The 118,047-nt window shown below is 40.6% G+C and overlaps 5 protein-coding genes and 2 long non-coding RNA genes across 8 annotated transcripts; 3 read left to right on the plus strand and 4 right to left on the minus strand.

The window, feature by feature from the left end:
- Positions 1–8,371: 8,371 nt before the first annotated feature.
- On the minus strand, positions 8,372–14,125 carry LOC104607948 (calmodulin-binding protein 60 A-like). The gene is made up of 8 exons (XM_010273742.3): positions 14,007–14,125; positions 13,722–13,868; positions 12,594–12,669; positions 11,742–11,794; positions 11,154–11,644; positions 10,237–10,397; positions 9,433–9,639; positions 8,372–9,351 (listed from the first exon to the last, which is right to left on the minus strand). The coding sequence occupies exons 2-8, from the start codon at positions 13,853–13,855 to the stop codon at positions 8,659–8,661; spliced, it is 1,815 nt and encodes a 604-aa protein (XP_010272044.1). The 5' UTR covers positions 13,856–13,868; positions 14,007–14,125; the 3' UTR covers positions 8,372–8,658.
- Positions 14,126–21,213: 7,088 nt separating this feature from the next.
- LOC148792027 (uncharacterized) lies at positions 21,214–24,486 on the plus strand. Its single transcript, XR_016068578.1, has 3 exons — positions 21,214–21,774; positions 23,649–23,707; positions 24,064–24,486. It is a non-coding gene; the product is annotated as an uncharacterized LOC148792027 (long non-coding RNA).
- Positions 24,487–35,813: 11,327 nt separating this feature from the next.
- On the plus strand, positions 35,814–37,970 carry LOC104607949 (uncharacterized). The gene is made up of 4 exons (XM_010273744.3): positions 35,814–36,204; positions 36,308–36,340; positions 36,749–36,971; positions 37,098–37,970. Exons 1-4 carry the CDS (start codon positions 36,145–36,147, stop codon positions 37,280–37,282), a joined length of 501 nt encoding a protein of 166 aa, XP_010272046.1. The 5' UTR covers positions 35,814–36,144; the 3' UTR covers positions 37,283–37,970.
- A 2,729-nt stretch (positions 37,971–40,699) lies between these two features.
- LOC104607950 (cypmaclein-like) lies at positions 40,700–41,829 on the minus strand. Its single transcript, XM_010273745.3, has 4 exons — positions 41,691–41,829; positions 41,528–41,575; positions 41,366–41,408; positions 40,700–41,152 (listed from the first exon to the last, which is right to left on the minus strand). The coding sequence occupies exons 1-4, from the start codon at positions 41,742–41,744 to the stop codon at positions 40,968–40,970; spliced, it is 330 nt and encodes a 109-aa protein (XP_010272047.1). The 5' UTR covers positions 41,745–41,829; the 3' UTR covers positions 40,700–40,967.
- Positions 41,830–53,310: 11,481 nt separating this feature from the next.
- Positions 53,311–55,947, minus strand: LOC148792028 (uncharacterized). The gene is made up of 3 exons (XR_016085680.1): positions 54,994–55,947; positions 54,627–54,738; positions 53,311–54,532 (listed from the first exon to the last, which is right to left on the minus strand). It is a non-coding gene; the product is annotated as an uncharacterized LOC148792028 (long non-coding RNA).
- Positions 55,948–56,151: 204 nt separating this feature from the next.
- Positions 56,152–110,371, plus strand: LOC104607951 (sulfatase and phosphatidylinositolglycan class N domain-containing protein). 2 transcript variants are annotated; one of them, XM_010273746.3, is made up of 18 exons: positions 56,152–56,539; positions 57,044–57,235; positions 57,740–57,895; positions 78,145–78,438; positions 79,289–79,506; positions 79,628–79,702; positions 79,875–79,941; positions 81,543–81,871; positions 93,434–93,667; positions 93,751–93,938; positions 95,082–95,223; positions 95,373–95,481; positions 105,741–105,843; positions 105,969–106,158; positions 107,942–108,040; positions 108,136–108,194; positions 109,793–109,898; positions 109,987–110,371. In XM_010273746.3, the coding sequence occupies exons 1-18, from the start codon at positions 56,302–56,304 to the stop codon at positions 110,149–110,151; spliced, it is 2,964 nt and encodes a 987-aa protein (XP_010272048.1). In that variant the 5' UTR covers positions 56,152–56,301; the 3' UTR covers positions 110,152–110,371. The 2 variants fall into 2 exon arrangements, with proteins under 2 accessions (XP_010272048.1, XP_010272049.1); XM_010273747.3 differs by lacking the exon at positions 109,987–110,371 and having other exon boundaries at positions 109,729–109,869.
- A 945-nt stretch (positions 110,372–111,316) lies between these two features.
- Positions 111,317–114,885, minus strand: LOC104607952 (IAA-amino acid hydrolase ILR1-like 2). The gene is made up of 5 exons (XM_010273748.3): positions 114,348–114,885; positions 113,072–113,197; positions 112,648–112,962; positions 112,289–112,417; positions 111,317–111,952 (listed from the first exon to the last, which is right to left on the minus strand). Exons 1-5 carry the CDS (start codon positions 114,720–114,722, stop codon positions 111,578–111,580), a joined length of 1,320 nt encoding a protein of 439 aa, XP_010272050.1. The 5' UTR covers positions 114,723–114,885; the 3' UTR covers positions 111,317–111,577.
- Positions 114,886–118,047: the final 3,162 nt, after the last annotated feature.

A 118,047-nucleotide genomic window follows, 5' to 3' on the forward strand; every position in this document is an offset into this window, starting at 1 on the left:
CATGATAGCTTACTTAGCTAAAGTCAGAGAGGCCCTGCTCAACTTCCAGTCACACTTCATCAGGCAAATCCCAAGGTCAGAGAACGCTGAGGCCAATGCCCTATCCAGATTAGTCAGCGCTAGCGACATCACCATGAGAATCGTGTACATAGAGGACTTGCCTTGGCCTAGCATTCTCGGGGGGGGGGGGGGGGGGCAGAGGAGGTCGCTCCCGTCGTTCAAGCAGAGTCGAGCTGGATTGACCCGCTCGCGAGCTTCTTGCTACACGGGATCCTCCCTGCAGATCGCAATGCAGCCAGAAGGGTGCAACGCCAGGCAGCCAAATATGTCATGATAGACGAACGGCTATACTAGAGATCTTACACGCTTCCCTATTTGGGTTGCTTGCGACCTACCAAAGCCGAGCTCGTACTCCGCGACACTCATGAGGGATTATGCGGCGGACACTTGGGGGGCAGGGCCCTCGCCCAGAAGGCACTTCGATAGGGGTATTATTGGCCAACAATGAAGGCAGATGCTATTGAGCTCGTTAGAAAATGTAACAAATGCCAGAGACATGCCAATATTCACCATCAACCCGCTGCCGACCTCAAGTATCTCACCAGCCCGTGGCCCTTTGCACAATGGGGCATCGATCTGCTCGGGCCATTCCCGCCAGCAACAGGTGGAAGGAAGTTCTTAGTAGTGGCAGTGGACTACTTTACCAACTGGGTAGAAGTCGAACCCCTCGTAACGATCACAGCCCGAAATGTTCAAAACTTCTTTTGGAAGAACATCGTGTGCCGCTTCGGATTACCTCGGATATTGATTTCCGACAACGGCAAGCAATTTGAGGACATCAAATTTCAAGACTGGTGCCAAGACATGGGAATCCGACAGAATTTTACTTCAGTCGCACACCCTCAAGCAAAGGCAGAAGTCACGAACAGAGCCATCCTCCGCGGACTAAAGGCCCAGTTGGACCGAGCTAAAGGATTGTGGGCAGATGAACTACCCAGTGTTCTATGGGCCTACTAGACCACGGAGAAGACTGCCACGGGAGAAACACCCTTCAATCTCACCTATGGCACCGAAGCAGTGATCCTCGCAGAGATCGAAGTACCTACGCTACGATTAGAAGCATACAATGATCAGACAAACGAAGATGAGTTACGTACCAACCTCGATCTACTCGGTGAAGTAAGGGACCTCGCGTACATCAGGACCGCAGCCTACTAACAGAGAGTAGCTCGGTACTATAACGCCAGGGTCAAGAGGCAGAACCTCCGCGTTGGCGACCTGGTCCTTCGTAAAGTTATGGTACCTGAGCCCGGCACTGGAAAGCTCGGGTCCAACTGGGAAGGTCCCTACCGAGTGAAGCGAGTGCTCGGGGAAGGAACATACGAGCTTGAGACCCTCGAAGGGAAACAAGTACCTCGGGCATGGAATATTGTCAACCTAAGACAATACTATCTGTAAGAATTGAGTAGGCCACGAGCCACTCCCAAAGCCTAAGGGCCAGAATACCAAGCTAATATGACCTCGGCACAACAGGATCCAGTCGCCTCTATGGCATGGGTAGACTCCGAGAGTGGGCCACGAGCCACTCCTCTAGCCTAAGGGCTGAAACGCCGAGCTAATGAAGAAACCTCAGCAGCATACAAAGCTAAGTTGCCCCATCAGCACGAACTAAGTACTTGCAGCGCCTGAGGTGCAGGCGGTTCGGGCACGAACCTTACAACAAATAGCCCGCCCTAGCATGCAAAGAGTTGAACCCGTTAAGGACAACAGACGGCAACCTACCTCAGGTACAAATAGGTCAGGCATGCGCCCTACTATGTCCCTCACCCCAGCGTACACAAGGCTACCCCTACTAAACAGTTCGAGGCCACGATGGCCGTTAAGGAACACCCACTTCGGAAGTTCAACTCGATAGGTTAACAGCTTGGGGCAAGATAACCATTTCGACAAAAATAAATTACACAAACTTTTGACAAAAAGAAAAAATCTCTTCATTGCAGAAGATCCATTACATAAATTCCATTAAGAACGTCTTGATTACAAGAAAGAAAAAGGGAGAAGATTAAGTTTACAAATACAGGGAGCAAACTACTTCGGAAGCTCGTTGCCTCTGTTAGAGACCTCCCCGGGGGCAGTAACTGGTTCAACATCCTCTGCTTCATCTTCGGCGCCCTCATCTTCAGAATCTGGATCATCTTTTGACTGACACACGATGTCGTCAGTGATCCGTGAAGTGGTGATGGCGCTCGTATCCAGGTCAAGGTAGAGGTGCCTGATTGGCCACCGACTGAACTTGAAGCCCTTGCGGTAGGCCTCGGTCATCACGTCGTCAAACCTAGAAGAGTTGACATAGTCGATGACGGCCTGAGTCTTGGCCTCCTTGAGAGTACCCTCGAAGATCGCGGTCTTCTCTCTTATATCTTCTTGGAGGTACTCCACCTCGTGCTCCAACTTCCCCTTTGCCTCCTTGAGGCCTTGCATTTCGAGCTTCAGGGCATCCCACTCAGCCTTGAGGCTGTTCACCTCAAGCCCTAAGGCCTCTTGACCGACCTTGAGCCCGTTTACCTCGGCCTTCAGCTTATCTTTGTCTTGGGCCACCAGAGCCCGCTTCAAGTGCCGATCTGATTGAAGGGTCAAGGAGCGAATGGCGGTGTTCACCTGCAAAAGGGAAACCAGTCAAGAGGGGAAAAAAAAGAGAAGGGGGAAAAAGGAGACTCACCACCATAGTATGGGTGGCAGCTCGGGACCTGCAGCAAGGCACGACATTAGCAATTCGAGGTAAGCATACGTGCAAAAGGTCAAAGTAAAGCAAAACCTACCCGAGCTCAAGCTGGCCTGGATGAGCTTCTCTTCGGATGTGAAGTCTATGTAATTTATCATGAGCTGAGCCAGCATCTAGAGTGCCTTCTTGGTCTTACCATCTAAGATGATGTAAGCATACGTGCAAAAGGCCGAAGTAAAGCAAAACCTACCCGAGCTCAAGCTGGCCTGAACGAGCTTCTCTTCGGATGTGAAGTCTTTGTAATTTATCCTGAGCTAAGCCAGCATCTGGAGTGCCTTCTTGGTCTTATCATCTAAGATGACACCGGGGTCTTGAACAGCCACCCTCCAGTTAGTAGGGAAGGGCCACCCCATGCTGCTCTGAACTACAAAGTAGTCCCGCTTCTAGGCCGGGACTTTACTCGGAAGTCTGTGCATAAGCTTGAACCCCGGGCGGGGATACAGGTAGTAAGACTGTCTGTGCCCGGGGAGTGTGCCCGAAGCACTCTTCTTTATGGCCAAAATGGTGCTAAGGATGTCTAGGTCAATAGGAAGAGAGCGGTCGAAGTAAAGAGAAATGGTTCCAACTATGTTCCGTATGGAATTTGGGTGAAGTTGGTCCAAGGTTATGTTGAAGTGCACCAACACCTCAGAAATTAAGTGGTGGAGAGGAAGTCGGAGCCCGACTACTAATTGTTCCCTAAAAACCCTCATCAGGGTCGTGTTCCCATGAGAAACTGCTGGTAGGAAGACTGTAAGAGTACTCCCCAGGAAGATAGAACTTCTGTATGAGGTCCTGGAGTCTTTCCACAGTCATGGTGGAAGGGCCGAACTGATCTGGCACCCGACCTCGGTGGGAGGTGGATGCCAGATGACCCGAAGCCACCCGTACATCGGATGGCTGGGCGGCAGAAGGGACACCCCGAGCCGAGGTACCCACCTCGGGCTCATCAATGAGGCTGTCTACGCTAAACGACATAGCAGACCGAAGGGAAAGAAACAAACTAAAAGGGAAAAGGAAGCTCGGGAAGACTCACCAAAGAAACGCAACCAGACTAGAAGAACAAGACGAACTGGAAGACCCGAGCTAAGAGACCCCTGGCGTAACCTCAAACGCTAACGACGAAAGCTTTGTGGCGAAGAAAATGGCCAAGGGACCCCCTATTTATAGCCACAGTTGTGGGTTCATCGAGGCAAAAATGATTTAGCGCGTTTTTGACGTCTGCGAAGTCCAAGTCGCGTGAAGTCCGTGCGTGATCTGGACGCGACTCGAGTGCTTTTTCGATCAAACCAGGCGCTAGACCGGTCCAGCTGGACGGAGCGCGTGACAAGGCGGCATAAATATCGACGCCAAATCCACTCGACGCTTCATGACCTCCCCGCGTTGGGTCATCGCCACTAGCGCAGGGAGTGGGGGGCAATAGATGGAGGGTGATTTGGCCCGACCTCGCAGCACGGGTACACATGGGCGTGACCTTGCTCAAACAGTGACTCAATGTGACAGCGCAACTGACATGACTACAACTCGGGGGGAGGGTCCCATCGAGTTGAGCTCGGCAACTAGACGGATAAACTACTCGCCAGAAGCCGTCTTGCCTACGTCTCCTCCCCGGGGTTAAGGCACTTCGGGATACTCCGAGGTCGGGGGACCCTGACCTCTCTCTATACCCGAGCTCCTCCCGCTGGACTTCGGACCACTCCCCGACGGGAGCTCACCGACCCACCTCTAGACACCCCGGAGTGAAAACACTTCAGGCCAGGTAGCTCGGCATAGCTTGTCATAGGCAGCTCGCCGCCTATGGGATAGCCCGGCACAGGGTAACTCGCGAAAGGGTAGTTTGGCGCACTGTCGAAGGATCTCCTGCCCGACCACCATACCCGACAAATCTGGGGACAGCAGCCATGCCCCTCGTCAGACAGCGTCGCGCCTGCCACCTTTAGAAAGTGCCTTACACCTGACAGGCACGTACCCTGCAACGACGGCCTCGCACGTGCCACCTCAGCCTTGCTTGTAACGGTTGTGGCAGACTGACAGTGGCGGTTATATCTGCCCTGTTAGAAGCCAGAGGGCCTGAAGCAACGGAATTCTGTTATAAGAAGCTGATTTTCAAGGAACAAGGTATCTTCGAACCACCTGCGCAATCTACACTCTTAGCCTTCGTTTTCCCTTTGCTTATCACACAGAATACTGACTTAATCATCGGAGTGTTTCCGCCGGGCAAACCCCCCCGGGAGTTCTTCTTTCTTCTCGTCTCAGGTACCTCTCAGGAGCCACGTGAGTGCCAGGTAGGAGTGACCGGATTGCACACCATCAGTGCCCATTGGTGTATAATTGTTCAACCCGAAATATTGGTTGCCAAAGACCTGATAGTTGAATCATCTTACACCACACGTCTGCACCTGCGGTGTATCGTTTCAAGTGGGAATCCGCAAAATGATACAACGCCCCAAGTTGCAGTAAAAGGGTTAAGCAATAGGGAGCCATCTGCTGGCCAAGAAATTCTATGGATTGTAATGGGCTTGTGCAAGACTGGGTTCGACCCGTCCAATCGCTTTCCACCATACATTGATAGCCGGGGGTGGAACCCAGGCTCAGGAGTCGGGAATTGGTCGGGTCTCCAGGCTCAGGCTGCCTGAACTCTGAAGGAGTGTAGGTAACCTCTCGTCTATTACCACAAGCACAATGTGCCACTTTCCACCTTTGGCTTTGGAGTGCTTTCTGAAAACTCAATCTTGACCAACTCCATTCCCTCCTGCTCCTTAAACCACCAAATTAGCTTGATTGATCCAAAGTCACATCCATGAAGGGTTTTCACTTCTGTCATTATCGTAGCTCGTATATTGAGTCAATTGACAACACACCTCGATGGGCGTATTTCCAAAAGCAGGTGTAACTGTTTCGACGTTTAATGGAGGTTCTAGTGGGTTTCTGTGTCTCTCCAACCTACCTAGAAATCACATTCATCAACAGCTTTGTTTTTGTCAACATGTGACTATACGGGCCAAACATCTTTTTTGTTGTTGTTTGAAGAAGCGCCAAAACACTCTCTTGTATTCCCAAGAAAAGATGAGGAAATATGGGTTCCACATGTCCCAAACATAGATCAAGTGCAACGCTGTACAGGGCAGCATGAATCTGGATTTCCTCTCATACGTGACACGGTAACACCCACCTCACAGCACTTGCAGGTTGCAGCCGTGAATTTGATACAGAGATGCTACCGATGCAGTTGCAACATGCTGTCGGAGGAAATCCAAATTCAAATTCATAGTTTATTCAAATACTTTAAAAGTATCTATGAATACTTACTTATTCATGTCATGGTTTTTGAACCGCTATTGACCTGGACGGTCTGACCGTTCGGCCTGGGGATCATTCATACAATCGATTCTGTTTTACCCTAAAACTGGTATTTGACTACAAACCGTTGAAAAAAGTCAATAATCTGGGCGATCAAATCGTTGATTCATCGACCTGTTCAACACTTTTTTTCTATTTTTATTTTTTATTTTTTTAATTTTTATTAAAACAAACCGACTATTCAAACCAAATGGTCGGACTATTAATCCGGAAACAGGTGGCTAAAATGATTGTGTTTCTAATACTTTGATAAAAAATAATAATAACAACTTGGGAAGACAAGGTATTGAAATGGTTGCGTTTTCTAGTTTCACGGCAAAGGTAGGATACTATAATGTATACATGGGTTACTTTAGACGATTGGAGATGATATGGGATTACAATACAACATGGGATGAGCCTTATTTATTACTTTTCGCTTGGCTTATCTCAATAATGAGTAAATGTAAGGAAGGTTTTTCTTTTCTTTTTTTTTTTCTTTTTTTTGGAGGGGATAAATTGCTGAGACCTCCCCTGAAGTTTGTTTATTATAATTACCTCTGCTGAACTTATATAGTTGCAAATAAACCCCTTTTGTTAGAACTCTCAAACAAAAGGCATGAAAATGTCCAAAATACCCATACAGTTACTTTTGACAAAAACATTTTTTTTTCATATTTCTTTCTTCATATCAACCACTACCCAAAGCTAAAGTATGGATTCGAGCCGAGCCAAGCTAAATACTTGGCTATTTGAGCTCGGCTCGCAAAAATAGTGTTAGGCTCGAGCTCGATTTGTGCTAGAGACTTGAGCTCGAACTCGGATTGGTTCAAAAGCTCGTAAGTTTGAGCTCGACTCAGCTCAAGTTCAACTACAAGTCAAGCTTTTTCTAAAAAATAAAAATTATACATATAAAAATATTTTTTATTTTACATACAAAAAATTAAGAATTATTTATTATATATAAATATTTATATGTAAATGTATGGATGTATATATATAATAAAAAATATTTATTATTATACTAGGCTTGATTAGGCTCGCAGACCTCATGAGCCAAGCTTCACTGGGCTCAAACTCAGCTCGATTAGCAAATGTGCCAATATATTGGGCTTGAGCTCGTGAAAAGCTCAACTTGTGGTCACCCCTACCAAAGCCTCTCCAATATCTTTGCCGAAATTGATTTGCTTTTCAAATTTTCCCTTCATATCAATCGTGCCAAGGTAAAACTATAACATTAAACTCTTTTTTTGTTGTTCATAAAATTTGTATTTTTTTTTTGTAAAAATCAACCCCAATAGTAACTGCGTGGATATTTTGGTATTTTTCATGCCTCTTATTAGAGGATTCTAATAGAGGGGATCTAATTACAACTATATCATAAAGTACAGCAGCACGACCAAGCATTAGGTTTAGACAAGTGTATTTGATATGATGATTAGATGACGGAATGTATATTTTCAGTGGAAGTGTTACAAAAGAATTATTAGATTAGATCTAGCCAAGCATTAGGTTTTAAATTATACGCAATTTAGTTTTTGATTTATGGCCATATGAGATTTCTGGAGGTAGACGTAGACATGTTCGACACTTATGAGTACCTGAATACTTAGACTCGTGCTAGAAGATTACACTGGTTGCACAGACTTGCAGTTGAAGTGGGTTATCTTTACCGTTGTTGCTAAGTACTTATTTCATTCGTAGTGTACTTCCTCAAATATGTCCAATGCTTCTGAATTCTCTGTGGATCAGTGGCTATTTCTAAATACTTCAATAAAAAATTCTTTCAGCAATAGGACTATTTTGTCCACCTTGTTGATAGTTTTATATTTTATTTTCCACCTAAATTTAATATTTTATATTTGTCCTTAGTAAATGAATTGAACTGGGAATTGATCCCGACTATTTGGGTTCAGTTGCACAAATCTTGTCCCTCCCTCCATTATTATGCTCTATCAAGAGTAATTTTTTTGAAGTTTGAAGTATTGGTATATTGGCTAAAACAAATTAAATGGAAGAAAAGATTTGTCAACCACCCACAAGAACTTTTTTTTTTATTATTATTATTGATAAGAAATACACTGCGGTAATCATCTAAGCATGTTAATCATTGGAGTTTGGTCTAAGGCGATTTCTTAGTTGGGACCCATTCTGTGGAAGAGCCTCAACGTACTCCATTGCCATGTTCTTGAAGGAGGGTGGCTTTGTAGTAGTTCAGTAGATGTGCTCTTACTACGAGGGCACTTGGTGTTGCAACCTGCTAAGAGTAGAAAACAAAGAACAAGGAAATCAACCCTTGATTATGAGTGCAGGGATTCCATTCCTTGGTAAACCAAATGCACGGATCTCCCTTTGATATCGATCTACAAACAGTTATAAGAAATGAAGCATCCTATATGCTTCGGCAGCTTGCATTATTCTGTACAGAGCAACTGTATGTGTGTTTTGATATGACAAAAAGAAACTGTGTTGTCTTCTCTAATAAGTCTAACGAACAAGACAACGAAATCCTTTACCCACCAATCTACGTTCTATACAACTTAAAAAGCTTTGTAACTTTACAGCTGCACACAGAACTCGGTCGGAGAGCATCCATTACTTTGCATGTGTATTTTCTCCAAATCCTTTATTAAGCATATCTCTCCATCTCTAACCCGCCGACTCTTCCTTGAAGCCATAATCCTACGTATCGAGAATCTCCATCTCAGAAGGCTGTACAACATTGTCCATCGTGTGTTAGCTTTAACTGGTGGGCCAGCCTTGGTGAGGAAGCCACTGACAGCACTCTGTAAGTCGGCCTGTGGGTCCAAAATGAGGCTCTGAGATTGAAGAACATGATCTTGATCAAAATATTGCAGATGGTCTTCACCATAGAAGGCTGCCATGGACTCTGTGTCACTGATAAGGGGGGTTGTAACTTGGCTTGCAAAAGTGGTAGGATGGTCATATCTAAAATCCATGCTGTCTTCACCTTGCAAGCTGTAACTGTCCAAGCTCCTCATACCCCCAATGGATAAAATGGATGAAACAAGATCTGGAGATGTAGCATTTGCTTGGTCAAAACCAAATCCACCTGACTGATGAGAACCTAGGAACTTGCTACCAAACGAATTCTCCAAACCAGGTGAGCTTGAGGGAAAACAAACAGTGTTGGATAAGTGTGAAGAGTCACCATTAATAGACCCAGCTTCCAGAGGAGCTACTTCCTCCCAGTGTTCAAATGCAACTTTTACAAGTTTTTGTGCATCAACCTGTTAGAACAGTTCATCATAAAGTTAGAGGAGCTGCAGTAGCAGGAGGAAAAGCAACTCAGAGATGGAAAGAAACCATGCCTTTTCAGTTTCTGATAGATCGTCATTAGGAATATATTGCTGTTCAGAAAGGAGCCCCATAACTTGTCCTACAGTGTTGAAGACCACACCCACTCTCCGCTGAGCATCTAGAGGGTAATATACATACATTTGATTATCGAGTGTGCATGTCCGAGCATGTTCCACAGTGACTTCCCACATTTTAGCAGACATACCGCTGCCTAAAATCTGTAACCAAATATGGTTATAAATGCATGTAATTGCAAACATGAAAACCTTCAATTTAAACAGTTACAACTGCTGAAAATTGTTTAATGCAACTTTATAGATGCAGTATGAGATATCATTATAGGAGGGGAAATTATCTCAATACAAGAGGGCCATTTTCTGGAATTTATCAAAAACTTATCCAGGAGTTTTTTTGCTTTTTTTATTCAAAGAGTTATTTTCCCTTCAATTACATGATATGTCATCTTCAAAACTTCTGCCACAAATTTAGAACCAGGAATATCAATTCTTGTATTTTGTAAAAGTAGGTTAAACAATGAATTGAATCCTCCAATACCTTATTATTTTATAACACTACTCAAATGGACTCTAACATAAATGCAAAACTAGGTTATTTCTTTCAAAGTCAACAATTACAAGTTAGTGAAGAAAAAAGGCATATACTTTAGAATACAAATATGAAGCTGGTTTATAATGATAATAACTGACAATATCAATTTGATCAATTAAATAAAATATGGTATGTGGATAGTAAATTGAGTTTCAAGTGATAGATGTAATGCTAAAAGAATATGACAAGGGGCAGTAGATTATTACATTTCGGAGCCTTGAAGCATCTATACAGAGCAAGGTAAGGAAGTCCTTCACAGTATTGATATTTTCCCTCCGTAATCGCTTATGGAAAGCACCGTCTTTACCAATCTTTTCCAGACGCCATACTTCATCAAGAAGAGAGGGAGGGTAGTGCTTCTTGTACACTGCAAAAAGAAAAAAAAAAAAAACTAAATTAGTTTTCTTTTTTCCTTTTCTTTCCTGATATCCATGACATACCCCAATTTATATGTCAAGAAATGCACTTTTCTTTCTCTTAGCTGTCTATTTCTTAGCTGCATACATTTCTAAGGAGAAAGCTTTGCTACACGAACAGAGTAACAAAGCGATGCTCAAGCAGAAAGGAGCTTTTTTCCTCTCTCATAACACTGGCAGGCAGAGCAAGAAAACTTCATGTGGCAGAGTAGTCGGAGTAAGAAGAATCTACTAAAGTGCCAAGTTTCAGCCTAAAACCCCCTTCCCCCCAAAATATTTAGGTTGGTCATCTTAAACAGTTTCTAGTTTTGATAAATGAAACTTTTCTTTCTCAATCTGTTCCTTCTTGCCATGATAATTTGAAAATGAAAATGGGTATAGGGTTGGTTTCTTTTTCTTATTTTAAAACGCAACAGTTCTTAGTGGATTTTAGTTTGTTTCCATAGACATGGTTCCTACAGAATTTTTCATTCTCAATTTTGATATATAAATGCTACTCATTTCATCAGTCTTCTTATGGTGGTTGACAACTCATATGAGAGTTCTAGGCCAGTTTGGCTGAAAAACCCAATGGATTAGTTCCCACTAGCCTTGGAATAAATCCCCCCTTCACAGCCCCCCTTCACATAACTAGTTTATTCGCAAGAGATTTTGACGACATGAAACCTTAATATGCTTAGAGAAAAGAATATTAAAAAAATACTCACATTCCCCACGATGATCCTTGACCATAAATGCTTCTGTCTTAGCTTCTCTTATTCTAATTCCATCATTGCCATCCACAACTCTTGCCCCTAACCTGAACTTACGACTCCTTGTCCAGCTTGAATTATCTGTAAAAACCAGATCGCTTACAATGCCAATGCCTTCATTAAGATTTAGAAAGGCATCTCCTGTAAGAAGTGGTCTCTTGCCTTCCCTTTCCCTAACAATGTTATTGTTAAAATCTTCAACTGTCCAATTGTCTTCTTCATCGCCTTCAAAATCTCCCTCAAGAACCACTATTTCCACCTTTGCCAAAGATTCAAGACCTGAATCAACAACTTGCCCTGTCAGGCCATCAACTAAAGCTACCTTTATGGCAGAACATTCATCTCCTTCAATTCTTGTTCCAGTGAAAACTGGAAGGGAAAGCTTAGTTGTAAATTGTAGTTGTAGGCTTCTTGTTGTAGATGGATATACCTGTTTGCTGCAATTTCTGTATAACAAATAAAAAGATAATCATCAACCATGCAATTATCCATTTGAAGGGGTTAGAAATTAAATACTACTGTCAATGTAAAATTAGTTCTTACTGCTTAATGCTGGCCAGATGTTTTCTTAATGCCACCTCAACTTCTTCTTTTACCTGAATATTCCAACAACATATCAACAAACCATCTTGTAGTATTTTTTTTATCATCAAACCATCTTGTAGTATTTACCAATGGCTTCACAAAAATAATCAAGGCATGGAAGAGTATATCCTAATAAAGTATAATTTCATTAGACAAAAAAAAGGGCAATTACCCCTAGACATAAATCAGCAACTATACAGTGAGAAGCTGTACAGAAAACTAAGAGGTATTGCAAACAGAAAGCAAATGACATCCCTCCTAATAAAACAATATTTTAACTCATAAATTTTCCCTAGTAATGGCAGGTCAGTGATTTTTAGACAATAATATTTCTTTAGGTGCAACCAAAAAATGGACAAAAAAACAATGCCAAATGCATGATAGTCCAAAAAAGAAGAAAGCTACTGAACTTGAACCAAGGCAAATGTTATTGAAAACTGCAAAGTAGATAAATGAGTCCCAATTATATGATAGTTGCATAATGATTTAATGATACAAATTAGTCCCAAATTAGATCTCCGAATGATATTCTAGAACCAATAAACATGCACCAAGCATCTGTAGCAACAAAGTAGCCAAGGCCAAAACTTGGGAAAAGATAATGTGGAGACAGCCCTAGAATCAGATAGGATTGTCATGACACATAAAACTAGGAATTACTTGTAAGGTTCTGGTAGCATCAAAATCACAGAGAAATGGAATGTCAAACTTCGAATCTTCATTCAGTACCTTAAAGCGAAAATGTAGCAACTATTTTAATATTACTAAAGACAAATTATTTGACAAAGTAGAAAGGATTGATGCACTTACAACTTTACGGATCAAGGGCTCCAAAGTAGAAAGGATTGTCTGAATGGCTTGCATCTTCACCACTTCCAATACCACACTAATGTCATAATAAGACATCAAAAAAGAAAAAAAAAAAAAAAAAACAGAGTTAGAATAATTAACAGAATAGCAGGTACAAGCAAAGTGAAAGACAATAAGTCGATAACTAAGAATCAAGGTTAAGACTTGGAAAGTGGAAACTAGAAGTAAGCCGGTTATCGTTATATGATGACTGATTGGTTTTATATTTTTTCTTTTTGATAAGTAGATTGGTTTTATATTATTTCACATTTTTCCTTTTCCCTAATTGAAGACAAGAAAAATGTTTAATGGTTCTTAATTTCTTACTCCTCACATGCAAAATTCAAAGAATTCCTTTTCCCCATATCATTAGACCAGTACAAAGCTCTATCTTCCTCGACAATTTCTCCAATAAAAAAGCTATGCCATTTTCCCTGCTGGAAATTGTGTTTCGTTCTTTCCGAGTTCCAAAACAAATTGTTATGTTTCCTCGGTGATACGCTAATCCACCATAACAATGGATTCCCTACAATTATGATCCAATTGTAACCATCAATTCCTCCAAGCGGTGATCAAACTTCTTTTTTTTTTGTACAATTATTAATTTATTATCATCATTGTTCACTGTTCTCACCATCACCAATGAAACCGCTGTCCACATGCAGGCTGCAATTGAATAATTTTCAAAATTACATAGGCGAAATCTACTTAAGGAAATTAACCAAAACCAATTCCTCTTTTTGGCAACAAGCCTAGTTCTAAGTTGTAACTCGTATTTCATTTTCTTTTCTTTTCTTTCATTTCATGACAATAAGCAAAACTTCTGACGATAAAGAGCACAACTGCACAAACCAATCTATCTCTTTCTCTGTTGCTTCTCGCCACAAACTCAGAGAACTCACTTCGGTTTTCAAGAAGACAAAATATTTCATTATTTTCAAAAAAAAAAAAAAAGAAGGCAAAACCAATCTATATTTCTCAATTACAATGTAAACCCACTTAAATTTTCACAGACCTGAGCACACTTCAAGAACTGGTATCATCAGCAAGAGAAGAAAAAGGGAGGTGGAGGTGTTGAGATTTTCTCACCTTCTCAGGGCAGGAACCTTTCGGCGCTTCTCATCGGGTTTGTTGCCTCCCGACCCAACTTTTCCGTCTTCTGGCTGCCGCTTCTGCGACATACTTAAGGTTCGGGAGAAAAACAAGTAGATGTCGATGATCATCAACTACAAAGAACTAGCGAGGCAACCGATACTCAGAAGATGAATTTGGGGGTACAAATAAACGGTTAAATACAGCAGCAGTGAGCGAAGAAGACAGGAATAATAAATGATAATAATAACTAAATGTTTATAATTAGGTAAGTGCCAAAACCTGAATGTCTATCCATCACGCAGCTCGGTTCTGTGAGTGTGATCGCGGGGGGGGGCATACAAAGCGCGTATAATGCATGAAATGTCACATCAACACGCATATTCGGTCCCTCTCTTCTCTTGGCGGGTTTTGCATCACACAAGAGCTGAATGAGTTTTTCAAATCAATTGTGTATAACCAAGTCTTTATTATAACACGAATAGTCAATCTAATTGGTACACGCTGGTTCTATCGCCGTTCATTGGATGACTAAGTCAGCCTTTTTTAGAAGATTATCTATAAATAATAATAGTAGGTGTCAATGTCTATGTACTGGACCTGATTTCCCTTGGACTCAAGCCCAATACCTACGTCTCGAAAGGCCCAGATGAACGTTACAAACCCAAGTGCTACAAATTTCGATCCACTATTTGGCCCAAATTCGTGATCAATGGTAGGTTAGAGAGCAAACCGGTTTTCCTGCCCACTAATTTTGGGGACCCTAATGTGACACGCCATCTAAGTGTCTTCATGTGTTTTGGTTGGGTTATGAATATTCAATATTTTGATGTATTATTTTATCATTTTCCCAAAAGTTTAAAGTACTCTTTGAGGGGAGGTAGGTAGTGGAGTGAGTCATTAACGTGTAAAGGTTAAGCACGAGATCCCCTCGACACTAAATTGTGTGCTTGTGCTTGCCACCAATTTATGTAATACAAAGAGTATTTTGTCTAATTTGTGCGCATTTGTTGTTGTTTTGTTGCTTTCTTATTGGCTTCATAGGCTTACTCGTCGACTAACGAGTGCCACACGGGGCCCCAACACATAGTCCCGTGACAGTTGGTATCAGAGCTTCGTTGACACTAGCGATTGTCAAGCCCAACGAGCCCCTATCATGCCCTACAACAACACCAGCCCGATGAATAAGCGAGATATGCTAGAGGAGATCCAGGAAGGGATCTCACGGGTTTATGATGAGGACGAGTCTAGAGGTAGCTCTCCCAAGGACAAAGGCGCCAATTCAAAGCCTAGCAAGCGTGACAAGTCGGTTGACAAGCTTGCTACCATGGACAAGCGCATCATGCGCTGTGAAGTAGTGGTTGGTGAAACTCATGATCGTGTGGACGAGCTTCAACTCAACCTTGAGACTGTGGCAACAGTTGTTGGAAGATTGGAGGACCAGTCTGTTGATAACTCCAATGGCTAGGCAACCCACTAGAAGACTTGGTGAAGTGCCTACAGACCCAGCTCGACGACTTGAAGGGCGAAGTGACCCTTTTGAAGAGACTGATGGCTAGTACAACTAGTGCCCTTGCTGCTCCAGCCCCTCCAAAGATCAAAGTCCGCGAGCCTATCCCATATGCAAGAACCTGAGATGCCCGGGAACTTGACAATTTCCTGTGGCAAATGGAACAATACTTCATCGCCGTCGAACTTGTTGAGGAGGCGGCCAAGGTGCGTATTGTTGTTATGTATCTTATTGATGTTGCTATGTTATGGTGGTGCAGGAGATGTGCCAATGTGGAGCGAGGATTATGCTCCATTGATACCTGGTCCGTGTTCAAGAGTGAGATAAAGCGCCAGTTCTATCCAGAGAACGTGGAGTACCAAGCCCGTCGGAAGCTCAAGAACCTAATGCACATGGGCTCATTGCACGAGTACGTGAAGGAGTTCTCCGCACTATTGCTCGAGATCACGGACATTTCAGACAAGGATTTGCTCTTCAACTTTATGGACGACCTGCAACAATGGGCCGAGCTTTAACTCCAACGACGATGTATGAAGGACCTCACCACAGCCATGGCTGTTGCTGAACAATTGGTAGACAACAGGCAACCAAGAAAGGGTGGCCCTAAATCCAACTCATATTAGGGCTAAGGGAAGACAGGAGGTGATAAGAAACCTTACTATGGGCCCAAGGGAGACTCCGGGCCAAGTAAATCCAACACTTTCAAGTTCTACAAGAAACCTGAGGGGGACTTTGGCTACAAGGGTGGCCAATTTGGGAAGATGACACCTCCCTCACCATGCTTCATCTGTGAGGGAAAACTTTGGACCAAGGATTGTCCTAGTCGGAGGAAACTCATGCCTTGCTTTCAAAGCTTAGTGATGATGAGCACAACGAGGAGGAGAAATAATCAGAGGAGACAAGAATGGGGGCTCTACAAAGACTCAATACAATGAAGAAGAAGGTGAACCCGCAAGAAGCACCAAAGTTCAAGCCGAAGGGACTGATGTATATAGATATCCGCTTGAATGGTAAACCCACAAGGTGTAGCTCGTATGGTGCTTCTTGCACCATACAAGCCGAAGGGACTGATGTATATAGATATCCGCTTGGATGGTAGAAGGCTGTGAACTCTAATGCCAAGCCCATACAAGGTGTAGCTCGTGGGATGGTCTTGCAACTTGGTGACTGGGAAGGGAAGATAGACATCTCGGTCATGCCCATGGATGATTTTCAAGTTGTTCTTGGCATGGAATTCTTAACTCAAGTAAAGGCGGTGCCCATGCCCTTCCTCAATTCAATGTGCATATTCGAAGATCAGGCTCCTTACATGGTTCCAGTTGTGCCAGAGACCAAGTCCACCCCCAAGATGCTCTCAGTATTGAAACTTAAAGATGGAGTGCGGAAAGGAGAAACCACTTACTTAGCCACATTGGTGGACTCCGACCTGCCTAGCCAACCAAGCAGGCATATCCCGCCAGCAGTTACAACAGTGCTAGAAAAATTCAAGTATGTCATGCCTCCCACATTGCCAAAGAAGCTTCCCCCAATGAGAGAAGTTGATCACAAGATTGAGTTGGAGCCTGGAACCAAACCACCGGCACGCCCACCATGTAAAATGTCTCCTCCTGAGCTGGCTGAGCTCCGAAAGCAGTTGAGTGAGTTGTTGGATGCTAGGTTGATTCAGCCTTCTAAGGCCCCTTTTGGAGCACCGGTCCTATTTCAGAAGAAACATGATGGATCTCTTCGGCTCTATATTGACTACCGATCCCTCAATAAGCTCACCATCAAGAACAAGTACCCCATACCTTTGGTGGCCGACCTCTTTGACCAGCTCAGCCAGGCCAAGTACTTCACCAATCTAGACCTGAGGTCGGGGTACTATCAAGCGTGTATAGCCGAAGGTGGTGAACACAAAACAGCTTGTGTTACCCGATATGGGTCCTTTGAGTTTCTTGTCATGCTCTTTGGGCTCACTAATGCTCCAGCCACCTTTTGTACATTGATGAATAGGATATTTCATCCCTACCTGGACCAATTTGTTGTTGTGTATATTGACGATATTGTAATTTATAGTAGAACCTTGGAGGAACATGTTGACCACCTCTGTACTGTTTTCCAGGTTTTGTGAGACAAGAACCTGTTTGTTAAGAAGGAGAAATGCTCTTTCGCCACAGGAGAGGTGGCCTTCCTCGGCCATGTGATTCGAGCAGGCACAATCAGCATGGATCCAACTAAAGTCAAGGCCATTCAGGATTGGGCACCTCCCACCAGGGTCACCGAGCTTTGCTCCTTCCTTGGCCTCGTGAACTACTATCAAAGATTCATCTCTGTATTCTCGGCATGAGCCACTGCCCTCACCAACTTACTGAAGAATAATAGCACTTGGACCTAGAATGAAGTTTGTCGAACAACTTTTGATGATTTGAAGAGAGCTGTCTCAGTAGAATCTGTCCTCGGCTTGCCAGACCCTAGAAAGCCCTATGAGCTACACACAGATGCTTCTAACTTTGCCATTGGTGGGGTCTTGATGCAAGAAGGGCATCCCATCGCCTATGAGAGCCGCAAATTGAATGACACAGAGAGGAGGTACATTGTGCAAGAGTAGGAGATGATTGCCATTGTCCATTGCCTCCGCACATGGCGATACTACCTGCTTGGCTCCAAGTTCGTGGTCAAGATTGACAACATAGCTACTAGTTACTTTCAGTCACTGAAGAAGTTGAGCCCTAAGCAAGCTCGATGGCAAGATTTCTTAGCGGAGTTTGACATGACTCTAGAGTACAAGCCAGGGCTGATGAACAGGGTTGCTGATGCACTTAGCAGGAAGGCAAAGCTTGCAGCCTTATCCACAGGTGAAGGTCCCTCTAGAAGCCAAATCAGATTGGACCCCATTGAGCGCATCAAGGAAGGACTCCAGAAGGACCCCATTGCTCAGAGTTTATTGGCAGTGACTCGTGAAGGGAATACTAGGCGATTTTGGGTTGATGAAGGCCTTCTTTTGACAAAGGGAAGGCGAATGTTTGTACCGAGAGTTGAAGTCTTGAGGAAGACTCTCCTACGTGAATGTCATGACAGCTTATGGGCATGACACCCTGGGTGGCAGTGTACCTTGGCCCTTCTACAACATGCCTACTATTGGCCTCGCATGGAGGAAGATGTTCGGGAATATACAAGGACATGCTTGATTTGCCAGCAAGACAAGCCTGAGCGCGCCAAGCCACTTGGACTCCTACAACCTCTTCCAACACCCTCACAACCTTGGGAGAGTGTTTCCATGGACTTCATCAGCGGTCTTCCAAAGGTGGGGGACTATGCATCCATTGTTGTTGTTGTTAATAGATTTTCCAAGTATGCCACTTTCATCCCAGCACCAAAGCACCTCTCAGCTGAAGACACGGCATATATTTTCTTCAAGCATGTTGTGAAGTATTGGGGAGTCCCATAGAACATTGTTAGTGATCAGGATCCCCAATTTACTAGTGCTTTCTGGACAGAGCTATTCAAGCTTCTTGGTTCAAACTTGAACTTATCCAACAACAGCCATCCAGAGTTAGATGGGTAGACAGAGCGAATGAACTCCCTCCTTGAAGAGTAACTCCGCCATTTTGTATCAGCTACACAGAAGAATTGGGTTCAATTGCTAGACATTACACAGTTCTCCATCAACACGCAGAAGAGCTCCTCCACCAATCAGAGTCCTTTTGAAGTTGTCACCGGCCAACTACCAAGATGTCCGCACAGCATCGTCAACGACCATCGAGGAAGAAGCCCTTGAGCCTTCACTTTCACCAGGGAATGGAAAGAATGCCTTGACCTTACCTCACTAGAGAAATCCTCCAAAAGAATGAAGAAATGGGCCGATTTGGGTAGACGATCCGAGAACTTCCAAGTAGGTGACATGGCCTTAGTAAAACTCCATACCCATTGCCTTAGGTTTTTTCGAAGAGTACACCCCGGGCTTGTGAGAAAATATGAGGGACCCTGTGAAATCCTAGCCAAAGTAGGTGCATCAACCTATAGACTCAAACTACCCCTTGGCTAAAAGTTCACCCCGTCTTTTATGTAAGCCAACTTAAACCCTACCATGCTGACACCCAAGATACCTCCCGAAACCAAAGCCAACATGCACATCCAACTTACCAACCACCCAAGAACCGATCCCGTGACTCCATCCTCAACCATAGGTTGTCCCAATCCTCCCAAACATCAGAATGAGAGTACCTAGTGAAATGGAAGGGACTTGTAGAAGAAGTCACTTGGGAGCTTGCTGAAGACCTCCTTTCGTTCGCAGTGAAATTGGACAAGTACCTGAGGAAGAATCTTCGAGGACAAAGATTGAATTGAGTGGGGGAGACTGTGACGGATCAGCCACCATCATCACAATCAAGCATGCCATCAGTACGCCATCCAAGTGTCTTCATGTGTCTTGGGTTGGGTCATTGTACTCTTTTTGTAAAGGGGGGGGGGGGGGGGGTATGCCAATGGCAATTATATAAATAGTAGTATGAATATTCAGTATTTTGATGTATCACTCTATCACTTTCCCAAAAGCTTAACGTACTCTTTGAGGGGAGGTAGGTAATCGAGTGAATCATTAGCGTGTAAAGGTTAAGCACGAGATCCCCTCAACACAAACTGTGTATTTGTGCTTGCCACCAATTTATGCAATACAAAGAGCATTTTGTCTAATTTGTATACATTTGTTGTTGCTTTATTACTTTGTTATTGGCTTCATAGGCTTATTCGTCAACTAACCAGTGCCACACGGGGCCCCAACACATAGCCCCGTGACACTAAGGCTGCTTTTGGACCCTCGTATGTCTAGAACTGGACGAAAATCAAATCCTCAAAACTAGTGATTTTCAAATAAAATCCTTTAAGGAGGGATTCTCATTTCATTTTGAAATCTGCCTCTCTAGAGGATTTGAAATCAACACCCTGGCCCAAGGACGGCCCTATTTGATGATTTGATCAAATAGTGGGCGCTTATTGAGAAATGTTTGCTTCTGGAAAAGTCAATTCCCAAATACGTTATGATTCTAACTACCAAAAAACTAATAAATTTTGAACTAATTGGAAGAGAATAGATAAGAATCCTATGCTTTTTTTGTTACCTTTCTTTTGTTTCCTTGAAAGTTGGTTGTGGATTTTTTATTGTGGGTTGAATGGGCCTAATAAAAGCAAAAACACCTGAATCTTTTCAACTCTTTTTTTTTTTTTTTGGGGGGGGGGGGGGGGTAAATAAAATCGCTAATAATTTCCAAAAGCTAAGGATTTATAGGGAAGTTAAGAACACCCATAGAACATATAAAGAAGACTTAAGGATACCACCATGGACACTGCTTGTGCCCTTTCAGTCCAATTCCTTCATTTCATGTAAGAGGAAGGATTTCTGATTTCATGCCTTTCATTTTCTGGTATCAGTAATGATAGATTATGCATGAATAAGAGTTGAAGCTACTCTCGATCTATCAAATGGTTGCAATTCCCAGTTAACTGATCAAGTCCCATCAACCTTCCAAGGAATGGCCAAGTTAATAGAGTTGTTGGCCATGTGCGTCTTGGATGTGTACTTAGTTACTTGATAAGGAACATGTTTGAGGCAGATGGGTGATGAGATAGACGACAAAGAGGGGCTCCTTCGGCCACATGGAGATGGAGTACTAGGTTGGAGCTGGCCACATATAATAAGTGGGGCCAAGGCATAAGTGTTTGGTTGAGACTTGTTCCTGCTGGTAACTTTGAAGCTTCCCCATCCAAACAACACAATTGAATTCCAGATCTTTGATGCAACTGATCAAATGAGAAAGTGGAAAGTGGAAACCCACTAACCACCCACCCTTTTGCTTCACGTGTACTTTTATTGGACATTCATTCATTCCATTCCACACTCGACACTCGACAGGCTTTAAAAGAGTACAATACAAAAGCCCACCACCTAAAAGCGGGGCCACATCTTGATGATGCCCAACAGATTGGGCTGTGGCATGTGGAGTGGATGGTGGGCGTCGAGTCGATCCATGAAGGTACGGAGTTTGGTAGCTTGTAGGAGGTGTTTGTTTAGATTGGATTTGCTGTACGACATTTATCACGAGTCTATAACTCAGAAGCTACTCTTTGGAGTTTGGAGGGCCGACGTTTTTTATTAGCTCTGCTGCTGCTGCTGCTGCTATTATCGCCAAAACCACAAGTGGACAGGACACAGGATACGGTGGAAAAAGAGTTTCCTTCGCGGAATGGCCAATTGGGTTTCCTGGAAAAAGAATTGATGGAGCCATAAGCCATTTGACATTTGCATCCGATGGGCGATGTCTAAGAAGGGTTGGGCGTCCGTGCGGTGGTACGGCTTCGGGATATCTTCGTCTCCTCTCCGTCTCCGGACGTCAAGCATTGAATTTGGTTCTTCCCAATCCAAGAGCTGTACGGGTAGATTTTTGGCTGCAGCATATTGTACTGTGACATCCCCTGATCGGCCCTGTTCGCGGAAGCTGAGGCCATTCTTCTTCTCTTCTTCGTCTTTGGGCAAGCAAATGCAAATGTGGCAGCACAAATTTGGAGGTATTCTGTGCAATGTGCCTAGTTGACTCTAGGTTCAGGAAGATTATAGCTTTAGAGTGTTTTGGCCTTTTGGGTTTGACATTCACCTTCTGTAGTGGGGACTGGGGAGACATCATATATTTCACCACTGTGCTCAAGAGTCAAGATACTGGGTCGTTGTAAGACTCCAATAAATCCTCCAAACTTCACAGGTTCGGATATGATCCAACAGCCATTAATTGCAGCCGTATATTGGTAATATATCTACCGTTGCGATGGTTGTTGGGCCCTTTGAGGCAAGTTGGGCTTCGGTTAGGGCAAAGCCCATTCGAACAGTCTTTACAGTCTTCGGTTGAGAATATTTTCATACTTATGTGCTTTATTTTATAGAGTGATATTCTTATTGCAAGATTGCAAAATAGGGGTTGGAAGGAGTCCGCACAGACTTGCCCTAACAGAAACCCAGGCTATGTTTGGTTTGAAGGAAAAAGTAGAGAAAGGAAAGAAAAGATGAAGAAACCTTTACAAACCTTGTATAGGTTTTGATACCTTTCCCTTCCTTTCCTTTCTCTACATTTTCTTTCAAACCAAACATAACCTAAAAGTAGATCAGGACTGATATTTTTATTAGTTCTTCTGTTATTTATTTATCTTTATAAAAAGATCTTTCGCTATTATGTCCAATTGTCAACTGGTCCAATTATATTAAAATTCACCGACCAATAGAGGGTTTGTAGTGCCACTGTAAGTGTTTTTTTTGTTAAAAAAGGGCTAATTAATTAGAAGATGTTTGGTTTCATTGCTGTGTATTTAATAAACTTCACCAGTTCATTGCCACATACTCATTATTCTGAAATTCTGTTTGGTAAAATGTCAATAAAATAAACGTTTGTTTTGATTTGTGTTAACACTAATTGTCGAGGAAAGTTTTATTTAAAAGTTTCCCTCAACACCAATCGATTAATTTATTGTTCAGCTTATGTAGTGCCTAATAAGACATAGTGTCAAATAACATCAAAAGAACGTTTATCAACCTTTTCTTGTTTTTCAAGATAAATATTAAATTTATTAAAAAAATAGACACATTACCAAACAGCCTAAACATATCCCCCAGTTTTCAAAACTACTCTAATGCATCTTATTAAAGCATTCAATCGTTACAGCTGACAAAAAAAAATTAAAGATAAATACCCTTAATTATTCTTTAAAATTTTAAAATATACATTATATTGTTATTCAAAAAATGCCCTCGATAAATTGATTCTTCCCCCAAAATAGGAATGGCAACGGGGCGGGCCCCATCCCCGCTAATGGGGATAAGGTTATCTCCATCCCCATCCCCACAAGGATCTCCATTTCTTGTAATTTTTTATAATGTTAATAATTTTGTTTTTATTTTTTTATTTTATTTAAAAAATAAAAATAAAATAATTAAAGTTTACGATCTATTAAAAAAGATTCAAACATATTCAACCATATTTTTAAAGCATTAATATATAGACGTATGTGTACATATATAACGTATACATATATATTAGTGGGATCCCACGGGCAGGGATCGGGTCCCCGTGGGGCGGAGAGTGCTCTCCCCGTCCCGCTAACGGGGATAAAAATTTCCCCATCCACGGGGGAAATCGTCCCCATCCCCACCCCATTCAGGACGGATCTCCACGTGGATCGGGGAAATGGAGAAATTGCCATCCCTACCCCAAAATATACACTATACATCATTTATTAGAAATACAAATGCTGTTCCCAATGCTACCACACATATCCCTCCATCACGATGGATGTCTACCCCATCTAATTGGGTGAAATTAAGTATTGATGGCGCAATTGGTACATACTCTTCGTTGTATCTCACGAAACCATTTGGGTGATTTGATTTATTCTAGGGCCGTTCTTCTGGCTGTGTTTGGAAACGGTACAAATGGAGTGTAAATCCTGGTTCAAGGTAAATTTACACTCTAGTTCACTTTTGCCTGTATTTGGTAACATTACATTTTTGCATTAACAAATGACAGGCCAATGCATATTTACATTGATAATAAGATGTAAAATTATATCAATTAAAAAGAAATAAATTTGCATTCAAATGGGCTTTTGAAATATATATATATATATATATATATATATATTATTGGAATTCATATTTGCATTAAGCTAAAAGTCTGTTTGGTAAGAAGATAAATTTGTCAATGCAAAATTAGTCCAACTTTACAATTTATATGAACCATTTTACACTCTACATATTTGCATCATTTCCAACATGCTCATCTTTAGAAACTGAGGCTCAGACCGTGTATGCAGGGTTTACTTTCTATATGGGCATGGGGTCTTCTCTGTTATTATTGAAGGAGACTTTGAAATAATTTGTTCTCTCCTATTGGACAGGTTGGAAACCTCTCTTTAGTGCATTTACACTCTCATTGCTGATTGCAGGAATATCCTCTGCCTTCCATCTCATTGAATGTTTCATATATAGCGGGAAGCTAATTGTGTTGCCACTCTTAATTTGGCACACTTTGCTTTGACTTAGTCTAGAATTCAGACTTGGTCCTCTCCTCATTTTCTCTCTAATGTACTCAATTGTGAGATTCTGTGGATTGGTGAATGGATTTGCCTTCACTGAGGCTTAAAAAAATCAATTCTTCCCCCCTTACTCTTATTATATCTGATCTACCCTTTCTATTTTATATGGCTAAAGTGCAAATACATCAAAGCTATGTTCTATTCTTGTGTTCCTTTGTTGCTCTCAATTTTATTCCTCATTTCCCTTTTTTTTCTCAGAGTTCAATTTCATTTTTGGAATTTGATAATTGCTCCCATGTTAATTGAGATGTTATGTTTTTTAGTATTTCTCCATTGTTGCAAGGTTATTCAGTATACAGAGTGGAAAGAAAGCAATATATCTTTTGCCGACAGCAATCCAAATTCCGAACTTGATGGAGAGAGATGATCGATGATCCTAGTTTGTTCTTTGTTCATACAAGGTCGGAGCAGCTTGGATCTTCCATATTCTGGAGACCACCACGATAGACAAACAAGGAAAAGAAGACGACGACGGAGGAGACACCATGTGGGATCTCAATGACTCGCCTGATCAGAGGAAAGAGGAGGAATCTGAAGGCTATTCCTCGCAGAAGACGTCGGTCGATGGAGGCTGATGTAACCGTTTTTGGTCACGTACCATTTTTTGGGATGTGTAAAATTTTTTTGTTTAAGTACCTCGTGTTTGACCTGGTGGTGACGTGCCTTGGTGATGAGCTACTTGGTGGCGAACTTCCCGGGGGAGAACTGCCTGGTGGCGAACTACCTGGTGATGCTCCCTGGTGGCGAACTGCCTAGTGGCGAATTGCCTGGTGGCGAACTGCCCGGTGGCGAACTGCCCGGTGGCGAACTGCCCGGTGGTGAACTGCCTGATGGCGAACTGCCTGATGGCGAACTGCCTGGTGGCGAACTGCCTGGTGGTGAACTGCCTGATGGCGAACTGCCTGATGGCGAATTGCCTGGTGACGAACTGCCTGATGGCGAACTGCCCGGCAGTGCTCCCTGGTGGCGAACTGCCTGATGGCGAATTGCTTGATGGCGAACTGCCTGGTGACGAACTGCCTGATGGCGAACTGCCTGGTGGCGAACTACCTAGTAGTGCTCCCTGATGGCGAACTCGTCACTTGACTTGCTCCTAGGCGGTCTGCAACTCAAAGGATGGTGGAGCTCCCTGGTGCAGCGCTACCCGACTACCCCCCGCGTGAGGTGATTTTCTCTCCTTTGTAGACGGTGGGAGCTGAGGGACCTGCGGGAACTGAATCAGAGGACCCGGGGGTATTTTCCCGGCGGGGACTCTCCGATGCCTAAGTTAGCATTCTGGTTACAGAGGGCTTGGAGAGAAATGACAGAGCTAGGGAGCGAGGGTTACCATACTCTTTCTTCTTCTCTTGGCTTTGGGGGTTGAAGTCCTTATATAGTGGTGCCCTCACGGGTTAGGTGGGTAAAAAGCCTTCAAATGGTAAGACGTCATATCCCGTCAGAACCGGGGTACGGTGATGAACTCCTCGAGGTTGTCAGGTCGGCGCCTGTTAGTCGACGAGTCGGTGTCCGGGCCAGGTTGCCAGGCCGGCGCCTGTGTCTGTCGGCGGGTCGGTGTCCGGGCCAGGTTGCCAGGTCGGCGCCTGTGTCAGTCGGTGGGTCGGTGTCCGGGCCAGGTTGCCAGGTCAGCGCCTGTGTCAGTCGGCAAGTCGGTGTCCGGCCAGGTTGCCAAGTCAGCGCCTGTGTCCGGGTCAGGTCATCAAGTCGGTGCCTATGTCCGGGTCATGTTGTCAGGTCGGCGCCTGTGTCCGGGCCAGATTGCCAGGTCGGCGCCTGTGTCCGGGCCCGATCCGGCCAGGTCGCGCAGGTCGCGCCAGTTCGCGCGCAGTTCGCGCGCAGGCCGCGCCAGGCCAGCCAGACCGGTGCCCGGGGGGGGACCAACTTGGTAAGTTGTTGCCTGGGGGCTTGCCTAGTTGTCACGAGGTGCCACGTGTCGTAATTTTACTGGAGGGCCAAATCTGCCCTCATCAATTGCCCCCCACTCCCGAGCTGAGAGTAACTCAGCGAAGGGAGTAGATTTCTTTTGGCCCGTAAGTCAACGAGCTAGTAAGTTTTGATCCAATTAGGCTTTGGGAGCTGCCTGTATGTGGCGAGCTGCCAGTAAGACGAGGGGGTTTCCGCCGGTTTCAGTAGTGTAGTCCTTAGGCTCTGGGGCAACTTATAGTTCACTTTTGCTGATTTTGTTCCTGCTGAGAAAGCGATTGGATATTTAGCAATAGTGTGGCCCGCAGGCTTTGGGAGTGACTCATAGTCTACTCTTTTTGATTTTCGCCCGTGCCGGAGAGGCGACCGGGTCTTAAGCAGTAATGTGGCCCGTAGGCTTTTGGGAGTGACTCGTAGTCTACTCTTTTTTGACTTTTGCCCGTGCCGGAGGGGCGACCAGGTCTTAAGCAGTAATGTGGCCCGTAGGCTTTTGGGAGTGACTCGTGGTCTACTCTTTTTTGACTTTGCCCGTGCCGGAGAGGCGACCGGGTCTTAAGCAGTAATGTGGCCCGTAGGCTTTTGGGAGTGACTCGTAGTCTACTCTTTTTTGACTTTTCCCCGTGCCAGAGGGGCGACCGGGTCTTAAGCAGTAATGTGGCCCGTAGGCTTTTGGGAGTGACTCGTGGTCTACTCTTTTTTGACTTTGCCCATGCCGGAGAGGTGACCAGGTCTTAAGCAGTAATGTGGCCCGTAGGCTTTTGGGAGTGACCCGTGGTCTACTCTTTTTTGACTTTGCCCGTGCCGGAGAGGCGACCGGGTCTTAAGCAGTAATGTGGCCCGTAGGCTTTGCCTGTGAGGTGTCGAGCTATGATTGTGCTGCATCAGCTTCGTAATGCCGGTCACCCACTCCTACAAGAAGCTACTAGGAGCTTGACCTTCGGGGGCAGCACTACTAACTTTAGGTTGCCAGCTCACACGGGAGCCTTGGAAGGCTCGACCGGTAAGGGCGCCTATGTAGTCTGCTGGCCGTCAATTCCCGCGGAAGCCACGAAGAGCTCATCTTTGTAGGGGGATCTTGCGGAGAGGACTGATGAGGCATCATCTGAATCGAAAGTAAGGTTGGTAGAGCTACTTAGTCTGTTAGCCCCCTGCATAGTTTTTGAGTTCATAAAAAATGTAAACTATAAAGTGATATCTTCAAAAAAGTGAGGACTTAGCTTTGGTAGGATGAGAACTTAGCTTTTGTAGGATGAGAACTTAGCTTTTCGTAGCATATTCCCACAGATGGCACCAATTGATGTAACCGTTTTTGGTCACGTACCATTTTTTGGGATGTGTAAAATTTTTTTGGCTAAGTACCTCGTGTTTGACCTGGTGGTGACGTGCCTTGGTGATGAGCTACTTGGTGGTGAACTTCCCGAGGGAGAACTACCTGGTGGCGAACTGCCTAGTGATGCTCCCTGGTGGCGAACTGCCTAGTGGCGAACTGCCTTGTGGCGAACTGCCCGGTGGCGAACTGCCTGGTGGCGAACTGCCCGGTGGCGAACTGCCTGATGGCGAACTGCTTGATGGCGAACTGCCTGGTGACGAACTGCCTGATGGCGAACTGCCTGGTGGCGAACTACCTAGTAGTGCTCCCTGATGGCGAACTCGTCATTTGACTTGCTCCTAGGCGGTCTGCAACTCAGAGGATGGTGGAGCTCCCTGGTGCAGCGCTACCCGACTACCCCCCGCGTGAGGTGATTTTCTCTCCTTTGTAGACGGCGGGAGCTGAGGGACCTGCGGGAACTGAATCAGAGGACCCGGGGGTATTTTCCCGGCGGGGACTCTCCGATGCCTAAGTTAGCATTCTGATTACAGAGGGCTCGGAGAGAAATGAGAGAGCTAGGGAGCAGGGGTTACCATACTCTTTCTTCTTCTCTTGGCTTTGGGGGTCGGAGTCCTTATATAGTGGTGCCCTCGCGGGTTAGGTGGGTAAAAAGCCTTCAAATGGTAAGACGTCATATCCCGTCAGAACCGGGGTACGGTGATGAACTCCTCGAGGTCAGGTCAGCGCCTATTAGTCGACGGGTCGGTGTCCGGGCCAGGTTGCCAGGCCGGCGCCTGTGTCTGTCGGCGGGTCGGTGTCCGGGCCAGGTTGCCAAGTCGGCGCCTGTGTCAGTCGGCGGGTCGGTGTCCGGGCCAGGTTGCCAGGTCGGCGCCTGTGTCAGTCGGCGGATCGGTGTCCGGCCAGGTTGCCAGGTCGGCGCGTGTGTCCGGGTCATGTTGTCAGGTCGGTGCCTGTGTCCGGGCCCGATCCGGCCAGGTCGCGCCAGGCCAGCCAGACCGGTGCCCGGGGGGGGGGGGGGACCAACTTGGTTAGTTGTTGCCTGGGGGCTTGCCTAGTTGTCACAAGGTGCCACGTGTCGCAATTTCACTGGAGGGCCAAATCTGCCCTCATCAGAGGCGATGACAAGGTTAAGGCGGGGGATTAACGGAGTGTCAACGGCGAACTCTTACGGCGTCTAGTGGCTCGCGTCAATGATGTGAAAAGAAAGAACTCCCCCTGCTCCATCGGTCGTCTGCGTCGTCTAGCTTTGGACCCCATTGCCTGCGTCAATGTACCGGATCAAAAACCAAGTGTGCCATTCGCTTCCCGCTTCCCGCTTCCCCCAACGGTTCTTTTCACGAAAATCAATAAAGAAACACTTATTAGCGTTTTTCAATAAACGCTCTTACCAAACAATTATTTCAAATCCAAAAAATGTTTATTAAACCCAAAACTGAACTAGCGCTGAAGTGGCAGCGTTTATCTGATAAACGTAAACTGAACCGAACATCCCCGAGGTCAGTCTTGGCACTTCATTCACATGATGCTTACATAAATCTTTGTACGTTCCAATGCAGGAATCGGGGGGTTCCATATTTCTGAGTAGAAAATTCAGAAAAAAAAAACCACAAAATACACCAAATCATTTAAATCTTTACACCAAAGAGTAAGTTACGGAGCCATTCATGAAAACAAAACCATCCAAAAACCTTCGTATATCCTATCATTACTCAAATTTATTAAACAATAAATTTCAAGATAACGCAAGCTTGATTTGTACAGTTCGTTTCAATACAGACATGAGAAACTAATTAATACAGACGGCCAAAAACGTTTTACTAAAAAAAAACATTTCACTAATGAAGAGTGGGGTCACCCCATACAGAATATATTTAAATAGTTTTAGAAGCAACATGATATATTTAAATAGTTTAGTGAAACGAGAGTATATTTTTAAGGGGGTGTTCTCAGATGAGAAATTGAGTGGTGTGGATGAAAATATATCACTCCCAATAGAGTAGTTGTTTTGCACCATGGACAAAGATGTGAGCATTGAACCATACTACATCTCCATAGGTATTCTGCAAGGTGCGGTGCATTTTAGTCTATACCTTATGTTATAATTCCATGCATCTCAGTAGAAACATTTGACATGATGTATGTCGTTAATCATTAAAAACAATAATTTTTTTTAGTAATTTACATAATAGAGAAATATTAGTAAACTACTAAAGATATTATAATAAAAATAATTAATAATATTAAATAACAATTATTAATATTAATAATAATTAAGAACGAGTAATAATATTAACAATACTATTAATAATATTTAATAATAACTCAAGGTTTTTAATTTTGGATTGGAAAAGAAACCATTATGGGGACCAGTTTCGGGGTCAAGGGGTCCAATTGTCCAATTCAAATGGATGACTCGTTCTGACTTAAAAAAATAAGAAAATAAAAAGTCATAAAAAACCGATGTCTGGGTCAATGGTTCAATTGCCTGGGTCAACGGGTCGTTGACCAAATCAATGATTTTTTACCAAAAAGTGGTTTTAGGGTGAAACAAAACTAGTTACTTGACTGGTTCCCAGGTTTCTTAGTCTGATCGTCTGGTCTAATTTTGAAAATCATGATAAATAACTAATAATATTAATAATAATTAAAAGTAATTATTAATATTAATAAAAATAAGATTTGAAACTTATTGATTAATAAAACAATATAATTAATAATGAATAATATTAATAATTAGGGTAAAACACATGTTCTATGGTTTTAGGGTAAAACACATTATTTGAGGGTAGTGCAAAGCATGGGATCAATATGAAAATAAATGTCCACGGTAGTGTGGACCTGTCCATGAGAAATAACCATAGACGATATTTTACCCTGTGGTGTGACCGTTCGACAATATATTGTGGTTCAGTGCACACCACGGTGCAACCAAACAGTGAGAGAAAGCCATGATGTGTTTCAATTTGCACTATATCGTGGCTGAGCCACAGTTCTGAACACCACCTAAATAATTAATCCCAAAAAATCCAATCTGACCTTAAAAGTTACATCATTGTCAAACTTGAACTGTCGCCAAAGTGTTTTTTCACACTTGGATTTGGATGTCCATATCAATGTAGAATTAGAAATCAAACTACTAAAAGTGGGTCCGGGCCTAGTTCAACCGAACTCCATCTGGTTACTCAATACCCACTCAGAGTATGGATTGAAGAACCTAAGGCCATGTTTTATTCAACTCTCATTCTTACCCAAGATGAAATTCTAAAATGGGCAAGAATGAGTAAAAATGGGCAGAATGAGAAAATACAAACGTTTATTTTTCCTAAAAAAATGAATTATTTTCAGACTAACAAGTGCTTTATGTTGTTCATTTTCATTCTTCAAAAAACTCTATCAACAGGCATAAACTGTCAGCCTAATTCCTCAAAACCATCAGCGTAGATATTTACCAGATAGCCGGTAGTCAATGTCTGTTGGTGTAAGTTTCCACAACAATTTGCCAATAAACACGTGGCAACGATTTTGTAGATCTAAACCACCGTTGTCATAGAGTTTCTTTAAAAAATGAAAATGAGCAAGACGGGGCATGATTATTTTTCATGTTGCAAGCTATCTCAAAATTTATACTATGGGCTGACTCTTCATTTTGAAAAGAATGAAGCCCCTGGCAAGAATTTTGTAAACAAATGCTCTAATGTTATCTATTATATCCATTCTTTCCCAGTATGAACAAGAATTAAAAGAATGAGGCCCAAAGCAATAAACCAAATATGGCCTCAAGGTTCAGGCCCATTCAAAATTATGACAAATACTCGACCTAACCGAGCCCAATTTGCACCCCTGGTTATTCCGTTAGTTTAGGCAATGAATGAGAGTTGTTAGTAATACATTATTGTTCTAATAATAGTTTATTACTATGGGAGAACCAAATACTGAAATATTCTAATAATAAATAATTATCCAGAAAAAAATCCCTCGCCTCTTAGGGCTGCATACATTATGGGCTATAGAATAGTTGTGGTGCTAATCCATAGACTGCGTTGGAATTGATGTAAAACATCATCAGTGTAAAAGTACATTGATGACATTTTACATCGAACCACTTGAATTTCGAAAAGCATGAGGAGAAAAGTAGAATTTTACATTGATTTTATCGATGTAGTATTTACATCGATAATCAATGTGAAACACTATTTTAGATGAAGTTTTACATTGATTTACGATGTAAAACTCTACTTCATCCAAACGTATACAAAACCGAACCAAAGTAGAGTTTTTATGTTGATCTTGATTTACATTCCTTCCAAATGCCGACAAAACCGAACCGGGGTAATAGCGTAAATATTTACATCAATCTTGACTTACATTGGTTCCAAACGCAGCCATAGGAACAATATTGGAGATGGAAGACAGGAAGAAGATTGATTCTAGGCTGGCCCCAAGTATCTAAACAATCTAACCATATATTGATTGATGCACTAGAAAGTGCAGATCTCCATGCATGTTTGGATGGCTTTCACGAGTCTAGAATGAATTGGGTACTTGGATGTAGCTGTCTTTGGATCTTGTTGGAGTGTTTTGAATGGTCTAAGGTGTGTTAGGTTTGATTAAAAATACAATAATTTATTAAAACACCCCCTATAGCTTCATGAATTTACTAAAACCTACCTTATAGTTTTTGTTTTATTAAAATATCCTCTATAGTTTGCAATCAATTTACTTAATTGACCTTCTATCAGATGAAAGTTGAAAATGACATTGTTAACACTAACATCCATTCAAATAAATTTGACCAAAATCAACTAAAAACAAAAATTCCATTTTTGCTCCTAGTAAAACATGGACAACCGCTCTATTTTTTCTCACTTTGGTCAATTTTGTTTTCTATACAAAAAAGGTGTTAAGGGTACTTTTGGAATAAACAACCATGGACCCATACCCTTGAACATTTTCCACTCAGTTTAGGGGTACTTTTGGAATAAACGACCATGGATCCATACCCCTTGGACATTTTCCACTCAGTTTAGGGGTACTTTTGGAATAAGCAACCATGGGCTCATGCCCTTAAACAGTTTCCACCTAGTTTAGGTGATCATGTTACTATTTTCATATGGCAAAACAAATAGTTCTTAATGAAAGATTGATTAAGTAAATAGGTTGCAAAATATAAGGAGTGTTTTAGTAAAATGCAACTATATGATAGGTTTAAATAAATCTATAAAACTGTAGGAGGTGTTCAAGTAAATGATTCTTAAAAATAAAAGAGCAACAGAAAGTTGAGTGAACATAATCAAGGAATTTTACAAAATTTATTAAACATTTTCCTTCTAACTTTTTATTTCTGTCTTATTTTCTATCCAACCAAACATAGTCTCAAGAATATTTTATGTTTTTTTTTCTGAAAATTTGTGTTTGTATATATTCCTGTGTCTTATACAACAGGGCGGCTCAGGAAATAGCTCAGCAAGCAAAAACCTCTGATAATCAGGCTGAGGTGGCACAAGGTGCCAAGTTGGTTACAGTCAAAGGCAGAGCCAAGAATACTTTATAAGGGGGCCAAAAACTAAAGTGGATTGGAAAAAGGGGAAAGAATAAATATGGATGGGCCATTGTGGGAAGCAACCATTGGGGTGGGGAGTGGGGAGAGGAGGAAATATATATGGAAGAATGTAATGTAAGTGGGAGTTTCTGGGCCATAAAGGGGCCTTGGCTTTTCCCGGGTCCCCCTATTCCGTCCCTAGTTACAGTATAAATGCTGTTAATTTTGTTGATAATGATATACATAAGTGGTGGTCGACAACTTGATTTTGTTATCAAAAACAAAACCAACTGTGTTGTTGAGCACCCCTTAGTTTATCCATATAAAGAGAGTTAGAAAACTGCTAAAAGCCTAAAATGATGAAAATTTGGCTCAAAGTAATTTACACCATACCTTTAATTGTGGATTGTGATTAGGGATGTCAATCTTCCATCCCTGTTGGGTACCTGGCTCCCCCAACCCAATCTGGTACACCATACCTTTAATTGTGGATTGTGATTAGGGATGTCAATCTTCCATCCCTGTTGGGTACCTGGCTCCCCCAACCCAATCTGGTAGGGGATGGTGATTGCTTTGGTGGAGATAGGGGTGAGAATGGGGATGGATTGTGATACCTGATCAGGGCCGGAGACGGGGATGGGAAGTGGCAAGTGCTACCCTGCCCCGACCCCATTCCTAATTGTGAGTAGCGGTTGGGTGGTATGGGCTATGGTTGAGCTGCAAGACAACCAACCATTCAACCCATCAAGCCATTTACCACTATTTGCATAGAACCTAAATGGGCATGAACCCACCCACACTCACTAGTCCAACCCCAATCCACCAAAGTCTTCAGAGGAGAGAAGATCCGAAGTTGGGATCTTGTACTAATGTATCCCATGGAAATACACACCCACTTAATGAATGGATAGGAGGAGGGTGCAATTTGGCAATTTTAAGCATGCTCGGTTTAGATTTTCTGTTATTGGGCTGGGCATGGGTCCAAAAGTTAAAATTATTCAGGTTAGATACATTATTGCATGCATATATATGTTATATTTTAGTGTGGGCTGATTGACTAATTTGAGCCCAATCTAAATGCATCAAATTTTAGTTTGAACTGGATTTGAGTTGAACAAATCAAATTTAACCTTCGACTTGACCTTTAAGCTCAATTCTTAGGGTTGAGCCTGTGTTGAGTTTAAATCCAGTCCAACCTGCCAAATTTACACCTGTAAATTTGAGTGGATTACAAGAAGTTGGGTTGGGTTGGGTGGGCTAGACACGAGAAATCTAATTTGTAACAACATCAAGATGAAAGAGATTTATAACTCATAATTTGAGTCTAGATCCATAACCCATAAGACACTACAGCACAGTGTCATTCGTAAGAGATGTTCCCAATGCACAGCTGTAGTCTAGCGGCACAATGTCATGCACAACTGCAGTCTCTCGTGAGTACGAGTGGTAGTTTCTTTGTGGGTGGTAGATGACTACAAACGAGCTCTTCATAATTTACATCAGGCCCACTGATCTCTTTGAACCCTAATTAGGACCTATTTGAGGGGCTTCAACGTTGATTGAGCGTCTTCAAAAAAAAAAAAAAACAACTAGTTTCACTTAAAAATTGATTTTTCAACTCAATACAAGACTTTTGGGCTTTCCAAGGTTTTCACCAAATATAACTTCACGGCTCACCGCTTTCCATGTAGGGCTTACCCTACAAATCTGGAAGCCACTGCGTGAAATCCCTCCCAAACAAGCACTTAATAACAACACCCATAACCGGCCCATATATGTGTGGAGCAAATGGGTAGCTTTGTTTGCACAAAAAATGACTATTCAAATTTCAAACAGTTGAGATTTGAGAAATGCTGCTGGCGAGCAACGCTAAAAAGTCATAATTTGCTACTCTTTAAGGCATTGCATCAAACGTTTTCCACGCATTTTTAGGCGGTATTAAAAGCCAATGGCAAGTGGCAAACAAACACCTCCACTCCTATAGCAAAATGAGTTTTAATTTCCCGATAACTATTAACTAGGGTCTAGAGAAGGTTCGTGGTCCACAACTCTACTACATATTGTCCTCATCTTTGGTAGTCGGGATTCCTAGAACTCCGAAAACATTTTGAATGGTCGATGGCTTGATACTTGCGCGGTGGAGACGTAAGTAAGTAATAGCTTCCGCATCCAATGCAAAGATGCCGAGGCAGGCGTCGGGATCCAGCTCTCGGAAACGATCCAAATCAATTTAACAGAATAGTTTACGACTCCCAAGTCCTGAAAGAAAGGGTGAGAACCCTGAATGAACTAGAGCTTCCACTGAATCTCACGTTCAAACCTCAAGTCCAATAGACAATTGAATAGTTCTAGTTTCACTGTTGTTCGACGCATGTGACGTTGCATGTGGGATGCCTTACAGAATCTCACTGCCACACTTTTATTTATGCTTTTCACTTATCAGACCATCTGAATTTCAAATACAATTCTAGCTGGGTCTTGCTGCAGATAGACAGATCGAGTTAACTGGGTCTTGCTGGACCATGGAGTTCTACCAACACAACACCTTTATCAACTTCAACGTCTACGGTAGGGAATTTTGTTCTGGTAACTGTGGTTACGTACAAAACAATGACAGAGTTGGAAGTGGTGTAACTCTCTGTATATAGCCGATATATTTAAATTGGAAATTAATGTGGATCCAACAAAGACACAAGGCGGTCAAAAAAGAAAATCGGAAACATCGATCAATGAAATTCAGCTTCCTTGTAAAATTTTTAAAGAACAACCTCGTGAGTTGGTCAATAAAATAAACTTAAGGGATAACTGATAATACAGCTAGCCTCTCTCCAAGCTTAGATATATTATCTTTTTATTTCTTTACTGGAAACTCTCTCGATCCTTCTCTCTGTACAGATCCTGCTCTATATATAGTTATATACCATACAGTTTCAAGCAGCTTGAATCATACATATATCATTCAGTATCACTTAAACCATTTTTTTTGCCTCCTCTTCCTTCTGTTTCGGTAATGGCTTTCAATAAAGTCATACTCTTATTGTTGGCCTCTTTTCTTCTATTTACCATAAGGGTAAGAAACAATCCCCCACCCCCCACCCCCCAGAGAAAAAAAATATATTCCGTTTCTGTTTTCTCCGACAATTAATCGATGTTTTTTGGATTTTATGTTGTAGGCATCATGTAGAGACGAGGAATTCTTTACGGAGGTATGTTGAGATATTACTATGACTTTTGGTTGCTAAAAAGTTCAATGTGCAAACCTATATAACATCTTTCAACGTTAGCTCGATTTTCGGTTCTTTATAAGTACGCATGTTTCGAATAGCATTTTGATATTTGAAATAAAACCCATTTTCCCCTGAAATCCTTTTAATTCCATGATACAAATTAAGGGCTCCTTTGATTCACAGGAGTAGGGGTATGGAATCAGAACGGACCCTAAATGTCATCCATGCCACCGAGAATAGGATTAAAAATTTCAAAACATCTTAGAGCAAACATTCTAGCTCAATTGCATGTAATAAAGAATCAGAGATGATTCTTGCGAATAAATCATATATATTGCAAATACTCTTATCAAGCAAACAAATTTGAAGACTGATTATGTGGTGCAGACTACCTACGCGAAGGCTCCATCAAGGGCTCCCGTTCCAACGCCAACTTACGCAAAAGCTCCAGTGAAGCCTCCTGCTCCACCGCCAACTTATGCAAAAGCTCCAGTGAAGCAGCCACCTGCTCCAGCGCCAACCTATGCAAAAGCTCCAGTGAAGCCTCCTGCTCCACCGCCAACCCATGCCAAAGCTCCAACTCCAGTCCTATCACCAGTCCCCATTACAGGTGACTTTGCCTTAATTACAATTTGAAAATTAGATGGCTTCACACAATTTCACGAGTGCTTATTATGGATTAGAGGGCGACCTCTCTAAAGAACCCTCTCTATTATTGCATGTGAACTGTGTTCAGAATGTCCGAGATTGTGTGCTGGAAGGTGCAAATTGCATTCGAGGCCAAGACAATGCAACAGAATCTGCTACACTTGCTGTCAACGATGCAAATGTGTTCCACCCGGAACATATGGTAACAGGCAGATGTGCGGCAAATGCTACACTGACATGACCACCCACGGCAATCAGCCCAAGTGTCCTTGACCTACCTTAACTAGTACCAAGTTTTCTTTTTTACTTCATCGGTTCACTCTTGTATTTGTGTGTGTGTGGTAGACCAGACGTCTAGAGGGAAAGGGAGGGATCATTGTTGCTACATCATCTAGTGATGTAGGAGAGCCGAAGAGTGTGCGTGTGTGAGAGAGAGAGAGAGAGAGAGAGGAAGAGAACTGGAGCCTTCATGATGTTATGAAGCTTGGAAGGTAAAATGAAAAATAAGTAAATTCTTTTGACAAAATTTAAAATTTTATTTCAAGTTATTTTGGGCTATGAGTATTATCCGAATATGTGAATGGGCCACAAGTAGGGCAGCCCCCAACCCCCTCCCAGTACTCATCTCTCGCGAAGGCATCAATCTATCTCACAAGTGACAAGTCTACCTCTGCCATGTACAAATAATAAAATGTTAGATGCATCATGCATTTAAAACTACAAACCAAGGAGAGGGCAAGGCAGTGCTGTGCTGTGAGCAAGACGTACGGCATGGATGAGATGTCTAGCTAGCATGCTTATGGACTTCTATGATTGTGGTGGCCTGGTGGGGAGGGTACTCGGTACAGGCTTTATTTCTAAGGATTAGGACAGTCCTTTTTCCCATGGTTGGTAAATGGTAATCACCTTTTGGAAGATGTTTGCTTTTCATGGCCAATTTACATGCAACCAAACACCATAAAAATGCCCTTCTGAGGAAATCATTCATTTTGTATGCAACCAAACAGAGCCTTGGTTAAATGGAAAGGCACGTTGGGCCATCAGCTACTTCACTTCTTCGTTTGTCGCCAATTTCTTCTCTGCAAACCAGAACTACGAATTGTTTGCTTTTATTATGATGGATTACCAGTCTCAACAAAACAGTTAAAAGGAACAGAGCTAGTTCTCGCAGAAGAGCGCAATGTTCAGTCTCTGCTCTGTCTCGAAAAGCAGTACAACCATCCACAATCTCTTGCAATGGCCAACTCCATACACAAATTGATGAACATTGGGCCTGAGGCGCGACTCATGAGGCCTATGTCCAACTCGTAATTCATTACGCTTGACATAACTCCCTTATTTACAATTTGTGAGCCAAGTGGCAAAGATAAAGATAGCGATAGGAGATGAACCCTCACCCACGATAGCAAACAAATTATTCCTCTTAAACTTTTAAAAGGCAAGCATCCCTTGGAAAAAGGCTTCACAGAAGTGGTAAGAGATGGATCTGTGACAGATTAGAATATAAACGCATGGCCAAGAATGATAAAGCCTCGATGCTGGATACATCCCATGTCAAGCAGAAATGTAACCTTCCATCTACATAATATTTTCCCTTAGACTAATAATAATAGACTGAACCTATAGGCTGTAGGCAGGATGCAATCCCGAGTGGAAATCCGAATCATCCACTTAGAAATTCCTTTTTTATGAGCTCTAGATGATTCCACCCTGGATTAGTTTTAGGTCATCAGGCAAACTACCCCTACGGGGCCCAATCTGGTTTCGTTTTTGTCTCCACAAACCCAAACCCAAACCCAAGCCCAAAAAAGATACGAAGTATGAAAAATTAATAGGGAGTAATTATGATTGAGCCTGTCAATCTCATTGTCTATTTATTGGACTGGGCCAAAATTATATAATCTGGAACAAGAAAAATGCAACCTTGCATGTTAAAACAAGGCTCGCAGTTTAATTTACTAAGGGAGTGGGGCCACTAATCGCTTTTACGCATTAAATTGGTGTCAATTGTCAAAGTAGATTCTAATCTAACCACGGATAAGGCCCTCTAGTGCTATCTACTTGAATCTCTATTAGTTTTTTGGGTCATTTATTAAAATATCTCCTAATGTATTCGTTAAAAATGATAGTTTTAATTCTTTATATCTATTTGAATAAATTTAATCAAAATAAAAATAAAATACCATTTTGTCTATAATAAGACAGAAGCAACCATCCTATCTGATTAATTTTATTTTATATACAAGTATTAAAAAGTACTTTTGAGATAAATAATTAACAAATATTTGTTAGGGAAAGAAAGGTCAATTAAGTAAATAGGTTGTAAACTATAAAGGTGTTTTAAAACTACACGATGTATTTTAAAAGGGAAACTACATTATCGGTTTAAGTAAATTTATAAAATTATAGGGAGTGTTTTAAACTTTTAATAAATGACCCTACTTTTTTTTCTGTTGGTAAAAAAAGTTAAAAACCTCCATTAGTGTCTCTGGCGGACTGCAAATACAGTCAGGTGTGGTCAGCTATCATACGGGTTCAAATCTGCCCCCCACATAGTTGCCCCCCCCCCAAAAAAACGTCACACATCCTACGCGCGCCGCACCAAGATGGCTCGTGCGGCCTCCATTTGAGGTCCGTTTGCAAATACTTCCGTTAATTCCATCCCGCCCAAAAAGGGTTTAATGGTATTCTTCTCCCATTCTGCTGTCGAACTGAAACCTTGGCACCCCCTTCCATAGCCCATCGGAGATCAACTCTTTCGAGTTTTGCCGGTCGATGCCAATGACCATACCGACAGAAGGTAAGTATTTCGGAAGTTTTTCTCATTTCTTATCTTTTTTTTTTTTTGTTTTTTCTCATTCATCTTCAAACATTCTCAGATCTGAAACCCGCTGGAGTGGAAGGAGCCCCCTTGTTCATACTGTTTTCAGCCGATTTTCACCGGTAACAGAACTGAAACCCACTCCCCTGTTACGGAAGGGGGTGTCAACTCGAAGGGGGCTCCCACTTCAGCAGGTTTCAGATCTGAGAATGTTTAAAGATGAATGAGAAAAAATAAAGGAATACTTACCTCCTGCCGGTATGATCATCGGCGTCAACCGGCAAAACTCGAAAAAGTTAATCTCCGGTGGGCTATGTAAGGGGCGCCAAGGTTTGAATTGGGCCGCAGAATGGGAGAATAATACCCAGAACAAGTTGGGCGAGATGAAATTAACGGAAGTGTTTGCAAAACGGACATCAAATAGAGGCCGCACGAGCCATCTTAGTGCACGTGCCCGAGGACACGCGGCGCGCCCCTATCATACGAGGGGGGGGGGAATCTATGTGGGGGGCAGATGCGAGCCCCTATCATACGGTCTGGGTCTTGGGTGGCCCAACACCACTGCAATTTCATTGAATCATTTTTCCTGTTTTAGTTGAAGTGGCACAACAAAACAAAGCTCCATTTTAACAATTTCAACTACTCCTAAAGGGGCAAAGTTGCTTACATCCATGCATGCATGTAATATAGTTTCAGATTTCGAAGCCCAAAATCACAAAGGCCCAAAGTTGCCCACATAAAAAATCTCCCTTTTCTCACCAAACACTAAGAACACTTTTTGGCTTAATTTTGTTTTCTACAGCCCAAGGCTCAAAACCAAAAGTTTATGCAAACACAGTGTTTAGTTAATTAAAGGCAGTAAAGCACGCTTATGCATAACCACATATATATTATACACAAACCCGTACTCATTATCACTACTTAATCCAAAAAAAAACTCCATATGTAATCACTACAAGTACACCAATTACTACTACCATAACAACAAGGCAGAAAAAGGAAATTTTGTCCGATGACAGACTAAAAAGAAAGAAGACTTGTCTACACGGTATGAACAGAGAGAGAGAGAGTATCTTTATGTGATTTCAGTATGCTATTTCTGTTTGGCCATTTTTGTCATAGGCTTGGCTCAACCGCTCATGGGCACTTAGTCCGGTTGCCGTGAGTCTTCATGTCCGTGTAGCAGCTTCCACACATCTCCCTGTTTCCGTAAGTGCCCGGAGGAACACATTTGCACCTCTTGCAGCAAGTCCCACATGCTCTTGTGCAAACATTCGGCCTTGAGTGTAGACCACATCGCACCTTGCACAACCCATCACAATCTACAACATGCCATGCCAACCAGAACATATATTAATTATTTCCAACCTTGGCTCGCTCCAAAGTCCAAACCCATTTAATTAATTTCTCAAGATTTCTAGCCTATTTACTGCTTACAGTACAATCTGAACTTAACTGAATGGACCAAATGATGGATGAGAAGGGAAGAAATCTCCATACGACAAAAGTAATGCACATATAAAGCAAAAACTCACCGATGGACTGCATAAGCCTCCTGTTCCCTCCAGGAAAAATAACCTGAGAAACAGGCAAAAAAGGACGATCTCGGTGAGTTGAAACTTTTATCACTCAAGAGAAGAAGAAAAGAAATATTAAAGCTTTCAGGAGTACAGAGAAAGAATGGTTTGTTGATATACCTGGTTAAGATAGTTCACTTCACCTTCTATGGCAACGTTCGACGGAACCTACAAGAGGTACGTTATTTGTCAAAACTCGGAAAAGAGAGAAACCAAAGCCCAAGCGGCCCCGTGGTCAACTTCTTTTGGAGGGAAACCAAATAGTTTTGTTGTTGAGTCTTACCTCGGCGACGCAGATGAGCAGAACCACCACCACTAGAAGCACACGTAACGCCATTTTTGGTGATCCAGAAGCAGAGAGAATAAAAGCTGAAGCACACTAGTAGCAGACGTTTTGGGGACCGTGGGTGGCTCACTCTTATAACGATGGTAAATTGGAGACTACCCCGATCCCCGGGTGATATTTACGATCTGACCACACTCTGCTGCACAATGATCTAGGTGGATATAGGTTTAATCTCAACCGTTCGAGTACATAACATGTGACATCGTGCCTGGTGCCGAAAAGCATGCAAGTTGATAGATGGGGATAAACACAAAAGTCGATGGTAAAAAACTAAATAAATAAAGCAAAGCAAAATGCATATTGTCAGTGTGAAATCAGAAGCATCCAAAGATCCTGACCCATCAGCCATCATATCCTTCGATCGGAATATAGTGAGTGGATGGAACGTGGTCGAGTTTGATGAAAAATGCTTTCTGAGGGTATTTTTGTCATTGTGTAAAACTGGATGCAGAAATGCTGAATCGAAGAAATTGCTGTGCCGGAATTCGAAGAAATTGCTGAATGCTGAATCGGTCGGGGTCTCGGGCTTCGCTTAGGGTGGTGCATTGAATATCAAGCAAGTGAGAGAGAACAGAGAAGAAGTGAAGAAACAAACAAACAAGAATTCAAGGAAGGAGAAGGTGACGACGAGGGAGACAGCTAAGCGTGCTGTCATTTGTCAATTGTCAAATGGTCATCGTCGTTTGTTCCTCGACTACGCGTGTCTAGAGACTAGAGGAGGTTAGTACGGGTTCGCTGCTGAAACTTCACCATCAGAAGGATTAGTATGCTGAAACGTCGAGATTGGCACGAATGGAATCTTTGGCTTTGATGAAGAAAATGCCCCTGGTGAAGTGGTGATGCTCCCTCGTCCAACAATGGTGCTTCAGTACCGCGTATTACCGCGGCACACCATATTTACTTCCTTTCTCAGTTGAGAATTGGGATGAATGGTGCTGGACAAGACGACAAAATAGGAGATAGAGAGAGCGATACGTGACGAAATTCTAGGTAGACCGTACATACGTCATTCATGTTCCCAAATTCCCCAGAAACAGAAAGAGTTGCACCGAAACAGAACAACGGGGTCGACTAGAAAGAACCGAGATTCCCAAAAAACTAGGGTCAGAGTCAGGGTACGAGGGTCGGTCCTCGGTCCGGCAGGGAGGGGGGTATGCAATTCCTCAACAACCGACTCACCGTCCGTCATCACCACTGAATTTGGCACTTGGGCTGGCACATGACAGATGGGTCATGGATGAGATGGCACAAAGACGATCCAGCCCACAGCAAATATATAATGGAGCAGAAAAGGGTAAAGCTGGCTGTAGCCAATAGCCATGGGTTGCAGTTGTAGTTGTATTGTTTGTGTTATGTCCTAGCACTGTAGAATGTAGAGCACCTGCTGAAACTCTCCTACAACGACACACTTGAAATTCGACTCGATCAACCGGGTTTCGAAAAGAAAAAAAAGCGTGGTGGAAGACTGTAGTGTGTGGTAGTAATCTATGAACATATGTCGAGGTTTTGTGCAACAGGAGTCAGGACGGATGTTTTGTCGACACTCGGACAAACGCACACTGGGCATTTATCATTTATTACCGTGCAATGAGTTCCCACCAAACAGTAGACTGTAGATAGCTCTGTGCGTCTTTCCATCGAAAACAAAATTTTATTTGTATGGTCGATTATATATATATATGGTGGTACCTAGACCTGTTCATGGGCCGGGCCGGGCTCGGGCGGGCTTTTGTTCTTTATTAACATAAAATTTTCAGGCCCGAGCCTGGCCCTCAAAAAAGCCCGAAGTTCGGGCTCGAGCCCGAAGCCCGATTTGGGAGTCTGAGCGTCGATACCGTCTGAAAGAATGGTGCCTGTTGAGTTTGCCGATTCCTAGGAGTCTGAGAGTGATAATAGAAACCCAGAAAGTGAGAAAATAGAAGATGACAACAATGCCAGTAAGAGAGAGAGAGAGAAAGAGAGCTCACCGCTCGAGAGAGAGACGATCTAGATCTGGTGGTGCCAGCCGCCGGTGCGGCAGTGCCTGATTTCGCAGAATGAAAACGGTGCGCCTGGGTTCTGGTGGCGCCAGCTGGAGAGAGAACTGAGATGATAGAAGACCTAGTTCTAAGAAGAGAGAAAACTGAGAATGAGAAGAAAGAAGATGAAAACGGCGCCAGCTAAAGAGAGAGAGAGAGATCATCGCCAAAGAGAGAGATGACTAGTTCTGGTGGAGTCGGCCGTCAGTGACTGAGTTTGCAGGTGCAGTTGGGTTCCCTGGTTCTGAGAGTTGAGAAAGAGAAATGAGAGCCGCTTCTGAGAGTGAGAGTGAGAAAGGAGAATGAAAAGAAAAATTTTAAGTATTTAAGGTTAGGGTTAGGGTTAGGTAATTTAGGAAAAGTCGGGCCGGGTCGGGCTCGGGCCAGGCTTTTTTAACAAATCCCGAGCCCGACCCGTAAAATAGTCGGACTCGGGCTTTTAGGCCTGAGGTCAAACCCGTGGGCTAAAACACATGCTCAAACCCGTCTGGAAGCCGGGCTGGGCCGGGCCCATGAACAGGTCTAGTGGTACCCCTGATCAACCTCAATGGCGATACAGCTGAAGACGGCAGATTTGTAAGAATTGTTACATTCTTGTTGTTATACTGTATTATAGTATAGTCCCTCCTCTGTCTCTCTCTCTATATATATATATCTCTACAGTGTTGGTAGCGTTTGTTGCTATAGTATGGTTCACTCCCGGTGTTTTCACTTGGCGCTGGAGTTTTGTGTGGGAGAAAAGAGAAACATGAGGGCAGGGAGATTACATCGTCTAAGGAACAGAAAATTTTCTGTCCCCACCAATAGTAATTGAACATGTCATAGGTGCCATTTATCATTTCAAACCATCGGAGTTTAGACTTAACGTCTGTCAGGACTCCAAATTTCTTTTTGTTTTCGTTTAGGCGCCCAATCCACCTCCATTCTTTTTATTTTCATTTCTTTCCTCCGTTCTATCTCATTTTTCCTCTTTCATTCAACCGAACATACTACAAACACCGATGTCCAGTTCTATGATTCTGTCTTTCCTCTATTAACATTCAGTTTCACCGTGAATAATTTTTTCATTAAAATGACGATAGATTCCTCCACCGGTGAACAATGTTCAGCTCGAGAAGAATGAAGACATAATTGATATGCAATATCTGGATAGTTGAAATTATAATGAGATTCCTCCACACAGAAAAATTAATTTCATAAATTCCAAGTATCGATCTTCTTTTAATAAAAAAAAAAAATTTGAAATGGGAAGCAAAATCTCCATTACCCATGGATTAGGCGTGAATTTTTTTTAGGTGATAAAAATGCATGGAATTTGTCTTACTTTCCCTAAGTTTTCAACTAGTTAACCTACTACTGTATGTATGAAATAGGGGATCCTCCTCATCCTCATTAACTCCCAAAACGTAGAATTTAGATACAAGTTCCTCCATATGATTTACCATCTTTTATTTTTAATCTGTTTGTAGGATTTATATATCACTTCACTAGTAAGAAAGAAAAGTGAGAAATTGTTTCCTCACAAGGAGAAACATTAATAGAACATATATGGTAGAATCCGATAATAGTTCTTGCCTTCTTGGTACAACAACAGAGAACTACTATGTAAGATGAAAGCTAACAAGATGTTTTATTAAGTGGCAACAATATGAGGAGCCATTAGCTCTTTCAAAAGTACATAGTTTTTCATACATTTCAATTATATAGAGCCACTGCGTGTCCCTTCAATAAACCAGAGAGCACCTGGAAATTGGAATTTGGAAATCTAGAAATAGAATAAGAGAGAAGTGGCACTCGGTTATACATTTACTTCTTTCACCATGTGATAGATAGATCGGAATATCTAAAACCAATTGTTTTTCTTGAAATCTATTAGATTTAGAAAAGCCACTTTCGGTTGATTCTGTGATCTCATCGACTAGATCTAAGTGTTGGTAATTGTAGCATGTTTGATTGAACGAGAGAGGAGAAATGAGATACAGAGCAGGAGTGAAATAAAAATAAAAAGAACGGAAATAGGTTGAGCGCCTAAATCAAAACTAAAATAAATTTGAAGTCCAACGGGCGTTAATTCTGAAGTCCGTCGGTTTGAAATATTAAGTGGGACCAAATGACGTGTTTGATTTTTATTGGAGGGACAGACGATCTGACCTCGGGGACAGGGACGTGCGACCCAGTCCATCTCATCTGGAGGTCCGTATTATGACAGTGTCATCATTTGTGTCCGTACGAAGATGTATGCCTTTTTTAAGCTTTTACTTTCCTGAAGGGGAGGAAGATGGGGTTTGATGATCAGGGTTCCAGCTGGCTCCGTGATGGAAGCCAGCTCCCAACTGTACCTTTGACAGTCCACATCGTTCACAATTATTGATCGACAACAGAATCCAGACACGCGCATGTCATCGTCGCGTCTACGTGAAAGTTATGGGTAGGGATTTGCTAGCAATACAACTCTCCCAAAACTGCTTCAACAGCATCCGCCTATCGGGAACATCATCTTTGCCATTCTTGTAAAGATGATCCCGATGTACGATGGTAAGAATTTACATCTGCGCCCCATCAATGCTCCATATACACATTTCAACATGCATGCATTGGAAACGTCATGTATTAGATTTGCTTATGGGTTGGGCTTGGATTTGACTTTTGCCAAAATTTGAATTCGATACGCCCAAAGTCCAAGTCCGTTTGATTTATATTTACAAGAATAGAAATTTAGAATTATATTTGAAACCCACCGTTTAGTTCGTTACAATGATATTTTAGATTTCCATAGGTAGAATAGCATTTTTCTACCTGAGGCAAAATAGTAAGTGTGCATGTAGATAATAATTTTTTATGATAATAATAAATAATATGTTTTTAATTTTTTTTATATTTCTACATTTATAAAAATTAGGGTAAGAGACTTAAACTTCCCGTATAGTTTCTTTTAAATATTAAAATCTCCCCACTTTTTTCAATTAGAGGTGGTGTTTGATAATACTTTTCATACGCCTAAATTTGAAATATCTACTTTTCAGATGCAATGCTTATATGAATTTACTGACTACTGGTTTTGTTTCTAATGTGCGTATTGGGGCAGATTAGTCAAGTTGCAGAGATGATGGATTCAGATGAAAAAAAAAGAAGAAAAACCAATATTTTTAGAAAATTCTCAGTAGAATTAAGGCCACAACTTGCCTTTGTTAGAGTCTTCCACCACCCAACAACAATCAGTTGCAGTGGTGCTTTTCGTTCCCTTCCGTAGATTGTTCCTCATTAGAACCAAGGGAATTACCGCCAGTGCAGCTGGTGATACAAAACGAAGCCACCGAGTCTGCAAGAGAAGGTGCCACAACAATTGCTGGAGGATCCAGAATGATTTCTTTCAACAATTTCTTTTCTTTTCTTTTCTTTTTTTTTTTGTAGAGTACAGCATCCAAAGACGGTTGGAGATTTTCCAACAATAACACCTACTTCTAGGGATATAATCTTAAAACGAGATATGAAATTTGGGGTTCATATTCAATATTTGTATAATTTCCATTTATTTTCTTTGGAGGTTTTCTTCTCTCATTTGTTCATCGTCTTAGGCGCTTACTTTTTGTTTTGTTTTGTTTTCCTTTTTCCACAGGCGAAGCATTAGAGATCATTTAATTAAAATCCTTCCATTCAATGATCGAAATTGCAGGTGAAATTAAAAATACAAACATTTTGAGTTCTTGAACTGCACTTTGTTTTGTGTCACTGCTATCTGAGTGTTTTCCTTGCTGTTTGTTTTTTATTTTTCCTTCGAGAGATACAAACCGAAAATGAGAGATCAATTTTCTTTTTCGACCACTGTGTAGACTCCGAATGCAAGGAATGTTGGGGCAAATTTGGGTTTTAAAAAATTTCACTCGCGCAGAGATATCAGGGGTAAACAAATCTTCAGATTGGCAATGGAGGGGAGGCCTTTGTCCGATGACATCATCCTATAGAGGAGGTGTTAGTCCAATTTGAAAAGAAAGGGATGAATATGCAATATTAAAGATGTGTCTAAATGTTTTTCTATATTTTTTATAATCTTTTTTGTGTTTTTATTTTTTTTTCAATTTTTATTATTATTAAATTATAACATCTAGGGTTGACACATTTGACCCAAAAAGGTTGAATTATTGACTCATCACCAAATAGGAAAATAAATTTATTTTTTAAATTTATATTTTATTTCTATCATCGATACAAACAATTGTTCTTTACCATACTTGTTTTCTTTAATATGGTTAACTAATATAGATTCGATGAAAGAATGAGAGTTAATAACCTAAATATAAAACTTAATGAGAAGAGATTGAATGAAAATAATTGTAGTAAATTAGATTACATGTTGTTCCCTCACAATTGGATAGGGACCAAATTCAAGAATAGAATTATTATAGCCAATAATAGGATTCAATGACTGTTAATGGTCATTAATACCTTAAATATAAGGTTTAATGGGCAGGATTTGAATGAGGAGGAAAATAATTGTTCAAATAGAATGAAAAATGTGACAAAATTAAAAGATTAGAGTATTTTACTCAAACAAAAGTTACATACTATCATTCACACTTTTAATAGTAGTATAGATGGCTAATACGCTCCTCCTTTAGAAATGAAAATATCCTTCAAATCAATAAAACAAAAGTTAAGTAGCTTAAAAACCCTCCAAACCCTATTTCTTTTTAACCAACCCCTCCTTAAGAGTCACATATATATCTATAGAAGGGTTCCGAAAATTTGTAACCAATCAACTAGTATGTTAACCAATCAAATACGTACAATTTATCAAAATTCACATGTGGGTTTTGATTGATCAAAATTCAATTGTATAAACCAAACAAACAAAGAAAATAAACAATTCTAATTCCAACCTAATACCAAATACTCTTAATTTCTAAATCAATATAGGTCGTTCTTGGAGATGGTGGTTAATTGATACCTTATATCAATCACTAGCTTCAACCCAAGAGTGCATGGACGGTGATACTTGTGTACTGGTAGCTATTACCTTTTCGTATCAATCCGCAGTGCATATTGAATAAAACAACGGCACTGATCATATATTGAAGGGGTAAAAGAATTAAATTTTCAAACACTTTGACATGCCGAAACTCCATTTTTTTGATGATTTTGACATATGCTGTAACCATACCATGTTTTTGTGTGTTAATTTGTAAGTGGGGTTTGTTGCTGTGCGAGTTTAATAGAATACCGCCCACAGATGATTTAAACATATCTTGAGTTTTTATTAATTGACTTAAATATATCTTGAATTTTTCAAATGGACTTAAAAATATATTGTGACTCCTGTACCCTTTATTTTCTCTTAAATTTTCAAAAAGAACCAAAAGGATTATAAATTCAAATATGAATGAATATAACACAGAACATCACTTTTTCCTCCTCCAACCGTTAGCAAGAATGGATAGTGAGGCTTTAATACGGATCTAGAGATTGCTTAATGAACCCCACCCAGTTCAGGTTGAATTTTGTCTATACAAATTCTAATGATGGATGTTTTAACAGCTGTAGATATTGACTATACAAATACAAAGCTAAAAAGAAGATTTGAAATGACAGATCCATATAGTATCAAGGAATGAGAAGCAGATGCATCTTTTAAAGAATTAGATTTAATAATTCAAAGGTTTTGGTCCCATATGAGCTGGAATGTTTAAAGAGCAGCTGCACTTAGGGGTGGATTTGAGCCATGCCGAGCCGAATGGTACAGGCTCGAGCTCGGCTTGAGACTATTCTACAAGGCTCGAGTTCGAATTCGGTTCGAGCCAGAACCTTGAGCTCGAGCTCGGCTCGAGTCAAAAGTTCATAAACTTGAACTCGATTTTGAGAAAAAAAATATTTTATAAAAATAAAAATTATATATAATTTTTTATTTTAAATTTAAAAAATTAAGAATTATAATATTTTTATTATATATATATATATATATATATATATATATATATATATATATATATTCAAGCCAGTTTGCGAGCCTCACGAGTCGAGCTTTAATAGGCTCGAGCTCGACACATTTATTAATCGAGCCACTGATTTGGGCTTGAGCTCGGTTGAAACCGAGTCGAGCCGAGCTTTTCACGAGCCGAACTCGAGCAGCTTGTGAAAAGCTCGACTTGTTACCACCCCTAACTGCACTGATGTGATATGAGAAAAATATAACCATTTTTCACCACTGTGATATGAGAAAGCTCGACTTCATGCCTATTCCTCCAACTAATACCACAAAATACAATGGATATGCATTGGTTTGCACCACTGCGTAACGCTTGTTTTCCAAATAAAATAGTGAAGGCCATCCTTGTTATATATAATTCAAATAATAAAGCAGGTGAACAAACAACAAGGTTCATTTGTTAAAAAATAGGATTTAAATGAATTTAGATATAAACATTTCATTAATGGAGGGTATGTTTAAGTTTAGTGGGGTAAACCTACAAGGTATCTTTAAGGTTCAATTCGCTTTTCAGTAAGTTATTTATCCAGGTAAATGCAATTACTTGGGTATGTTTTTCCTAGGAAATACTTACTTGAGTAAGTGCATTTACCCATGTTCTTTTATTTCCTAGGTAAACAAGGCAATGGCCATTTTAGCCATAAAAATCTATTATTAAAAGGGGTATTTTTGTTCCATTCAAGTATTGACAATTTTTCCCTTAGGTGGAAAAATTATTTACCCACCTAGGAGATGGGTAAGTGATACTCAAAAAAATAATCTTTTCCTGATTCCCACATAAATATGAAAAAATAACATGGGATTCTTGGTCAATGGAAACCAAAATCCCATTAACCAACTTTCCTCCCTCTCAAAATCCCAAAAAAAAACGCCCCTAAGTCCTTTTGAGAAACTCACGGTATGCTTCTTAAGTTAATTAATGAAGACTCAGGGTATCTTTTAAGTCTTTTACCCATAAAAAATTGCCCAATCAGCTCATACTATTGCTGCCCACGCTCTGGGTTTCTCTCTGCCTTTCCTTCTGGTTTGCTGGCTACCGTGGATCATGATATTAATGATAGCTAATTTTCTGCACCAGGAAAAAAAAAAAAACTGACCCACAGAGCTATCCGGGTCTTTGGGAGGGTTGGGCTAAACTAATCTCTGGCATTTATGGTCGAAGCCCACTTGTTAATTCCGAGAGCTTCCCATGGCGACAAGCAACGGTCCACAAAGATATAACTGATCGACAGTCCAATATGATATTTCAGCTACCTACCGTGCAATAATAATCACGTTATCTGATCTGATTACAATTGCCGGACAGTCATAGCCGAAAGAAAGAGAGGTCAATGGATGACAAACTGATTACCAGTTTTTTATGAGGTCTTATCTTATTTTACCCTGGCCTGGAGGCTGGAGGGGGCTTTGAATATTCTCAATACACCTAATCACCTATAGTCTGATAAATCTTTGCGAGGCCCTCTACTTCTTTAGCAATTCTTAATATTTTGTTGTAGACTAAATGCTCCACCATTTGGTGGTTGAAAATTTGCATGCTTTTGAATCTTCCAAATCTACAACTAGTTATCCAATGAGCACACTTTGATTAGGTAAACCATGAGTGACCCATCCTGTTTGTCACTCATTGGCGCAAATATAGCACTCCTGTTCTATTCTCCAATGGCATTAACAGAGGGATCACCAAGATAGGCCTTAATATCTTCACTAGAAGACAATAAGACGGGAGGAAGATTTCCAAATCGTGTCAATTAGGAAAGTTCACTAGACCCACCTATTTTTGTTGCATGGAGGAACCCTGTGGCCAATCCAGATCATTCATCAGGTATGGATCCAATCAACCTATACCCTAGGTTGTATTACAATTTGGTTGGAGAAACATCACCTTAAACTTCCAATTCTTTTTTATTTTAAAAAAAGCACAAATAATTTGCCTATAAGGCTCAGTTTGGAAGGAATACAAATACAAATATGTACAATGCAAGTACATACTAAATAATGCAAAATTCAAGGTTTTGCACTCTACAAATTTGTATTTGTACTCTTTCCAAACTGAGCCTAATGGATATTTGTTTCTAAAGAACACAGTAATGCCTCCTAATGATGCTGACAAGTGAATTTGTTATGTACTAGTTACATGCTAGTGGACCCAAATGACACCTTGTTCAAAACAATATACTCAACCTCATGGAAGATCGAATTCTATCAGCCTATCCCAAAGAAAAATGTCTAAAAGTTGTTAAAAAATGATGTAATGTCATGTTAAGGTAACACAGAAGAGCAATGAAAAATTGAAAATATCTAGTTTTTATGACCAATCTCAGAAGCATCTTAGGAATACCTAAGTGTAGAAATTGTCTTATCAAAGATACAAAGATTGCATTCACTATTATGTTGCAGTGTATCACTTCTTCAAGCTGGCCTATTTTATTCATCATCCCCTGCTCAAAGACACTTGATGCACCCTGCATCAATATATATTTCAAAATGTCCGCTGCATCTATTAAATGCTCAAATCCATCATTTAGAACAAAATTATCAAGTTTGTTAGCTCTTTCCCGAAGAAGACCCCATTGGTAAAAGAGACCAAGCTATAGTTCTACAACCCTTACTACCAGATGGACAGGCATTTTTATTTATTTATGCATTAACTGATCAAAAAAAGAGGAGACAACCCTTATACAGTGAACTGTTGTACAAGTATAGGCAATTTCAAACAATAAAAGTATACTACACACAAAAAGTTAAAGAGCATGAGAAGCTTTACTGTTCAAGATCCTGTTGTTTCTTTCCATCCAAATGCACTAGAGGGTGGCTGCAGGGATTAAGTACCAAGTACCAACTACCAATATGCCTTGAATTGGGGAGGCAGATTGTGGCCCTACAAGCATTGAAGGGCTTCCAGCATTGATCTCGGAAAGACCCAGATTTTATTTAGGCAATTGAGAAAGTGAGTACATATCTGGAAGCTGACTTGGCAGTGCAAGAAAAGATGGACAAGAAAAATTAGCAAGCACTTAATAGTTGGTACAAGGATTAGATGATGATGATGATCATATGTTAGGGGTGGGGGGGGGGGCTTCTCAAGTATTTGGTTGAAGATAGGCCTAACACATGAGATTTGATTCCATTACAAGTGAAATTTGCTTGAAACAACTTAAATTAACCAGACCTATCTGAACCCATAAAGTTGGGACAAGGCTTAGATGATGATGAGACAAGTCAACCAAACTACAAGGCAGTCATCAACTGAGATTTCTTGAGTTCCCAGACAAGACAACTAATTGGCATAGTCACATTACATGTCCACCATAAGCTATATGAGTTATGAAGGCCTGAAGATTTTGTCTAGCAAATCCTGAACAGACATGGGGAAATCCACCATAAATTAGCCCTCTATGTGATTGGCGTCTGTCCAAGGTCAACCTGCATTCTTACAATGTTTGGTTCAAAGCATTTTTTTTTCTTTTTTTTCATTTAGTAACAAAGGAAGGGAGTTACAAAAGACAGGGAATAGCATGTTCCATTAAGTCCTCAAGGATTTAGGCCTGAGCTCAAGGAAGGGGGGGGGGGGGTTCAAACTTCAAAGCAAATTGGTAATTGGTTTACATTTAGTCCTGAGCAATATCAAAAAGACAAGTATCAGATTCAGTAAAATAAACTCCAAAAAAAGCCTAGCCACTCAAGATATCTAGTTATAAACTGGGAATAAATGCTAATCACCTAAAGATGCTTAATGATTTGTAAATCAGATTGGTTTTCAACTTTGAAGTTTTTCTTTTTGGTGACCAACAACTTTGAGGATTTTACTGTATGTCATCACAGCTATCTGAACATCACAAGTTGAAGGTTCTAAAGAGGTTTTAAAAGGAAATGGGTAAGGACAAGAAGATATCGTTCTCATACACAAGAAAACATACCCAGTATGTAAGTATGTACATAAGCAAGCTGCTTCATAGCAACCACAGGAAACAGGTTTTGGAGCTCATCTACCAAATCATAAAATGGTATATTTTGGTTATTTATGTACCAAAGAGAAGGTATAAATACATGACACCTGTTGCTTACCCCCAAAAAATGGTACTTAAGGAGATCGTGATCAGATGGTCATGTAAAAGAAGGAAGTGTACATACATAAATACACAAAAGCAATGGTCTATGTTCTTGAATTGCACCAAAACATTATGGCCATTGTGGTGAACACAGAAGCTTGTATTCTGCACCATATTCTACAGTGGGTCCAATTAGATGGGCATAACAGAATTGTTCTTTTCTTTCTTTCATCTGTATGTAAGTGAAAAAAAAACCATAATTCCCACAAGATAGTCAGTATCAAAGATGGATTTATGCTATAGTCCCATTGCCAAAACACCCAACCCTCTTCTTCTTGGAATATGTGCTTAGAGATTTCATGAGTTTGAACCAAGAGAATGGAGTTCTTACCACTTGCTGGGAGAAGAATCTACAGAAAAAATAATTAACCTCAGATGATGTTTGATCTCATTATTATGTATTTACACAGAAAAAGGATCTTCTACACGTGAAGTTGTCTAGACAAAAATGTCCACCACCTCTTTCGCTCATCTTATAGACATGGTCTCTTGCATTTGTCAAAGAACCCTATACAGCATGACATATCGTTATGCAAGTATATTCATTGAATCAATTCGAAGGCTGTTACCCAGTGTTAGTCCCAGTTATCAGGGGTAGACTGGATACAGTCCTAAACCTTTGACATTCTTTTTTCTCAAACTCAAAGCCACATTGTCATGCTTTCCAGCCTGAAATTTTACCATTACACCAAGTAAATGGTCCCGGCTATCTGTTCAAGAAATTAACAAGGAAAAAAATAGGAAGGGAAAAACGCGTGGTTACCTGCCCTAATTTTGTAATGAAGTTTTTTTTTTTTTTTGGCAAGGATCAAAGATGCAGTTGACACATCTCCATCAGCCTCCAGTGCTTGGGCAATGGCAAAGGTCCCATTGTCCTGTTTACATATATAAAACAATTAAGTGGCATAAGAACCTATTGCCTTTTATAAGTGAAAACAACACGCATGATGTGCATACTCCAATTTCATTAAACCCTAGATAAAGAGAAGTTAAAGCTTCATTAATGACTTAAACTATGAGCAAAATAAATTGCACCCTGCAAATAGAAGTATAAACATCAATCAAAGAAACATAGGAGGAGAGAGAAACTATCTAACACCAAATAATGATAATATTTCATTCATATACACCTATATCATCTCCAATTCCATTGGTGCGCAAATCTAGAGCAGATATGGATGTTGATGGTGTGCAATCTGGCCGGTCTTAGCTGTTAATGACCTTGCCTCTGAATGGAATTGCGGGGAACCTGAAACGGAGAAGGTGAGGAAGCTCCGGGGGGAACCCGGTGTGGAGGCTCCGAAGCTCAAGTTAGAACCCTTCAAAGGCAAGATAAAACTAGATAGCACAAAATTTGCATACCTTGTTCTTGGGGGTAGGGAGCCTTTTATAGCCACCTCGTGCACTCACTCCTAAGCTTCTGTCAGGTCGGGTACGATTACCTCTGGTCTCTTGCCAGTTCGGGTGTCATCCCCTCTGCTGGTCAGAACTGCCACTGCTCCCTTTTGTTGGAGCTGTCTCTACGACTGGCGATGACGGTGGCAGGTGGCGCTGGTAGGTGACCGTTGAAGTGCGGCTGTCAAGCGTCAGATCACAAGTCAGTCAGATGCGCCGCCCTTAGATACAAACCTCTTTGGTGTCAAGTATGGTACGTTTGTTCAATTCGGCGTCTCGGAGGCGAAGTGCTGGAGTGGCGAACGAGGTGAAGTCTTGAGTTCGGATAGGGGAGTGTCCCGAACTGCCATGAGGTGGGCTAGTTCGGGTCACTGCCTTGTGTGGCTCGGGGCCTAAGGGAGAGTTTGGGCTCCTCGTAGGGAGGTCGGTCTCCTCGTAGGGAATTCAAGCTCTTGGAAGGGAGTTCGGACTGCTGGTTTCTTCCCTTTGGTGCTTGCGCCCTGGGTGCGCTGTTTTAAGTGCCGAGCTATTTGCTTTTGCCACGTGGAGTGATTGCGAGGTCGGGCCAAATCTTCCTTCATCAGATGTATTATATTTCAAAATATTTACTATGAACTATGCACCATTTGCCCTATATGCTGAACATTCAAATCTTTCATTCTCAAAAACCACTGCGATTTTGGATCAATAACAATCAAAAGCTGTGGATTGCCTTACACCAGCCAAATGCCAAGCTTGAGGGTTTCTATCTTTCCATGAAACTCTTTGACTTCATAGTCGGAAGTACATGCTGGCAGTCTGTAATTTGCCTTGTAATGAAGGGTGTTTTAGTAATTATGACATACATCATATGCCATGTATGGGCAAAAATACCCCTGATGCTCAGCCACATCACGCTTCCACAGATCGGAGCTCGTTGTTTGCTTGGACCGGTGATCGACTGACTGGTATCTCTCCTCTCCTCTCCGTAGGGCGTGGATGCATGCACCTGAGTCGACGCCAACAGTGAGGAGAAGAACACAAAGGAAACAGGCGCCGAAAGCATGGGTGCAAGAGATGGGATATTGGGAGGCAGAGATGTCGAAGAAGGCAAAGCAGCTTCAAACAGGCGGAGGTGGTTGAAGAGTCGAGAGAGATGGCTCGTGGTTCTGGGCGTTGTACTCCACGCTGTCTATATGCTCAGCATCTTCGACATTTACTTCAAGACACCAATCGTCCACGGCATGGATCCCGTCCCCCCTAGATTCACTGCCCCGGCCAAGCGCCTCGTCCTCCTCGTCGGTAGGTGCCATTTAACTCAAGCATCTGTTCGCGGATTTGTCTCAGAAGTAATTTTCGTTTTTTCTTATCTTATTCTTGTTCTCGTTTCTATGCGTGTTCCGCTCGTCCCAACCTATCGTAACCAAGTGGAATTACAACAGAAATGAATCTGCATCTTCTTGTTATTAATTGCATATAACACATCAGAATGGATTGCAATATATAGTCCAATCTCGTTTCCTGTTTACAGAATTAGCTTGCTAAACCTGGGTTGTTAGATGGACTTTAGTAAGCCAGGATGCTGGTATCTTCATTAGTCGTGTCTCAGGAATCAGGATTTGTTGCTGACACTACTTTAGGTCCAAAATGTGGAATTGCATTCTTACTCTGCTACCTTTGCCATGGCCTTTTGCTAAAGCTAAATTGGTCAAGAACTTGTTATTTCAAGTGCTTGTTGGATTTTATCAGTTCATTATTATTTTCTAATAATCGTTAAGTAGTGATGTGCTTCGAATGCTTTTGCAGCGGATGGTTTACGTGCTGATAAATTCTTCGAGCCGGATTCGAAAGGACAATTCAGAGCACCTTTTCTAAGAAATGTTATTAAAGGACAAGGTCGTTGGGGAGTATCCCATGCTCGTCCTCCAACAGAGTCAAGGCCGGGTCATGTCGCAATTATTGCTGGCTTCTATGAGGATCCTAGCGCGGTTACCAAAGGTGTGTCAACAATAGTGCAATTTTATTCATTTTTTTTAAATTGCATTTGAGACCAGAAGTTTACCACCTAAAGTGGTTTCATTATAGGAATTTGGTAGAAATTTGGGCAATGTCAGTTCAGGACTTTTTTTTTTTTTTCAATATTATTGTCACAATAATCCACCTTGTGTGATGAACTTATGGGTCGAAAGATGAATACTTGAAGTGAATTTATTTCATTGTTTGGACTACTATAATGTCTTGAACTACTTCGTGAAGTGTGTGCCACCAAATTGTCAGTTTGGTCAGGCTTTACTTTTAGCCTGTATCATCCACACTTATTTTTCAGAGACTGCTTCAATCACAAACAGCTTTCCCCCATCAGTAAAAGACAACATCAATGCTAATCTGGACGCTAATGATTAGAATTTCAATTGCTTTGTTCTGAATATTTTATGCTAAACATTGTTATTTTTTATTACATCTAACTTGACCATTCACTAAAGATATCTTGTGCATGTGCAGGATGGAAAGCTAATCCAGTTGAATTTGATTCTGTATTTAACCAGAGCCATTATACATTTGCTTTTGGTAGTCCAGATATTGTCCCAATCTTCTGCAGTGCCTTGCCACATAGCAGCTGGAATACATATCCACACGAGTATGAAGACTTTGCAACCGGTTAGGCTTACAAGATCTTAATGCAAACTCTTTTTTTTTTACACATTTTCAATAAATTGTTTTCTAAACTTGACTGCGTGAGCACTAGAAAAGTAACTCAAGTAGCTGTCTCGTGAGAGCTGAAAAGCTAAGATGCTTGTCATAGATAATGTCGTACCTTATCTCATTGACCATGGTTGTTTTTTAGTCTTTCCCTTTTGTTTCACCTTGTTGTTTTCAACATCTACATGTATTTTTTTTATGCCACAAAATATTTCCGTTTCCCTTATCTTTTTCCTTGTTTATTTTAAGTCATGTTGCTAAAACATGGTTTGTATCAGTGAAATTTAGTTTTTTGCCTTTTGTTTTTATTTGGAATTTGGGTTTATTTATTATTACCTTTTCTTATCTATATGATTGCAAATATTGTATAGCTATAAGAAGAGAAGGAAGATACAAAAGCCCATAGGTTCTAAAAAAAGGAATCTAGGGCTGCTCACTTTCCCATCTATATGTTTGTAAATATTGCAATTCTATATGAAGAAAATGATGATGCAAAAGCCCCTAGGCTCTAAAGAAAAGAATATAGGGCTGACCAAGCCCAAAGGTAGCAATGGGCTCCCAGTGCACATATATGGCCAAAAAAGGCTATTACCTTATGTTGGTTCCAGCTATCTGGGGTCTTAGGAGGCATGAACTGGATATAGACCTAACCTTTTGGAGATTTGAAATAACCAATCTGCATAATAGAACCTCAGTACAAATCTCTCTCCTTCAAGGAGAGGTGAGAGGAATTGCCAAAAGAGTATTTATGGAATTGGAAGAAAAGGAGAGGTTTAAGGAGGCTAAATCCACTGGTGAGGAGTCCAGCAAATAAGTTCAGGTGGTGGGGCGAGAAAATGAATCTTTTGGAGGAATTGAGGGGGTTCGAGGATGTAAAGGGGGGTGGGGATGTTGTGTGATGTGTTAGAATGCTCGAGTCAAGGGTATTTTGGTCATTCTGGTGTATCTTCTTGAAAGTGAAAGGTCTATTGTATCTGAGTTTAAGTTATGTGTCCCATCTTCTATGAGAGACAAAATTGTCTTTTTTGTAACTCTAAGTTTTATGAATAAAATTCAAGTGGGTCGGCTAGGAGAGTGATTTTTCATATTCTCTCTTCTAGTCTAGCCGAACACTCTTCTTCTCTCCTTCTTCTTCTTCTTTCTCTTTTCTTTCTTCTTTCTTCTTCTCTACTTTGACCTAGAATCAACTAGGGTTTATTCACATGGTATCAGAGCAATAAGGTCTCGTGTTTTCTTGCTGCTATCTTCTTCCTGGGTTCGCCGCCAGCTTCACAGTAGATTTCATCATCCTACAGCTGACCTGATTGAAGACTCGATAAAGGGCTGAAAAGGAGTTGCCGTTTTGAGGGCCTGGAGGTGAGAATGCCTCTAGCCGGTGCTGTGGTGGTCGTTGAAGTGGTATACTAGACCCTCTATTCAGTGTACGAAGAGGGTTGGACATATACAGGTATGGACACTGCTGTCGTGTGTTCAGAAATGGACTGTGAATGCTAATTTTTGTGCTTCAAAAGTTAGTTGTTGTGGTGCTGGGTGAAATTGATACACATATCAGTCATGTTCCTTTGTTTTCTTGCTCGCATGTGTGCTGAAAGAAGAGTAGTAGACTGCTGATGTCCACGACAGCAGTGGTGTGATGATGGTTGTGTTGTGGTGGCTGACATATCTATGATTCTAAATGCTTAAAAGTGAACCCCTAGACCTTGTGTGTAATTAGTTCTGCAGTATGAAGAACAAGTGTTCGATGAAATGATTGAGTAATTTCAGCCGTGGTGTGTTGATGGTAAATGGTTTTGCGGTGTGCAGTCCAAGTGTTTGATGTGTTGACTGAATGATTTCAGCTTTAGAGTGTAGTGTGTAATGTGCAGTTGAAGAAGGTGGAGTTGGTGGTATCATAAGTGAGATAAGTCTTGTGAAGAGTGTGAGATTGTGGTGTATATTCAAAGGTGAAATAATTGAGATGGCTTCATTTGTAGATGGGAATGACAACAAAACCGGCATCATGCTTTCTCCAGATTATCTAAGTGTTCAAATGACATCCATCAAGTTGAATGGTGAGAACTATGTACCATGGGAAAAATCTGTGGAGGTGTTTTTGAAGGCCAAGAGGAAAGTAAAACATGTGAGGGAGGAGAAACCTCCCTCTGATTCCCCTGGGTTCAGTGATTGGGAACAAGATGATGCACAAATAATGACATGGCTTTGGAACAGCTTGGAACCAAAGATTAGTGTGAACTTCATGTTCCTAGATACAACCAGAGAGATCTGGGATCATGCTAAAAAGTTGTACTCTGGACAAGACAACACAACTAGGGTATATCAGTTATACCAAGAGTACTTCAATTTGAAGCAAGGAAGTCAAAGCTTAGAAGAGTATTATGCAAGTTTGAGGAACGTCCGCAATGAGCTAAATGTGTATCACCCTCTAATATCAGATGTCCAGATCCAACAACAGCAACGTGACTAGGTTTCTTGTGGGCTTGAAGGCTGAGTATGAGCCTGTCAGAGCAGAGATATTGGGGGGATCAGCTCTCCCCTCACTTGAAGAAGTTTTTGCCCGTCTTAAGAGGACATCCATTGAGCCGGTGGAACATTCTTCCTTCTCTGATAGATCTGGTTTGGTAGTGACTAAAGGGAGTGTCCGTGGAAGTAGAAGTGGTGGTGGCAGCAGTGGCCCTCCAAGCAACCGTGGTGGACACATGTTTAACCGGGCTAGTGGCCGGACTAGAGGCCGAGAGTCAGGGGGAGGCCGTGGAAAAGGAAGGAGTAATGCTAGAGAAAATGTACACATTGTGGCTTAGAGGGGCACACAGTTAATTTCTGCTATGATTTGCGTGGTCCACCCAACACTTGGGCTAACCATGCTACATCTAAGTGTAGTAGCACAATTACTGAAAGCCAGCAAACTGCCCAACCCCCTCCACACCCGCTTGTGCTTCCGGGCAGGAAATGGTGAGTGTACCACGGGCAATATATGAGCAGTTCCTTCAAACATCTCAGCAGAACACAACTACACTTGCCCATTCAGGTATGACTTGTTTAGCTTCCAAAGCCACACCATGGATCATTGATTCCGGAGCCTCGGACCATATGTCTGGGACTCTTGATGTATTTTCTTCCCTTTCTCGCTCCTCCACATCTCAGACAGTTACACTTGCTAATGGTTCTACATCTCTTATTTGTGGTGTTGGTGATGTTGATCTCTCCTCCTTGTCTTTAACATCTGTTTTATATGTTCCTAAGTTCCCTTTTAACCTTATGTCTGTTAGCAGATTAACCAAGTCTCTTAATTGTTCTGTAATCTTCTATCATTCTTCTTGTGTGTTTCAGGATCTCAAGACGGGGAAGAAGATTGGTGGAGGGCATGAAGTAGGTGGTTTGTATTACCTTGATGGTGGTGGCCCCCCAGTGGCTTTTCAGTCGTCTCTTACTCCTCTCCAATGGCACTACAGACTTGGTCATCCCTCTCTCAGGGCTTTGAAGCTGCTAGTTCCTTCCTTGAGTCATCTTTCATCATTAGATTGTGAGTCATGTCAGTTGGGAAAACATCATTGAGTCTCATTTAGTCCAAGAATTGATAGTCGTGTCTCAAGTCCTTTTGCTTTAGTTCATTCTGATGTATGGGGTCCAGTTAAAGTGGTGTCATAAAATGGGTTTAAGTATTTTGTAATCTTTGTTGATGACTTTTCAATGATGACATGGATCTATCTTATGAAAGACCGTAGTGAATTGTTCTCTATTTTTCAGAAATTTCATGCTGAAATACGCACTCAATTTGGTGTTCATATGAAAATACTTCGCTCCGATAATGCCAAAGAATACATCTCCTCACCATTTCAGCAATACCTAGAACATCATGGAATAATTCATCAAACTTCTTGTGCCTACACCCCGCAACAAAACGGTGTAGTTGAACGGAAAAATAGACATCTTCTTGAAACTGCTCGGTCCTTGATGATCAATATGCATGTCCCAAAGCATATTTGGAGTGATGTTGTTCTTACATCCTGTTTTTTGATAAATCGGATGCCCATGTCAATCCTTGGAAGTCAATCCCCTTTCTCCGTGTTGTTTCCCATTTTGTCTCCATTTCCTCTCACCCCAAGAGTCTTTGGCTGTGTTTGTTTTGTTCAACACTTGGGGCCTGGAGTAGACAAGCTAGATGCTCGAGCTACGAAGTGTATGTTTCTTGGCTACTCGAGGACTCAGAAAGGGTATAAGTGTTATAACCCAAAATTTCATAAATCGTTTGTGTGCTCTGATGTCACCTTCTTTGAATCCATTCCTTTTTTCTCAGATGTCGGGGTCTCTTCTTCTCCTTCTGTAGTTCCTCTTCCTGTACTGGTTGTGGACCCTCTTCCCGTAGCTCCCATTCCTACTGCAGATGCACATCATATGCCTGTTCCTACAGAGAGGCCGCCAATTACTCAAGTGTATACCCGCAGAAGTGCTTCGGCCCCTCCTCCACTTCAGCACCTGTCGACAGATCCTGCTACTGCTCCTTCTCCCTCATATCTTGATCTCCCTATTGCTTTGCGAAAAGGTAAACGTACTTGTACTTCTCATCCCATTTCAGACTATGTTTCCACTGCTCACCTTTCTACTTCTCATTGCAAGTTTATATCATTACTCTCATCGGTTCCCATTCCTAAGACTGTACAGGAAGCCCAGGGTGACGGCAAGCCATGGAAGAAGAACTCTCTGCTCTACAACATAATCACACGTGGGAACTCACCACCCTTCCTCCTGGTAAGCACACTGTTGGGTGTAAATGGGTCTATACAGTGAAGCATCTTCCTGATGGCAGTGTGGAACGATTGAAGGCACGGTTAGTGGCCAAGGGCTATTCTCAGTTATATGGTGTGGACTATATGGAGACATTCTCTTTTTTTTTTTTTTGATCAATAACACTTTCATTAATTCATCAATAGAAAATTTACAAGTGGAAGACAAACACACTTATCTTCCAAGAGTCACCAAGAACTTCAAGAAAGGAAAGAAGAAGATACAAAGATACAAGGACACTAACATTACAACTTAGCCCAAAACAAGGAATCCCTTTCTGCCCCTTGTTTTGCTAAACCGTCAGATAAGGAATTAGCTGATCTCTTAATCCAACATGTCTTAATTTCCATCTCCCGCACCAGCCATTTGAATTTCCTCTTCTCATTGTTATACTTCCAAAGATCATTTTGTTCTTTGGTCAGCCACCCTATCACCACCTCTGAATCCCCTTCAATTATAAGTTTCTTGATGTTCAATTCCTTAGCTTTCCGGGCTCCTTCCATAACTGCACATATCTCAGCTCTAAGGGAGTCACCCATTCCAATTGGGCCTGAGAACATAGCAGAGATGACCCCATTTTCATCTCTAAAAACACCCCCGATCCCTGATTGTCCCGGGTTTCCCCTACTGCATCCATCAACGTTTAATTTCAAGAATCTACTAGGTGGGGGAGTCCAAGCCACATTCATTACTGACTTGGTCTGTGTGCAGTTTACAATTTCACCCCACTTCCTCAACATGTCATTTACAGTGTAATCTGTGAATAGTGCCAAATATTTCAGCCACTGTACCACCCTAATATGTATGATAGCCCTCAGATCTGCTGCTCCTCTTTGGGTTTCTGAGAATATCCTGGAGTTTCTTTCCTCCCACAATGTCCAACATACTGTAGCCCTTAGTCCTTTCCACATTATCCTTCCCCTTTTTATCTGCCACCTGAAAAAGGTAGGGGAGAAAAGGCCTTGCAAGTCTGATGGGGGATTCCAACTACATCCAAATAAGGAGGAAGCCCAATCCCAAATTAACCTCGCAAAGTGGCAAGACACCAGTAGGTGAAAACCAGTCTCCCCATCCGCTTTACATAGAACACACCACTGAGGTGACAAGCAAGTATTGGGTCTCTTCTTTTGGAGTAGATCACCAATGTTGATTCTTTCCAGATAGGCTTCCCAACAAAAACCACCAACCCTAGGAGGTATAGCTCTGCACCAAACCTCACCAACAGGAAAAGGGGACAGGGTAGGACTGGTGGACTGACTTAAGACTTTGAAGAACGAAGCGCAATAGAAAATGCCATTGGGGTTAGGTGTCCAAATTCTAGAATCCGCCCTAGTGGGGTCTAAGACAACGTTATCAAGAAGTGCAAGAAGGCTCGAAATACAGTTGAAGTCTGAATCCCTCAAATCCCTTCTTAGACCCAAGTTCCACTCAATCCCAGAAGTGGAAGAGGACAGGGTGGTGAAAGACGAGATCGGCTCATTTTTCAAATCAGAAAGAGCGTATGAAGATGGAAACTGATCCTTTAGAGGGGCGCTCCCCACCCAGGTTTGTTCCCAAAATTTTATGGAGTTACTGGAATTCAAGTCATACCTGATATTAGGAATGAAAACTGGAAGCAGGTCATGAATGGCTTTCCAAGGAGAGTTGCTTGTGATCCTAGCTCTGATTCCAGCATCCCATCCGTTGTGCTCCAGCCCATGAATACTTGCCACTATTCTAGCCCATAGCTTCTCCTTCTCCATAGGAAACCTCCACAGCCACTTCCCCATCAGAGTCATATTCCTTCTCCTAATACTCCCAAGCCCTAAACCACCACACGACTTACTCCTGCACACTATTTCCCAGCTAACTCTATGATCCCTCTTCTCTTCTCCCGGCTCCCACAGGAAATCTCTCATTAACTTCTCTAATCTGTTAGCAATCTTCACTGGGATTTTAAACACCGACATGAAGAAGATGGGTAAGTTAGCAAGCGTGGCCTTAATTAATGTAATTCTCCCGCCAAGAGAGAGGTAACTCTTTTTCCAGGATACCAATCTTTTTTCAAACCCTTCCATCACCGGGTTTCAGAAGCTCTCTCTCTTGGGATTATCACCTAATGGTAATCCTAAATAGTTCAGAGGCCACCCCGTGACTTCACACCCCAGCACTTCAGCACTCTCCTTGATCTCTCCCTCCTCCAAATTCACCCCCACTACACAGCTTTTACCAAGGTTAACCTTCAAATTGGACAATTGCTCAAACAGTTGTATCACCGACTTTAAATTCCTGATAAACCTCACATTACCACCTTCACAAAACAGAATTGTGTCATCAGCAAACTGTAAATGTGTGAGGGGGGTTTCCATCCTCCCAACCCTCCAGCCTCTAATGAGCCCCCTAGAATCTGCTATGTGAATCAATTTCCCCAAAACCTCCGCAATTAAAATGAACAAGAAAGGAGAAAGGGGGTCTCCTTGTCTTATACCCCTACTGGCTGGAAAGAAATCTACCACTGCCCCGTTCACTAGCACTGAATAATGACAATTCCGGACACAGCCCATGATCCACTTACACCATCTAGCCCCAAACCCGAATTTGGTTAAAACTTTCCTCAAGAACTCCCAGTCCACCAAGTCATAAGCCTTTTCCAAGTCCAACTTACAGACCACTCCCTTCTTCTTATCCCTCTTAAAGTTCTCCACACTCTCATTAGCAGTTAAAATCTGGTCTGTAATTTGTCTTCCACTCACAAAAGCTCCTTGATAGTGTTCAATGATATCCGGCATTACCTTCTTCAGCCTCAAAGACAACACTTTTGCAATGATCTTGTACAAGCTATTCACCAAGCTTATTGGCCTAAAATCCTTCGGGTGGGATGTATCTTTCTTTTTGGGAATTAAGGCTATAAATGTAGAGTTCACACCCGGATTGACAATTCCTCTCCTGAAAAACTCCTCAAACACCCGCAAGAGATCATCTTTCAAAATATCCCAACAATCCTGATAAAAAGCCATTGTAAACCCATCCGGCCCTGGAGCTTTTGTTCTATCCATAGAAAACACAGCCTCCTTGATCTCTTCTATATTAAAGCTTCTTTCCATCCTTCTCCTGTTTTCCACCCCTACATCTGGCCAATCCAAAACTTCTACCCACACCCTTCTACCCACACCCTTCTACTCACAGGCCTTCTTAGAATAGATTTGAAATGCTCCACACAGGCCCTGGCAATCTCCTCTTGTTGTACTAACTCAACTCCATCTACTACCAATTTGGAGATAAAGTTTTTCCTTCTCCTGCCATCTGCTAGAGAGTGGAAATACCTAGTGTTTCTATCTCCCTCTTGCAGCCATTTACACCGAGATTTTTGCCTCCAGCTAATTTCCTCCTTGTGCAGGCAATCCTCTAACTGTCTTCTCAATTCTCTCCTGAGGTCATTGTCTTCCTCTCCAAATTCTTCCCTTTCCTCTTTAAAGTCAAGGCTTTCAATCTTCTTCATCAAGTCTCCCTTTCTTTCTTCTGTCCTCCCGAACTCCATCAAGTTCCACTCCTTAATTCTTGCTTTCAAGAATTGTAGTTTCTTATGGAATTTTATCCCCTCCCACTCCACTGACGGGTTACACTCATGCCACCATTCCCTCACTTTGTTAGTAAACCCTGGATGCAGTAACCACATATTTTCAAATCTAAAGGGGGTAGGACCTCCACACCTTCTTTCCTCCTTGCATAACACTATGGGCCAGTGATCCGAGGTCACCCTTGGGAGAGCTCTAGCATCCAAGGTTCCCCAATGTTCTTCCCAATCCAAAGAGAACAAGAATCTATCCAACTTAGAGCAAATGGGTCTAGATTGGAGATTTGACCATGTAAATGCCTTATGCGCTAGGGGAATCTCTTTAAGCTCAAAGGCATCCTCAAAACTGTTAAACTTCCTCATGCTTTTTGTCACCCTCTGGTTAATCTTATTGGACTCTTCTGAGAACCTTATCACATTGAAGTCCCCACCCATGCAGCAAGGCCCATCCCACAAACCTCTAACATCAGCCAGTTCCTCCCATAGCTCCTTTCTCTCTCTGTAATCATTCAGTCCGTAAACATTTGTGAGCACCCACATATAATCATCCTCTTGCTGCTTAAACTTCATGGAAACCGAGTACTTTCCGATCAACTCCTCCATCCCTTCAACCACATCCCTCTTCCACATTGTTACAATCCCCCCGGAAGCACCCCACGATGGAGCCGCCACCCAGCTAATCCCCCTGGCTTTTCATACACTCCTTGCCCATTTGTCACTAAACTCCATTCTCTTAGACTCTTGCAACAGCACAATGTCTGGGTCATACCGTCTTATTACCTCTTTTATTGTTGCTCTCTTCTTCGCACTCCCAATTCCCCTCACATTCCAACTAAGAATCTTCATTCCGCTTCTTTTACAAACCCCTTGCCACCTACCCACTACTTTCCCCCTTTCCTTCTATCTCCTTTTACCTCGAGCTTCTGGTCTCCGTCTACATCTCTCTTTAGTCTCTCTACTTCACTCAACCTCCTCTTCTTTGTTATGATCTGCATCTTCCTCTTCTGTAAGCTTTCTTTCAACTCGTCCAAATCCTCCAGCCTACAGTCCAACTTCCCTACAAATTCTGCTATCGTGTCTTCTCTCACCGATTCCACCACCCCTACCCTTCCTACAGAATCCCCTTCATTTCTGTCCACCTGCCTTTCCTTCCTCTCTTCTAGTCCCACCTCAGTTATTTCCTCTCCAACCTTCCTCCCCTTACTGTTACCTCCCTCCTTCCTTGCTTTCTCCCCATAACCCTCTCCATCTCTACCCTCATTCCTGTCCCTCCTCTCCATTAACCCCTCCTCTCTTCCTTCCTCCCCTTCCCTCCTCCATATCAGCTGCCCTTTCACATCCTTAAACACTCTTTCAATGATTTCCCACACTTGTCCATTTCTACACCTTTCTTCCCGCACCTTCCCACAATCCTTCCTTCCCCTCTCCCCCTCCTCAGAGAGCCCGCCTACTAGCTCGGCTGCATATTCATGGGCTACAGGACATGGTACAGGAACGGAATCTAGAACCAAAGACACAGGAGACACATTAGTATCACAAACCGAAATTACATGGTTACCTAGGACTGAAGGACAAGCTAGAATAGGACTGTTCCCGGCCTCCTTCTCTTGTTTCGAAGGTTGGTAACCAATTGTCTTCCTGAGTTGGTTGGGAAGTACTTCTGTCCTTTGGTCAACCTGGTGATCTTTCCACTCTACCCCTGGGTCACCCCTAGATAGCATATTCCTGCTCTGCTTCCGGTTCTCCTGGTTTTCCCCTTCTGAAAAACCTTGCGCACTCTGTGGTCTTGGGAATGAGATAATCCGATTGCAGTCTTCACCCTGGAATAATCTTGCAATATTCCACCCTTCCATATCACCTCCAGCACAGCTGCCTTCATCGTTTACACTGCCCACGCTAGAGCCATCGACAGAAAGGTCCTCCGGTTCACCATCGTCTTCACCACACTGCACCCACCCTTCAAACTTCTCTTTCTTCTCTTCAGTTCTTCCCCTAGTGAAACTTAGCTCCGGCCTCTCTGAGAAGCCTCGCATGGGGCTAAGCTCCTTCAAGCTGCGTCGGGAGACCCATTGTAACGCCCTCTTCTTTCCTGGTTTCCGACGCTGTGCGCATTCCCCCTTTTAGCTCGCGGCTGGGGACGATGATAGACTGAAACCGATGTCTATCATAGTCGAAACCTCAGTCACGTGTTTCTTAAGTGGCTCACGCGCCTTATAAACAAACTAGGTCGGGCCCGCTGGCCTGTTTGGGCCTTTAAGAATACCATTAGCAGCCCAGATGGGCTTTTGCTTTGGCTCATTTGTAAGCACCCGCGAGCTCACGTGACTTTTCAGTTCGGGTGTTGATCTCATTAGCTGCTATGTATGATTGGCCTCTTGTACAACTTGACATAAAAAATGCCTTCCTACATGGTGATCTTGTTGAGGAGGTGTATATGGAGCAACCACCAGGGTTTGTTGCTCAGGTGGAGGCTGGTAAGGTGTGCAGGCTCAAAAAGGCAATCTATGGACTGAAACAATCTCCACGTGCATGGTTTGGCAGGTTTAGTGAAGTGGTGAAGGCCTTTGGGATGAAACAATGTCAGGTTGATCATTCTGTGTTCAGCTATAACTCAAAGGATGGGAAAATCTTGCTAGTCGTGTATGTGGATGATATTGTCATAACTGGAAGTGACAACAATGGAATTGACAGGCTGAAAAAATTCTTACAGGACCACTTCAATACGAAAGATCTGGGGAAGCTAAAGTATTTCCTAGGAATAGAGGTTGCGAGGTCAAAACAGGGGATCAACCTATGTCAGAGAAAATATGTTCTTGATCTACTTGAAGAAACAGGGTTGTTAGGTGCTAAACCAGCAGAGACTCCTATGGAACTCAATGCCAAGTTAAGTGTGGATGCAGGTGAAGAGTTTGATGATCCTGGAAGATACAGAAGGTTGGTGGGAAAGTTGAACTACCTGACCATTACCCGACTAGATATATCATTTGTTGTGAGTGTGGTGAGTCAGTTTATGCAACATCCCCGGGTTCCTCACTGGGAAGCTGTTCTGAGAATTGTTAGGTACCTAAAGGGTGCTCCAGGTCGTGGTTTGTTATACCAAAAGGGAGGAACTCTTGAGATAGTAGGGTACACAGATGCTGATTGGGCTGGCTCTATATCAGACAAGAGGTCAACCACAGGGTATTGTACTTTCCTGGGTGGCAATCTTGTAACTTGGAAGAGCAAGAAGCAAACAGTGGTGGCAAGAAGTAGTGTAGAAGCAGAGTACAGGGCTATGGCCCATACCACATGTGAACTAGTATGGCTGAAGAACTTACTACATGAGATGGGTTTCTCAATTAACAAACCCATGAAACTATATTGTGATAACCAAGCTACTGTTCACATCTCATCCAATCCCGTCTTCCATGAAAGAACTAAACATATTGAGGTGGATTGTTACTTTGTGAGAGAGAAAGTGATAAGTGGGGTAATAACTACATCTCATGTGAGCTCAGGAAATCAGTGGGCAGATCTCTTCACAAAAGGATTGTCTCGGGGAAGAATAGATTACATTTGTAACAAGCTGGGACTATATGATATATACTCTCCAGCTTGAGGGGGAGTGTTAGAATGCTCGAGTCAGGGGTATTTTGGTCATTCTGGTGTATCTTCTTGAAAGTGAAAGGTCTATTGTATCTGAGTTTAAGTTATGTGTCCCATCTTCTATGAGGGACAAAATTGTCTTTCTTGTAACTCTAAGTTTTATGAATAAAATTCAAGTGGGTCGGCTAGGAGAGTGATTTTTCATACTCTCATCTAGTCTGGCCGAACACTCTTCTTCTCTCCTTCTTCTTCTTCTTTCTCTTTTCTTTCTTCTTTCCTCTTCTCTACTTTGACCTAGAATCAACTAGGAAGATACACCATAGGTTCTAAAAAAAGGAATCTAGGGCTGCTCACTTTCCCATCTATATGTTTGTAAATATTGCAATGCTATATGAAGAAAATGATGATGCAAAAGCCCCTAGGCTCTAAAGAAAAGAATATAGGGCTGACCAAGCCCAAAGGTAGCAATGGGCTCCCAGTGCACATATATGGCCAAAAAAGGCTATTACCTTATGTTGGTTCCAGCTATCTGGGGTCTTAGGAGGCGTGAACTGGATATAGACCTAACCTTTTGGAGATTTGAAAGAACCAATCTGCATAATAGAACCTCAGTACAAATCTCTCTCCTTCAAGGAGAGGTGAGAGGAATTGCCAAAAGAGTGTTTATGGAATTGGAAGAAAATGAGAGGTTTAAGGAGGCTAAATCCACTGGTGAGGAGTCCAGCAAATAAGTTCAGGTGGTGGGGCGAGAAAATGAATCTTTTGGAGGAATTGAGGGGGTTCGAGGATGTAAAGGGGGGTGGGGGTGCTGTGTGATGCATGTTTTGATGTTTTTTGGGGGTTCTCTCTGGAGTTTTTTTATTAGTAGCCGAGGTATTATAGGGGTTTGTGTTCTGATTATAGCCGTTGGTGTTGGCTTGGACCAGGGCTTTAGTAGGGGTTTGAGTGCTTTGGGGTTGTTATTTGTTTCCTTTATGGACTTTATTTTCTTTGTTGGGTGGAATTGTTGTCTTGAGAGGACTTTAGATGTGGGTGTTTTTTTTGGCTTTGTTTGTAGGTTATTTCTTATCACCTGTTGTATCTCCTTCATTTTTCTTTTAATGATTATTTTTTTATTACATAAAACCAAATCTCTCTCTCTCTCTCTCTCTCTCCCTTTTAAGCCCTCTCGGCCTCTCTCTAGCAATATCATAAGTTCTTGAATCATCACCATCACCATCATCATCCAAGCCCTATCCCAACTATATGGGGTTGACTACATGAATCCTGTTTTGCCATTTCATTCTGCTTAATGCCATATCCATTGTTAAATTATGATCATTTTAAATCATTTCTTATTACTTCAACCCATGGCCATTTTGCTCTATTCCTAGCTTTTCTAGCCCCTTCAACTTGCAACTTGTAAGTTCTTTAATACCAATAAAAAATTATTATTTGTTTGAATGGTGAATCTCCACACTCAACATAAAAGGTGTTTACTAGTGCCAAGGATCTTGCCTCTCTGATCTGAAATCTGCTAAAATTTATGCACAGTAGTAGTCTCTTGTGCCTTGGTATTTGGGCCAGCCTAGTCAAGTTGGTATGACTGGGTTCTACTTCTATGGGTGCATTTTTTTTATTGTAAACTATACCAAATTTTATTGTACAATGTAGTGTACAATCAATCAATCATATTGGCCTAGATAATCTAGCCAAACTCTTTCTTTACATGATAGTGGTGCCCTTCCCAGAAACAAGTATGTTCTGCTTGCCCCTTGTTTTGCTATTGAATGTGCCAATCTTTTGGCAGATCTCTGTACCCAAGTGAAAGTGGCATCCAGCTCCAATGATAGGTGCAGAGTTTCCTTCATTGTCATTTCTATGATGCCAGGATGGTTGCTTGTTGTTTCTTAACCAGCCCACTATTGTGTCCTTGAGTCCCCTTCTATAATCAAATTTCTAAAATTCAGTAGCTTACCCAAGTCTTAACCCTTTCTTTGGTTGGTTGCACAGCCTTAACCCTTGTAACAGTGCAAGCAATTCTGCTCTATTGGAGTCTTGAAAACAGCAAGGGTATTGCTTAATTGCTGTCCCTGAACACTCACTCTATACTGAAGTTGTCCAATTTGAAGAATTTCAACTACATCGAGCTTGGTCTTATTCAAGATTTAACAATGCTTAACTAACCCAGCCCAAGTTGCATACCTGTTAGTTCTATGGTATAGTTCGGATCACCTGGTCTGGTTGAGGTGCTCTCCTATCAAAAAGAAAAAAAAAGAGGCTATGCTCAAAAATAACAAACCAAACTCCACACCTATCCAATCACTGTCAATCTGGGTTCTCTAGTATAATAAGCCTCTCAAGTGCTACTGTAGTGAGAAGGGTGATTGAAGCCCATGTAGGAGGGAATGAATCTCAGCCATCACCAAATTGCCAAACCCCAAGGACCTAAATGAGCTAGCAACTCCATTCCTCTCAATTCAACTAAGCCTTATCCCAACTATATTTGGGTGTAGGAGGAGTTTTCTAGAACCATCTAGTTGAATTAAGTCACTTCTTACTATTGTTTTGGGTGTGTCAACTCTCCATATGCCCAGACCATCTTAATTAACTTACTTTTGTTTTCTATTTCTGGAGCTATATCTTAAAAGGCCATTACCCAATGTTGGTCCCAGCTATATGGGTCTTGGGTCTTGGGATGTGTGTTAAGTGCTAATTCCTGGTATAGACACATTGCAACTAGAAATCCTCTCACCTCTCTTCAACATTTGACAGAGGCATTACTTCTTTACTGTCTTTAAAAACACCTCAAATTCTTGATGCCTTCAGTTTTCTTGTGGAGCACCTGTCAAAGTCAAGTTTTTAACAGCAATAAGAAATGCCTCTTGAAAATCAGCCACTGTCCAAATTGTGTTAGAGAATTCTATGATACTCTAGTCTCTCATCAAAAGACTGATTGAGATGCCTCTGGAAGCTTCCAACCCATCCTAATAGATGACTCTAAAGGTAACCACTCATGCTACATCCTCATGAGTTATGCTGTATGGAAAAATTTGGATTTCTTTCCTATAAAATCTCTCATTGCAGCATGCAATGAGCATATCCACATGATTTTGCCCCTAATATTGAAAGACCACTAGCTGCCAACTCCGAAAGAGATGTTGGATGTCCTCAGAAAGGAACAGTTGATGCCAAGGTGAGAAAGTTAAGTAGCCCTAGATTTTAAAGATTCTCTTATTTTGGATGCACAACTAGTTCGGCAATTCTCCATATTCAAGACATACGATGTGTGTGTGAGGACTGAGGATATAACCTTGTGTCTTGTTTCCTTTGAAGCTATTTACAGGTATTAAATATCCTATTTTTATGAGCTTCCACATTAGTTTTTTTTTGCCTTTTTTGGGAGGTAGGAGTGTTGGAATAACCTTTTACAACACCTTATAAGCAAAGAGGAAGAGACCCCACCTCCAGAAAAGAGGGATGTGAACAAACATAAGGGGAGAAAATTCCATTAGTCTTTAAAACCTAGACTCCAGGCCCAGATGCAACTTGCTCCTCCCAACTCTATCCTTGGCAAGGCCATTTGTCAATAAGTTGGTCAACAATGGGACTTGTGTGAGCAAGATCTTCACTCTAGGTGCCAACGATTGATAAGAGTAAAAAAATTTCTCACCAATTCTACTTGATCAAGTTCTACTTGTGATTATAATACCATGGTTCAAGGTGGGGCTGTTCATAATATATTGTAAACCGACCAAACCAACCAAACTGAACCAACTCGACCTAACATGGTCAGTTCTAAAACGCAGTTGGTCTGTTTTAGTTTAAAAAATGGTTGAACCCGACAATTCGGTTCAGCTGCGGTTTTTGACCTTGTATAATCCGACTTCAAATCGATCCGAACCGATGGAAAAGCTTTCATGTATATGTAAAATGTTAAAAAAAACATAATGATTTTGGTCTTTTCTTAGTTTGACAGCCACTACATTCCATGTCCAATCCATTTGCCTATATTGACACGTTAGTAAATCTGGCAAGGGACAACATGTTTTACAAAGTAAAAGAAAAATTTTAGAAAAATATTAATATACCTATTTTGACAGACTTTTGACATGACTGACTGACATGCAGATGTAGGTATAGCCCGCATAGCTATTGGCTGGTAATAATTGTAGGCATAGCCGTTAAAGGTTGGGCCAATCAACAATTGACCTTTTCAAATAAACATTAATTACGGTTTGCTTTAATTAAAACCGATTAAACCGATTTCAGGTAAAATGAAAAAGGAAATCGATTTTCTTTAGTTGTTGATAATTTTCGGTTGCTCTTAAAGATAGCCCGACTTTTTCGGTTCGATTGATAATATTAAGTAAAACCGAATTGAATCAACCTGTGAACAGCCCTAGTTCAAGGTATCAATACCCTTGATATGCAAATTTTGTGTATTGAGGGTTTCAGCTCAACAGAACAATATTTTTTTTTTAATATTTTGGTCTAACAATTTGACAAGAGACTTGTCACATAATATATTAGTGTTTTAACAAGTCAAAATCTTATTACTCTTTATAATACCCATATCAATGGCCCTAAGATACCTACAATACGCCCGATACAGGGCATATCATATTGATACTTTGAACTTTGTATAATACATTCATGATTAGCTGTAGAGATGCAATTAATTTCCTATATGTTGTTGCATCCTTTTGGTTCTCCTTCTCAATTGTCTCCAAGTGATCAATCTCATGCCATAATGATTTTAGGGTGGAGAAGTAGACTGATACTAGTTTCTCCCCCTGTTTAAGATTGTTCATCTCACGTTTCAACTCATAGGCTCTAACAACATTAAGGAGATTAGAGTAAGTTTCCTCACTATTATCCCAAATCTCCTTAGCTATTTTTGCCCTAATATGAGGCTGCATAGAATTGGACAACCAAGTCATAACAAGATAGTTTTCTTGAACCCACTTACCATGTGATGGATCTTCCTTTGCTGGTTTTTTAGTGTCTCCTGTCACACATCCTAGCTTTCCTCTTCCTCCAACAGCCATGATGACTGATTGGGCCCACTTCAAATAATTTGTTCCATCAAATTTTATTGTGGTAATCTGAAAATAATTGCTGTCTACAACATTTCCAGCCCCCACAAGCAATGATTTAAAAGGCACGCCTAGGCGCACAGGCGAGGCGCATTTTAGGGTACGCGCCTCACTTAGGCCTAGGCACAACCCTTTCAAAAGGCGCACGCCTGGTGCACCTAGGCATGCACCTTTTGAAAATTTGACGCTTTTTTGCTTTTTTTGAACATAGCGGCTGGGTTGGGGGCTACACCCCTGAACCCCCGTGCCACGCTCCTCGAGGCAACCCAAACAAGTCCACGTTAGGTCTTAAATTCTTAGTTTTCACACAAAAAATAATGATTTTATAGTTTTAATTGCTTTTTAAGAAGACATTTTATTAGGATGAATGAATGGACAACATTACTAAATTGGGGGTTCTCGGAGCTTCAGTGAGCGAGCGAAGTAATATATTTTACACTACATTAGCTACTTGAAGTAATGCAATTGAGTGAAAAAAGAGATTAGAGGTTTTACATGCTTGAAAATGTTTTATATGCTTGATTTTATTTTTAAATTCTCATTTGAATATGCTTTACATCTTATGTTTATGTATTTTAATTTTAGATAATAGGTTTTTTAAAACATTATTTTAAATTTTAAGTTAATATTTTTTATTTATATTATGTTTAATATTTTTTGAATTTTCTGACAATTTTTTTTTTATTTTTTAGCATTTTTTTTTGTATTTTTGCACCTTGCTTCAAAAAGGCGTGCGCCTTGCATTGCGCCTTAGGCGCAAATTGACCCCTGCGCCTTTTTTGCACCTTGTACTTTTAAAACACTGCCCACAAGTCCTTCCCCATGTGATTTTGATTCATTTCCAGTTGTCTCCATGCTGAACACACCTCAACTGATTCACAAGCTAAGAGAAAACTGCACAATTCCACTCCTTTTCACACAAATTAGTCCCTTCAAGAGCTGTTCAGCAATAGCTCACAAACCTTTTTTTGAAGGATAAGAAGAAAATTTCATTAAAATAATTAAAAAATACTGATTATAGATGACAGCAGGTGTTGAGACAACACCCAGAGCAACACTAACCAAATACAACAAAAAAAAAAAAGAAAGAAAAATGAGGAGAGAAACACATTCTCCAAAGATCTTCCAGCAGAATTGAAACTCCTGATCCAAACCTTCTTCCTGACTGCCACCATCCTAACTTTTGCCAAATGCTGGCACCCCAACATTTAATCTTCTACTCCAAAATCTTCTTCCTCACCGTCACCACCCTCATTTCTTGCCTCTCCTCCTACTATGCGTTTCTTTAGCCTCTCCTTCTTCTTACTCCTTTCAAAAGCTTCAAATGCACATTTAGCAAATTCCTCACCGTTCCAAAAGAGCAATCCTAAACTCTTGCCAACATTGATATATCTTGTAGCTCAACTCTCAATCTCCACTGGACCTCCTTTTTCTCCCCTGATGATTGGAAAAGCCTTGTCAGATTTCTTATCTTCCAAACCTCCGCCCTCCTTCTCAATGCCCTTTTCTCAGGAACCCCAACTGTAAGAAGCACCCCCCATCCAACACTTCTGAGCCCTTCCTCTTGACTGTCTCCTTGGTCAAATCTGACTCCTTGGTTCCAGCAACAGCCCACAAACCTTTTCCAGGAAACTAAAGAAATGGAATAACAGATGAAATGCTGGTTGAAAAACAGTAGCTGATCACTCTCCAGAGGAAATCCTAGAATCAGCCCTGGAGAAAGTCAAACTGATAATCTCTCCCTCTAGAGGATTCTAAAATACTTTAATAGGTGTTGATCTCAATAATAATGGGAAATCTACCCAAGAAAGCCTGAGCGCCACTTTTAAACCCTAAACCTCACACTGACCTGTTTTCTCCGACTCCTGGTCACTGGGCAATCTCCAATATCTCACACCTGGGCACCTCCTGTAGTCTCCAATGACATCCAAGAATCAGGTGATGAAAGCTGTAGACTCCAGCCCTAGAGAATTCTCATGTAGCTGGGTGGATCAAGTTCACATGAGGACCCTACTTGATCCTAAACCTGCTCTGATACCAATTTGGCCATAACCAGTGGTAACCACTAATCAGACCTGTTTTAGTAAGAAAAACAGCAAAAAAAAAAAAAAAGAGAGAGAAAGCAGAGAAGGAGAAGAGAGAGGATAGAGAGAGTGAGAAAAAAAAAAGGTGTAGAATCTTGTGGTCCTGCCACCCCAATGACTGCTCTTTATATTAATCAAATAAAAAGAGATATGAAAACAGGAATACCCCTTTCGCCTATATGGAAGAAAGAAACAATAAAGAAGCAATAATAACTAACAGCAAAACAATAACAAATAACTGGGACCACAAATTAATTAGCTGTATCTCTACAATTATAATACCATGGTTCAAAGTATCAATACTCTCAATGTGTAAATTTTGTGTATTGAGAGTTTCAGCTCAACAAAACTATTATTTTTTTTAATATTTTGGTCTAACAATTTGACAAAAGACCTGTCACATAATATATTAGTTATTTAAAAAGTCAAAATCTTATTCTCTTGCAAAACAAGGAATATGATAGTGAGGATTCAATGGGTAAGAAGATCGGCTAATGAGATGGCTGATTCTCTTGTAAAACAAGGGGCTAACAGGGATTCTCTGTTCTGGGCAGCTTTGTGATTGTGTATAATCTCTCCACTATTGGTTACTTGTATCTCATGTAGTGCTGATTTATTCTTAAAGAGTGAGGCTGCACCTCGAGCCTCTCTCTGGGCTTATTTGTAACAGATTTTTCTTTTGAGTATTGAATTACATTTCAATTATAAAAAGTCAAAATCTTATAACTCTTCATAATACCCATATCAGTGGCCCTGACATACCTACAATATGCCTGATACGAGGCATATTATATTGATATTTTGAACTCTGTATAGTACATGCATGATTTATGGATTGAATAGCTTTAGTGAAGGAAAAAATATTGGGTAAAATTTCGTCAGTGTTGGGAAAGGAATGAATGGTTTTCTTTGGCGATTCTGGTGTCTAATGTTTAGTGGTTGTTTTGTTTGCCATCCCTTTTATGTTGAATTTTATACTTTCTATCACACTGATTTTCCAGTAGCAAAACTTTTCACTTAAAGATAAAGAAAAAAATGCAGGTTCAGGAATCAGGAGACTGTCATCTTTGTAAATGCCATGGATATTATTTTTGATGCATTACATATTGATTTTCCCCCATACAGATGCATCTTTTTTGGATCAATGGTCCTTTGATCAGCTCCAGGAACTTCTAAATAGGTCTGAGGGTGATCCAAGAGTGAAGCAGTTACTTATGCAGGATAATGTGGTTATATTTCTGCACCTACTTGGTTGTGATTCGAATGGTCATGCACATCGGCCCTATTCATCCATCTATCTAAATAATGTAAGGGTTGTTGATCGTATTGCAGAAGGTGTATATAATCTTTTAGAAGGTTATTTCAAGGACAACCAAACAGCTTATATTTTTACAGCTGATCATGGAATGAGTGACAAAGGTTTGAAAAACTTTGGCATCTTTTCTAAGTTCAACTTTGGACTGTTTTTGAATTTAACCTTTTATGCAAGCCTCATTCTTTGATCTGCATAGCTCTTAATCGTGCTATACTTCTATCTTAGTTGTCAATGGTTTCTGTGATCTATGTCCATAGTTGAGGGGACATTATGTAACTGATGTTATAGTGCATCTAACAGTGCAGAAGTAACAGGAAATTGCATGAAAGAAAGCATAGTTTTCAAGGCATCTAGGCAATTCTGGGCGACACTGGGGTGCCTAGTCACCTAGTCGCCTAGACGATAAAAATTTTATAATATAAAAAACTGACTTTTGGCTTGTTTCCTAGTTTTATATACCATTCAGCATGTATGCTAATTGAAAAAATAGCATTTCTCTTTATTAAGAACATTAAGTTTCCTCCAAAAATGTGGCAAATCATCACATCTAAAGGATAGATTTAATTTCATTATTTTCAAAAATAATACTACTATAATAAGTATTTAATAGAGCAAATTCATATTAATTAACAGCTAAAGAAGGTTATTAACTTTAGCTGAAGCGTTGGAAGTTTAAAAATGTGCATCATAATTCTGACTACAACAATCAGGAAATGCTGAAGCATTGGAAGTCTTCATATCAATATCCATAAGCTATTTATCAAGAAAATACATTACTTGCTCTTTTTGTTTTATTTGGTTTTTTAACATACAATTTCATTAGCTACTTCTGCATGCTTCTTATTGTCCGATGCCATTTTGCTTTTGTTACAATTATAACCTTCTAGGTTATCAGTCACTGTGCATTGAAAAATTCTGACATGGTCATAATTTGTTTTATACTTATACTGATAGGAAGTCATGGAGATGGGCATCCTACAAACACTGATACCCCTCTTGTAGCTTGGGGAGCAGGTGTTAAGCATCCCAAACAGTTATCCCACAGTAGCCATCTTGATACTGGTTTTCGTTTTGTTGATGAGCATATGCATAACATGCCTACACCTATTGAATGGGGCCTCAGCAGCATAGAACGGGTGGATGTTAATCAAGCTGATATAGCACCACTAATGGTTTTACCATCTATAATCTCTTTATTTTGGTTCTTTATTTCTAGCTTATTTGTATAGAAAATTAATTTGCTCTATTTACCTTGAACTTCATTGTTCTGATAGGCCCTTGAAATTTTGGCAGTCAACTCTTCTTGGTTTGCCATGTCCTGTGAACTCAGTTGGAAATTTACCATTGGGTTACATTAATTTGAGCGAGGTTAGTTTTATATACTTTCACTGTATATACTGTTTGCATTACTTAAAGAGTCCTGTAGTTATGCCATGTATATTTATTGTTAGATTTTTCACTCATATGCCATGCTTTGGTTTGGTTAAATATCAATCTAAGCAGTAAAGTTGCAATGAAACTTTGTCTGTTCTTTATCCAGGCAGATGGAGTTGAAGCAGTGCTGGCTAACACAAAACAAGTTCTAAATCAGTTCCTTCGCAAGTCCCGTATCCTTTGCACATATTAATAAAATAAACATTTTGAGAAGAGGGATCAATCTCCCTCCAACTCTTTCGACTGGCTGAGATATTGTTTTCTTAAAGCTTTTGAGCATTTTCTTCCTTTTAATTTGCAAAGAAGTTTTAATTTATGTGCATTGAGGAAGTTATTGCTTTGGTTTTTAATGGGGAAAGCAGAAATAGTTCTGAATAACTTAGCTTGCTTTTGTTCTCTGCAAAAGAAGTTAAAGCATATTTAACATAGAAATCATCTTTGCATCCATTCCAAGTTGTACATATCATATTTCCTTGTTTGGCCTAAATTTCTTGGTCATTCTTTGCTTTGGTCCTGATGCCCCATGCCCACTATTTATCTTTTTTGATTTATAATTGATCAAGAGGATTTATTATCTCAGGGAAAGAGTCAGAAGTAGATATTGATCAAAAAAAAAAAAAAGAGTCAGAAGTAGAAATTTCAGGTGTTCTCATAGGAAAAGAAGCCTAACCCATGAGCTTCCATATGGAGGCAAACAAAATGGTAGTGCATCTCATACAACAAGAAATCTAACTTGGGAGGAATCCCCCCGTCATAACTAATACTGACAGTTAAATTTTTCAGCCCAGAAAAACCATAAAAAAACTGGGACTGAAAATTCATTAGGCAACTGATTACACTGTTAAGTCTGGTCTGTGTCTTGTAACTGTTTTCCTTTTTATAATTAATTTCAATTTTATTAGAATAATCAATATATCTACAGAAGTACAAGGCAACCCCAGGAGAGGTGTGAGTTTCACCTGTCATAATAGAAACAACACATATTAGGAGTTACAATTAAGCCCAATATAACTTATTCCTATTGACCCCTTCCTTAGCTAGAGCATCAGCCAACCCATTAGCCAACTTCTCCCACTGAACACTCATTGTCATATTACTGCTTAACCATTTAATCTTCTTAATTTTGTCCCTATATGCCCAAATAAGAGTCCCCGGCTTCTGTATCCATCCCATTAGCCCTAGTTGAATCCCCTATACCCACTAGACCTGAGAACAATGTAATAATTGTTTCTAAAGATCCCTCCTATTCCTGAGAGGCCAGGATTGCCAAGGCTGCTCCCATCAAAATTTAACTTGGTGAAATCTTCAGTTGGAGGTGACTGAGGAACACATTGCAGCTTCTTTCTTGAAGAGCTCCTTGCCACCTCACTCCAGTTTCTCCAAATATCATCTATGGATAGATGTGAGAAGGTATCCATCATTCTAACTGAGTATATCATTAGAGGTAGAAGCCTAATTCATCAACCTCACTACGGGCAAGCAGAACACTGTAGTACATCTCATACAACAGGAAACTGGAAAACAAATAGGTAGCATCCTCCCTATCCCAAACCCCAACCCTAATCACCGACCATTATCTTTCTCTGCCTTAGATACTTCTTGACCAGAAGAAACTTGGCCATTGTGCTTGATGCAAATACATGGAGGATGGTGGGAGGGATTCCTCTTTGTTTTTCTTTGTTATATACTTTATATTCACAAATCTTGGAAATAAAGCAGAGGGAGTGAGGGAGGGACTTGTTTTGTTTTCTTCTTGTTGTCTTGACAATAGCAGAAATGAAACAATCAAACTCACTACATTTCAAGCCCTTCAAACCATTGGAAAATTATTCCTCTGTTTTAGATCAAATTGAAGATCTGATATCAATTAAGAACTATGATTCTGCAATGGAGTTATCACTAAATCTCAGAAGCTTGTCACTCGAAGGACTTCATTATTTTCAAACCTATGATTGGTTGATGCTGATGACCACAGTTACTCTTGGATATATTGGTTGGATGATCTATGTAATTATCCATGTGCTGCAATCTTATACTTCTCTGCCAGAGAATCTTTATAGGAAGAAAAACCAAGCATTTCACTTGAAGAAAGATAATACAAAGGTAAGCGTTTTATCAGAAAAACATGACACCTCTATGTATAACAAAAAGCTCTTTTTTGTTGCAGTTATCTATTTGTCAGAATGAACAAGCTTATTTGAATTTCTAAATGATTCACCTTATAATTTGTCTCTGAAAATGGTACATTATTATATTTACAGATGGTGACCTCATACTTTGGATATTCTTTCAGCAACACCTTTGTTTAGTTGGTTTTGGGTCTGGTATGTGTCTATGCCAGATCCATCCAGTTTCAAATTGCTGGGACGAGTACTCAGCTAAGATATACCACCAAACAGTGACATTGAGATATAACACATTGAACAATAAATATCTTACTTGCAGGCTTGCAGCCAGGACATGGGTTTAAATCAATGTTGTCAGATACAGACCAGACAAAAACTATAAAGCTCGATTGGTCATGGTTTTACAAGTTTTAACTGCTGGTTAGATCATTCAGCTCATAAGAACAATTAAAAAAACAGGTTATGTATTTATACAGTCCACCCTCCCAACTCCCAAGATGTCTAGGATCAACATTGGGTAATGGCCTTATTTGATAGAGGTTGATCTCTAGGTCCTCATACCTAGGCAGAAAAATCTTCAAACCGCCTGAAAAAAAATCAGGCAATACTGATTAATATAAATCGATTTGTTAGATTTTTCAATCCACCATATAACTCCTGATCTAATTCATATGGTTTCTAGAAATTGTGCTTGTGAAAGAAGACCAAAATGGCAACTGTATGATGGGATGTGTACTTGATACCAACTTGAAATGATTTAAGCTTCAAACAAATAAAAGGAAAAAGAAATAGATGAAGATGAAATATAAGAGGAGAAGAGAAGAAGAAACCATGCAACCATCAGGTAAGGGTACAACTTGGGTGGGCTTCGGTTGAGAGTTTGTTAAAATTTGAATGGGCCCATCCTAGAAGCCTGAGCCTGAAATTGTGTAAAGTTTTCAAATCAGGTGCCTGACTTGCACTGCTACCATCGGCTGCCCTCTTTATATTTAAATTTTGGGTTACATAACACAATAAAAAGATAGTTCTACCCCCTCATAAGAAACGAAAAGACATAACCCAAGGTAAAAATGGAACCTGGTGATACTCGAACATAAACTGATTTATTCTCAACAAGCCCCCATTCAATATAAGCTCTACATGGTTAAAGAGAGCAAACCGTGTATATCCATGTACATGTTTATCTTATATTCTCTATACATCAAAATTAGAATTAATAATAATGTCAGCCCAGTGTCTAAAAATGGTCATGTGCGAAGGGCTCAAACTTCATAAGAACCAAAATCCATCTAACCAGAACTCTCTTCATCTTGATATGATGTCTGGGGAATTAGACTTTTTTCCATTGAATATGTGGAAATTCCTCTTCTTCCAAAGACCCCTGCAAACTGCAAAAGCAAGGAGATTCCACAAAATAGATCCTCTTGCTATAATCAAGATGGAAAGGTCTTTAGGTAGTGCCCAACTTCTCATGGAAAGTTGCAGAAAATAAACCAGATCAGAAAACAGTTGCTGCAATAAGTGAGCTACTGGCTCCTTCACATCACTTAAGCAGCATCTGTTTTCAAGTGATCAAAGAGAGGATCTTATTGAGGGTTTGCTGATAAAAAAATATCTTATTGAGGATTGATATGGTGGAGTCATAAAACATGATACATGTAGCCAACTCCAAATAGGTAGGATAAGATTTTATTTAGTTCCACCAAGGTAATGACCTGTATTTAGTAACTTAGATGAATACCGTTATGTTACCCAGACATCACTTGTGGAATTCAACTTAACAAAACAGATGCAACTAAGCCATTTTTTTCCTTTTGATTGGTAAGCCATGCCTTTTGTTTTAGTCCCTTTATTTAAGGGCAATCATGTTATTCTGTTTCATTTTTTCTTTTCTGCTCAATGTCCATGACATTTTGTTGTAGTCTTGCAAAAGTCTTCTCCCTTTCGGTTAAAAAAGGCCCTCCCATCAATCATATCTCAAATCCAAGGGGCCTTCATCCAAGATAGACAAATATCACATCAAATACTCATTACCAATGAGTTTGTGGAGGATTTCAAGATAGTAGGAAGGAAGGGCATTGTGTGTAAGAGAGCCTATGACTTGGTGGACTGGGAGTTCTTAATTGAAGCATTAAGGAAGTGTGGTTTTGGAGCAAGATGGTGTAAATGGATTAAAGGATGCCTACAATCTTCTGACTTCTCAGTGTTGGTAAATGATGCAGTCAAAGATTTCTTTGGTGCCCTAAGAGAACTGAGACAAGGGGACCTTTTATCCCCTTTCCTCTTCACCATTTTAGCTGAGGTATTTAGCAGATTGATCTCGAAGGCAGAGGAGATAAGTAGTCGTACAAGATTGCAACTAGTCTTAGGTTTTGAATAGAAACTAAAAGAAGAGAAGAAGAGAAGAGGAGAAGAGAGGAGAGAGAGAATTCTGAGAAAAGAGAGAGTGGTTGTGTTAGAAACAGCTGCCCCACTCTTAAATTTATATACATAGTATCATAATTGTAAAAGGACTGACTTGCTTACATGGCAAGATAACTTATTGCTTACATGGCAAGATAATAAGATAAGATAAGATAAGATAAAACTGAAATAGACTAATCCTAATCATAACTAATTACTGACATACGAACACAGTGGGGACCACACTAGTGGGTCCACATTAGTGTTCTCTACACTCCCCCTCAAGTTGGGAATAGATATTTGTCATTCCCAACTTGCATAGATCTGCCTCTAACTTTTTCCTTGAAACAGCCTTGGTGAGGTCTGCAAGCTGCATGTCGGAGGTGATGTACGGAAGACATACTTCTTGAGATGTAACCCTTTCTCTAATAAAATGTCGGTCCACTTCAATATGCTTAGTTGTGTCGTGTTGTACCTGATTATGGGCTATATTAATGGCAGCCTGATTATCACAGTACAACATTAAGGGCTTCTCATAAACAATATCCAACTCCTCAAATAATGATCTCAACCATAGAATCTCAGCCAGACCATTTGCCATGGACCTATATTCAGCTTTAGCACTGGAACGAGAAACAATATTTTGTTTCTTACTCCTCCAAGAGACAAGATTACCTCCTATAAAAGCACAATATCCAGAGGTAGATCTTCTATCATCAACACATCCAACCCAATTAACATCTGTGTAAACTTCTATTTTCATGTGATCATTATTCTTGAACAAAATGCCTCTGCCTGGGCACCTCTTCAACTCTACCAATATCCTTTCAACTGCAAGGAGGTGAGTAGTTCTAGGAGAATGCATATACTGACTAACAACACTGATTGCATAACTGGTGTCGGGTCGTGTGAGACAAAGATAAAGAAGTTTTCCAACTAACCGTTGGAACATAGCTTTATCTTCAAGAGGCTCTCCACCCTCAACACTGATCTTGTGGTTCTGTTCAATAGGTGTATTAGCAGGCTTAACACCTAACTTTCCAGTTTCTTCCAACAAGTCAAGAACATACTTTCTTTGAGAAACAAAAATCCCATGCTTGGACCTAGCTACCTCAATACCCAAGAAGTATCGTAGCTCTCCCAGATCTTTCACCTTAAGGGACTAAATCTCACTATTATCACTCCCTGTTACTACAATATCATCCACATATACAGTAAGCAAGGTTAAGGAAGAATCCACTCTCTTAATAAACAAGGTGTGGTTTGACTGGGCCTGCACATATTCGAACCTTTCAAGGGCTTGTCTGAATCTATCAAACCAAGCTCTGAGGGACTGTTTTAGTCCATACAAGGCTTTGTTCAACCGACAAACCTTCTTTCCTGTCTTTGTACCGTAAAATCCAGGAGGCAACTGCATATAAACTTCTTCTTGCAAGTCTCCGTTGAGGAAGGCATTTTTAACATTCATCTGATACAACGACCAAGGGTAACTGGCTGCAAGAGATAATAGGATTCTAATAGTGTTCATCTTTGCTACTGGTGCAAAAGTTTCCAAGTAGTCAGTACCATATGTTTGAGTAAATCCTTTTGCAACTAATCGGGCCTTATACCTTTCAATGGAACCATCATCATTATGTTTCACAGTGAACACCCATCTACATCCAACCGGTTTCTTCCCTTTAGGCTGATCAACTATCTCCCAGGTATTGTTTTTGATGAGGGCATCCATTTATACTTTTATTGCATCTTTCCACTCAGGAACTGACAAGGCTTCTTGTACTGTTCTGGGAATGGGAATATCAACAATGGATGCAAGAAAAGACTTGTAAGAGGGAGACAAATGAGCATAGGACAAGAACTGGGAAATGTAGTGAGTTGTGGATGTGGTGCAACAACATTTGCCTTTACAGACTACAATGGGAAGGTCAAGGTCATCCAATGAGGGTGAAGGCTCAATGGTGGAAGGTATCTCATCTGTAATATCTGGTAAAGGGACTGTGGTACCTGGATCTGGATCTGCAGAAGGAATTGGGGCTGGCCTAGACTGCTGATGACCAAAATCAACCTGCCTCCACCGTCTGTGATAAACTCTCACATCCTTGCACCTCTGACAACCCTCCCCATTACATCCCTCTTCACTTAATGGAATAGGTAAATGAACTTCTAATGAGTTAATCCCAACCTCACTACGCTCCCCCTGAGGAGAAACCCTTGGATAATAGGGTACATACTCAAAAGAAGGTGACATCCATAGAGACAAGTTTCCTTCTAAAAGTTGGTTCATAGCAGCAATATCCCTTTTGAGTTTGTGCATAACCAAGCAAGATACATTTTGAGGCCTTAGAATCAAATTTGGAACAATGAGGTCCAAGAATCTGAACAAAGCAAGTACATCCAAAGGTTTTGAGGGGGACGGTAAATAACTCTTTATCAGGATATAAAAGGGTAATAGGAGGTTTCATGTCAAGAACCTATGAAGGAATTCGATTGATGAGATATACCGCTGTAAGAATAGCATCACCCCAGAAACGTATAGGCACATTGGATGTAAACATAATGCTTCTGGCCACCTCCAATATGTGTCTATTCTTTCTCTCCGCAACCCCATTCTGTTGTGGTGTATGAGGACAGGTACTCTGATGGATAATCCCATGGTCAAGCAAATAAGAGGCTAATGGGTTTGCAAAATATTCTTTCGCATTGTCGGATCTAAAAATTTTGATTTTGACCCCAAATTGGGTTAAAATCATCTGATGAAAGATCCGGGTATATGCTAGAACCTCATCTCGAGAACGCATAAGATAGACCTAAGAAAATCGAGTATAATCATCAACAAATAGCAGGAAATATCTATACCCTCCCATGGCAACTTACTCAACTAATCAATAGACTGAGAAACAAAAGACCTCTTAGTTTCACTATCTTCCCAATGAGAACTCCCTCCAAGCAGATAGATTCCATTCGTCTCACGGCTAGTCCCAATCACCTTCTTTGTCTCCAGGTCCTGAAAAACACATCAATCAGGAAAAAAATTTACTGAACAATTTGGTTTTTTGTGATGCTACTAACTGAAAACAAGTTAGTACTAAGCTTAGGAACATGCAAAACTGAATATAAGGAAATGACATTAGACAACTTGATGTCTCCCTTGCTAGAAATAGGAACAAGGGAATCAACAATGGACACTTTCTCTGTTGGAAGATAAATGATAGGTAGTAAATAGTGATGGCAAGCCAGTCATATGGTCAGATGCTCCTAAATCTATTATCCAAGAATGTTCTGTATTACCTGTAGATGAGGCATGGTGAGTTGAGGCCTGATTACTTGAATGAGCAAAAGATGAGGTAGGAGGAGCTGATGGTGTCTGAGGAGGTGGAGCTGAATTACCAACTTCATTTTCCAGCTGAGTTAGAGCAGCTCAGATAGCAACTAGGGTGTCTAGAGGAGTGCCTCTTGTGCCAGATGAGGTTGTACTATCAGTGTAACAACCATATTTGCATTCCCCTTTTTGTTTCTGAGTTTTGCTGAAACTACATGTGATGCAACTTCCAACAAGTGTCTTTAGTATGTTTAGGTTTATTGCAATGCTCACATACTAGGTCCTTCTTAGATTCCTTCTTCATATCCCTCTCCTTATCACCCCCAAATTTGGGCCTAACTGCTGCCAGGGCTGATTCGAAAGGCTGTTGCTGTAGCATAACTTTTCTCCTAGTCTCTTCACTGTGCACTAGGGAATAGACTTGGGATAGAGTTACACTGTCTCTTGTCAACAACTGCTCTCTCACAATATCATATTCAGAATTCAGACCAGCCAAGAACTCAAACACTCTATTAGTTTCAACCTGCTTTCTGTAAGTCTGTGCGTCCTTCTGACTCTCCCATTCAATTGTTTCAAGGTGGTCAATTTCATGCCACAGGGATTTCAAGGTTGAAAAATAAACAAAGACTTGTTTCTCTCCTTGCTTGAGATTTTTAATCTCACATTTCAGCTCATAATCCCTAGCAACATTAAGGGGCTGAGAGTAGGTTTCTTTCACAACATCCCATATTTCCTTGGCTGTTTTTGCCCACAAGTAGTTTCGGCTGATGTGTGGCTGTAGAGAGTTGCACAGCCATGTCATCACCAAATAATTCTCCTGAATCCACTTAGCATAAGTGGGATCCTCCTTAGTTGGTTCCTTCATATCCCCCAACAAATAGTTCAGTTTTCCTCTACCCCCAATGGCCAACATGGCTGATTGGACCCATTCTAAGTAGTTTGATCCATCAAACTTAACAGTTGTAATCTGGAAAGTGTTCTCAGTCATGTTACCTGAACTAGTTCCAAAACACCCTTCCCTTGGCTCTTAAACTCCATTCTTGGTTAGGGGTTAATCAAAAACACCTTCTAATCATTGTAATAGTCGGCCTACTGGGTCTGAAATTAATAACAGTAGGTCTAGAAGCAGAATTCAGATTCAGTAATTAAAAGAACCTTCCAATTCAATGTATCACTGTATCAGTCAGCCTACTGGTTCTGGAAACTAATAACAGTTGGCCTAGAAACAGAAATCAGATTCAGCAGTACTGGGTCTTTGAAATAGAGAACAGAAACAAACTTAAATCACTGTATCAGTCAGCTTGCTGGTTCTAATAACTGTCGGCCTAGAAACAGAAATCAGATTCAGCAGTACTAGGTCTTTGAATACAGAGAACAGAACTCCTAAACAGAGAACAGAGAACAGAAATCTGATACCAACCAAACTTAAATCAAGAGAGGCAAGTCTAATCACTTATCCGGACACAGTAACAGTCCTGGATTTTAGGGTTTTCTCTTAAAACCCTAAATCAGAAAAAAAGGTAATTCTTTTATAGCCGTACCTTTCAGGTTAAGCTATCCTTGCTGCCGACCTCAAGAAGGAATGAAATCTTACCCAGAAATTTCTGAAAAAACTGATCTTGATTCAAAAGTCCTCTGGAAATTCTGATCACCACCTTCAGTCTTGCTCCAAAACTGATCTTGATTCTGATCAACCCCAGAAAATTCTGAAAACAAACTGATCTTGAGAAAATCCTCTTAGAAAACTTCAATCTTGATCAAAGAACTAATCTTGATCACTCAATTCTTCTCTGATTCTTCCTGATTACAAGGAGCACTCTCCAATCCTTGGACAGTTGCTGAAGACTTCTTGTAACCTCCAAGAATTAGCCGAATGAAGGATCTTTCTAAACTTTCAGCCCTAAATAATTCTCATGTGGTCGGCTGAATTAATTCCACATGAGAAACCCTAGATTGAGTACTCTGATACCAAGTAGTTGTACAAGATTGCAACTAGTCTTAGGTTTTGAATAGAAACTAAAAGAAGAGGAGAAGAGAAGAGGAGAAGAGAAGAGGAGAAGAGAGAAGGAGAGAGAGATTTCTGAGAAAAGAGAGAGTGGTTGTGTTAGAAACAGCCGCCCCACTCTTAAATTTATATACATAGTATCATAATTGTAAAAGGACTGACTTGCTACATGGCAAGATAACTTATTGCTTAAATAGAAAGATAATAAGATAAGATAAGATAAAGCTGAAATACATTTATCAAAAAAAAAAAGATAAAGCTGAAATACATTTATCAAAACAAAAAAAAGATAAAGCTGAAATACATTTATCAAAAAAAAAAAAGAAAAAGCTGAAGTGGACTAATCCTAATCATAACTAATTGCTGACATACGAACAGTGGGGACTACACTAGTGGGGTCCACATTAGTGTTCTCTATAGGTTTGTTAAAGGGTTGGAAAGTAGGAAGGGAGAGGGTGGTGTTAACTCATCTACAATTCGCGGATGACATCATTATTTTTTGTGAGGCTGGAGATGAGTTAGGAGCAAGAAACCTAAGAATGTTGGTAAAACTCTTTGGAAAAGTGACAAATCTAAGAGTGAACCTTAATAAGAGTCAGGTGGCAGAGATCAATTTAGCACAAGAAGGTGTTAATGTGGGGGCTGAGGAGCTAGGATGTTTAAGAAGTGACCGGCCACTCAAGTATTTAGGTTTCCCCCTTGGTGCAAATCCTAGAAGCATAGGTTTTGGGAATCCAATTGTGGAAAGGTTTGAAAAGAAACTCACTACGTGGAAGAGGAATTACATTTCTCTGGGGGGAAGGATTACTCTTTTTAAGTCTACCCTAGCAAGCCTTCCAGTTTACTACCTCTCGGTGTTCAGCATGCCTCAAGCTGTGGGAAAGAAACTAGAGAGAATAATGAGGGACTTTTTGTGGGAACTGGGCGAGAAGAAGAAAGATAATTTAGTAAGATGGGATCTAATATCTAGGAGGAAAGAGTTTGGAGGATTGGGGTTAGGAAGTTTGAAGGAAAAGAATGAGGCTCTACTAGGGAAGTGGTTATGGAGGTACCCACAAGAAATAGATAGGTTGTGGCACAAGATTGTGACTAGTATTCATGGTCCCTTTGAAAATGGTTGGGATGCTGGAGTGTCTTACAGGGTTCTAGTGCTTCACCGTGGAAAGCGATTCACAAACTCCTCCCATTGTTCCTCAATCATGTCAGGTTTGATCTCAACTCAGGTAACAAAGTTAAATTTTGGGAAGATGTATGGGTGGGTGACTCTTCTTTAAAGACTTTATTCCCATCAATTTATGCCCTGTCTTGCCTTAAGAGCAAACCGGTTGCTGATTTCCTGTCCCCTTCTCCTTCACAGTCTGGTTTTGCTTCGAATCTGGGTCTCCGCAGAAATGTGCAAGACTCGGAGTTGGATTTGGTGTCTTCTTTTATTCAGTTGCTTGATGGGGTCTTTATTGACCCTGCTAAGAAAGATACTAGAATCTGGATTCCTAACCCCCTTGGAGCTTTCAGTTGTGTGTCCTTTTTCAAAACCTTGACATCTTTTCAACCCGGGGTCCAATTTCCAGTCTGAGAAGTTTGGTGTTGCCCTATTCCCCCTAAAGTGGGTGCTTTTTGTTGGGAGGCTTACCATGGTGCAATTAACACCTGTGATCTGATGCAAAGGAAGAGGCCTGGTTGGTGCCTTTCACCTAATTGGTGCTGTTTGTGTGAATCTAATGGTGAAACTGCTCTTCATATTTTTGTTTCCTGTCTTGTAGCTAGCAGCATCTGGGATTGGTTCTTTTCTCTCTTTGGATGCAGGTGGGATACCCCAGTGAGCTTGGGAAGACTGTTTGAATCCTCCACTTTCAGGTGGCCAAAAAGAAGAGGAAAAACTCTGTGGAGATGCACACGGGCAGCAGTAACTGGAGGACTGTGGATGAAATCGATGGATTTATTCTCAGATTTTACTGTGGATGATATAATCAGGAACTGGAGGACTGTAGCATCCTCGTCATCTGCAAAAAAGAAGGCAGTAAGAAGTTGGGATCCTCCTGAATCTGGATTCCTCAAATTAAACCTTGATGGGAGCAGTTTTGGCAACCTGGGCATGGTTGGAATTGGTGGGGTCATAAGAGATGACATGGGGAGTGTAGTGGGGCTATTTTTCGGCCCTATTGGGTCTCCATTACAGCTGAACTAAAAGCAATGATCTTCGGAATACAAAAAGGCATGGAAATAGGTGTAAGAAAGTTGGTTGTAGAAGGCGACTCCAAAGTGATTATAAGCTGGCTAAAGCGGGATGGAAAGACTCCATGGGTATTCAGAAATGAGATCAAGAAAATTAATCACATTACAAAGGATATGCAGTTATTATTTCAGTGGATTCCAAGAGTAGCAAATGGGTTTGCGGACCAGCTAGCAAAGCAAGGGGCTAATAGGGAACATTGTTTTTGGGCTCTGTTGTAAGATTGTAAAGCAAATCTTAGGTGGAATGTTATTGGACATTGGGGTAGCCGAGGCTACCCAATTTCTGTACTAATTCTCGTATCATTTTATTAATAAAATCACTTTCATTGATCAAAGGAAAAAAAAAGATAGTTTGCAAGGTTTGTTTGTGATGTTGAAACAAATGGGTACTCATCTTAAATTATAGTTGCACCAATACTGATAAATAAAGTATAGTTACATCAATTCATTGAAAGGGTGTATAGATGTACATATGAAACTCATGTACAAGAAGTTGCTATATGGTAGGGCCTAGCAATGAGTGACCAATTAAAAAAAATCAAAGAATTATCTACACTTGATATACAAGAAATCATAAGAAAATAATATACAAAGGCTTGGACTTTCCTGAAATCCTTGTGAATGGCCAGGCATGAGGAAACTATGGCTACCAGCTTCCCTGGCACAACTTAAAATGGAGATACTTTGCTTGGGAAATTCTGGCATTTCATTCTCCCAAGATCACCCATATACCGATCAACGGGAATAAACTCTATATAGTTTTACCACTTTTGCTTACTCTTAAGATAACAACTCCTGAAAGTTTCCTTTGATGGATCTTGAAAAGCACTATCTCATATAGAAAATCTCCAGAAGATGGGCACAAAGATTGTTGCTGAAGTTGTATTGGAGCAAGCGATTTGCAGTTTCACATCCTTCTTGACATAGTATTCAATCCATATTTTGTAAAGACATACCTCAATCAACCAATTTGTCCTATATAAGTACCTGCCTAGCGTAGCTGTTGATGCTATAAACACCACCTTTGAAGTGGCCTGGGGGTCCCAAACCTTCACACCAGAGGGAAGTCCTCCCTCCCTAAGCACCAAGAAGACATGCAGCCTCTGAAGAACAAGCAAACCTTGAAGGTCTCAGAAGGGTCTCTTTATATTGCTTCTAACTTTGTTAAGAGATTAAGGACTTATCCAAATGTAGGTTTAACGAAGCTTTTTGACTTGATTATGAAATAAAGTTCATGATTCTACTTCAAGGTGGAGCTTTCCTTTATTAGGGAGGTTTTTCTGTTTTTCTGTTTTTCCCCATTATGTGTATGTGTATGTGGGGCATGTGGCCTGTGGAGAGGACCCAGAATACAAATAAGAGTTTGAAGAGTCCTACATGCCCTAAAGAACCTCAAGTTGACAAAGAACTTTAAGACCTTTGAAATGAACAGCATTAACCATATCTACTCTTTTTATTTGAGTGCACATTACAGTACAGTCAGGTCAGAAGATGAGGAGATGTAACATAAAATCATTTATGCAGCTCTATCATTATTATCTGACATTTGTTATTATGCTTTGCATCTCTCCTCCACGCAGGTATATCTCTTTGGATGTTTGTTGATGGTAATACTCTGTATCCTACTGTTGGTGGAGCATTCACCCCCTCTTTACCATGTGTATGTCACCATGACAGTGTTTCTATGGACACAAATATTCAGTGAATATCCATTTCTAAAAGTGCTGTGGGAACAACTATCTGGGAGAAAATTTAATTGTGCTGTTACACTCATAGCCTCTTGTGCCATGTCCATATTCATCCTTGAATTCCTGGTATGCATATCAAACATGCCTTTAATGTCCTTCCCTTGGTGGAACCTCTGTACATCCCATTGCTGATTTTTTTTTTTCTTCAGGTGAATAGCTTCACAGAGAGGAAGCTCTACACTTTATGCTTCCTTATTTTAGGAGTGGTTGCTGCATTTTATCTTTTCTACTTTGTTCCAGGGAAATCTGTGCTACCCTTCTTTATATGGATGTCTTGTTGGTTTCTGTCCATTTTCACTCTCATGCCTGCAGAAATTCCTGATAACACTAACTTAGTGTAAGTCATGTTGCCCAAGGTTTACACCTTCATTAATTTTGTTAGAAACTTATAATTGGATTGAAATCCTTGGTAGGGATGGAGTTTTAGAGTTCTTCAAGGATGATGACATGCTTAGAAATTCTTTTTCCCTTTTTTCCTTCATGGTAAATAAGCTGGGATTGAACTAGTGACCCACTGGTTGCTATTCACAGGCAAACCAGTTTTTTTTTTTGAAAATTGAATAGGATCAGATGGTTGAACTTGAAACTCAATGGTGCTTAAACATAATCCATTTGACATGTACATCATATTCTTAGTTACATGTAAAATGCAAGTCATGGGTACCATGTTTCTTCTGTTATATGTTAAACTATTTCCTGGTCTCAATTTCTGCTACTACTGTTTGCAATTTTTTTTTATCCAAACTCTAGGAATCCTAACATGTGGTGTAAGCACCCTCTTTTATTAGTAAATGAACCAATGTTCAAAACATTCCAAATAAAAGAGTTAAATGAGTCAAAATCTGAATTAAGGTGAGCTCTACTGAAATTGATGTTATCTCTTTCAACAGTCATGGCGGTATTAACACCACTATAACAATCATTATGACACACTCATAGTTATCTTCTGCAAATAGATGCACAGTATGTATCAGTAATCTTGGGTGGGCCTAAATCCTCAATCCAATCTTAACCATAGTGCAGTTCATGTTCTGAATTTCCAGCCCAGGCCCAACTATGTTTCTGAAAATGCTAGCTTGTATGTCCTTGAAAATTGTTGCTTTTGCCTTAGCCTTACCCGCATCCTACCATTATCATGACATATAGAATGTCCATCTTTTTTGTGTCTATGCAGTAAAAGGCTAGCTGCAATCCTAATTAATTAATTGATATTTTAATAATCTTGCTTCTTTCAACACTCATATATTTGTTAGGTCTAGTAAAATCCTAATTAATTAATTGATTAGATCAAATGTGTTAATCCTGATTGTTCTGTGAATTATATAACTATTTTACATGGTTATTGACTTCTCAGCAAGTAGAGTAATTTTTCTATTCTTTTTTTTTCCCTTAAACTATATTTGATTACTAAAAAATTAAGGTACCGCCAGTTTGAGATCAGCATTTTTTAACTCTTTGATCATGAATTGTTTGCCTATAGTGTTGCAAGTGGAGCCATGATAATCCTGATAGGAGTGGCAGGTAGGTGGTTTTATTTGAGTAACAAGAAGAGTAAATATTGGCTTGAGATCCTCAGCTACAACAAGCAAATTCCTAGATTACCAAACCTTTTTTACTTGCAGGTAAAAATAACTATGGTCCATCATGATACATTGTATTTTGTAACAACTTCATCTCTTTTACAAATATAATTCTCATCAGGATATGGAAACTCAACTATTTTTGTCTTGGGAGAGATCTGAACATAATATGTTATATTTTTCATGAACAGGCTATCCTGGTTGCGCTATCATCAATAATGGTGTCATTATCCACTTTTCACCGGACTCAGAAGCAAGAACTACTTGCACTACACCAGTTGATAAACTGGTCAGTAGCCGGTATGTTGTTGGCCTGTTCTTCCTGCTTTGCTGGCAATACTTTTGTGTAAAAAGAAATTCTGCTATATTGTAGTTTAGTTAATTACTTATTTTCACTAACAAAAGGGCATCTTGTATTACATTTTTCTTACCTCTCATAGATGGTGGCATTGTGATTGATGCTTGTTGGAATGTTTACTTTATTTATTATGTTTGTATTCTGCTGAGTTAGGGTCCGTTTGGACAAATTAAAGCAGTTTTTTCTTTTGTTTTTTATGCTGTAACTTAAGTAGGGGCATAAGGGTCCTTTCCCTTCTAATTATGGTCGCCCTATATATATTAACATAAACTGGCGCCGCCAGCACTGTAGCAGACTCCAAATCTCTCTCTTCTCTTCTCTCCTCTCTTCTCCTACCTCTCTTCTTCTCTGTTCGGCTGTTAATATGGTATCAGAGCGGTTCTGCTAGGCCTGTGAGCAGATCGAACAAGCTTCAACCTGCTGTCTTCTTCAACTGAGATAAAAAAAGTGCAAACCTACGACTGGTACAGATTTTTTTTAGTGTTTTTTTTCCTTTTCCTTGGTCGTGTACCAAGAAGAAATTATATGACTTTAGATTGCTGAATGTTTTCTGAGAAGCTGTGAGGTTCAAACCTCTTTTTTTTATGGATCGTGTGATCCCATGTTTGAGAATTCAGATCTGTAGGTCGTGGATGACCTGATCTTTTAACCCTTGTGGTGTAACCATACTGGTTTATGACCCCTCCTAGCAGTCAATGTGTTTGGGGTGTCTGGAAGTTGGTGGAGTGTGACTGCTAGGACAGATCAGCTCTGAGATCACCCTAAAATCTTGCCTTTTTTGGACAATCTAGGCTGGCTTGTGGTCAGATTGTGTCCAGATTGCAGTGTGTGCATGTGGGCTTCATCCTTGGTGTTTCTAGGACTGTTTGTTTGGTGATAGGAGGGATCATAAGGTGTGTGTAAGGTCTGAAAGGTGTTTGAATCATGTCCTCTGAGAATTCTGCAACTTCAGGAATTTCAGGAGGTCAAAATGGAATGAGTGGGGGGATGGATATGAGTTTCCCCATGGCTGTAATCCCCTTTGATGGACTGAACTATCTTGAATGGTCTAGGGGAATTAAACTTTATATTACTGCTAGAGGAAAAATTGGATATATTAATGGTAAAATCAAGGAACCAAAGATTGGTAGTGCTGAACATGACAGATGGGGCCAAGAAAATAGCACGGTGATGTCATGGCTCTTGGTTTCCATGCTGCCACAAGTAAGGAAGACCTTTATGTGGGCTGAAACAGCTTGTGAAATATGGGAACAAGCAAAATTTACTTATTCAGAACAAAGACACTATGCAAAGATATATCAATTACAAGCAGAATCCTCCACTTGCAAGCAAGGGGAGAGGAGTTTCTCGGTGTACTATTCAGACTTTACATCAATTTGGAAGGAACTGGATCATTATCAAAATGTGAATTGGAAGTGCGATGAGGATGCAAAGGCCTACAAATCACTTGTTTCTCAGCAACAGGTATTTGCCTTTTCTTTTGGGGCTGAATCCTACATATGAATCCATGAGAGTACAAATCTTAGGAAGTAAGAACCTACCTTCAGTCCAAGAAGTTTATGCCCTAGTTCAGTCTGAAGAGAGTAGAAGAAGTGTGATGAACTATACAGAAGGGGAACCGATTGCACTAGCTGTCTGAGAGGGTACAGGGTCAAATGTTGGAGGTTCTTTTAAAAAGGGAGATTCACAGAAGAGAGTGGATGACAAAGACAAACTTTGGTGCACTCACTATCAAAAGTCCAAGCACACTAGAGACACATGTTGGGATCTTCATGGCAAGTCGAAATGGGCTCAGGAATTGAGTAAGAAGCCAACCCAGCAGAGTTAGAAGAAATATAACTCAACAAATGTGGCATCCCAAGAGACTAGTCCCATGGTACCCCAAGAGCGACACTTTGGTTCTGACCCCAAGGAAGAGATCATCAACTCCTTTCGTGACCACTTGGAATTATATGGTAGGACACTTCGCCAGATGGATTCTGGCCCTACTCCTACCTCCTTTTCGTCTACACCAGGTAACACTACCACTGCCTTCCATGTTTTTTTTTGATGAATAATAGTAAGTTTATTGATTCAGAAGCAAATTAGAGTGAGTTCATACATCATCCCAGTGAGAGGCGCGAGCTGCAGCCCCTCCTTGAAACTTACCCCTTGCTTAGCTAACACATCTGACAAGGTATTTGCTAATCTCCCCACCCACTGTACAGTGACCAACATATTCCTTGTCAACCAACTAAATTTCTTCATTTCATTCTTGTATTGCCACATAGCCTCTTCAGAATTTTTCAACCAACACACCACCACTTTGGAATCCCCCTCGATTATTAGTTGTTGTACCCCCAGCTGGTTTGCAAATTGGACCCCTTGTACATCAGCTAAAAGTTTTGCTCTGATGGAATTCCCAATTCCCAAAGGACCTGAGTAGAGCAACAAAATCTCTCCCTTCTCATTTCTCAAAGCACCCCCCATTCCGGATAATCCTGGATTACCCATGCTGCTTCCATCAAAGTTCAACTTAATTGAGCCTTCGGGTGGAGGAGACCAGCTTGTAATTGATTTGGCCTTTAAAGATGAGCACCTTGCTACTACTAACCAATTTCTCCAAATGTCATTAAAGGAGAATTGACGAAAGATTTCCAAGGTCTTCAGCCAATGTATTGCCCTGTTTAACACACAGTCTTTCAAATCTTGGCTGTTCCTTTCCTTATCTTGAAAAATTCTGAGATTCCTTTCTTCCCAAAGAGTTCAAGTCAAGGCAGCACGAGCACATCTCCACATAATTCTCCCTATTTTTGTAGGCCAATAAAAGGTAGAATGGTTGAAGAGCATGTGAACTTCTGCTGGTAGACTCCAACTACCCCCAAACAATGAAAGTAGCCAAGCCCAAAGGTCTGCAGAAAAGGGACAAGATACTAATAGATGGTAACAATCCTCACCGTGAGCTCTACAGAGGATACACCAATTAGGAGAAATACAGAGAAAAGGTCTTCTCTTTTGTAGGTTGTCTAAAGTGTTTACTTTCCCATGGAAAACTTCCCAACAAAAAACCATAATTTTTGGGGGGACTGGCCTACACCAAATTTCTTTTGACGGAAAGGGTTGGTGAATAGAAAGTTGAGAGATGGACTTGAAAAAAGAAGCACAAGTGAAGGTTCCATTGGGTCTAGGAGTCCAAACCCTCTTATCTGGCTTGGAGGGATCCAAACAAACCTGATTACCAAGCAAAAAAGAAAGAGACTCAATTTCAGAATCCCTAAGTCCTCTACGAAAACCAAAATCCCAAGTAGGATCTAAGGGTGTTCCCAAGGGTGAGACAAATTTTGAGACCACCTCTTTTTTGTACAAAGAAATAGAAAAAAGCGAGGGGAACAAATCCTTTAACGGTGAGTCTCCTACCCAAATATCCTCCCAAAAAAGGATAGAGTTGCCAGAACAAACTTCATACCTGATAAAATTGAGGAATTGAGGAAGGGTGTTGTGAATAGCTTTCCAAGGTGCTGCTAGGTTAGCTTGCCTCGATACGCCAACATCCCATCCATTCTCTGACCTCCCATGAATGCTTCCCACCACCTCATGTCACAATCTCTCTCTTTCCAAAGGCCATCTCCACAACCATTTCCCTAACAGAGCTTGATTCTTTCTAATTACCCTCCCAATTCCCAAACCCCCCTCTTCTTTACTTCTGCACACAATTTCCCAATTAACCAAGTGATCCTTTTTCTCTTGTCCCGACTCCCATAAGAAGTCTCTCATCAACTTCTCCAGCTTCCTAGCTTCCCTAACCGGTATCCTAAAGACAGGCAAATAATAGGTAGGTAAGTTAGCCAAGGAATCTCTTATTAGGGTAATTCTTCCTCCTAAAGAAATATAGTTCCTCTTCCAAGAGACTAATCTCTTCTCAAATTTTTCTAATACTGGGGTCCAAAATCTACTCTCCCTAGGATTTGCCCCTAAAGGAAGCCCTAAATATGACATAGGCCAAGCAGAGGTGGAACACTCAAGACACTCCGCAATAGCCTCGACCTCCCCTACCTCCAAATTTATACCTGCTACGCAACTCTTTTCCAGATTTATTCTCAAATTAGAGACTTTCAAATCCTTTTATTAGCTCCTTTAGGTTTGCTACCTTTTCACTAAGACCTCCTTCAAAAAAAATCATTAGGTCATCTGCAAACTGAAGGTGGGTGACAGGGACTTGGTGTCTCCCTATTCTCCAATCCCTGATGGCATCTTCGTTGTTAGCCTTAGTAATGATCCTACTAATCACATCAGCTACTAAGGTAAAAAGGAATGGTGAAAGTGGATCCCCTTGCCTGACACCCCTGCAAGCTGGAAAAAAATCCCTCACTGTACCATTTACCAGAATAGAGTAGTGACAAGTACTGATACAATCAAAGATCCAACTACACCACTTGTCCCCAAAACCACCATTCCGCATAACCTCTAATAGAAACTCCTAGTCCACCAAATCATAGGCCTTTTCAAGATCCAATTTACAAATGAATCCTTTCCTACTAGACCTTTTCATTTCCTCCACACACTCATTCGCAATTAAGATCTGATCTGTTATTTGTCGCCCTTGAATGAAAGCCCCCTGAGTTTCACTAATGATGGTAGAGAGGACTGTTTTGATTCTCAATGAGAGCACTTTAGCCAGAATTTTATAGATGCTTGTCACCAGACTAATAGGCCTATAATCTTTTGGGTGGTTGGCATCATTCTTCTTAGGTATCAAGGCCAAAAAGGTGGCATTAATTCCAGGGCTTATAGTGTGATTGTCTGCAAATTCCTTAAAGACTTCAGCTAGATCCTCTTTCAACACCTCCCAACAGTCTTGATAAAAACCCATTGTAAAGCCATCTGGACCCGGAGCCTTGGATCTATCCATTAGAAAGACAGCTTTCTTAATCTCTTCTTCCTCGAAATCCCTTTCCAGCCACCTTGCCACTCCTTCATCAATCCTTGGCCAATCCACCCTTTCCATGATTGTTCTCTCACTCAAAGGCCTTCTATAAATCGATTTGAAGTGGTCCACAAATTTTCTGGCTATGTCATCCTGGTCGGTAATCACCTCCTCTCCTATCTCTAGCTTGGTCACAAAATTCTTTCTTCGTCTCCCATTGGCCAAATCATGGAAGAATCTAGTGTTCCCATCGCCTTCCTTAATCCACTTGTGTCTAGATTTTTGTCTCCAACTGATTTCTTCCCTCAATAACACTTCTTCCAACTCCTTTTTTAATTGTCTCCTTAACACTCTGTCCTCCTCGGTCAGCCCATTATGAGATTCCTTTACATCCAAATTCTCTATTCGAGAGATTAGGCCCAATTTTTGCTCCTCAATTCTACCAAACTGATCTCTATTCCACTCTTTTATTTTGGCTCTCAACCTTTTTAATTTCTTGTGGAACTTGATCCCCTTCCATCTTACCCCCCTCTCCTCCTCACCCCACCACTCCTTCACTTTTTTCACAAAATCTGGATGGGTAAGCCACATATTTTCGAATCTAAAAGGTTTGGGTCCTATAGGAAAAGACTCAGTTCCTATTTGGATAGGACAATGATCGGAGGTGACCCTGGGTAATGCCCTAGCAACCAAGTTTTCCAAACTATTCTCCCAGGCAAGGTTAAAAAGGAATCTATCCAACTTCGAGCACAAAGGGGTTTCCTGAAGGTTGGACCAAGTGTAACTGGCTTGCAGCAGAGGTATTTCCTTCAGTTCACAATCTTCAATAAAACCATTAAATTTCCTCATGCTTGTTGAGATTACCTGTTGGGGATTACTGGTTTCATCAGAGAATCTAATGACGTTAAAATCCCCGCCTAGGCACCAAGGACCATCCCATAGCCCCTTAATTGCATATAGTTCCTCCCACATTTCATTCCTCTCTCTATAGGAATTAGGGCCATAAACATTGGTTAAGACCCATACACACCCATTTTCTACATTCTTGCACTTAATGGAAATTGAGAATCTGCCTATCAATTCTTCCACTACTTCCACCACATCCTCCCTCCATAGTGTTACAATCACCCCCGAGGCTCCCCAAGAAGGAGACGAGCTCCAACCTAAACCTCTAGACCTCCAAAAACTCCTCACCCATCTCCCATCTAATTCCATCAGTTTAGATTCTTGTAACAGCACAATATCAGGTTTTTCCCTTCGGAATAGGTCTTTGATCGCCCTTCTCTTCCTTGCACTCCCTAACCCTCTTACATTCCAGCTAATAATTTTCATCGATACAAAATAGCAAAGGACCCAATAAGAAGCCATATTCTCCTCATTTTAGGCCCTTTCTCCTATCCCCTCTACCACTGAATTCTAAATCCCCCTCAATGTCTGAGATTAGCCTTACCACTTCATCTCATACATTTGATTCCCCTTGGATAATTGACTCTGGAGCATCAACCACATGACTGGTAAGTCAAATTTATTTCAGGCATATAACCTCCTCTCTGGGAGAGATAAGGTGAGATTGGCTGATGGATCTTATTCCACCATAGCCGGTCAAGGAACCATCTCCCTTCCTCTTGATCTTACCCTCTGTAATGTGTTGCATGTTCCTAAATTACCTATCAATTTACTTTCCATTAGCAGTATTACTCATTTCTTGAATTGTTCAGTGACCTTCTTTCCTTCTTCGTGTGTATTTTAGGATTTGACCTCGGGGAAGACGATTGGTAGAGGAAGTATGGTGGATGGCCTCTACGTGTTGGAGAATAAAGTTGGTCTTGTGGCTACAGAGTCCTTAAGTTCTTCTAGTGAGAGTCATGCCTACTTGTGGCATAATCGTCTTGGTCACCTTTCGTTTGAGTCTTTAAAACTTATGTTTCCTGAGTTGTTTAAGTCTTTGTTAATTTGTTAATTGCAGTGTCATACATGCCAATTGAGCAAACATTGTAGAAATTCCTTTCCTTTAAGAAATAAAAGATCTGAATATCCTTTTCATATTGTCTATTCTGATGTTTGGGGCCCTATTTCTCTACCTACTGAGACTGGATATAAATATTTCATTACTTCGATCGATGTCTACTCTAGATATTCTTGGGTATATCCTATGCGATCTAGAGATGAAGTGCCAAAGATTGTGAAAAACTTTCAACGAATGGTTTTCACTCAATTTCAAACTGAAATTCACATTTTCTAGTCGGACAATGCAAAAGAGTACTTCCATAGTGATCTCACGGAGTTCTTTGCTTCGTGTGGATCTCTTCATCGAAGCTCTTGTACCAAGACACCTCAACAAAATGGTGTTGCTGAAAGGAAAAATTATCATCTACTTGAGGTAGCTCGTGGTTTATTACTCCATATGAATGTTCCGAAATGTTTTTGGACGGATGCTGTTATGTGTGCTGCATATATCATCAACCGTATGCCATCTCGGTTACTAGAGTACAAGGCCCCACATCAACTCTTGTTTCCTACAGCTTCGTTGTCCCCCATTCCAATGCGTGTCTTTGGGTGTCGTTGCTTCGTTCATGACTTGTCTCCTACTCACGGTAAACTCGATCCCCGTGCCACTCCTTGTGTTTTTCTTGGTTATCCGTCATCTCAAAAGGGTTATCGCTGCTATGGTCTTGCTTCACGCAAGTACTATGTCTCCATGGATGTATCATTCTTTGAGAGTCAACCCTTCTTCTTGGTTTCTCCTCAGGGGGAGAGTAGGGTTGAGGAGAAACACACTCAGGTTCAACTACCTCCTCTTCCCGACCCTTCTCCATTTCGGGTCTTTCTTCGCCGCCATAAGAGCCAATAGAGTTCAAGAGCCATGGAACCTGAAACTATGCAACCAATATCATCGGACTCTCCAGAGGTAGATCCTCCTCATCAGCCAGGTACACTTGTTCCCATTGATATACTTGAATCTCTTAATATTGATCCTCCTGTTGTTAATGATATTGATGTTCCTATTGCTAAGAGAAAGGGTGTTAGGTCTTGTACTACTAATCATCCTATCTCTCACTTTGTGTCCTATGGTTATATTTCACCTTCGTACCGTGCATTCCTTTCCTCTATTGACAATGTCTCTGTTCCTAAGAATGTGGCAGAAGCTTTATCCAAACCTGAATGGACAGATGCAATGAAGGAAGAAATTAATACCTTACACAAAAATGGCACCTGGGAGTTAGTGGATTTTCCCGAAGGGAAGGAACCAGTGGATTGCAAGTGGGTATTCATAGTAAAGCATAGAGCTAATGGTTCAGTAGAAAGATATAAAGCTAGATTGGTGGCCAAAGGGTTTACACAAGTGTATGGAGTAGACTATGCAGAGTCCTTTGCTCTAGTAACCAAGATGAATTCAATCAAAATCCTCCTCTCACTGGCAGCTAACCTTGATTGGGAACTTCATCAGTTGGATATCAAGAATGCATTCTTGAATGGTGACCTAGAGGAAGAGGTTTACATGACTCAACCTCCAGGTTTCTGTGCCAAAGGTAGTGAGTAGAAGGTGTGCAAGTTAAAAAAATCTTTATATGGGTTGAAGCAATCACCTCGGGCTTGGTTTAGTAGGTTTCATTTAGCAGTGCAACAGATGGGATTCAAACAATGCCAGTCAGATCATACTTTATTTGTGAAAAAAGGTGAAGGGAAAATTGCAGCGTTAATTGTCTATGTTGATGACGTAGTAATCACAGGAGACTGGAAGACTAAAATACAGAAGCTGAAGAAATTCCTAGCCACTCAATTTGAGGTGAAAGATCTAGGCCCCTTACATTATTTTATTGGAACTGAAGTTGCCCGCTCAAAAAGGGGCATCTTTATTTCCCAAAGAAAATATGTACTAGATCTATTAGAGGATGCAGGCAAGTTGGGAGTGAAACCAATTGATTCACCCATTGAACCCAACCATCAGCTAGGAGATAGTCAGGGGGAGTGTTTGAAAGATGTAAAGAAGTTCCAGAGACTTGTATGGAGACTCTTATATTTGTCTATGACCAGACCCGATATTGCCTATGCAGTGGGTGTTCTTAGTCAGTTCATGCATAATCCCAAGACAACTCACTTCGAAGCTACAGAAAGAATCCTTAGATACCTCAAGAAGTTCCCAGGAGCTGGTTTGCTTTTCCAGAAACATGGGCATTTGAAAGTGGAGGTGTATACAGATGCTGATTGGGTAGGGGTAATCGATGACAAAAAATCTACCAGTGGGTATTGTACCTTTGTGGGAGGAAACCTAGTCACCTGAAGAATTTAGAAGCAAAGTGTGGTGGCTAGATCCAGTGCTAAGGCAGAATACATAGCCATGTCTCATGGAGTTGCTGAAATGATGTGGATAAAAAATTTGTTAGGAGAGTTGGGTTTTGCAGTTAACAAACCTATGTCACTCTACTGTGACAACAAGGCTGCTAACCCAGTCCTCCATGATAGAACAAAACATATTGAAGTGGACAAGCATTTTATTAGAGAAAAACTTGTGAGCGGAGAAGTGTGCACTCCTTATGTTAGTTCGGAGGAACAACTTGCAGACATCTTCACCAAGGGCCTTGAACACGTGCGGCATAATAATTTGTGTGACAAGTTGGGCATGACTGACATCCATGTCCCAACTTGAGGGGGAGTGTTGGAATGCTAACTTTATTTATTATGTTTGTATTCTGCTGAGTTAGGGTCCGTTTGGACAAATTAAAGCAGTTTTTTCTTTTGTTTTTTATGCTGTAACTTAAGTAGGGGCATAAGGGTCCTTTCCCTTCTAATTATGGTTGCCCAATATATATTAATATTAGCTGGCGCCGCCAACACTGTAGCGGCACTGTAGCAGACTCCAAATCTCTCTCTTCTCTTCTCTCCTCCCTTCCTCTTCTCTTCTCCTATCTCTCTTCTCCTCTGTTCGGCTGTTAATAATGCTTAAAGATTTGGAGACTTCAATCTTCATGTTTGTTAACCAAAAATAAAACAAATGTATTGTAAAATGGATGAAAACTCTTTATGAAATTGCTGCAAATATTACTGATGTAATTTATTCAACTTTGATTGAATTATCTAATTTTTATGTGCCAATTCTTTTGTTCTTTAGAAATGTTGTTGACTTCTGTTGCCAATTTAAGTTATTGCTTTGTAAAGGTTAAACTTGTATATTCAATATCCCCCTCACTCATTTATATTTCAGTGACTTGAGGAAGCATTCATGACTGTGAAGCTTATAGCTGTGAATTTGAAAAAAAAAGTATGTATATTTACTACATCGAATTTTCTTCCTTGCAGGTTTCTCTATGGTTCTCCCATTGTTTTCACCAACTGATCTCTTGGCCCGCCTGACCTCTATTTGTCTTGGTTTTGCACCTGCCTTTTTACTACTATCAATTGGGTATTCTTTCTTAGATTGTTGTCATGGTTATATTTTTCCAATATCATGCAATTATGCAATCAATATGCAAATTTATGGTGCTTTATTTTCCCTACTCCTTGAACATTGTCAAATTTGTTTTACAGATATGAAGCTGTTTTCTACAGTGCACTGTCTCTTGTACTTGTGGCATGGATATTGTTTGAATTCTCAGTCTTCTGTTTGGGTAAAGTGAACATATCTTCTAATTCCGTAAGAAGTGCAGAAGATAGAGTCATTTTCGAGTATGATGAGAGATGCTTGCAGTTGTCTGACTTGAGAGTCCCATTAACTTTTGTAAGCCATGTTCTCCCTTTTCTGTTTTTTTTTTTCTTTTTTTTTTCGATTGGTAACTGGATATGTTATTAACTAAATAAAATATAGTTCACAAGAAGATGTTCCATAGAACCCCAAAAGACCTTATTACGTTTACATCATCTCTCTATGCCATAACCATTAAATCGTCCCCACCTCAGATTCCCCAATACAAATTTTCTCTATTAACCCCTTGTTTGGATAGAGCATCAGCCAAGCAGTTCGCCTCCCTCATTGTCCATAGAAATTGGGTTCTTAGTCTTAGGTCTTGTGCGAACTTCCTTATCTCAATGCATGTTGATGTTGCCAAGGTCATGGGTTATTACAGGCATCTTATAACAACTTGTCAATCACCTTCCACAATGAGATTACTAATTTTTATGTCTTTGCGAGCTTCAAACCCTGGAGTACACCTAAAAGAGGGGACAAAAATCCAATATAACAATGAAGGGCTCCAAGGTGGTAGTGGGCTGGCTGAAAGATCCAGATTCAGTGATGTGGTGTTATAGGGACGAAGTGAAGAAGTTCAAGTGGTTAACAAGTAATATGAATCTGGTTATGCAATGGGTGGGAGGAGGGAGGCCAATGCATTGGCTGATTCGTTAGCTAAGCAGGGGGTACTTAGGGATCAGTTGTACTGGGCTCAATTGTAATTTTTCCTTGTTCTTTCTTTTAGAGTGAGGCTGCACCTCGTGCCTCTCCCTGGGATGCTTGTAGCAGTTACATATCTTTATTGATCTCAATGAATTTTAATTATGAAAAAAAATCCTATATAACAAACCACCTGCCCTTAATTAAAAGAAAGTCAGCAATAAAGATCTGCTGGAATGACAGAGAAGCCCCAGGGAGGAGGGAAGATACCCAGCAAAAAATAGTAGCAGACACAGTCCTCAAAAATTAATCTTCTTGAGCAAACCAATTATCAAACACCCTCCTATTTCTTTCCTTCCAAGTTACTCCACAGGATCGCAGCTGGGATAAGCTTCCAAACTTTCATTCCTCCGCTGCTTAGACCCTTTTGCATCACACCTTCCAACAATTCTGTTGATGATTGGGGACATACCCAATTTATACCTAGAATGTTTAAGAAAAAAACTCCAGACCATCCATATGGGCTTGCAATGAATGAATAGATGGCTATTTCCTTCCTGTGGCTGCAAAAGGCACACCTTGCCCCATCAAGTATGAGCCCTCTTCTGCTAATATTTTCCTTGGTGAGGCATTTCCCCAACAATGCAGTCCAGCAAAAAAAGAAACACTTTTGAAGATACCCTAACAACCCAAACCAGCTTGTGGGGGAAATTTGAATCAGAACCTATTGACAAGCGTTTAATACAGGGCCTGACAGAGAACACCCCTGATTTCTCCCCTTTTCAAATATGGCTGCCTTGACTGCCAATGATAGAGAGGTGATTCTCAATATTTTCCAGCAAATTTTCCACCTTTTCACACTCCCATTCCTGAAGATGTCATCTGAACATAGGTGCACGTACCACAATATCAGTCAGCTACAGAACAAGGTTTGTTCAGAGGCCTGTCATCAAACCATTGGAAGAGCTTAGAATTATCAATGTATTTGTGAACGTATTTTTTCTAGTTTCTGCTGCAAGTCAAAATGTACAGAAAAACATGGATATATGTATATAAAGATTGACATCTGCAATTGAATACATATTGAAAATTTGAATAGATATGACATTTGTGATACTGCTTTGTCCACAGTGTTCCATAGTCTCAAGAATCTAATAGTACTTCTCTTTTATAGATGGTCTTGTTTAATGTTGCATTTTTTGGAACGGGTAACTTTGCTAGTATTGCAAGCTTCGAGATTTCATCTGTGTATCGATTCATTACAGTCTTCAATGTAAGTAAAAACTTAAGTCTGATGTTTGGTGTATAATCAATTGGTTTTCATGTTGGGTATCTATTGAAGCTACTGTGTTCTGCTATTTATTGCAGCCATTTCTGATGGCAGCGCTACTTGTTTTCAAGTTATTCATTCCGTTCATGCTTGTCATGTAAGTACTATATACTTTATTTCCCTCTTGTGAGTCATTCAAACATGAATTATATAGCATCTTTATTCAACCATCAGCATGATTTGGATCTTATTTAGGGTATTGTATCTTAGAGATGGCAATTTCTTGGATGCAGGCGACTAAAATAATTTTTTAATTTGTAACCTCTGCATGATCAAACTCTGAACATTTTGTTTTTCTCTAATTCAAAACTCATTGGCTGGTTCCAGTAGCGATTGTTGTTTTTTTGCTATATCATTTTATCTAGATGATGAAAGTAAGGATTAGCATCTGGCTGAAGTTTTTTTCCTCTTTAGGCTATAACTGTTAGTTATATTTATGATGCAAATTTAGTTTTACTGTTTGTTGCTAATGTTAATATTATTGTTGATTTTGGTTGTATCTGCTATAATTTATGGATCAACCAACAATAGTTTCCACATTCTTGCTGATCTTTATAAATAAGAGGAAAAGAAACTACTTGGTCTCTTCATCTTTTCTTTTATTGTTTTCGTATTGTTTGAAAACCAAGGCTTATGGAACAGGGTTGTTTGCTGATTAAAACAGATTCTGATAAAGATCATCTGTCTAACTTGATTAGAATTAAGTTGTCTGGCTGCTCTAGTCTCAAGCCTCGTCTCTCTTACTAATTTGTAAATGCATGATTTTTGGTCTTGATGAACTATATGCCATTTTTTGAGTTGTTACTTTAGAGGAACCATTCTGTCATATTCTGCCAAATTGTATAGTTTGTCTTTTAGGTCTTCATTACCAATTCAATGAGATGCAGATCTATCATGGGGTGACCTTTCTGTAAATGCCTGATTTATGGACTAATTGCTGGAGCTTCTACTTTATGGGAAATATTTTATTAGCTTTTTTCTGGATTGTTGTTTAATACGTCTTTCCAGTCTGAAGAGTGTGAGGCAAAGAGTAGGTGTTTAATGTTTATTTACTTTCAATGAGATTGAGATCTAATACCAAGACATTCTGAACTCCAGTTCTCGGGAATTGAAGTAAAATAGGGACTGGAATTGAAGAATGCAGGGAAAATGACCACCTAAAAATAGGAGCCATTTGACTAGACTATTATCCTAGATTTAGGAGAAACTAATTGGTAAATAAGTAATCTGATAAAAGAAAATGATATCTCTAAACAACAATATGCTCCAACTCTTATTAAATAGGAAAAATAGAAGTTATATTCCTAGGCTCTGTGACTTTGATATAAGTATAATATGGAAAACATTTGCTGGAAGCATGCACATTCAGTTAAAAGTGTTATTGTCATTATGGTACCTTTCTCAAGAAAAAGTTATTGTCATCATTTTCATCCTTTTTTACTCTTTTTTGATTGCTAATTGGTATTGTTGAAAGGTTGGTTGGTTGGGAGGGAGACGCACAAGACAGCCTTGATATAATACAATATATTAAAATTAATACTGTTCTAATTAGAAATTTGGCTTTTGTGATATGTGCATGATTTCCAAAAGTCGGCATTTCTTTGTAGCCAAACTATTGCAATCTCTTTCAGGCATTGCAGTATGTGGTATCTGAGATAAGCTGCTTGACATTTGTTGCTTGGAAAATGGATGCAGCTGTGCGTTTAGTGCTATAACCAAGCTTGTTCGAATTCCACGTTCAGGATGCTATTTCCTTGTCATTTTATTTTCCGATGCCATGACCATCCATTTCTTCTTCCTGGTATGCTTAGTATACTTACCTACACCTCTCAAGGTTTCTGTATGACCTTTCTAGTATTGTTCTTGATTTTGCTTCAAAATAAATCCAGGTCCGAAATACAGGAAGTTGGATGGAAATAGGTAATAGCATCAGCCATTTTGGAATCATGAGTGCACAAGTTGTATTTGTTCTGCTGCTATTTGCTCTCACAAATATCTACACAAAAGATATCCAAATTGGATCACCACAGGCATCTTCTCGGAAAGCAATGTAGTCCATTGAGCTTTGAAGTTTGAGCACCCAAAACTCTTTATTTCTAATGTAGTCCATTAGAAACAGATCATCTTCAACTTTTCAAATGGAGCTGATTTGTTTCTATCACTTTTCTTGTCATTACAAAATTCTTTATTTTACCCATTTGTATAATAACTTGATGACAGGCTTTTAACTCAAATTTTGATATTTTGGCGAGAAAGTTGTCCTAATGGAAATTGGAATGAGCAAAGTGTTTCATGCAAAAATTTCCCTTATGAAATCGTGAGATGTTTATCTGTTAAATATAGCGAACATGAAGTTATTAACTTCCCTTTATTTTTTGGTAAATCTATATTACTGAACTGAAGGAAAAAAAAGTTCGAATTACCGAGGGACCTACCAAATTAAACAAGAGGTAACCAAACCCATAAAGACCTCTACGAGCTAAAGTATGAGCAACCTGATTCGCCCACCTTTGACAAAAGAAACATGCAAACCATGAATTTCAGCCAAAATGTCTGACAAAAAGAAATTCTCCATAGGCATGCTGCTATATATTCTCCTCCGAAAAACAGTTAATAAGAGAAAGGCAATCGCTTTCAACAAAAAGATGAGAGAAACCACAGGCCTCATCTAAGTCAATGCCATTTAGATATCCTTAAATTCAGCTTGCACCGAAGAAAGAGAATTACAAAGACCAAAACAGGCAGCTACGGCTTGACCTTCACAGTTTAGCTTTTCATCTTATGTTATACTAGTTTAGCTTGTCAGCTGTTTTCTAGTTTATGTCAATCCCTTCGTTTTCTGCACTTGGTAAAAAATAGAGATTGTTACTTCTTTAGGCATGGTTTAAAACTTTAAATATCTCTATGCATTGTTTAACACAGAACAAACCATCTCTTTTCAAGGGACTAAAATGATGTACAAGAGGAATTAGAAAAATTCCGCAAGCAATGGATCGTCTAAATGTATCAACCATGGTCATGAATTGATGCCCGTCGGTGCATGGGGTTGAAACAGTGCATAATTCAGTATTATTGTGTTGCAGAAATACATTATGGGCAACAATTTTATATTGGGAGAATATCAATGTATGTTTTACCGTGATTGTTGCTACCAAGCGTAATATATATGGTAAGGCATTAAGCAAAGTTTCATTGTAGGTCTTAAATGTCAAAGCGCTCTTAAACTCCAAGCTACCTCTACATCCATTACACAAGAAGAAAAAGAGAGAAAGCCCTTTAAAGTACACAGGTAGATTCCATTGAGGCGTGCTGCACTTTGGGTGAGCATGCATTTCTGGTGCTTTCCCCCCAATTTCGATATCCTTCTACTAATAAACGAATGAATTACATCTTGCTTGTAGTTCACTATCTATCACACTTGTGATATTACATTCAACTTCTTCAGGATTGCAAAAAGAAAAGCAAGTTAGGAATGGTGTATCAACTTATGTTTATAGTTGAATTTGTAAGGTATGAATGCGCGAATGCTGCATGTATTGCTGCTCCAATGGGAAGTACATCCTCATCAATGGTATAATAAGGGCTATGTGGAGGATAAATTGCTCCAATCTTCTCATTCCTGGTGCCTATCAAAAGGAAAGTACCCGGAATTTGGTCTAAATAGAAGGCAAAATCTTCGCTTCCCATGTAGCAAGGAGCTACATGCATATTATCATGTCCTATGATCCCAGTTGAAACACGGTGCATTAGATCATAAAGCCTCTTATCGTTCACAGTTGGCGGAATCATGGGACGTTCTACAGAGAAGTCCACGTCTACTGAGCATCGATGTACTGCGGCCTGCCCCTTGATAACCTGATGCATGAAAAATAAAACTGCTAAGTCATTCATGTGGGCAACTTGGCTAAACTTCATTTTTATCCTCTGCATTAATTGGAAAGTAGAGATATCCAATCGATGTGCATTCTGGGTGTAGTTCGTTTAATTGGGATTTGGTAGGTTTTAATTGATGTTCATATCCATCCAATGTTTTCAGAGAGGCTCAATGTCTATCCATATGTGTATGGCCTTTGTACCAGGAATCCAGAACTAAAAGTAAAAGTTTCATGCTTTTGAAATTGAGAAGTAGTCCCTTTAAAGAGGAGTAAACAGTGGCCAGTGGGGAGATGTATAAAGGTTGTTAGATAGTACCTCTTCTATTCGTGTCTTCAACACATTAAGGTTATTCTTTCTGAAAGCTCTGAAAGTACCACCAATCAGGGCCGAGTCTGGGATTATGTTATATGCAGTTCCAGCTTGGAAGTTGGACACAGAAACCACCTGCACCACCCAAACATTTACATATCAGAGTATAATTTTTGAATAAATCAAAACGAACTATAACAGTTCTTAGTAAAGTTCATAACTAACAGAAATCTCCTATATAATTCCTAGATTGTTTATTAACTCTTGTATGGACTTGTTTTCTTGAACACCCGGGTTCTACCAGCAAACTTTGAATTTCTGGGTTTGTGGGGTTAAACACGGTTAAGTTTGAGTTTGAAGGTTACCTGGGAATCCAAAGGGTCTGTCTCTCTTGAAACAATATTTTGTAAGCTAATTATTGACGCTGAGGCTGCCAAAACAGGATCAACAGAATGTTGTGGGATCGCTGCATGACCACCTTTCCCACTGATCTTTGCTTTGAAGCTTCCACACCCTGCTAGAAATTCTCCAGGCCTAGAAGCAACAACACCTGTAGGATACTGATATACAGTATGCATGGCAAAGATTGCCTCTACATTTCTTAGTGCCCCTTCTTCCGCCATTTTCAGCGCCCCATCACCTCGTTCCTCAGCAGGTTGGAATATAAGGACAACAGTTCCCTGCATAAGCATTCAGATATCGGGGGTGTCAAAGAGAGTATGAAAAAGGTGAAAAACAAAAAACAATTTTAATGTTTTATATGGATTGATTGTGTTACTGTAATGTGACCTTCAACGTGGTTCGCAGCTCTTGCAGTATCTTTGCAGCTCCGAGAAGCATGGTGACATGAGCATCATGTCCACAGGCATGCATTTTCCCTGCAACTTTGCTCTTATGCTCCCACTCCACCATTTCCTACAAGGACAATCTCGTATTAATTACATCAAGAGCACTACTGAATGATGGATTACTTCATCGAGCCTCAGTCTATGAATTAATATAGAAATGATCACTATAGAACACGGTGTTATTACTGTTGGAGTATGATTTTCAGGAACTATCCAGGTACAGGACATGGATGCCCAAAGTGAAAGTTTGAAAGCTTTTTGATGGCTGAACTGGGGTTTTAATCCAGATTTCAGCTGGGCTGTGGAATGCTCTGTCAACAATTTGATGAGCTGTAAGATTCATCCATAGATCAGAATCACACTATCTAGTTAATCATTTTACCACTTTTTGGTTAACAGTGTTTTCCTGTTAACTAAATATTCTTAGGTACAGGTAATTTTGACAGACTCGCGGACAAAGGCCCTGGAATCTCTGATATATATTTTCTCTGGTACCGAGCAACAGAGATTTTCTCGTATATATATATATATATATATATATATATATATTTTTTTTTTTTCATGTTTTGTAGTTAACTTCCTTCCGTTGGTTGCAAATCTAACTTTTGGTGTCAAGTTTTCAAAAGCAAAATGTTTGAACAGTTCCCGGAGATCTAAGCTAAAGGGGATGGGCTACCCCTGTTGTGTAGCCACATGAAGCGAAAAAAGTAAATAAATAAATAACCGTACGTTGATGCTGAACAGGCAAAAGAATACAGAGAAGTAGGGATACACACGAAAGAAAAGACGCCACCATCGATCTCCGACCAATCCGGAATTTATGGGATCAGAGCGCTCCTCACAGAACTTGCAGCCGCACATCGGCATGGGGAGATCAGACGTTTTCAATGCACTGCTGCAACGTGGTGTGAGGGATTTCTTACTCAATCCAACAGAAGGGTGACAATAATCGAGTGTCAGGTTGTGGGTAAAGTAACAGATGCCAGCCATTTCCTGATGGTAGAGAACTTTTTCAAAGGTACAGGTCACTCTCACCTTGCAAAACGGAATCCCAAAATCTAAAGCAGAAAAAGAAGAAAGCGTTGTATTGTATGAGGAGGCAAATAAAAGTTTTTTTTTAACATTCTAAATGGTTATGGTTATTTAATGCATTTACCTTTTTCTCTTTTCTAATGAAAGAGAAAGAGAAAGAGAAAGAGAAAGAGAGAGAGAGAGACCTGAATAGGCAAAGCATCCATGTCTGCTCTTAGAGCAACAAAAGGAGGGGATCCGGAGCCTATGGTAGCAACCACACCCGTCTTTGCAACAGGCCATCGATACTCGATGCCCATTTGATCGAGCTCGCTCCTGATGAGCTTGCTCGTCTCATATTCTTCGTATGCCAGTTCTGGGTGCTCATGAATCTTCCTTCTTATCTTTTTCAGCCAATTCACGGTGTCAGGAGCGTTCGACAGCCTAATTATCTCATCTCTTATCGAGGGGTTTCCCTCACTGCCAAGAGAATCAAATCCTTGTTTCCCTAAACAAGGTTGCTGATTCGAGCAAGCTGCAAAAATGAAAAGTAACAGAGAGAAGAGCTGCAAGGAATCCATGGATAGATCGTCCTTTTCATCAGTTGTTTGAAGCAGAAGCACAGATATAGATATAGCCACCTTTTTCTTTTTAGTTTTTGCTTCCTCCTCTCTAGTCTCTATTACTCCATCCAAACGGAATATATCTGGACGCAATAGATATGAGATGACTTTTACCTGATAAATTTATACACGTTTTCCTGTGTGTGGTTTCCATTATAAGTCTTAAGAGCAGCCACTGTGAAAAAAATGCCATAACTGTTTAGACACGTAACCAAACAGTAATACGCTATTTTGAATCGAACCCGTTGCATCGGAGGTAGGTTTCAACAACTTCCTTTTTGATTCACCTCACTTTGCTTCACTGTGCCCAATTCACTTTGGTCGTCTCTTCTAAACAAGACTGAAAAGAGCTTACTCTTTACGCTACTGTTGGACCCAGGGGGTGTTCATGGTTCGGTTGGGCTAATTTTTGAAATCGAACCGGGGTTAACCCAAGTGGAATTGAAGTCGATCGATTAACTGATTGACTGATTTAGTTAATTATCGGTTTGATTCGTCAATTTTTCAGTTTTTTATTATTTACAATATTTATTATAATAAAATATTAGAAATATATATAATATTACATTTTAAATAATAAATAATATATTATATATTATAAATATATATTTATATATAATACATATTTATTAATTTATAATATATAAAATATATATACCGATCTATTTGGTTAACTGAATTTTCGATTTGATTTTGGTCGATTCAGTTTTTCAGTTTTTTTGTTCACCCCTATTGGACTGTTGGTTGGAGAAGATGATGTATTACAACATAAACAATCCTCACTTCCAGAGGTGATTACTTGATTAGGCATCAGTAAGGTTGTAAATTTCCGAAATTTTGGTCATTTTGACCTTGATGTCAAATGATTTTCTTTTTGAAGGTTTGGAAATTTTGGCTTTTTAAAATTAAATTTATTTATTTTGCTTCATCTTATCTATAATTTTTATTTATTTATTTTTAATTATATTGATGCAAATTACCCAAATTTTTGAACGAAATATATTAATGATAAAACCCTGAATTTTTGGAACCAGAGCACATTCACCTGAAAGTTTTCTTATTTTGTTTCTGTTGTCGTATTAAAAAAAAAAAGAATATGCAAAATTTATGAAAATTTACCAGAATTTAAAAGTGTAAAAAAAAAACTTACCGTGAGGGTTAATCACTATGTAGTAAATTCCTAAGCTGTTGATACTTTTGGAATCGGATTAAGTCCTTGCAAGACAGTGCTCACACCGTCCTTACATCCACTTGCAATTCTGCATTTGAAATATTTTTTCATAAATAAAAATATATAAATACGGAGATACTTCCAGTAGATGGTTGCAAGTAGTTATGAATGCGGTGTGAATATGGTCTTGTGATGACTGAATCCAAGAAAGGACATGGACAAATAGAAGCAGAGAGAACCCTACCCTTAAGGGATGGTATTGGATTTTAACTCAATTCAATTTTAATTTAAATTGACAGTTCATTCTAGGGTCAGAATTTTTAGGCCCAAAGTATAATTGGGGACCTTGGGGTAGGTGCATGCTCAGAATTGATGTCAATTCACGGGAGCAGGCATTGATATATAGAGTGGGGTTATTAACATTTTAAATGTTTATAGCTTTACAGGAATTCAGAAATGTGTATTGGGTCTGTCCGTAGTTTTCCATTTTAATTTTTAATCCTAACCCTAACCGTAACCCTGAATCAACCTTCGACTAATGGAATCCAAGTTGCAAATTTGCTATTCCAAGTATATTCACAAAAAAAAAAAAAAAAAAAAACTCTAATAAAATTAAGATTAAACTTGCGCAGGTTGGTCCTAGGCCCAACCCTAAAACTTGAATGTCCTGTAAACCCATGAGTTCACGGAAGTATAAATCCACCAATACACATTGAACACGTCACCAATAATGGGTTAACAAACAAAATAACAGATTAACGGAGTTAAGTTAACGGCCGTTTCATTGATTGGACTAGGCACTAAAAGACAAAAAAAAAATCCCTTTTTAAAGATTTAAACGAACAGGTAGCCGGCGGCCAATTCATTGACCACCACTGGCCAATTCGTTGTTTGATTTGGTTTTAAAAACCTTGTTGGGCATCTCATCAGATACATCTCACGGGTATATCTTTCGTACTTATGTATTATTATTTATAAAAAATGTTTCTAATGCATGGTGTGGGATGTGCCTGTGAGATCGTTGCGCCATATGTGAGGAGCAGATCCTAATTCTAGATAGAAACACTAAAATCACGTGTGAAATGGGTGGAGGATTATGTGCACGAGTCAAAATTGAATGCTTTCCGTGTTGGAGTTTTAATAGTAATACAATCAATAAGGACAGAGAAATCTGACAAAGTGAGTGAGAGTAACAATAGCCACCCAAATAAACAGTATTCAGTCGCTAAGCAGCAGCGCAAGCGTTGAATCAATCCCCACTTTGTCGGCAAACAATGGAATGACGAATCCCTTGATGGTAGTGGCATAAATGCTCATGTTCTTGAAAACAAACACCCAACCGTGGAAAGTATGGGAATTCAATATTCCCCATTATTCCTTCATGTGAAGGACCTTTTCTATATTCACCCAAATCTGAGTATAATTATACCCTTTGAAAAATTAATGTGGGACAAACAGGATTGTAGAGGATGATGATGTGTTATATTTGATGAAGAAAGATTTGGCCCGACCTTGTAATCACTCAACACGTGGCAAAGGCAACAACTCGGCACAACAGCGCGCCCAAGGCGCGAGCACCGAAGGGAGGAACCAGCAGTCCGAACTCCCTACTAGGAGCCCGAACTCCCTACAAGGAGCCTGAACTCCCTAATAGGAGTCCGAACTCCCTACAAGGAGCCCGAACTCCCTACAAGGAGCCCGAACTCCCTACAAGGAGCCCAAACTCTCCCTTAGGCCTTGAGCCTCATACAAGGCAATGACCCGAACTGGCCCGCCTCATGGCAGTTCGGGACACTCCCCTATCCGAACTCAAGACTTCACCTCGCTCACTACTCCAGCACTTCGCCTCCAGGACGCCGAACTGAACAAACGTACCATACCTGACACCGAGGAGGTCCGTATCCAAGGGCGGCGCACCTGACTAACTTGGGATCTAACGCTTGACAGCCGCACTTCAACGGCCACCTGCCACTGTCATCGCCAGTCGCAGAGACGGCTCTGACAAAAAGAGCAGTGGTGGTTCTAACTAGCAGAGGGGATGACACCCGAACTGGCAGAGCTCAGAGATAATCATACCCGACCTGACAGAAGCTTAGAAGTGAGTGCACGAGG

Source organism: Nelumbo nucifera, chromosome 4, assembly GCF_055504915.1.
Source record: "Nelumbo nucifera cultivar China Antique chromosome 4, China Antique-T2T, whole genome shotgun sequence".
Classification (NCBI taxonomy): domain Eukaryota; kingdom Viridiplantae; phylum Streptophyta; class Magnoliopsida; order Proteales; family Nelumbonaceae; genus Nelumbo; species Nelumbo nucifera.

Bases quoted from the DNA above. Each gene is read 5' to 3' on its own strand.
- LOC104607948 (XM_010273742.3), bottom strand. From the start codon at position 13,855: ATGATCATCGACATCTACTTGTTTTTCTCCCGAACCTTAAGTATGTCG. The intron at 10,398-11,153 runs GTGAGTATTTTT...TTCTTTTTGCAG, and splicing joins CAAGGATCATCGTGGGGAAT to TGTACAAGAAGCACTACCCT. The intron at 9,640-10,236 runs GTAATAATCTAC...ATTTGGTTACAG, and splicing joins ATGCTTCAAGGCTCCGAAAT to ATTTTAGGCAGCGGTATGTC.
- LOC104607949 (XM_010273744.3), top strand. From the start codon at position 36,145: ATGGCTTTCAATAAAGTCATACTCTTATTGTTGGCCTCTTTTCTTCTA. The intron at 36,205-36,307 runs GTAAGAAACAAT...TTTATGTTGTAG, and splicing joins TTCTTCTATTTACCATAAGG to GCATCATGTAGAGACGAGGA. The intron at 36,972-37,097 runs GTGACTTTGCCT...AACTGTGTTCAG, and splicing joins ATCACCAGTCCCCATTACAG to AATGTCCGAGATTGTGTGCT.
- LOC104607950 (XM_010273745.3), bottom strand. From the start codon at position 41,744: ATGGCGTTACGTGTGCTTCTAGTGGTGGTGGTTCTGCTCATCTGCGTC. The intron at 41,576-41,690 runs GTAAGACTCAAC...TACCTCTTGTAG, and splicing joins TGCTCATCTGCGTCGCCGAG to GTTCCGTCGAACGTTGCCAT. The intron at 41,153-41,365 runs GTGAGTTTTTGC...GGCATGTTGTAG, and splicing joins GAGGCTTATGCAGTCCATCG to ATTGTGATGGGTTGTGCAAG.
- LOC104607951 (XM_010273746.3), top strand. From the start codon at position 56,302: ATGGGTGCAAGAGATGGGATATTGGGAGGCAGAGATGTCGAAGAAGGC. The intron at 56,540-57,043 runs GTAGGTGCCATT...ATGCTTTTGCAG, and splicing joins GCGCCTCGTCCTCCTCGTCG to CGGATGGTTTACGTGCTGAT. The intron at 105,844-105,968 runs GTATTCTTTCTT...TTTGTTTTACAG, and splicing joins TTTTTACTACTATCAATTGG to ATATGAAGCTGTTTTCTACA.
- LOC104607952 (XM_010273748.3), bottom strand. From the start codon at position 114,722: ATGGATTCCTTGCAGCTCTTCTCTCTGTTACTTTTCATTTTTGCAGCT. The intron at 113,198-114,347 runs GTCTCTCTCTCT...TTGTCCTTGTAG, and splicing joins TGGATGCTTTGCCTATTCAG to GAAATGGTGGAGTGGGAGCA. The intron at 111,953-112,288 runs GTACTATCTAAC...TTCATGCATCAG, and splicing joins TGAAGACACGAATAGAAGAG to GTTATCAAGGGGCAGGCCGC.